At 37.6% G+C, this 144,179-nt stretch overlaps 5 protein-coding genes across 6 annotated transcripts; 2 read left to right on the plus strand and 3 right to left on the minus strand.

Annotated features, from left to right (window-relative positions):
* Window positions 1–585: 585 nt before the first annotated feature.
* tbxas1 (thromboxane A synthase 1 (platelet)) lies at window positions 586–8,787 on the plus strand. Its single transcript, XM_055027912.1, has 14 exons — window positions 586–650; window positions 1,906–2,036; window positions 2,308–2,401; window positions 2,675–2,727; window positions 3,102–3,198; window positions 3,303–3,419; window positions 4,115–4,203; window positions 4,285–4,433; window positions 4,518–4,648; window positions 5,277–5,609; window positions 5,729–5,817; window positions 5,948–6,085; window positions 6,696–6,858; window positions 7,652–8,787. The coding sequence occupies exons 2-14, from the start codon at window positions 1,936–1,938 to the stop codon at window positions 7,751–7,753; spliced, it is 1,656 nt and encodes a 551-aa protein (XP_054883887.1). The 5' UTR covers window positions 586–650; window positions 1,906–1,935; the 3' UTR covers window positions 7,754–8,787.
* Window positions 8,788–30,952: 22,165 nt separating this feature from the next.
* nrn1la (neuritin 1-like a) lies at window positions 30,953–75,893 on the minus strand. The gene is made up of 3 exons (XM_055027924.1): window positions 75,447–75,893; window positions 40,939–41,089; window positions 30,953–31,827 (listed from the first exon to the last, which is right to left on the minus strand). Exons 1-3 carry the CDS (start codon window positions 75,502–75,504, stop codon window positions 31,533–31,535), a joined length of 504 nt encoding a protein of 167 aa, XP_054883899.1. The 5' UTR covers window positions 75,505–75,893; the 3' UTR covers window positions 30,953–31,532.
* An 838-nt stretch (window positions 75,894–76,731) lies between these two features.
* edc4 (enhancer of mRNA decapping 4) lies at window positions 76,732–107,777 on the minus strand. 2 transcript variants are annotated; one of them, XM_055027863.1, is made up of 31 exons: window positions 107,580–107,637; window positions 106,500–106,607; window positions 104,034–104,178; window positions 103,817–103,928; window positions 103,559–103,658; window positions 102,835–103,021; window positions 101,530–101,677; window positions 100,605–100,709; window positions 100,330–100,442; window positions 100,160–100,243; window positions 99,990–100,085; window positions 99,367–99,466; window positions 98,509–98,689; window positions 97,289–97,355; window positions 96,879–96,970; window positions 95,631–95,815; window positions 95,154–95,233; window positions 94,940–95,072; window positions 93,756–94,045; window positions 93,044–93,271; window positions 92,007–92,108; window positions 91,767–91,910; window positions 91,510–91,546; window positions 90,671–90,818; window positions 90,415–90,570; window positions 88,156–88,271; window positions 86,829–86,994; window positions 83,927–84,113; window positions 82,704–82,923; window positions 80,325–80,488; window positions 76,732–78,001 (listed from the first exon to the last, which is right to left on the minus strand). In XM_055027863.1, exons 3-31 carry the CDS (start codon window positions 104,174–104,176, stop codon window positions 77,818–77,820), a joined length of 4,068 nt encoding a protein of 1,355 aa, XP_054883838.1. In that variant the 5' UTR covers window positions 104,177–104,178; window positions 106,500–106,607; window positions 107,580–107,637; the 3' UTR covers window positions 76,732–77,817. The 2 variants fall into 2 exon arrangements, with proteins under 2 accessions (XP_054883838.1, XP_054883829.1); XM_055027854.1 differs by lacking the exon at window positions 106,500–106,607 and having other exon boundaries at window positions 107,580–107,777.
* Window positions 107,778–109,294: 1,517 nt separating this feature from the next.
* nutf2 (nuclear transport factor 2) lies at window positions 109,295–115,778 on the minus strand. The gene is made up of 5 exons (XM_055027937.1): window positions 115,666–115,778; window positions 112,565–112,686; window positions 111,813–111,884; window positions 110,681–110,779; window positions 109,295–110,023 (listed from the first exon to the last, which is right to left on the minus strand). The coding sequence occupies exons 2-5, from the start codon at window positions 112,661–112,663 to the stop codon at window positions 109,910–109,912; spliced, it is 384 nt and encodes a 127-aa protein (XP_054883912.1). The 5' UTR covers window positions 112,664–112,686; window positions 115,666–115,778; the 3' UTR covers window positions 109,295–109,909.
* A 3,730-nt stretch (window positions 115,779–119,508) lies between these two features.
* On the plus strand, window positions 119,509–143,480 carry ranbp10 (RAN binding protein 10). The gene is made up of 15 exons (XM_055027899.1): window positions 119,509–119,912; window positions 125,822–125,933; window positions 127,898–127,950; window positions 132,894–133,061; window positions 133,141–133,163; window positions 133,992–134,176; window positions 134,350–134,462; window positions 134,528–134,636; window positions 135,126–135,274; window positions 135,370–135,577; window positions 136,040–136,179; window positions 136,738–136,886; window positions 138,621–138,732; window positions 139,697–139,854; window positions 139,956–143,480. The coding sequence occupies exons 1-14, from the start codon at window positions 119,711–119,713 to the stop codon at window positions 139,825–139,827; spliced, it is 1,854 nt and encodes a 617-aa protein (XP_054883874.1). The 5' UTR covers window positions 119,509–119,710; the 3' UTR covers window positions 139,828–139,854; window positions 139,956–143,480.
* Window positions 143,481–144,179: the final 699 nt, after the last annotated feature.

The raw sequence follows: 144,179 nt of genomic DNA on the forward strand, positions 1-144,179 counted from the left end.
TAAAAAAGCAGCACAACTTTTTGAAACAAAAGCTTTTTATTCACTATGGAACGTTTAGATTTTTAAATTGAAGAACTATAGTTTTAAATTCCATTTGATTTTTGCTGAAAATGACGTCAAAAGGCACATAGTTTGCAACCTACTGATAAATAGCATCATAAAAAGAACATTCCTGGCACAATTAATTAACAAGATAAAACTGCTAAAGCTGGTATTTTAAAATGAACTTTTAATTTACAACATTGGCCAGTTCTTAAGCATATTGGCCAAAGCTATGAAAAGTTAATTTAACGTTAAAGAGCAAAGGCCAAATCGATGCAAGCTGGAGGATAAAAACTTCAAGAAAAAACAAACAAACTGCCTCATAACAATTATAAAACAACATTAAGGACGCTTACAACAGCTTTTAGTTAATTTATTTACTCTATTCGGTTTTTATTTTATGTTTCAAATAAATGTAACAATAAATAGTGAAAAAAAAAAGGATGGAGCCTGTTCATAGCGTTTAGCTTGGAACTCCTTGTCATACCACTCCGGTCCAGAAGGTGGCGGCGAACATCAGTGCTTCCTGTTGCGTTACGAGGTTATGGTACGAAAGAAGAGCGCTACAGTTTGGTAATGTTTACACTGAGAGCAGAGGGCAGAAACTGGTGAGTGTCTGGGATTATAAACATTCACTTTTAACACATTAAATGTCACAATGATTTTACAGTAAGGAGAACTAACTTCAGTTATTTCTAAAAACGACTTAGCTTAAATGAGTCTGCTTCATCGATCAATTGTTTTAGTGTCACTGTTTATTGTCATAATACGTGTTTCTATTGCACAATGTTCAAATATAAAAGCTAAAGTTGATAGTTTGATCATATTTAAAGTTGTGCTACGTCTTTATATTTACATCTTACATTAGCTTCCAGGTGTGAAGAGCACACCTGGAAGCTCGGTTTTAGAGTAAGTGCATCAAATTCAGAGGCTACGATCCTGAACGCAACTGTCCCTGGTTCGATTCCCGGCCGCGGTGCGTCTCCTGGCCCGCCTCCCGTTCAACTACTAATGAATGAAAGCCTGTTTAACCACAAAAAAACATTGTAAAACTGCTGCTGACACAGTCACACAGGGGAAAAGTCGGTATTGTACGTTACCGTCACGTCTCTGGTGTAACGAGTTTTTCTGATTCAAAGGTTTTAGGTCAAAGTGTGTGACTGTAGAGCACACACTGCAGAGCAGCTCCAGGCTCTTCTGTTTCACAATAGGTGCTTCATAACCAGTCACCTTTTTGTAAACCATCAGAAAAAAAGCTGGACACAAAGTGTTTTTATGATTCTGGTGTGGAAATAATTTATTTTCTAAGAAAACTGGAATATTGGTTCAGGAGTGGCTGAACAGAAGGAATGCAACAGTTGAGTCATGGACACATCTGCATGTGTTTTATTCTGCATGTGATTTTTTTTTTTTTTTTTTTTTTGAATAGAGGTTATGGATGCTGTTACTTCTGCACCTTTTTCCTTCCACTAAACCTTCCATTATGGGTTGATAAGGCTCTATTTAAGAATTTAGCTCCTTTAGCAGAGAACTTCAACAGTCTTCCTCATGACTGTGTCGGCCATAACAGAACATTTCTGTTTATACTTTTTATTGCTTTGATATAATAATCTAATTATGAGAGACTAAACTTTGGTTTTATGATAGCTGTAAAACATAATCATTGTAATTAATAGAAATACATGGAGCATTTATTATGTACATTTATCTTTACAGTATAACAGACTCAATTTATAAATATGTAATTGTTTGGATGTTTGAATTTAATCAGAAATGTATCTATGAAAATACTTTGTAAATTGTTCTCATCAGATTAGCTTTAGATTAAACATAATAAACGTATCAAACGTCTTGTTGTTTCAGGTTGGCGGTAGAGAACAGAGTTTTCCCACCATGGAGCCTGCTGGTGACCTCCTGAATGTCTTCAACATGGAGGCCAGCAGAATGTCGGTGACAGTCGGACTGTTCCTCATTTTTCTGTGTCTCCTTTACTGGTAAGAAAGTTCCAGTATTATGTCACAGTTAAAAGAAAGTACAACCTTTCTTAAATTCGCAGGCCTCTTCTTTCTATCTTAGATGTTTTGTGTGAACTGAATTTTGATTTGATATTAGTTCAATATATAATGGCATGTAATGTTTGTTTATTTCATGTGAATGCGAGTATAAATAATTGTAATTGAATAGAAATAGGATGTTATACTGGAAATTTTTATTGCACTTCCATTTCTGCTCTGATTAAAAATATCTTCCTCTCACCTTGTGCAGGTATTCAGTCTATCCGTTCTCAGTCCTCGCTCGGTGTGGAATCAAACATCCCAAGCCAGTGCCCTTTTTTGGTAACATATTCTATTTCCGTGAGGTAAGATAACCTACTATAAAAAATATTAATATCTTTAAGGTTGCACAATATTAAGAAAAATGGGTGATAATATTGAGGGATGCTGGGATAACAAGAAAATACATGATAAATAAAAAAAATAAATTTCTGCTACACATTATAGAATTAGTCGCCTATCCAGCTACTTGAAATAAAATCCACATTTCCATCTAAACAACTAGATTTTATTTAAAAAGTTTCTTCTGGCTGGCGTCTCATGTCTTTATATTTCTGATGTTCCAAACACTCTTCCAGGGTTTCTTCAGACCTCTCACTGAACTTATAAAAGCACATGGCAGAGTGTGTGGGTAAGTCATTTATTTATCTATTTATTGTAATTCCCTCGTATTTGTGCATTACAGCGGTGTATTAGGGTCACTGTAGATAAAAAAGGAGTCAATTTCTGCATAAAAAACATTCAGAAAAATGTGCTTGAAAAATTTTGAGATTAGTCTCAGAAATTTTTGAGAAAAAAACAGAAATATATATAATTTTTTTACCAAATTTTAACTTTTTCAATAAATTTCCATGTTTTTGTAGAAAATCTCTGAGATTAATTTCTTAGTTTGTAATAATACTAGTACGACATTGTAGCGCATGGAATAAAAACACAAGCTAGAGGTTTTTATGTGGTTTGGTTGCTCTGCAGCCTCAGTGAGGAGACGTCATTGTTGTGTTGCAGGTATTATTTGGGCCGCCGACCCGTGGTGGTGGTGGCCGACCCCGACATGCTCAGATCGGTGATGGTCAGGGATTTCACCAGCTTCCCTAACAGAATGGTCAGAACTTCAGTCACTGCAGGAAGTGTGACTTCAAAATAAGTGGAATGATTCAATAAACGTATTGCGACTCCTGTGTTGTTTTATTTTATTTTTCTGTCCAGCAATTTCGATTTGCCACCAAGCCCATGACGGACTGCCTGCTCATGCTGAGGAACGAACGGTGGAAAAGGGTCCGCAGTATTTTGACCCCGTCCTTCAGTGCTGCCAAGATGAAAGAAGTGAGAGAATATTGACTAAATGCTTTCATTCTGCAGCCACCAACTTTAATGCTCTTATAACGGGATGTCAAGTCATAAACCTACATGAACTATAGATAGTTTTAGTGTAGAATGCCATTTATTTACTTTTTTTGTACAATTGCATATCTGAAAAATGTGGCTTGTTTCGGTTATTCAGATCTCAGAAATTTGTGGAAAACTGTTTATGTTCTACATAAAATCCCAATAAAATTCATTAAAGTTGTGGTTGCAACTTGACAAGATGCGGTGAAATTCAGTATATATTTATACAAAGACTGATTTTTCTTCTCACTTTGCTTATTTGTCACACTGACATGTTTCAGATCAATAAACTAATATCAGGCTATTTTAATCTAAGTAAATACATTTCTTTATTGTTTTCCATGAACTGCTGCCTACTTCATGTTGTTAGACAGGTTCAATTTAAGTGATTCCTTAAATAAAATAAATGTTTTAATTGCTTTTATTAACAACATTTTAAACATATGGAAGAAAATCTGAATTTTCTCAGGTTGATGAAGCGTCACATCATTTTTTCTCATGAGTTTTTTAAAAGTATTTCCATCCCCTCAGTGTACTTACTGACAGTTTGTTCCAGCAAAGCCTCTTTCCAGGATGTGGTTTCTGGTTCCGGTCCAGGTTCTGGGTAAATTTCTTCATGTTTTCTGCTGCAGATGGTTCCGCTCATCAACACGGCTACTGATGCTCTGATGAAGAACCTGAAGGTCCATGCTGACTCAGGGAAAGCCTTTGACATCCACAAGTAATCAGAGCAAACAAAACTGAACATTAATCATAATTTTATCTTTTTTTAAATTAATTTGTTGCTGTTTCCTGCTGCGAGGTGTTTTGGCTGTTTTACCATGGATGTTATCGCCAGCGTGGCGTTTGGCACTCAGGTCGACTCTCAGAACAACCCAGATGATCCGTTTGTCCGCCACGCTCAGATGTTCTTCTCCTTCTCTTTCTTCAGGCCTCTCATGTTGTTTTTCAGTATGTTTTATAACTTTATCACATTTCAATTTATTTGTAGTAGCATCATTTTTATGACAGATATCTTCTCCTTTTTTGCCACAGTTGCTTTTCCCAACATCATGGCTCCCATTGCGAGATTCATCCCAAACAAAAGGCGAGACCAGATGAACGGCTTCTTCATCAACATCATTCAGAAGATCATACAGCAGAGAGAAGAGCAGCCTGCCAGTCAGGTGGGCGTTTCATGCTGTGCAACAACATGAGACCAGCCACATTTAGGATTTTTTTGGGGGGAAGGCGAAATAAATGAGTGCAGCTTTTTGTTTGGGAATGAGAAGGAGATATTTTTGTACTATTAAAAGCTAAAATTTCCCAAAAATATACCTCTGCTACCCCTAATTAATAAATATTAATAATAATTAATATTCCTTAACTGCAGCAGGATTGACCAACTGCAGATCCACCAAGACATGGACGTCCAGCTGCACCAGCGGCCGGCAACCGTTAGCATCCAGAGAGACATTTGGACATTTAATGCAGCTAAATTAGTTGCTTGGAGTCACAAGAAAGTTTGAATTCTGAGAAAAAAAATATAGAAATGTGAGAAAAAAGTCAGAATTCCAAGAATTTCTTATTTTTTTTTGTCATTGGCCCTAATCCTCTCCCTTAGAAAATGCCTACCGCACTTTAAAAAAACCCGAAAGAGGATAAATTGTTTTTCTTCCAGAATTTGTCATAACATCCCAGTGATGTTTGGTTTGAGAAGCTGAATGTGAGAAGTTATAGTGGTATGGTTTCTGTTTTTCCTGTTCTCCTGCTTTTCCTGACATCCTGAGGATAATGAGTCCTGTTTTCTTCCAGCGGCGTCGGGATTTCCTCCAGCTGATGCTGGACGCTCGGACCGGCAAAGAGAGCGTGTCTTTGGAGCAGTTCGACACAGCGAACCCCATGCAGGAGCTGGCGTCCTGCTCGGATCAGGAAAACGGGTCGGCTCACCAGCAGGAGTCGCCCGCCCGGCGTCCGCTGAGGAAGATGATGACGGAGGACGAGGTGGTTGGCCAGGCCTTCGTCTTCCTCCTGGCGGGATACGAGACCAGCAGCAACACGCTGGGCTTCACCTGCTACCTGCTGGCCATCAACCCCGACTGCCAGCGCAGAGTTCAGGACGAGGTCGACGAATTCTTCACCAGACATGTAAGCCTGTCCTGGTCCAGTTTGGGCTGGGCGACATAAATGTATTTCTTTTCTAAAAATGAAATTACAAACGACTGGAAATATTTTCAAAAAGTGGCTGTTATTTTGGTGTTTTCCAGGATTCACCGGATTACTCAAACGTCCAGGAGCTGAAGTACCTGGACATGGTGGTGTGTGAAGCTCTGCGGCTCTACCCGCCGGGCTTCAGGTGAATGTTTGCTGATGGTCCAGGATATTTACAGGCTTTATGTTGTTTATGTAAAAACATAAAGTTGTTGTGAAAAAGCCAAAAACAATTCAGATTCATAAAATCTAAAAGATTTTTTTTTCTCATCAAGGTTTGCTCGAGAAATCGACCATGACTGTGAGGTGAACGGCCAGGTTCTCCCCAAAGGAGCCACTCTGGAGATCCCAGCAGGATTTCTGCACTACGACCCGGATCACTGGACCGAGCCGGACCGGTTCATCCCTGAGAGGTACTTCAGAATTACTGGTATTCACTAGCAGGACTGAAATGAAATATTACACAACATTTTGATGCGTAAATGATGGCACTTGGAAAATTGTAATGTTGATTTTTTTTTTTTCGTTTTTTATGATGTAAAGCACTTTGAGCTGCACTGATGCTGAAATATGCAAATAAAATTTGATTAGATTTTTTTTTATTTGATTCATTATCTCAGCTCTCTGTTCTGAGTCTTGTCAAGTGAAATCTAAGGTTTGAACAGGATTAGTTCAAATTCATGTTTCACATTTTTGAAATTCCATTTGGGTCTCGGTTGCTTGTAAAAACAGTCCAAGCGCTTAAAAAAACAGATTTATTGGTATCTGGAAAAAGAGCCATTTCCAAAGTCTTCAGAATATTACCTAGCAACACAAGCAGTGCTCTGGCTGGTTTGGTCAGCTGGTTTAACCTATGCGTGTGCTGTACAATGGCTGCTGGACAAATCCAGTATTTTCTTGTTGACTTTCCATCCAGAAACCACTTGCTGCAGTCTTGTTGGTTGTGCAGGAGGCTCCACCTCTGCTTTTCAAAGATGTACTGTAATTAGTACAATTAGTGTAATTAGTCTGCCCCGTCTCCAGGTTTACGCCGGAAGCGAAGGCGAATCGTCACCCGTTCGTCTACCTGCCGTTCGGCGCCGGGCCGCGGAACTGTGTGGGGATGAGGCTGGCCCAGCTGGAGATCCGGATGGCTCTGGTCCATTTGTTCCACAGGTTCAACGTCGAGGCCTGCTCCGAGACCAAGGTGGGTGGGAAAACGCTTAGCTAAAAACAAAAAACATTAGTTTTTCAAAAGATTTCCAGTATATGCCTATGATATTTGCAATGAATTTCCAGAAGAAATAACAGTAAAACTGCCAGTAACCTGATTTTTGATCTGGTTTTCTTGTCATTAGCCGGCCTGTTATTAATATTTCATTGTCCCACAAGTTATTGCAATAAACAATAATATTGTTTTGAGACCATTTTCACGTAACAGAATGCTATTCAATAAACTTTAAATTCTGATGAACATTTAACACTGAAACTGGACGATATTTTAAATACAACATAAATGTAACAGAAACAATGAATAAAATAAATTATGAAGTCTCTGCAAACAGAACTGTCCCTCAAAAAAGGGCAAGTAGAGACAAATGAAGATCAGTTTTGGTTGGAAGAAAGAAAAAGAAACAAAGCATGCAAATGGAAATTATTGAGCTTTTAGTTTATTATGCAATTAATTGATTTATTGCGACAGATGCAGCCATTGCATACGCCATATTCTGTCCTTCAGAAAAATAATCCTCATTTTTTATGTTTTATTTTAAATCCGAAAAATAGAAATAAAATTGTTGTCTTTTGTAAAATGATCTAAAATTATATGCCATCTCTTTTTCAAAAAGTTATGACATTTCAACAAGACTCATTTGATCTGACAGTAAGAATTACTCTGTTTAAAACAACCTTGTGATTGAATGAAATTTAAATAAACTTTCTAAATTGATAAAAAAAAATTGCCAGTTAATAATTTTCTTGCTTCCACGTTTGTGTTTCAGGTTCCTCTTGACCTGAAATCCTCCAGCACTCTGGGACCCAAAGATGGCATTTATGTGAAAATAAGTCCCAGACTCACAGGAGAAGCACAAAAAGATGATTAGCAGCTCAGCTGTGATCCTTCTGCTCGGTAGAAATGAGACAAATAACAGCAGACTGACGTTTTACCCATTAATTTACAATAGAGTCAGCAGCTTATACAAATTAAAATTCAATAGTCAATAGTTTATAAAGCTGTTGACATGGTTACTGAATGTTTTCAAACCTTTTGCTCATATGTAGCTGATTTATGTGAAATGAACTCGAATCCAGCAACTCTTCACATCTAATCACCGTTCTGATGGATCTGATAGATTCTGCTTTAGAATCAATTCTAGCCTGGCTGAAATGATTTTAAATCTAAAATAACAAAATATTAAAGTCCTTTTAAAGGTGCCTTTATAAAGAAAGATTGTTTCAAGGCTTCTTGGTTCTGAAGAGGTACAAGAAAATAAAACCTGCTGAGTTACTGACGACAAATTCCCAAGCAAATTAGCAAATATATGAAAATAATGTTTTTAACCTGTCATTTTTTTTAGCACTTTATTGTTTTTTGTTGCAAAATGTGCATTTAATTTTGGGTAATTTTGTTGTTAAAAAATAGATACAGTGATTTAAAAACATGTATATTTTTATACATTTACATATTATTTTTTCTGTTGATCAGAAATCGTATCAAATAAATTAATATGGTTTTAAATGTATTATGAAAAAAGTTAAGGAAACAGTAGAAACATTCTTTCAAAATTCAAGAACTTAACATGATTTCTATTTTCCGCCTGCTCTCTAAAAAACACATGCTAGCTCCCTCAAACATGGCGGACCATAAAGACGAGTTACTGATGATGTGCAAGTTTTTCTTGATGTTAGAAATATTTCAGGCCTACTTGTGTTTTTTCAGAAATTTTGTAAAATGTTGGAGTTGAAACGTTTGGTGACCTCTCTGTGAAGTTTACCATCTTAAAAGGAAAACATTTGCACAATAGGAGTGATTTACTTTTGATGCATTAAAATGTCCTTTGTAAACAACAAGATGCACTGGAAAGAAATTACTTCTTGTAGAACTTGGATCACTTCATAGATAAAAAAAAATGATTTACATGTTTTGTTATTTCTGTGATATCTGCACTTGTTCTCAATTTATTTTTTACTCTTATGAAAGCACGACATTAATTCAGAGTTTACTGAGAATGCTCATGAGCATATTTCATGCTTTTTCTGCAAAAATTGTTTCTATTTGTGAACTTATTTTAGACTTTACCACCAGGTGGCGCCAGATTTTCACAGAACTGCAGCGGCTGAAAATGTAAGAAATTTTGCAGTTTTTTCGAGTCTACCTGAAACACGAAGCCTAAGATTAATTTCTCCACACAGACTTTTAATATCATGACATTGTTTCCTGTTTCTGATTTTTCTTTTTCTTGTGATTTTTACTGCCGAGTGCTTTGATCACCTCAGATGGTTGTTGTTGAGCACAACATAAATCAATCAACCAATTAAATCAAAATGTCTGTGGTCATTTTGGCTTTTCAAAATACTTTTGAAAAGCCTTGTAAAAAAAAAAAAACGCTAGAAAACTCTCAAAGTTCTTTTTTTTTCAAGAAAATTTAGCTTAATCTTTAAATTTCTTAGTTTTTGTTTTTTATTTTATTTATTTTGGATAACATTTTCAGTCTTTTAGGTATTACTCTCACATGGCAGCTTGGATCTGCTGCCCGGTTTTCTTCACTTGGTGTCGCTGCCAGCATAACGTCCCACCAAGTCCGACTCCAAACTGTAAGGCAGCTTTTTACAAGCCGCCCTGTTTCTCCCCGGGTTCCTTCCACGGTGGGAAGACTCACATTTTGATTCACACTGCCTGTTTTATGAGCCAGCTGATAAAAGATACATGTGCTTGACCTCAGTATTGATGTGTTAGTCGGCATCAGAGTGGCTGCAGGCTGACCAGGACCGGTACAGCCTGTGCAGAAAGCAGCACACAAGTTCTGCAAGAAGCATAAAAAGTGGAGCATTAGTAACGGGAAGACAAATGTTCCAGAAAGAGACGGTAAAATTCATCTTATGATGCCAATAAAGCTCCTCGAATTGGATTGAGGGAGTGAAAATGAGTGGGGGGGGAGGAAGACAACGGATGACAGATGGTGGGTAGCAGACAGAAATATAGGAAGAAAGGAGAGGGAGAGAAGGGCAGAGAGCCGGAGCCGCAGACAGTAATCAAAATGGAAAGAGGGTGATCCAGTGCAGGAAGGGATGAGAGGAAGAGGGATAAAAGCGAAGGGGGAGTGTCTCGGAGGAGCGGAGCTGCTCCTTCTGCAGTGCAGCTCAGGTCAGGGCCTCTCGGCTGCATCAACTCCCCAATGATTGATCGCTGCTTAGTTTCTCTGATTAAGATGCTTTGTCTGCTTTTATTGATATCCTGTGTTTTCCTCTGCAGTCCGCTCTCCTCTCTCTCGATTAAAATTCTCACTTCCTTTTTACTTTTTTCAAAGGTCAATATCATCTATTAGATGTAAATTTGCTGACTCTGGTATTATTTTCGTAAAACAAGGAGAAAGCTCAAATTGCTTTGTGTCGGTCCGAATCAGAGAGAGGCGGCTTCTTGGGTCGTGTGGAGAAGATTTGAGCAGTCATCTGTTTACTTGAAGACGTCTCAAGCTGTGCTTGAGCGAAACACAAATCAGATTTTTTGGCAACAACCTGAACGGATCAACTCAAATCTTTTCCTCCCAAAAATTGCATTTTGTGTCACTTTCATGCGCTGAATTACTCCAGGTTTCACAATATTTGATCAAAAGTTGAGTTTGTCATTCAAACGCGTTGAATTCGCTGTTCTCTAAAATGGCCGCTGCTTACGTTTGTTGCTCTAACGCCTCTGCGTTGCAGCCATGATGTTTAATGACATCACATGAACAAACTTATTCAAGTGTGATTTTAATTACATTTCTTAATGAATAGAATAGTTTCATTGGAAAATCCTTTTTTGACATTCGCAGGATATTAAAAAAATTTTGTTTTCACGTCATGCATGTGATAAATAGCATGTTTTGGGTATTTCTGCACCCGTCCTGCAGAGAAAACCTCAGAAAGACACCAGAGCTGCACGCCGTCTGTACTTTCATGTCACAGTAAACTCTCTATTGATTACTACAGAGGCATAATTCTCCCTGGGAGGTTTGTATGAATACTATACTGACACCATAGGAGATAAAAAAAAATAATCATAAAGTACAATATGAACCTTGTTAGGGTATTATTTACAACTGAAGACGAGGAATTACTTTCTCAGGGGCTATTTTTATGATATTATAGAGGATTTTCTGGTCCTCTTGAAGCGAAACGTGATTTTTTTTTGCTCTGATTGTTGGAGTTATATGTCTGCATGCCCTCAGGTGGCCTGCAACCTTTTCTGTATGCAGGCCGACTGCCAGATGGCTTCTCTGGGGATGAAGTCCCCAATTTTACGATTAATGCTACAGTAGAAATACATTCCTGATCAAATTTTTAAGACCAGTTGAAAAATGGCAAGAATTTACATTTTGCACTGTTGGATCTTAAGTTTCTAAGTAGAGCTTCAAAGTGCAAAAAAAAAAAAAAAAAAATCTGAGCAAGCATTTTATTGCAAACAACCATTAAACTGAAACAGGCTGTTTATAAGCTGATTGAAAATTTAAGACACTAAAATAGAAATAAAAGTTTTTAAAAACTGACTGTAATGCTGCACCGTTCATGTTAACCGCCTTAAAAAATTGATTTTTATGAATTTCATGTTTGATGTTTGCAGGAAGCTGAAGGAAATGTTGCTCCAGGTGAAATGATGGTTGCATGGAGGGCGTCCATCGATGTAAATGTTCTCGATTCAGAGTACAAAACAAAATAGTCGATATACATTGATATATCGATATACAGCATCCTAGAGGTCGGCAACAGAGGTGATTTGCACTGACCTAGGATACAAACCAGGTTGGTAACTGTTTCATGAGAAAAAAACATAAATTACATCACACAAGACATGACATTTAAAACCTGTGATTAAGGTATTTAAGGCCATCTTGTGATGAATTTAAGACATTTTACAGCCTTAATTTTAGATCCATGACTTTTGAAGACATTTTAAGGATGTGAAGACTCCTTGTTGTTTGTATTTAGTGCTGATGGTCGTCTTGAAGTGGAGTCAGGTGACAGAAATAAAGATGGCGGGTCCAGGCCAGGACAGGAAGGAGAAACGTTCCAATCGGAATCCGGTGTTGGATGGAAAACGCAGTTGAAGAAAGAAACATTACAGTGACAGATTGTTTTCATCAATGATGCTCTAAAATGAGACGAATACAATTTTCTTCATTATTTTCATCATAAAATGTTTAGCTAGTTATTAAATCAAGAGAATTACACTAACTTATACATTTTCCACTTATTCCAATCAAAATGTTTTATGAACTGTTTACAGTCATACCCAATACAGTAATAAAAATGTATTAAACCCACATTTATTTATTAAAACTTTTGTTTTGTTGGACAAATATAAGCAAAATGCATATATAAATCAGAACCGAAGCTGATAAAGAAGAACAGAGTCATTTCAGCCTTTTGCAAAGCGCTCCATGTTTTTCTGTTCTCATGAAGGCTGAACAAGGTCAGAGAGACCAACGCAATCCTGCAACAGCAAAAAGAAACATGAAAACAAGACAACGCTGCACACTCCAGAGAGATGGAAATGTTCACTCATTTAGATCCATTTAAACAACTTTTGTTCTCAACATTTGGCCTGCAGAATAATCAGATTATCAATTTGACAAACCAAATTAAATCACTTGGGACATTTAACCTGAATTCAAACCTCTGAATTTGTTTTCATTTTTTTTATTACTGAAAAACTCCAAACACATCAAAAAAACGTATCTGAAAACAAAACCCTAACATGTTTAAATCAATCTCCCATCTAATTTACTTTCTTCAACCTTCAAATTTTTCTGGCTTTTTCTCCTTCAGATGTTTTTCTTCTTCTGAAGAGATTAAAGATTTTAGAAACAGGCACCAAGAAAGAGAAATGAATTCTTTTTAATGTTCTGAGGAGAAAATTGCTTTGATTTTCAGTCACATTACCTTGAACTCTAGAAAACATTCGGAACAGGAAATCAGAAAGTTATCAGTGACGGTTTTTGTTCTGCATCACATGCATGGCGCTTTGAAGGTTCTCAAAATCTATGACAATTATATTTCCTACTTTTTATTGAGCAAAGTTCATCTTTTCAGATCTAAACTAAAGCTCTTCATGACGTTCTGCTGATCTAAATCTACAACAATATATTAAATATTCAAACATCTGTTGGTATCAAACAAACATAAAACTTCATTTTAGCAACAAACATCTTTTGTTTTAATCTGTTATTTTCAAACCGCAGGTTGGTAAAGTGCTTTCAAATGTCCTGGTCTAGTTTCTAGACACTGGAAATAAAACAAAAGTAACTTTTCAGCAAGATGTAAGAGTTTGTTTTGTGTCTATATTGTTTAATTTCTAACATGGGAAAATTATTGTTGTAAGTGAAATAATCTGCCAGTGGAACTAGCACTTTATCATTAATATTAAGCAATTATTTAGTTAAAACAAACTGATTTCTTGATTTTTGTAAGTGAGTTTTGTTTTATTTCAAGTGTTTTATGATATTTGCACAAAAAATTGGACCAATAACAGTTGGTAATATTTTGAGTTTTTTCCACATACACACCATTTAATCCACCTTTATGCACACAAACTCAGCCAATAAAGCTTTAGCATCTGCTAACCCTGACCGGCGGTAGAACTTGACATAAACTTTGTGATTTTGACAAAACTGGGTGTTTTCAAGTAATAAAAGCCCCAAACTAATGTAAAGATTTGGTCCAAGGTGAGTGGATGTAAAGTCGGTGTGGTTAGATAAACACAGATTAGATACTCTGAGCAAAGTCCCACTTCATTAAATGTACGCTGCATCTTTAAGATGAATAAAACTAGAAATGAAAGTTAAAAAAGCTCTATGAGGAGATCTAAAGTAAAATTCTGAAAACGTATTAAAAGTTGTAGTGAAGGATAAAAGATGGAGAGCAGAAAGAAGGTGAAGGTCGGCCTAATGAATGAAAACAAAGCAATGATGGAGCAGCAGAGGGAAGCTGGTGAGGTGGGATGTTTATAGAAAGGGAAGTTTGTTGATAATTACGAAGAGAATTTATGAGTAAAAGAGAGACCTTGAGCAGCTAAATCAAGGCGGAAAACAACTTCATGAACACATATTCAGTGTCAAGATGATTTAATGGAATAGTAAACTGCCTGTGAGGCTCATTAAACATGAGGAGCATCGATCTGGCGTTCAGAGCAGCAATCAGATAATCAGCAGGGGGCGAGAGGCTGCACATGTTGCCTTCCTCAGCTGGAAAAGTGTCGCCGGTGTTCGGTTCATCAGCCGGCGCTGAATCGGATCGGTGTGATGGAGTGGAGCGGCGTGATGTGTGTTTTTCCCGCTGACGGTGGCCCTGGTGGCCCAGCTGTGACCTAACCTTTTCTCTAATTGACTCTAATCAATCGAGCCAGAAGGGGAGGGGGGGTCTGCTTCTTACACGCCGTATGTTGCAATCAGGGATTTATCTCACCATTAAACCACTTTGTTCATCAATTTTACTACATCTGTTCGGAATAAAGGGATGTTTCTTGTGTGTTTTCTAGGAATTTCATATGTTTTCTTACTACCGCCTTCTGTTGGCTTGAAATGTCCAAATTCAGCAAAATGTTTAGAAAGGAAGAAAAATATTTAACAGCTTTAGTTTCAATGTCTGCAGTAAGTTTATGATAAGATGTGATTTTGCCAAACCTGGAGGGAGATCCGAATTGCTACAAGGAGGTAAAAGTCAATTTGAGGCGGATTACAAACCTGTTTGGTTCACTTTCATTTAATGCATATGTGATCGCCAAGAGGACCAGAGATCGCTCCAAAAGCAGGAAGTGGACTACAACGCAAGGCATTCTGGGTAAACACAAACAAAACAAACATGTTAGCCTAGCGCTAGCAGGAGAAATAGCTAGTAGTCTTTAGCCAAAGACAAAGGAGAAATCGTCCACCTGCTAAAATCTGATGCTCCATTTTTAATTACATCTTCTGAAGAAGGAAGCTCTTCAGAGGTTTTTGTGCCAGTCTTTTTTTTCTGTGGTTTTTGGTGCAGCGCCCCTACAGGCAAGGGGGGAAAACAGGTTTTTCAAAAGATTCGGTTGGTTTTGAATTAGTGCAGAGAGAAAGAAAATAAATATTGCAGTTTTGGTCCCCAATGGAACCGGGTCTACCGGACTCTCAGGAGTGCAAACAACCTGACATAACCAGCCGAGGAATAACCTCATTTGCTCCAAAGATATCCCCTGAATTAGGATCTGTGAGGTGGAGCTCCACGTGTTTACAAGCAGACGGAGTTTATGCTCTAAATCAGAGGAAAATATGGAATTTACTGCAAAAACACATAATCTTACTTAGTATTTTGGTGTAGCTGAAATAGTTGTCCAGTTGATCAAGACATTTTTCATTTAGTATACTGCTGACAGATTATTTCACTTGTAGAACTTTTCATAAATATTATCCTCTTAAGCCTCTTGGAAAAATGGCACACAGGTTTTCTGTTGACTTAAAATTAGCTCATGTTTTGCTGTAAAGTTTCTTGTAAGTTAGTTTAGTTTTATTTCATGTGAAATAAGATATTTGGAGTAAGAACTAGATAAAAATACTTGGTAAAATGTTGTGTTTTTGCAGCATGGATGGATAAAACCTTTCAATGTGACACTCACTATTCCCAATCTTTCCTGTAGCGATCACAGAGGGAGCCTCTCCATCTCCGATCAATGCTCTCTCTCTCTTACACACACGAACACACACACACACACACACACACACACACACACACACACACACACACACACACACACACACACACACCCCCCACACACACACACACACACACACACACACACCCACACACACACGAAACACACACACACACACACACCCACACACACACACACACACACCCACACACACACACACACACACAACTTGCAGCTCATTCTCTCTCTGCTGCATCCATCTGTAATATTTTTTTTCTATTTCTCCTTTATTTTTACATCATCATGTGGACAAAAAGCAGATTAGCGTTTTGTTTCTTCCACCTCTGCAGATGGAAACTAAGACATAAACCTCTGTAGCTGTATCTCACACAAACCTCTTCACATTTTGTCTGATTCCACGTACTGCAGCAGATTTTACAAAACCTTGCCACAAAGTCTGCTGCAGTCCAGGTACAATGCTGGGCCATGTGGGACGCCGCTGGTGTGTGTTTCTCACGATCGAATATGCAAAACAAATAGAAAGGGAGTGCAGGCATGTGTGGAACGTTTTACAGAGTGGAGACTAATGGTGCATTTGGAAAAAAATAAATAATAAAGGTTGAGAGTCTCCTTGGTGTTTGTACATGAGTGTGTCTGTGTATGCGTGTTACAAAAAGACGACTGTGATTAATTTCCCCTCTGTAGCTGCGGCTCTAATTCCCGCTTGAAGTGGGAATGGTCCCTGAAAGATTCCCAGTGGAAATCACAGTCGGCAGACAGCAGCTCTAAGGAATGCTGATGAATTATCCATAAAAAAGTGGGAGCAGAGGAAGAAGAAGGTGTTATAACAGGAGAAAATGAATGCAGGAATGAGGAGGAGAGGTAAGAGGAAGAGGAATGAGCAACAGAGTGACGGGAAAACTAAGAGTCATCCTGGATGAAATCCCACCTGGTGCTCATCTGATCCAGAAGGTTTTCCTCACTGTTGGGCTTTTTCTAACATCTAAAAGTGGAAATGTATAAAACATTCTTAATTTTTAAAAATAATTTACATAAACATTTATGTTTTTATGTATTCATGCAAATAAGTTTTGTTAAATTTAAATAGTTTTGTAACTTTCCTTTTTAATTCCAGCTTCACAGCATCAGTCTGACAGATCTGGGTGAGAAAATGTTTTTTATTTTGTCACAATTGGCTTAGTTTTAAGCTTTATTTAGTAATAAAGCACTTCGTATTGCCTTGTTGCTGAAAATGAGCTATGCAAATAAAATTATCTTCAAAAGAAGAAAAAAGTAATTAAATTAAATATTTTTGCTCTAATCTTTAAGGTACTAAATCTTAAAGATTTAGTACTAAACTAAATCTAAATGTTTAACATAAGCTAAATGCTGAGGTTGAATGTCTAACATGTTGTCTAATATTTAGCTTGTAACCTAAACACTTAGCTTAGCTCCAAGCTAAATGTTTAGCTAAATATTAAGCTCACTAACTACATACTTACTTTGCAAGCTAAATATTTATCTCCAATATTAACTCCAACATAAATGTTTATTTAGCAGACTAAATATTTATCTTCAAACTAAATATTTATATTCTAGTGAGCTTGACATTTTATTTGTAAACTAAATAATAATCTGGAGTTAAAAATGAGTTTACAAACTAAATATTTACCTCCAAGCTAAATCATTAGCTTCAATTGAAAGATTAAGCTTGGCAACCTAAATATTTGGCTTCAAATTAAATATTTATTCAGCAAGCTAAGCATTTACCTTCAAACTAAATCTTTAGCTAGTGAGCTAATTAGTTTGCTAACTATTTAGTTGTGAAGCTAAATATTTAGCTTGGAGTTGCATATGTTTATAAGCTAAATTTGTAGTTAGTTATGTAAATATTTAGGTTTTGAACTAAATATTTAGCTTATTTAGTGTGTGATGATCACGCTGAAACTTTTTTCTTGAGGAGTGAGTAATTTCTGACTGATTCTGCAGCATGGCTGATATTTCTTTTCTTAAGGACTCATTGAACGGACATTATGCTGCGTGTCATTAATGTAATTAAAGCACGTAGCTGGCTGCAGCGTGAATAACGTTTCACCAAGTAGTTTTTGTCTCCGTGCTGCATGACCTGGAGTCCTTGCTTTCACTCTGCAGTACTTCATTATGACTAGATTTTAAAGTTATATACAATCTGTCTTCTCTGAATAAATTATGCATCTGTAATTTGGGGTGTATCCCGCTCAGTGTCCTCGCAGCCCCGAGCTTTTAGACATCGTGCAAATGGCACAGAAGGTTATTATCTCGAGATAATTTTGCCTGTAATGAACTCATAAGCTGCTTTTAATGTCTAACGACTTGTGCTTAGCAAGGAGGGTCATAGGCAATGAGCAGAATACAGCAGATGACGTATGAACCCCCTGCATAAGCGCTGCAGAAGTGACAGTAGGAATCTGTACAGTTTGCTGCAGGGAAGTTTTTAAAATTAGCCCAGAAGTTGAAGGAAGTGTTGAGCTTTGGTTGCCAGACACCTCTGACACTAATGTGTCAGTAACTTTACCTCTGGTATCGTCTTGCTAGGTTCTACCAGCGGCTGCAAGCCCAGAGGTCACTGGTTTTCCTTTCTTGGATTAGTTTAGGGAAATTCTGCAGACCATAACAACAATACTTCATCTGGTGTTAAAAGGTGGATCCGGATTCCACGGACTGACGTTTGGTATATTTCTGTTCTGGGAACATCTTGAGATCTTCCTCTAGCTCTTGTGTGTGTTGAAAGTTTTTCTGTGGATCGTAACTCCAAATTATTCGTGGATCATCCTCTGACTTGCTCGCCTGGTAAAAACAGTCCCGTTGTTCCGCGCTTTACTTCGTCCGTCGTAGTAAAGCATCGAGCCCTTGGCTTGGTTGGTGGACTCTGTTGAGGTTGAGTTAGCTTCTGCAGTAGTGCTAAGATGATTTTCACTCTTTCTACTAATGCATATTAAGGTATCTTTTGTGTTTCAACGATTAAAATAGACTTTTATAAGCATTTTTGAAGGAGTGGCATTAGATATTTGTGTATTTCAGATATTTGCAGTTTTGCTAAACTCTGTGAATCCCAGTTTCTATTGCATATTTGATCAGAATTATGATCTAAAATGGGTTTTTGAATTTCTTTATGGAGTCAGATATTTATGATCTGTCATCATTTTTCTCTAGTTAAACTTTAGTCACAAACAACTGTGTATAATTTGCAGAAGGGACTTTTTTAATGCATGACTCCCACTGAAGTTTGACCATTATTTAGAAATAACACTGTGTACTCACCGTCCTCTTCTCTCTTTAGCAGGATGAACTCTGATCAGACCACAGAACATTTCCATTGTTCTATTCAAACTGTGAGCCGTTCCTGAATAAATGAGACTTTAATGCTCCAGTCTAACACCAAGATCTCTGCTTCTGATTAGCTTCTCTCCCCAAGTTCAGGAACTTCTTCAACCTGTTATATTGATTCTTTACACACATTCAAACTAAAAGCATCCAGCTTCTCTTTGTGATCTTCAGAATCCCATTTGATTCACTTCCAACTGACTTCCTGTCTCTAAATAAGCATATTTTTCATACTTAATGTTGTTGAATAAAGAGCTTCTAATTTATATGATTTGAAAGCACAATAATCATTCATTAGTGAAACTTTATGCAAACATATGAATCTATCAATGTGATGTTCTTCAAATTTAATCTTGTTTTCTTTTAGAAAATTATTTCTCTTTCCCTGCAAGGTAAGCGGCCAATATCTGAGCGATGACCACAAAATGGATCCTCAAAGCACTATTCAAAAGTACTTCAGTACTTTCTAATCACTATTATTAAACAGCACATTGATCTGTCCTTCACTAAAGGAAAAGAGGGAATGCTATCTAACTATTCCTGCTGAATGATCAGCGCCAGGCCTGTAATGAAAATATGTTTCCTTCCTCATCCATCTGTCGTTTTCCTCTTATTGTGCTGCATATTGTGCTCACATTGTATGTTTTTCATGTTTCCCTTTAGCCACTTGAATTTCAGGATAACAGACATTTTTCAAGATGGCTGCCCTTCTTGAGCCTTTTATTGCCGTAGAATGGCGTCCATTTCATGAGTTGGAGGACTTTTTATATCACTTTGACCATCAACGCTTACAACTTTAAAATACAATATTTACAAAAATCAAATGCCAAAACTAAAAGTGAGGAGATGAAACTGTGTGACAAAGACAGTAGCTGCGTTTCCATTACAAATGTCAATATTCCATTGATGTTAAAGAAAATAATTCTGCAATTGCAGTGTTTTCATGAAATAGCAAATTAAAACCACACTTGAATAAGTTTGTTCACAAACTAAATCTTAAAAAAAGTGCTGCACCATCCTCATCCAACTGCTTCCTGTTGTCGTCTTCTTCATGGTTTGTGCCAGTAGTAACATCCGGTAGTTGATCATGTGATTCCATTGCAGTTTTATGAACCAATTTCAATGTTGACAAACATAAATTTCAAAATGGCTGTTTTCCTATTGAGAAAATGTAGTTTCAAAATGTCAAATTACACCAACATGTGGTCAATGGAAACTCAATTAGAGTTGGGCAGTTATTTTGATAATTAGCGTGTGCTACACACACAGAATAGCTGTGGTGAAGCTCGGTAGACGCGGTGAATCCAGGGTGAAGTGAGAGAAACGATTTAATGATGAGTCACAAATTACACAATCCGGGCAGCACAGGTGAGCAACAGCAATGACTCTCACACTGGTAGCAACCGGCATGAAGACAAAGACGACAATAGACGAGAACCGATGAGGAAACACAGACAGGGGTGGGATTAAATACATGAGGGAGAAATCAAGGATTAAACATGGAGACTCTACTGAACACAGAAACTGAAATAAACACAACAGCAAATCCTCACAATAGCTTTGAAATGATTGACCTTCTTGTGTTGCCATGTTAGTTTGGGGGGGCCAACGGAAAATCTGCTCAGGGCTCTACAAAGTCTTAGACTGGCCCTGGTTCTGGCATATAGTCCATTTTAAAAGTTTTCACACCTTTTAGGCTTTGCAGCTACAAACTTCACTGAGTTTTTGAAATGGAAGGAAAATTTATTTACAGATAAAATCAGAAAATTTTGTAACTTTTCCATCTTTTAGACGTTAATTTGAACGGACGACATTCCAACACGTTGTGTGCATAGGAGCACATTTAAATTAATTAAGATGTCAAGCCTTCACTTTTCCATATTTTCCGAAGAACAAATACAGACGCAACCCAGCTGAGATGAGAATGAGCCAGTAGACTGTGGGAATCCTCCAGGGCGCAACTCCATGTCTCATCTGCTTTTTAATAAAGACAGATTTTTATTTGTTCAGTTTCATAATCTGTTTAATTTTAGTGCTACCCAATGGATAAACCCCCCACACACGAGTAGCTGCCTGCTGTTCTTCTGAGGTTCATCTGCCAAAAATGTTATTATGTGAATTAAAAGAATATAAAAATAATTAGTCAGTTCAATTTTAAATCAATCAGCTGTAAAAGTAAAGATTTGAAACTGAAAAAACTTTTTAGACGTAAATCCTTTTGTCTGATTCCACATAACTAACAATATGCGAAACCAGGAAACAGACAAATACATAAGGAATGCAAACAAAGAGCAGCCGATAATACTTGAGTTAAATTTGTCTAACATTAATCACATTTTGTCACAAGAACCAGTCAGTTCAGTTATTTAGGATCAATTAACACTTTGCATATCAGTTTTCCAGAAACCTGATGAGCTGTGAAAGTCTATCGATTAGTTCTTGTCTGCAATAAGTGGAGCATGAAGCTCCAATTCAGCAGTTCTGGAGGCAGAAACACTCAACATTTCATAACAGATGATTTTCATCTTTTCTTTATAAGTCCAATTAATAATAATAAAAAATCATTATTGTTCCCTCATATTTTCTATGCTAGAGAGGCTAATGGTGTCAACCTTCCCTCCATCTATGACCTGTACTGTTATAGGGTCAGGAACATTGATTCAAACATCTCTGCAAACCGTACACATCCTGGACACAAACTGACTTTTCCCCATTGAAATCACACTTATTGATTATTCATTCATGTAGTTATTTATTTATTTATTCAAAATGGCCACCGCTTTAATTCTTTTTTGTCTACATGTGTGGTGTCAAATCATAGCCTACAAATTAAAAATCACATGTATTTTCATTTTTCAAAATGGCCGCTGTGGTAGTCATGGAGAATATATGTTTGCACTAAAATCAGCAGTTATTGCTAATGGTGGGCATAGCTAACCAAAAAGTTGAGATTCAATAACCACTAATTCGATAAACAAGAATCGTAGTTAAATTAACACTAAACCACAAAACACATAAAAAACACAAAAACTAACTATAATTAGCGTCGTTTGTAATTAGCTTACATCGTGCTACTGTTCTTATGGCCGTTGGTTTTAACTTTGCAGGAGTAGCGATCAAAAAATAAATAATATATTAAAATACTGATTGGTACTTATTTGTGCTTATTATTTTAAGTATTTGAAAGTAATATCAGGTTATAAACACTAAATTTACAGTATCAGGTTTTATAAGTTAAATTTCCCCAGCAGTTACAGCTCAGCCTGTCACAATAACCAATAGATTAGTTAATCACCTGATAAATTAAAATTGATCATTTTCTGTGTTTCTACCAAAATGTGGAATCTTCAATCTGGTGTTTTGGTCTCAATTAGCTCGTTTTTTGAGGAACAGTTTTGTTTACAGAGATGTTATAATTCCTTTTCTTTGTTGTTTCTGTTGTTTTGTTTATTTCTTTTGGATATTTTAAATGTTTTCTTGTTCCAGTGGTAAACCTTTATTAGAATTCAAAGTGTATTGATCTTTAAAGGTTTGTTGAACTCAGCTCCACTCCTAATCTATTAAATAGTTCAAAACAACGACAGTGCAGAATGCCACTCCTGATGTTGTCGTGTTTCTACATTTTGCTTTATGTGAGAGCAGCCTTCAAGAGTTATTCAATGAATAAATGAGGAACTTTGACGGATTTCTCTCTGCAGGAAAAATCTTTTCTATAATTGAGGCTGCTGCAGGTTGGCTGCTCCCTGGAAGCTGGTGGAAAGAAGATGACCTTTGAAGCATTTTGCTGAGTCTGTAGCATCACTCCAACATCTTCACACTCAAGCAGGGAGCAGATGCTCCGCTGGAGTGGGTAGACATTCATGTTACACTGTTCCGGACCGGTTCCAGTGTGTGTTTACACATGCTTGTTCACTCACTGTGTAAATTTGAGGAGCAGCAGGGCCCCGCGTCTCCTCTCCATTAAATGCTGCTTATGTTTGCCGAGGCATCCGGTGGTAATGAAATATTCATCCAGAAAAAAGTAAACATCCAAATAACTGGGAGCAGCTCCTGCCTGATGCAAAGAAGATGCCTCAACCTGAAGTTCCTTCATCCCGTCTGCAGAAAGCTTCTATAATTGATCAGGATGAAGGTAGGAGTTTAATTTTATTAGTTATTTTTATGAGTTATTTTATTAGTTATTTTTATGAGTTATTTTATCAGTTATTGCAGTGGTTAGCTTTGCTAACAGTGAAGTGCTAATCATAAACATTAGTTCCACTGATGCTAAATCACTATGCTAACATGGTATTTAGTGGAAGCTAATGCTAAAGGTTACATTCACCTTGATACCCACCATGTGTCAAGATGTTCGAAAAACAATTTCACTACGCAAATGTTTGTGTGAATTTGATTAAAAGTGATCAGCTATGCTTCCTTTAACAGGATAGAAAGGTCTCTGGCCTATACAAAACATGTTCATTACACACAATTATTCTTGACAATGAGAGTTTATTCTGCTCGGTTCTGCCTATTTTGAGCTCCATTCAGACAAAACAGATGTACAATTATACAACTGTATGTCTTTCAAAAGCAGAAGTGGAGCCTCCTGCATAAAAAACAAGAATGCAGCAAATGGTTTCTGGATGGTAAGTCAACTACAAAACAATTGTCTTTTCCAGTAGCCATTGTACAGCACATTCTGGGGGAAACCAGCTGAACAAATATGCTGGAGCTCCACTGCGGTTGCTAGGTAATGGGTGGAACTCTGCTATGGTTGCTAGGTACAGGGAAGAACTCTGCCGGGGTTGCTAGGTAACTCTGCTGGGGTTGCTAGGTAACTCCGCTGGGGTTGCTAGGTAGCAGAATTTTTTTGGAAGGTTTTTGAAATGCTCATTTTCCAAACACAAAAAAATATATTCAAAATCTATTAGCTTGAATATTTAGTTTGAAACGAAATAATTATCTTGCTAACTAAATGTTTGGTGCTAAATATTTACTTTGAAGCTGAACTAACTGGAGCTAAATAATTCTGTGGTTCTTTTCTCCCCATGTTTTGTTCAGCACTGAAAAGTAAACATGTCCTTTTTACTTTCACAAGGATTCTTCCACGTTTTGGTGGTTTTGCCCTTTTTCTTGCCTGCCAGTGGTGGTAATCCTACCAAACATCGATAACGCTTACAATGGTCGTCTACACCTTTTAAATATTCCCCTGAATGAAACTATTTTCTTATATTAATTTCCTGATGATATATATTATAGATATTATTTTGAGAAGATTCAACCAGAACCTATTTTGAACGGAGAGCAGCTGGTTTATTCAACCGCCTCAGGTTTACACTGTAGCCAGCCCTGCTTGTTTATGCAACACATGACTGTGAATATGTTATTCTTATGAATGTTTTTTTATTTTTTCCTGTGCTTCTGTGAATGTAAATAGAGAAAAAATATGCTGTTAGAATTAAAGAAAACTTTTTCAAAACACGTTTTACAGATTTCAATTTTTATTTCGGTAATAATTTCTGTTCTAATTTATGATATTTTGTCTGTCCATTACTGGCTGTGTGTTGAGCAGCTCTCCTCTTTAAGGACAAATAAATGTGTGTGACCTCTGCTGCAAGGACTCCAAAATACTCCAACTGCAGATCCTCAGGATGTATTGTTCAGCACGGCTGCGTTGGTTACCAAGGTTGCCACAAACAGGAGATTATCTGATGTCTTTCCTTCGCCAATGTTTTTTATTCAACAAAACAGAGTTTAAAATTAGAACGTAACAAGGACACAATCAGTTTATCAGTCAGCACTGGTTTCTTGATTTTCTACAAACGTGGTAAAACTGTCTGCATGATGAAGTGCGGCCCAGAAGAGGAATCTGTAGGAGGAGGAGAATAATGGGATGTACAGAAAAGAGCAAAAAGTGAAGGAGTAAAGGGACAGAGAGTTGGAAACAAGGAGACAAATCTAAAGACAGCCAAGGACAATGTTTCCTGTGGGAGCCCAAAATGCTGAATGTGCCGGATCTGAGAGGAGTCATGGCTCTCCTGATGTACAGTGCAGGCAGTTAGCCGACTGTAACGATGTTAAAGCAGCGCGCTTGGTGCAAGAAATGGTGCTTTGCTCATAGAAAGTTTCTATTTCTCAATGAGAGGATCTCCATTTTCTGTTTCCAACATTAAGTCTGCAGTCTGGGTTTGTAAAATTACAAATTAACAGCAAAGTCTTATCTGGGGCCGGCCATAGTAATGCATGGCAGCACTCAGGCATTCAGCGCTTCAGATATTGTCTGTACCATTCACTTCTACAACCTGAAAATGGTCACTAATTTTGATACGTTCTTCTAGTGTTTTTGGCTCTTCTCCAAAAGCACCTTGTCGTCTTGGAGTGGAGGGGCAGGAGAAACCTGCAAGTGGTCTCACATTTCTGTATCAGTGTTGCCACAGAAGGAGTCGAGCCAGACTAATATGGCCTCCAGTAAATCTGATATCTCAGTCTTTTCCAAAACACAGTGGCAGGTCTCTCTCTCTCAGTTCCTCCACACTGAAGAGATCTGCACTGGGGACACGTATTTCCCAAGATGGTGAACTGCTGTGTGTGTAAGACTTGCACAACTTGGGATGGATGATGCATCTATAAATAGCTTTTCTTTAGCCATGCACCTTCAGGTCACTCTCAGGTTGAGAATACTTTGGACACTGGCGTTCATCCAACTGTTGTTGAATCTCTTGGCGAACTTACAGATCTTATTCTCTGTTTTCCCATGTGTCCTTTTGTCCATCCTTGCAACATCTGGCTTTGCTGAAAATTGTTGACGATGCAACTCAAAAACAGCAACAGTCTTTAAAGGTTTAGAAACATTTTTATTGAAACAATATTTAAATTTTAGGTTCACTTTTGTCAAAGTATCTTACACGTCTTATTCTTCTCTTCTGGGGTCCAACTTACTGAAAAGATGGCTGCTATTAAAAAAAAAAGTGTTTTGCAGATCCTTTCACGGGTGCAACAAAATATGTGACCAGGTTTTAATTTACTCCTGCACAAGTCAACATAAATAATACATTAGGTACGTTCTCTTTTTTCCCTTATTCACAATATTCTGTGTGTGCTGAAGGCCATTCTGAATTTTTCCTGGAACAATCAGAAACGTGGAAAGTTTGGTAAAGATTTTTAGTTTTCCCTCAGTTTGTGCCACTACTTCAACTACTGCAGATAATTCCTATCAAAGTTCTTAAGGTAAAAAATCACATTACAGAAAAACAACAATCACTCAAATCTGACTTCATTTTTGTGGAGAAGGAAGTTGCACTGAGTTTTCTTCAGAGGTGTTTGTGTCATTTCCTTCAGTGGTTCATGGTGCAGCGCCCCCACAGGAGAGGAGGGGAACAGGTTACTCAAAGGGTTTGGTTGGTTTGTGAAAGTGAAACCAGTGGCTGGAAATGTTCCTAATCGAACCGAGTCTACCAGGCTACCAGGTGTGAAAAAGCTTAAAATAGAAAAATGTAATGAATGTATTAATAACTAACTGCACTAACAACTCTTAACATTTTAAATGACTGTCCATTGAAAAATTTTACAAGTTTCTTAAATTACTACGGCAGAGTTCACAAACAATGTGTCCGGGATTTTAATTTTTTGTAGGGCAAAATTTGTGAACAACAAACATTATGGGCTTTGTATTTTCTTTCTGTTGTGAAGAAATCTCTTTCATGTGGCCATATCTATAGTAAGTAATGTTTATGTATGTCCCTATTCCAAAACACCTGATTAAATGGGCGAATGAAGTCCTGCTAATGAATTACTTATCTGATTAAGTTGTTTTAGATTTCCATTAATAAGTTGCTCTTTAGTTCTTGCTGGATATTTGATCACTCTTCTTCTCAGCAGTGGTTTTATTTTAGGGCTCCTGCAGGGGAAACTTTAATCCAGCGCTGACATTCCTGAAAACATGACCAAAACTCACAATGAAAAAACACATTGTGCAACTTGCTAAAAGAGTCCAGACACAGATGAATGGATGAACGTGTTCATTTGATCCTCCATGTCTAATTTTAAATCTGTGGATTTGTGAAAAATGTCAATACATTCAAACTCATGTTTCATATCTTGCTTTGGATCCATTGTTGTACGGTGTGTTGCTGTTGCACTCAGAAAAAGGAATGACTCAAATAAATCCTGAAAATGAATCTGACAGTCATGTTGTGTGCTGCTGTGTTTGTATCTGGTGTTCAGATGAGGCTTTCTGTTGTGTCTGGTCACTGTTTTTAACCGTCAGCGTCTCCAGTTACTGCCTGATGCCAGCATCAATCTTCTCCTAACAGTCCATGTTCCAGTCGATCAATATTTTTTGAAAAGATACATGTCTCTAGTTAATATTCTTGGTATGATAGCCCTTACAAAATGGTAGCTGAGTCATAGTTTTCAGCTCATGACGTAAACAATCCCTTTTGGAAAAATTCAGTATTTTGAGCCTGGTGTATTTCTGGTTTAGGTTCATGGAATCGGCATTAAGCTTCAGGTGACCTGCAGCATCTGTCATTTACTACCACATTTCTTTTAACCCAGCAGCACCAGAGAGGAAGTTAACAACTGCAATACTCAACAAACTAAGGCACTGCATTCCTCAAGGGCCAGACTCCTGCAACTTTTAGATGTGTCCCTTGTTATACACACCGAAAGCTGTTGACTAAACTATCTCACCAGCATGCAGTCTGATGAGCAGAGCAGTCTTGGTGCTCTTCAGCCTATTTGCAAATCAGGAACAGTCAGGTAGTTTGCATGTCAGTGGTGCTGGACATCCTCACATACAGTCTAATAAATGGAGAAATTTATAGCAAGATAGGAAGCTATTAGACTAATAAATGCAAGGACATAAACCTCTGCCAGCAGCTGGCTGTATAGACAGGCAGACCATAGTCAGACAGAAAGACAGAGAACTTTATTATCATCATATGCTGATATTAAAATGTATTACTTTGAGTAGCAGAATTGCCAACAAAAAAGTGAAAAATTGCTCAAAGTATAAAAGTATATGGTCAAATAAAAATAAATATTTAAGAGGAAAAATATGTAAATGTATAACTTTAAAAGTCACTGAATTTATATGTCCACTAGGACATATAATCAGTTTTTAATATATAATAATTCTTTAGGATCTTCAGGATTATACTGTACCTACATAAAGGTGCAGTACGCAACGTACATTAAAACGAATATTTTTTACTTCGTTAAAATTATCACTATGTCCTAAAAAGACGAGCTGCTTCTGCCTTCTCCCTGCTGTCATCTGAACAAATATTCTGCTGTTTCAGACACAACCAATCAGAGCCAGGAGGAGGGTCTTAGCGCTGTCAGTCATCTTCATAGCCAGGTTTTCTTGGAACATGAAGTTACTTCTTCACCATCAGCATATTTAGAAGCATGATTGACAGCGCTAAGACCCTCCTCCTGACCGGGTGTTTTTGACGCACAATAATGCAATTTTTATTCATGAATTAAATATACTTTGTAAAAATGATCATGGCAGTAACTGCGTTTTCATTTGTAATGACCATAAAACCTTTCCAATATTCTGCAGAAGTTGAAATAAGACAATTTCACAATTGTGGTGTTTCTATAAATAAGAAATGCAAATAAAACCTCATGTGAATAAGTTTTCTCATGTGATATGTCATTAAAACACATGCCACACCATGATCCTCCAACCACCATTTTGTCATTGTCTTCTTTGTCGTTTCCACCAGTAGAAACAGCCGGTTGTTGATCATGTGATGTGAAAAAAGTGTTTTATGGAAAAATAAAAGAACACAATTTCAAAACAGCATAAAAACTGCCACATCTCCGACCCTTTCCAAAACATCTTTATCAAAAATATATATATTTTTTTAATTAGCGTGTTTTGATTAAGCAAATTTACTTTCAAAATGTCAAATTACACAAATTTGACATTTGTGACCAGAAGGTCATAGGAAACACAGCCACTGCAAAGTGAAATATTCCTGCTGGTTTTTCATGCTGGTTTTGTTTAATTGAACATAAAACACAGTGGCTGCTGGCAGACTTGAACATTGTGTGTAAATATTTCCTGTAGTGTATTTTTATTTTGACTTTAATGAAATATGTCAACCTCACCCTGCTGTGCACTAATTTGGAAGCTGTTCCTGCTCTGGAAACTTTTTTTTTATTCTGAATGCAAATAATTTTTAAAATTGTGTTTCCAGGTTGTTAGATAAAAAAAAACTGATTTAATTAGATTGAGTGGATTTTTTTCTACCGATTTTAGCTTATTTAGCTTAGTTGATCTGAACAAAAGAACATATTTGTTTTCCTCCATTGTGAAAGTGTTGCAGAGTGAAGCAACAAACAGTTTCAGATGTTGTTCAATTGTCCGCAGTCATAACTCAGATTACATCGCCCCCCTGATGGGACAGTGACTGATGCACTAACGTGATGTAGAGTCTCAAATGGAGCGCTGGAAAATAATTTCTCCCTCTCTTCTGGCCAATGATGTTACCGAGAACTGCTGCAAAGCAAAATCAGATCTTTTCCCAAAGAACACATCATCTCATAACAGACTTCACGAGTTTTCTCTTACAGCAGAAAATCTCATCGGAGCGAGTCATATTCCCACAAAACATCTCTGGTTCATGATGATCACAGCTCTGTCCACCCAGATCCATACAAACACACTCAGCCTGGTCTGCAGAGTTTAGCCTCACATATGTGATTTACACACATTTAGCCTGCAGTTACAACATCTTATCTGAGCTCTCAAATTGCTTTTCCTTGGCGAGTCGGCCACTCAGGCCTCTAATTGCTAATTCTGTCAGTTTAATTAAAGTTCAAAAATACAGGAGCCTCTTTAAAGCAGCCGAGCATATCTGTGGGTGAATCCCTCATGAGGGGGAAAAAAAATAAATAAATCTGTGGGCCGCCTACAGTTTCTTTCTGCTTTAGTCTTGAATTTGCCCTCAGTGTTTTGCTGCACCTTTTGCTGCTCGGGGTTTTAAAATCCGGGTCAAAACGCAAAAGTTGTGGGGATCTGTTCCTCCTGAGCTTCTGCGGGACATGAAAAGAAAAGCTTGCAGCATTTTTCTGTTAAATGAAACCCTTTTCGGCATTTTTAATGAACTTGCCACTGGCAAGGTAGACGACTTCTCTAGATTTCTTTGCTTAATCATAATTTATTTATTTCCACTTTTGCCATAAGTTCTTCTCCTTTTTCTTTTTCTATATGTCTTTGTATAACTCTTTCAAGTCATCCTGGCTTTGATTGTTTGTCTAGTGAGGAAAGTAAACCTACAACCTAAAGCCCCAAGTGTAAAACCCACTTGCTGAAAGAAAGAAAAGTGGATTCAATCTTCAAATAAGCTGAACGCTGTTTGCTTTCCAAATGTGCTCATCTCTCTGTCTTCCTCTAATCTGAAAGTATTTCTGATCCTCAGAATAAGCTTGCAGGGCCCAGATTTTCCCCCTGAAGCAGAAAATTCACCCGGTGTGTGAGCGAGTTGAGGTTCTGACCGGAGAACGTATGCAGGGCTGCAGTGCAGAGAAACCTTCGAGGATACTCCACCATCACTAAATAAAGAAAAGGGGGAAAAGCAGTTGCAGTGAGCTTCGACTTTAGTACAAATAGTTCCCTGCAAAAGTTTACAAGCCCTTCACCTTTTTTCTTTTTGTTTATTTTATTTAATTTTTTTGTTTTTTACAGTCTTTTTTACTTTACATCTCCAAACCCAGTTCAAGGGTCTGTAGCCTGCAGTCCAAACAGCAATTTCTGCCCTTTTCTATTATTCTCCAGTTTGCATTATTCACTGTTATTTCTTTGTGACAGTTGCTCATACTGACCCAGGTTCTGGTTCGGCTGGAGGTTTCATCCTGTTGAGTTTTTCACTCCACTGTCGCCACATGCATGCTCAGCTGTTAACTCAATCACATAATGAAGACAAGCTGAGTAGATTTTAACCAGAACTTTTTCAATCTGCCCTTAAAATGTACATTTTTAAATTATTTTTTTAAGAAATTGTTTCCTTTTCCCAAATCAGAAAGTTCGTGCCACCAGTTGTTTATTTCAAATAACCAACTTTTTATTTAAACTGTGGTTGGACACACATATTTGCTCTCATTTGTTTGTCATTTGTTTTAAGCTTTGGTGAAAAACAGCAATATTCAAACCAATCAGTTTTTGGGGTTCAGAAAATAAACTTTTAAAGACAGAAACACAAATTTCTCCTAAAATCTCGATAAGCAAGTGAATGCATCATAAATCCTAACAGTATTGCTTGTGACTTTGTTGTTACTTTTTCTGTTATCACAGTTAGGAACCTGAAGTCTTCCTGGAATCATCACATGCAAACCTATGACTGCATTTTGAAAGTGTGAGGGCGTAAAGTCAGACACGTGGCTCCACTGTGCATCTCTAAAACTGTGTTTGCAGAAGTACAGAGCATATTTCCAACAGAAACACTCATAAGCGGCAGAGAATATTCATGAAACGGAACCGAAGTTCAGAAATGCGTTATCAAAAGGACCGTGAGGCCATTTCAGCATGCAATTAGAAATATGCAACCCCTGGCAGAGCAGAGGAAGAAGCAGAGAAAAGTCTATGGACTTGGGGAAAGAGAATATTACACAAAGTTTTATATATTTACACTAGTCACATTTCTTCAGGGTGGCTATATCCAAAGGAGCAGCAGTAGGAGAGGAGCCGGTAGCAGCAGAGGACAGAGGCAGCCTGCCGGATGACCCGCGCGGCCTCTTAGAGACTCCTGGTTGATCTCCTGGTTCAGGGAGCCGTGGGGGGAGATGGAGTCTGCTGGGTGGCTGTTCCGGTTGGAGCACATGTCGTACAGGTTCCCAGAGAACTGCATCTTCTTGGACTCCTGGCGAAGAGACTCCCAAACGGCTGCCGCTTCCTCCGGACAGCCAGCCATCGCCACGTTAGCGCAGTCATGAAACTCATCCCAAGACCTGCACTCAGGAAGTAGACAAAGGTTAAAGGTGAATTTCATCTGGTATTTATCACTGACATACAAAACATGTCAAAGATTTTACATCTCTGGCTGAACAGAGCAAATGTCTCTCAGTGAACGACGGCAAAGAAAGACAAGCTATGAATTATTATCAAGTTAAACTTTTTTGTTGTAAGTAGCATTATCTCAGTTATCTGTCTTTGCTGAATGCCAGAACTATGAGTGAAACTTGTTTTGGGGGGAAGAATATTGTAATGACATTCTCCAGCTTTCAGATCCTGCAGCAGGGATTGTGGAAGCAAAGGGGCGGGGCTTATCACATGCCTACAAGAAAGTTGTTGGCTGAATTACTATTGCCATTCCAACCTTTTTTCATGTTGTCTAATTAATAACATTTAATTTTCAATGCTTTACATTACTTTCTGGCATTCAGCAAATGCAAAATAATTATTTTGGGAGAATATGGAAATTCTTTCTCCCGCTTTCTGATGATGCAGCAGGGATTGTTTAATGGAGCGTATTGAAACTAAACCAGAGAATCAGCCTGTGGAAGCTAATAAAAGCTGAATTTTTTGGCTCATATTCTGACTGTTGAAATTAAACAACTGTAAAATGTGTTTCTGTATGAGTGGGCAATCTGGAAAAATCTGCATTGACTTTCTGTTATCTCTGTGTTTACTTATCTTCAAAACACAACATAAAATCAAAAAGTGACTTTTTACAGGAAAAAATGCTGGAGCTAATCAAACAGCTTATGATTTGTTTAGAAGGGGAGAACAAAAGATTATATTTTCTGTTCTGCTGACCTCAGAGCTTCACATCTGCAGCTAGAAATATCTGACTTTAATTGGCTGCTAATTCTTCCCCTCATCATGAAAGTGTTGGATAAACTCTCTCTGAGGAGAGTCAACGAGCTGAGCAGAAACAATCTGTCACAGGGAAATTATTTAGTTCTACAAAAGCTTTAAGTTGGTCTTCGATTGAACGTTTAGGCAAAAATCTTTCAAATGTGGTCACAAAAACTTTATACAGATGTTCCCAGGAGCTTCATTGTGGCATATTTTTATTGAATGAAGAATTGACTCAAATTTTTCTTAATAAATTTCCTCTCAATGCAAAAATGCTTCCAGTTGATTTTTATTCCACAGTAATTCAAGTGGAATGAGTTGATGAGTAAATTTCACCTGCAGCACTTTGATTTATCTCCACAGCCCAAAATCAAACTGAAATCCAGAGCTGAAGTAGAAACCAGAACCTTTAAGCTGCTCCGCTTTGTGCTGGACATCTGTGTGTGATCAAACAGCGCACAGAAACGCACACAAACATTTACCTCTGACAGACTTTACCTCACATCTGTTCTCCCTACCCTCATCCTTCTTAAGCTCACATACCTGCGCCTCTGCACAAGCATCTTCACCAGATTTAACAGCCTGAGTGCCGCCGATGTAGCTGCATGGTGGCTTTTATCCAAGACTTAGACACTCCTGAGGTCCGGCTCCTGCTGCAGCTGGAGGGCAACTGTTTACCCGAGCCGAGCGAGGAGGCATCTGGCTTTAGTCTGTGCAGCCATCAGGGTGCAGACAGAGTGTTTGCAGGGGGAAACGTGATGGAATCCCATTCAGCAGGGGATATTTTTTCCTGTCTGCAGGTCTGAGATGTTTCCTCAGATGGACACAGGTGGTGCAGAGACAGCAGAAACTCAGTGAGGACACTGACAGACAAGCAGCTGCTTTCACAGTAATAAAACCTCCAGAGAGAACGTCTGTTCCGCTGCGAACGTCCTGCTGCTGCTGCTGCTGCTGACATCCAAAAAATGCTCAAAGTCTCAGCTCACTATGTCTTCTGCTGGAGATTTTTTAGATCACCTCGAGCTTTTGTAGCTCAGTGTGACAACGTAGCATTAAAATATGTTACACATCCAGATACATGACGCTGTAATGACATGGTAGGTACGAATCAGAAAAAAGGGTGTTCTGCTCTGCAGAGACGATCTGAACCCTGACAATCGGCTTCATGTGAGACGGATAAACCGCAGCGCAGCTTCTCAGCCTTAAAAGCCACAATCTGACAGTTTTACCTGTTTTAAAATTGAGGTTTACAACAAAACTGACACTGGTGCAACATTTTTCCTGATATGGAGCAGTTGCTCATTTGAAGCTACAACAAGGTGCTAAAAAGTTTATCTTGCTGTGATAGATAAAAAGCATTTTTATACAAATGCTAGAGAAACCGCAAACTGGTCAAACATTAATCTGCCTGCTTGAAACATCGATTGACGCACTTGTTTCCATGCACTGCTGCTTCTCATCTTTTTATAAAGACCCAGCTATGTGTGTACAATGCCTGACTTTCAGAAATCATTTTTATTGATATAAAAACACATTTTTTATGTGAATGAAAGGCCAAAATGCATAAAGTTTATTTATTTTCCTAGACATCCTGCTGCCTAGGCCGGATGTCGGAGGGTGCCAATAATTGTGGCATTTGTGATTATAACAGTTATTTTTATTGAAAAATGTAAAGCTAAGTAAATGTACTCAAAAAGGTTGAGTTTATCTCAGTTTGTGCACTGAAAGATTCATTTATTTTAAGCTTTTTAACAACTTTTACCCAGGGGAGCCAAGAGGTGGGATTGCTGTAATTCTGTTTTTTATACATATTCATCACAGAAACCATAAAGTGGAGTCATTATTCCACTCAAGGTTGATGAATTAAGAAAAACTAAAAAAAAAAAGATAAAACAACCTTTGGGCCCCAGAGCGCAGCGTGAATTGAGAGAGGAGGAGGGATGAAAAGAATGCAGCTATTCTTGGTAAAGAGTTTGGCAAAGTTTTCATGTTGAAACCAACACTTGAGCTGCTGTGGCCTTCATAGAGGTAACAGGGTTGTCATACTGTAAGGTAAAATAATAAATTCTCTATTTTTTTGCAATTCAAACAAAACACCTGCTCTCCATTTCCCACTGAAGCTCTAACAGTTTAGGTTTTAAACGTCTCTGCATGCAGACAGAAGCCCTGCAGACTCATAATCACATTTTTTTTATTGGGGATTTACGTTAGACTAAAAGCTGTGAAAAATATGTCTAAATAAATCGATGCGATAAGTAGTGATGGATGCTGAACTTTCAGATGTTTTGGCCTCTTTATCTGGCTCCAGTTCAAACTGCTGCATCCCTGAAGAGTTGTGAACCTGAAAGGGACTTTAAACTGAGGCAGGAATTGAAATGGAGAGCAGCGCGGTGAGGAGCAACAAAAGCATGAATGGCTTTATCGAAATCTGCAGAGAATAGCAACATAAAAGCAAGCAGAGGTGCAGCAGAGGGAGAAGATGGAGTAAAAGAAAACTCAACCTTGTATGGGAGGTTTTCTGATTACACCCAGAGTTCTGCCTTTATTTGTGTGACCGTAGCCAAGGAAACAAAAGTTACATTTCCACCTTTTCAGCTGTTAATACTTTACAAATACTTTGACTGAAAGGTTATTAGTTTGCTCCATTTGGTATCCTGACATTTTAATAAGAAATTTTTAAGACTTTTTATTATAACTACATCAAATTGTTCTGAACATTCTTTGATGGGCTGCATATTTCTTATGAGATGATTTGATATTTATCCATCAACAGAAGTCTTTGCTCCTCAGTAATGAGAAGGTAATTTGGATTCCAAGATTGATCGTATGTATTTTAAATGAGCAGATTTTAATGACAGGGGTGAAAATATTTACTTGGCTTTATGTAATGGACTCAGGAACAGCACAAGGTTGTTTTATATCATTTTTATCCAACAAATTTCACTGCATGTTGCTGGAAAATCTTCCTTGAACGCTTGTTTGTAATGGAGTCCCACAGGGCTGAGTGCTTGGACCACTTCTCTTTAAATTTTCATGCTAGTGATGCTCAGTCATGTTTCTCCGAACTGAAACCAGCAACACCAGAAGCGTGTTTTGGAAATTTAAAGTCCAAACGGTCTGCCTCTCCACAACATTTAAATCCCATCTTAAAACTCATGTTTTCCCCCAGGCTTTTCACACTAAGTGAGATTTTAAATGTTTTGTTGCTATTTATTTATCTGATTCTTCTTTAATTGCTCATAATTTATGTAATTATTCAGCTATTTTATCTCTTTTTAATCTGTTTTTGTATTTTGTTTTTAGGATTTTCTTGTCTGTACAGCATTTTGGTCCTCTGTGTTTTTTTAAAGTACTTTATACATAAATCTGGATTGGATACAATTACTTTTTGAGTCAAAGAATGAGGAATGCACTCGACAAAATGCAATGGTTTTTTTTTGCAGTTATTGCCTGTTTGTTGTGTTTGTGATTTATTTTCATGTTTTCATGACGTAAAGCTCTTTGATCTGCCTTGTTGATAGACCGATCCGAGCAGAGCGGAGACCACTCCAATAACAGGAAGCGGACTAAAGCACAGGGCATTCTGGGTAAAATAACTAAAGCAGACGCTCCTCCAATTAACCAGACTTTCTAGGCAAACTGGAATTTGATTAAAGCAAAGAAGATTTGACTCAGAGTAAGTTAGATCTAGTTTACAAAAACAGGAAGTTGAGAAGCTGAATAGTTGAGGCGGATCCAAACCAACAGAAAACAAAAACTGTAGTTATTTTGCATTATGTCTGAAGCCATGCCGTTTATAACAGCAGGATAATATATCTGGTAAAACCTGGAGGGGATGAAGGATGCAGAAAACATAAAGTGGTTTCTATTCTTTCCTTTTAAAGTTCCTCCTTAGGATTCAGCGAAAGGTTACTGTTTAATTCTGCCGCATCTTTTTTTCCCTCAGTATGTTTAGCCTGAAATATTTCCCTTTCACCTCAGCAGATCGACGGTGAACGATTGCAGTTGCATAATGCCTATTGTGAGCATAAGGAATAAAAGCAGTGCTGCACTTCTGGGACGACTCTGACAATGAAGCAGCCTTGGCCTAGATGCAAATCACAGCTTCTTATTCACTGCGCTTTTTGTGCACAAGTACCAAGGAAATGGATGGAGTGTGAGCAACATTTGTGGATCTTTAGAGCGGAGCTACCTTCTCATTAGGTGGCTCTGATGGAAGTGCTAAAGCCATGTTCCTGAGAGGAAAGAAGACGGGATGAGAAGCATGGAGGGGTGGAAGAGAATGAGAGAGAAAGTAAGACAAGGACGCAGTGTGTATGCAGACACGAGAAGTTATTGCTTGTGTGCTACACGCCTGCACATTAGGCAACTCACACTGAGGTGGCTGGGCTGCAGGATTAGTTTAATTGGTACCTCAAGGAATAGAGGAGACTTAACAACAGTGGAGTGGTAGCAGGACGCGGCTGCAGGGCCATGGTGACACAGACACACAGTTACACAAGTTGTTATTGTGAGGAAAGTGTCTTTAAGCAGCGCTGTACTCCCAGCTTTAATCAGGTGTCACCATTAAACCGAGCGCTGCTTCCAAAGTGATGACAGTAAGAGAGTTTTTAAAGCTCACTAATCCACACAGAGATAATTCATGGATAAAACCGAAGAAAGCAGCTCCTTCATGTCCACAACAAGCAGGAGATTTTCTGGCTTCAGAGCCTCGTCACGCATGAAGCCTGATGAGACGTGTCACAATAACCGCCTTCAATAATAATAATGTAAAAAATATGTTTTACAAGATTGGAATCAAAATTTTACAGTCAGACGAACTCTAATGTCTGTAAAGTCAGTCAAAACTTAACAGCAATAATTTTGGTTATTTAGAATGTAATAAGACAAAAATGTGTTTTTTTTATTAGTCATAATTTGAACATGTTATTCATTCATTAGCCACCAAAACACTGAGTGTAAAAGGAAAAATTTAAATACCAATCTAAATTTTTAGCTTGTTAATAAAATATTTTGTATATAACTAAATAATTTGTAAATAAATAAATGATTACTTTGCCAAGACTAAATATTTGTGAAGCTTAATATTTAGTCTTCACACTAATATTTAGTCACAAATTAATTATTTAGATACAAACTCAATATTTAGCTTGCTCATATAACCGCCTGCTAACAAAACATCTTGTTAGCAGGCTAAATAGTTTACAAACTAAACTTTTAACTCCAAACTAAATAATTCATTTGAAGCTAGATATTTATTGAGCAAGCTAAGTATCTAGTTTAAAAACCAAAGATTTAGCTACAAACTAACTATTTAGTTGGCAAGCTAATATGGGAAGTTAAATATTGTGACTACATACAAAACATTTGTTTACCTCCAAACTAAACATTTTGTTTTCAAACTAAATGAACAATGAACAAAGAAACAGTGAACTAAATGAACTAAATGTTTCAAAACTAATGAATCAGTTGCATCAGCAGAAGCTCATATGAAGGTTCATAAGCTTTTATTTTGATACGAACCAAGTGTATGTAAACTTTTAAATTTGAAGAAAGTCACAAATAAATCTCTATAAAAGTTTTCTGGAATTTTGAAATCATTTTGTTGATTCTAACTAACCGGAAACAACAGAGGTTTGTTTCTGATTTAACTTTAAACTATGAGAAAAAATAATTTGGACGTGTCGTTTTACTCTGTGCATGTAAACTTCTGTTTTCAACTGCATGAGCGGCCATTTCTTTTGAAAGAACTGAATATTTAATGGGATGTCCTAATTTTCTGAAATATGACTGTATTTTCATTTTGAACTGGGAATAAATGGGATTCCTCATGAGGAGCCGAGCGCTGCTGGGGGAAAAGTTCACCAGGATTTCCTTCCTGGATCAATTCCCACTGCAGCCGAGTCTCCGATAGGTAACAACAAAAAAATCTATGGATTCAATGAGATAGTTTCAAAGCTCTGCATGATAATTATCTGTGTGCCCAAACATGTTTCTACTTGAATGCCAACTAAATATTCCCAGGAGTGAGGATCCCACCTCCCTGAAGCAAAACCCGAGAGGAATTTATAATTCATCTTCCTGGATGATCTGCAAAACTTCTAATTTCAATCAAATCAAAAAGATAAATGGAAGCAACAAATAAGCAAAATAATTCAAACAGACCGCCACAGGAAACTCTACTCAGAAGAAATTCTTTATGTTTCCCTTAAGGAGGCTTTGTAAATCTGAATTAGCATCTCAGAAAAAATGAGAGTCCTTCCAGGAGTCAGTGACACACAGTGAGCAACAAAAACTCTCTGTGAATTATTACATAACTGTAATCTCTTCATGGAGCGTGCATGAGTCACAATTTCCCTTTTAGTTTTCTTACGGCTCATTCATAATGCAGCGGGAAAGATCGCTGGTCACAATTCCTGCTACGCTTCGCTGAATAAGAAGTTAACCTGTCAGCTTTGCAGCGTATGCGCTTTATCACGGCACAACTGCAGCGTTACGCTTCCTGCAGCTGCATCCGCTCAGCTGGGATGATTAGAAAAAATAACTACAATTTAGTTTGGGTAAAAAGTTTTCCACTGACAGAAACTTTGGAGTTATTAATATCTCCTTTGGAGAATTTCTTTAGAAGATGGATGAGAAAAGTGTGTGTAAATATAGCAGCGAGCCGAGGTGACAGAGAGCGAGGGACGAATGATGGATGGATAAAGGAGATGAAGAGCCGACATATAGGGAGAATAAATGGGAGGCAAGAGAAAATGAAAGAATGTTTAACTGACTCCATCAGACTTCCAGTTTTAACCTCCAGACAGAGAGCAGGAAGTCAGATTAACAGATTATTTCTATTATTTTTATTCCTGGAGCAATTGCTATCATGTTCTTCATCTTTTTTTTATTAAAAGGGAAATATTATCTCTTTTACAGGCTTATGGAATCAGCACAATAAAGTAACAATGTTAACGTCATTTGTTAAAAAATGCTACGTATCAAATATGCCCTAAAACAAATGCTACTTTGTAATTTAACACCTTGAAATTGGGCCTCTGTCCCTTTAAAGCTCTTGCTCTTTCTGAAGCCCCTCCTTCAGGAAGTCATCATAACATCACTCCTCTGTTGACTCTTTAGCAACGATTTCACCTGCATTGCTCTATATGAGCTCAGGAGATGCTCAGTTCATACAGGTGTTTGCTAATTGCTGCTGGCTAGTCTGAAGGAGCAGAGTGGGGGAGGCCTGCTCTGTAAGGCAGAAACTATGACTGTCTGAGGAGGAGCTGCGCCTGGAAGGCGGGGCTAGGTCCACCCAGGCATTTTGCATAGCTGGATGGTTCTAAATCAAAGTGTATTTTTGATGAGGGAATAACATTATTACGTCTTTGTAACTAGATGGTTCAAAAGGTTATAAAATAAGAAACCTTCAATAAAGAAACTGTTTTGATTGTTAGAAATTGTTCAACAAACCCTGAACTTTATTTACAAAACATTTATAACTCTTATTTGAAATAATACAAAAGAAAAAAAAAATCTATATGTGAGTTTCTGGGTTTTGTGAATAATGGAACAATAATCTTTGAAAATAATTGCAGCTCCTGCAAAGGTTTTTGTGTTTGTAAAGCTTTTATTAGACCTTGTTTACTCAATGTTTCAATTTATTTTGGAGGTGAATTCCTGCCATTTTACTACACAAAATTTTTAAATAGCAACAAAAGCAGCACTTGTGCAGAGTCCTTGAAACCTCTCAAGGATTTTTCTGAACCTGAAAACAGAATAAGATCCCTTCTGACAGAAGGTTTGTAGTTTGGTTAAACCGTCTAACTGGCTTCCAGTGTTTGTATCGATACGGCATCACGAGGAAAGAAGGATCAAAGCTTTCTGTAGTGGACAAGACGCTTAAGGAGATGATGTTGCTCCATAAAATTGGACAAATTAGGAAAATAATTATGTCTGTCAGATTAATTGTGCAAGACACAAACTTTGTTCTCATTTATTTAGAAACTGAGAAATATTTATTATTAAAACCTTTTGCGTACACAGAATAAAAACGCAGTAGTTCATCATTTTAAACTTTGTCTTGATTTTATCATGTCAAAAACTTTAAACATCTCAGCAGTTCCACTGAGTCAATAATCATCTGCTTTTTTCAGATTATGGTAGGTTTGATGCTCATCTCCAACTCTCAACACTGGGAATTATGGGTTTCTCTAGAAACAGAGATTTAGAGTAATCTGAGTTTTCTCTGTAATTCATGCTTGTTTCTGAGTGTTGACCTGCAGATGGAGTGGATCTCGTGGGTTTCCTCCTCCTTGCGAGCGTTGTCGGTCAAACTGTCGCCCAGAGCCATCAGGCAGTGAGCAAAGCCTTTGTAGATGGAGTGGCACCTTCTGGTCGAGGCGGCAGCAACGGGACACGGACTCAACACTGGAAACAAAAACACAAGTCAGGTTATTTTATGCAATGAACCAAACAGAAAATCAATCTGAAGCGAGACAAAGTCTGATGGGCTTAATTGATGCCATTCAAAAGCACAATAAAGAAATTTAAATTCTACTGCTTCTAAAAACAAACAAAGCACTTTAAAAAAAACACCCATACAGCTTTTGGTAACAAATTAATGCTTTTTAGTGTCTGGAAAATGAGCCATTTCAAAAACCTATGAAATGCAACGTCAAAAATCAGCAGGCTCTGAACTCCAGCTGTTACCTAGCAACCAAAGCTGAGTTCCAGCACGTTTGGTCAGCTGGTTTTACTGCAATATGTGCTGTACAATGGCTGCTGGAAAATGTAAGACCATTCAGAAACCACTTCCTGCATTCTTGTTCTTGCCATTTTAGCCAACAAAATACTTATTTTCTGACTTGAAAAAGAATTTAATGATTTATTTAATTGGATCTTTTAATATATTTTTCTTATTGTATAGAAAAAGTTCAGGTGGTTAACTAAAAATCTGTATTTTTTATCCAATTAATTGTCAGAATAATTCACATTTACAGCCCTGAGAACAACACAAATCCAATAGCAGCAGTTAAATCAGCCAGATGTAACAAAGTCAACAAATTGTGCAATCATTGCTTGTTTGTCCGCAGCTCATCTGACGGCGTCCCCGTGACAGCACAAGTTAATTAATCTCTAAATTTGCTCTGCACTACATGACAGAACATAACATTTATTTTCTAATTTTCTATCTTTTCATGACATTGAGGAACTGCTCCTGAGTTCTGCATCTTTCATTTTGTTCAGCTATTACCAGCGTCTCTCTGAAGCCCAGAGCTGTTTGTTAAACACGAGATGGAGAAATTCTCGCATAACTCTCAGATGAATATTTGAGATAATTCAGATTTTGTTCAAGTGTTTTTTATGCCACACTGTGATTTGCACATGCCTTCACAGACGGCAGGTAATCAGAGCTGCTTGAGAGTGTGGGCAGTGCCGCTTGATTAACCCGGTCTCATCGTTTAAGAAGCAGCAAATGAATCCCAATCAGATCCCCGAGACGACGCTAAGAGCCGCTAACATGTAGTGGAAGCACCAAACTGAATCACTATTACAGATTTTACCTTTTAAAGCCCAAATCCTCCCAACATGTCGGGCTCAGCTGCTTGGATTAAACAGAAGACACTAAAGATAGGAATACTTAATTTTTAAAACCATTTATTTTTCTGAACATGCAGGAATTTAGTAGATTTTAGAATAGGGTTGTTCAAAGTGCGGCTCAGGGACCATTTGTGGCCCTTGGACTGATATTTCTGTGGTTCAAGAATGATTGAAATTTGTGGACTTTTTATTGTTAATCAGAATTATTACCAACATAATAAAAGTATTTTTCTATCCAGATACTGAACGCAGTTTATTTAATTGATGAAACATAGCTAAATATAGCAAGAATTTTGGAAGAAAGTGACTCAAATCTTTTATTAAAACTGAAAATACATATATTCAACCAAACCTAAAAGAATTTTAAAAACATCTTTCTTTTCATGCAGCAAAATCCTATAAAGCCTTTTATTTTGAAAATAAGTAACGGCTCTTTCCAAAAACTAGAAAATCCGGCTGTTTTATTTGTGTTTTCAGTAACTGCAACGTTATGAAAGGACCAATAAACATAAAAACTTATCGGTTTTATGGATGGCAGCAGAACTGATCGGACAGATTAACCCTGACGCAAAACTTTTCTCTTTCATTTATTTATTCTAAAAATGTGTACAAAACCATTTTAAAGAGACACAATTGAAGATATATTGATAGATTTCGACCTTTAGTCAGCCATTCATAACATTCATTATCAGTTCCTTTCATAGTTTCTGTTTTTGTTTGAATCTTTATTGTGTCTGAATTTTGCTCAGTATAATTTAACTCAGCTAATTAAAATGGCAGACAATTTGCTGATTCATCTTTCATTATATGTAAAGAAAATGTCTTTGGGGTGAATTTATATTCCAGCCTAAACAGAAACCACAGTAACAGGTTCTACACGGCCCTGTTAGGTAGTTAAACGTGATGATTTAGGAGTTTTATCCTCCTTTGGTTTGTTTTTCGAATAAAATAAGCAATAGAAATTCAGCTCAGATTCCATTTCAACCAGATGTTTCGTCCAAAAAAAGAAACATCTCTGCCATATGGAAGCTATTTGTAGGAAATAAAATCCTTCTTTGAACAGAAATGAAGGATTATCATCCTTACATTACCTGCATGTCCAAACGAAAAATATCCAACATTCTTGGGGTTTTTTTCAAATAGGGGAGAACGTTTGCATCGGCGCCGATTATGTTCCAGAGAAGAGACGATGCCTCAGATGGAGGACAGACATGTGATTGATAAATAAATCATCAGGGGCGTCTGCCACAACTAATCAGCTGTCACAGCCTGGGAGTGACACTTTAAAACGGAAACACAAATGTGTGTGACTGACACAAACTTTTTGGGATTATTTCTGTCTGTTCTGCAGCCGCCGCCTCCGCCATCTGATGGGGAGAAAGTGGAAGCAAGAGAAGCTGCCTTGGAAAAAAGGGAAAAGTTTCTGGCGTCTTCTTTCTTTCCGCCATCTGTTGCTGGCTTCTGCCTTTGTTTGAATTCATCTCTTTACTCTTTCATCTCAAAGCTGCAGCCTGTGAGACACAGCCATACAGGTGACTGCCTGCTTTGATCAATTATAGCTGCTGCTGCAGGCGGCCTGGGGCTCAGGCTCATCGCTTAAACCATCATTTGTGCAGAGATCTAAAACTTAATGTACCCTTGTAAATGCCAGATTCCTGAAACCAGGTCATGATTTTTATAACTTTTTCCACCTACATGGTGAAAAATGTCCTGATTGGGCCGATGTTCTTTTGATAATGAAAGGATTCAAATTACAAGATTAGAAAATGTTCACATTCATCTATTATATCCACAGACTTTACAGAAGTATGTTTTATGGTCAGATGAAACCAGATTAGACATTAAAACATGGCAGTGGCAGCAGCATGCTGTGGTGTTTCTTTACCTTCAGTTATTAAAGCTAGAAACTAGAGATCAGGCCTGGTGTGGTGATGGACTCTGACCTGAACCTTCAGAGACACATAAAGGCAGTTATAAAGCCAGCCTTCTGTCGCCTGAAGAACATTTCTATGGAGAAGCAGCATTCAGCAGAAAACCTGGACCAAACCTCCAGAAAACTGTAAAACAGCCGAAACACTGACTTATTTAAATCCAGACCAAAAACCCAGCTGTTCAGAGTTGCTTCAGAACCACAACAAACAGAAAACAGTGTTTCCATTACAGTTTTGTTAAATAAATCTATTTCCACATGGCTGAAAAACCACTTCATCTGAATGCAGAACATTTTTATCAAAAAATTTGAGTCTTTACTTCTTTTTATTTTACTTATTTATTTTTCTGTGTTTCCATTTAGCAAATTAAATCCCAATTTGCGTAATGAAAACGCAGAGAGTAAAGTGGCAACAGGAAAGTCTGGGAGGAAACACTGAAGCGCGTCTCCTGAAGATGCAGATGCTTTCGGAGTTGGTTGTGACGGGCGCAGATGGATCATGTCATGATTAGAAAACACGGCGGCTGGAAAAACGCCTCTGAAACATGGGACTGTGGCGGCGAGGGCTTGAATCTGACCGGAACCTGACAGGTGAACAGCTGAACCTAATTGGGTCAGACGCTGCATCGCCAACCTGCTGGTTAATATTTCATAAAGTCATCTTCTGTCTTTGTGTTTTACTTCGAGGAACACCATTGATTTCAGAGTAAGCTGTCTGGAGGCTGAAGAAATATTGGCTTCACTCATAACATCAAGATTTAATGAAGAGTGCAGGAGAACATGACAGCTGGAGGGAGGAGAAGCATCGGCTCGGCCCATTTGGGTTGAAAAAAGGAGGAAAGTTTTGCCAAAAATGTATTTTGGAAAAAAAATTCTGGGAAAAAAATTATTTTGAGATTTAATCTCTTATTTAAAAAATAAAACTTTCAAATTTATGAGTCTGCAAAACATTTATTAGAAAAAAACTGAGTTTTCTGAGTTTTCAAAGTCAAAAGTGTGCAGGAAATGTAAAACAATTTTAAGATTAATCTTAAAATTCTAGAAAAAAAAAGTTTTCCAAGTAAAAACAGTCAAAAATGTTCAACTTTTTGAACTCAAAAAAATTGCGAAACTCAACAAATTTTCACCTTTGTGACTCAGAAAAGTGTAAGTTTTTGTCAAGAAAATGTATTTGTAGCAGATGTTTGAATTTTCAAGGTCAAAAATTGTTTTTCTAGAGAATTTCTGAGATGAATCTCATTATTTCTGAGATTTTCTACCAAATCTTTTGACTTTTCAAATTCAAAAATGTCCTTGTTCTTCATAGAAAATTTCTGAGATATTTGGCAAAATATGACTTTTGTTTCTATGTAAAATGGGCATCAGATACTGGAAACACAGAAGAGAATAATGTGGAGTAACACTGAAAAGAAAAACGAAAAGTTGAGATAAAGTGATTAAAGAAGCACAAAAGGATAGAAAAAATATTTGACCATGAAGTAAAAATCTGAAGGACATTTAAGAATCGTGACAGAAACATATTAGAAATCTAAAAGCTAATCATTTTATTTCTGGAAGAAAAAGATTGTTTTTCATTTCAGTGGGGAAGGTTACACATTTCTATAACTGTGTATTCTCTGTATTTATCGGTATCCAGTTTAAAATAGTTTTCTTGCTCTAAGATGCCTCTGCAGCCGTTCACCAGGAGAAAATACTTTTCATTCTGAAAACTCAGTTTTATCATAAAACGTGCAACAAAAGCAAACTTTTGAAATTCACTACATCCCATAAAAAAGAAAAGCGAACAGCAAGGAGGTGAAAACATGAATACTTCTTCAAATTATAAATTTAAAGCACAAATTAATTGATAAATGGACATCAGAGAGAAATGAGTTTCACATTTTAATGCTTATTTTTGGATTTGATTTCCACTGATGTCGTTTCTTTATTTTTCCTGTTTTGATAAAGAAAAAAGTGCTGCAATTTATCCAATAGCACAAATATAAAAGAATCTCTTCTATTTGTTCTTATATTCTTATATTTTGTGGGAAATGTTGCTTTGATTTCTCTAATTATAACCACAGACTCAGTGATGTTTCTCGATTGATCAGCTTTAAACTTGTTCTGGTATTTATTGTGTAGCAGAAACTTTCATAGAAGGTGAAACTCAATTGAAGTCCTCTGGCGAAAAGAAAAGGCTGTTAACATCACAATATCAGGTTCTGAAAGTACCAAACATGGACCTGAAGGCAGATTTACGTGAAAGGGTTTTTAAATGGGTATCACTGAATTAAGATCCAGTAAGCTTGTGTATATCCGTTAAATTGAGGAAATGCAAATCAAGTGGAAACCTGGTAATCCCGCAACGAGTTGATCTGAACTTCGGTTTAAATGTCCTCTTCAGGAAAGAGCCGTGCGATTTGCTGCTCCGCTGGTTTTTTGTTTTTTTCCAGCCTGGTTTTCGGCGTGCAGCTGGGAAATCTAAGCTGGGAGAAACATCTGTTTAGTTGTTTCTGGACGGGCTCGGATCAGTTTGCAGGAGCTTTTCCATCTCACCGAGGTCGCCGGGGGATTTAACTTGGAGCATTTGCTGCTTTAACATTACGCCTCCACTGAAAGATGGATATCCTGGAAATGCTGCAGGACTGCAGACTCGCTCTGTCTTTGTTTTACTGTAAAATTAGTTTCTGATCGAAACCAAGTCGGAAAATCCTACCTAGTGTTTCTGTTGGTGTCAGTTAGGAGATAAAACATCAAACTTTAATAATTTTTTAAAATGATTACTTCTTTGGAAATCGTCTATCATTCATTTATTCAGCAGAGCTTTCTAACCGTACAGGAGACACGGGTTTAAAGAGGAGTGGCAAAAGCAAATGAGATGGATTAGCAGAGCTTTCCAATGCTTGAATCTACTGTGAAATATTGTTTCTGCAAACAGCAGACACTGTCATAAACAACACTGTCTTCAGTCAGAGGAATTTTCAGATTTGTTGCGAGACTGACTGCTACTGGAGCTCCTTCTGTGACGATACTTGGATGATGTGATAAGTTTCGTTTCCCTTTGGGATACAGAGCAACTCTTTCAAAAGTGATTTTTGTTCTAATTTGATTGGGAGGCCAAGGAGCAATTAGAAGGTGAATTTATAAGTTGAAATGTGCAAAGTAAATCCATCAAATACATTTTTTTAGTGATTAGTATTTTCTACATCTTCCTCAGTTTCCTTATTTGATCTTAAGTCCCATCTGGTGAGTGATAAATTACAGAGATAGATTACTTTGATATCATGCTATACGTTGAGCCTTTGAAGAGCCACTCAGAGTCCAGACACTTTAAAGCTGCTCTAAACACGAATATTAATTAAAAACCAAAACTTCATCCAGACGTTCATGCAGCTGGAGATGAAGTTCAGCCAAAACATCCCGGGGTCACAGACGGCCGTTTTTTTATACCTTCTGGAGTCCGAGCTCCGGCGGATGCCACGACATCTACCTTCCCTTTTAGAGGGATTAAAAGGTGAAAAAAATAAATCATTAAGTGAGTGCAAGACATCGCAGAGTCTGCATTTAAATCATCTGAGAGCCCCATTGAGAATTATTAAAGCTTTTTCGAGGCTTTCCCATTAGGCAGGAGCGAGAATCTGCCAAGGTTAGTGCAGCTGGGCGTTCACTGGCCTGAATTTGAATTAACGTCATTAACGCTTAAAGATATCTGAATCTCTTAAGTTTTATGAAATGATTCAGTGAAGAGAAACTCTGTCCTGTTGCATTAAAACAAAATAAAAGGAAAGAAATATAACTTTCCAACGTTTAGAATGACTGAAGACAAGGAGAAAAGTTGATGCATAGAGTGACAGGAAATAAAACAAGATAGTAAATGTAAGGGTGTCGCTGCAACATGGGTTTATTTTATGAATATTTCACTGAGATTGTTATATTGACCTTTGACCTGGAAGAAGCTAACCCTAATGCAAGGTGAGAGAAGAACAGAGGAGCATGGCAGGCAAGAGAACCTGTTGACAAGAAGTTGACTAAACTGAGAGTTACTTACCCAGGAGAGGTGATTACTAACCAGAGAGCAGATATGGGATTATAAACTGGGCTGCAGCTGTGGAGATAATCCAGGGAGATACAATAATCTGAAGAGAACGACTGATGGATGAAAACACAAGAAAACTCAGGGGAATAAACTAAACCCGCTAAAGCAACTAAATATACTGAAGGATGAAGCATTTTTCAGAATCTGTTCATCTGCTGTGGTTCATCATGCAGTCGTGGTCAAGGACTGGACCGTAAACACAGGAAAAAAGCAATAAAATAAAGTGAAAATAATTTTAAAAGGACTTTGAAAAGCCAAGGCGACTAATGATCACGATGCATTTCAATGCATTTTCCAGTATATTTTAAAGTAGCTATGTTTGTTATGGAAATCCTGTCTCTATCAATCAAAACTTAAAATAATTTAATGTAACATGGTGGGTATTCGCAGTGCGGCCTGGGGGCCAATCCAGAAGCTCCATTTATTTTGAAGAGCCAAAATGAGGAACGTCATCTCCTGCAGTTGTACCAGAACTGTTTCCACTGTGTGTATTTATACATCTTCAGACATATTTGGTGTTTGAATTATTGAAATAGGAAGTTATAAAAAATGTTGTGTATAAGCCATTTAAGCTGTTAAGTTCTGCTTTTAAAGTTTTCTGTGATCAAAGTTGAGTTGAGAGTGAAAAGTGACTTTCTGGATGTGTTTGATAATGAAGGTTGTTAATTCTGACATAAACTATATTGAATGAAAAAACAAGTGTTTAACACAGACTGACCTCGAGAAACACAAAGAACATTTCCAGACGTTCCCTTTTGATGGTTTCAGTTAACCTTAAGCTCCCTGAAATGACGATGGAGGAAAGGTCATCTGCGTTTGAACTCTGTCATTCACGTTTGTGCAGAGAGGAACAGCTTCCAGACGGGGTGTAATAACATCTTGTGTGCGTTGTGGAAAGAAAATGAGAAGGAACCCAGAGGTCAGTGTACATACACCTTAAAAAATCAAGTTACATCGATCAGACCTGAGAAATCAATAGAAGAGGTACAGTGTAGATTAAAGATATAAGACTTTCGATGACGCTTTCATAAAGTTGACGCGGTTCAAAGAGATTCTGACGGCCTTTTATTCGTTGTCTTGGAGAAAGTCAGGCAGTTCGACTTTAACTCTTTGCAAATGATCCCTGGAGAAGCCATGGGCACAGAATCTGTTTTCTTGGTGAATAGCGGGAATCAAACCACCGACCTGCATAAGATATAGAAAGTGCTGCTGGGAAATGGGAGTGAAGTCCGTCAACTTTTAGTTCCAACTCAAACTCAAGTCTCTCCTCTTTCTTTCCTTTTCTTTTTTTTGAATGTTAACATTTTAAATAAAATATTAATAATGAAAACAGCTGTGACAACTCATGGATAACTGATCAAATATGTTGGGCACTTTCTTTTCTCAAAGTTCGCATAACCAAGCCGACATTGCTAACGTTAGCCTAGCTGCGGCTAGACGAGACAGAAAGCTAGCATAGATGTTAGTGTTTTGTCGGAGCAACTTTCTGTGTATGGCATTACATTTGTGCCACCAACCTGTCTGCATTAAATGAGCCACGCCCCCAGCCAATCACAGGCTGGTCTTTTTTCATCCAATCAGATTATTTCTTACAAATATTGCTTGGATAAAAAACAACCAATAACAATCATCAAATCCAGAAACTGCACCAAATACCAAGCATTACTATACAAAATGGCAGGATTTATATTTAACATAACAAAACTTAAAACAATAAATAGTTGAATTGTGGAATATTTAGGAAAGTTCATCATTAATTTATTTTACTTTGAAATGTGACCAGTAGTTCATGGCTTGTCTTAAGATCCACTAAAAGGCTGAAGTGCAAAAAATTCATATTTTTTTTTTATCTTTTAATTTTTTGCACACAACTAACAGCATACAATTAAACCAACATTTACATACAGGATTCATTATTTTCCAGTACTGAATTCAATGTGTTTATTACCCAACTGATTTGTATTATTTACAACATGTTTTTCTTTTTTTAGCATTTATTTTATCAAAGATAACAAACGAAGCAACGACTCAGAGGAAGTTTCTTCACCGTCTTTGAGGAAGCGGATCGACTACGGCGCTCCTGGCTTGTTAAACATGGAAGGAGGTCTGTCACCTTCAAGGATCAAACTGTCACTTTTGTTTTGGGAATTATACTTCCAATACCGAGTAAATAATTCATCTTTATTCTGTTGAAGCGTTCACCACTTCTTTAAGTGTCACGTTGGACCTCATTTTGCCTTCAGAACCGTGAAAGATCTCATAAACTTTGCTAAAAGGTTTTGGTTCATCAGGTGGAATCTCCATTTCAAATTTCTTTGATTGTGGAATCGCAAAAAACCGGCAGGACTGTTTGGTGTAATTTGCCCCCCACACCACCAGGGGGCACCCAAGAAAAACATAGCATGACAAACTAACATTAACAATTTGTATGTTGTTTTTATAGTTGGTACACATAAGTTAAAATCTAAGACAAAAACCTTGTTCACTGTAAATTTAATGTTTGCTGATGTTACTTTCTAATAGTTAAATTAAATAACTACACACTTAAATACCACTCTGCATCTCAAAATTCCTTTATTTTTTGTTAGTTTGCTACTCCTGCATGGTTAAAATTAATGTAAGCTAATTACAAATTATGCTAATGATGGTGGATATGCTGCCAAGGAACGATGAAGCATTTGATGTTAATCTGTTAGTATGGGCCCCAAAAAAGCTTGGGCCGCCCCTGGTCAGTATATTGATAAGAACTACCTTGATTTTATTGATGAAATATTATTTAAGCTCACAACTGATATCCTTAAAAAGTTACAGTGGTCCAGATTTGGCTCCCAAACCTTGAGTTTGACACCTGTGGTGTAAAAACTCAGAACTCCTCACATTTCTGCATGATTCTCCTCTTGCGTTCTGGAGCCTCTGGTTCTCTTCCACCTCTGCCGGCGACAGTTTGTGCGACAGTTTGTCTAGGATCAAGCGTGTTTGTTTGTGAGTGGGTTTGAAAATACATCAAAGTTGTTCGTCTGCCCCCCCGCCTCGCCTTCAAAGTGCAGCACTGACCCCCCAGCGGCTGCACCGTGTTCAGGAGGCTGAGCGCTGCCGCCGCTTTACATGAAACGGACTCGCAGTCGCCCTGCTGTCCTCGGGGGAAACAACATGGATGGCATCCAGAGCATAAACACACACACATTCACACAGTACTGATCTATTCAAGAGTCTGGTTGAGGTGGGGCTGGCAAGATCTCTGCTGACTGGACTGAAATGCTGCTGATGCCTGCTGCTACTCACAACACACACACACACACACACGCACACACACACACACACACACACACCCAGACACACACACTCCACTGGGGAGAACATTCACATTGATTATACCTGCAGCTATTTTTCTTCAGGTGTCAGTTCATGCATGAATGATGCACATGGCTTCTCATGACCCGCTTTCCCCCCCACACACACACACACCTATTTTTTCCTCCACACACTCTCTCAAACACACTCATACAGCATTGTGCAGCGAGTGTTTTCAATCCGACACCACGGTAACTTTCACTATGGAGATTTTGACGCACGTCTTCATTAGAACATACATGCAGAAACTAACGATGGGACTCTGAGCCTCATCGCGTGAGAAGCAGCCGTCCATTGAGACTGTGGGAGCTGTTTATATCTAGACTTATGGATGCACTGTATGCATGCATTTATGTGCATATATATGCTATGAGGTCATGGAAAAGGAAAGCAGCATGAAAACAACTTCCACCCTTTGGGATGGCATTTCTAAAGTTACTCCTGTCAGTAGCACCAAACCCAAGACAGAAAAAGTTTTATTTCTAAGAGTCAAATTTTCAGCTTGTCTTTCATTCATTTATAAAAGTCACAGTTTCAACCTAAGTATTTAGTTAGAAAGCTAAATATTTATTTGTAACCAGCTTCCAAACAACTATTACATAGTAGTTGCTAGCTACTATTTAGCTTGCAAGCTAAACATTTAGCTTCCTGCTAAATATTTAGCTTCCAAACAACTATTAGTAGTTTCTAGCTGCTATCAAGCTAGCGATCTAAATATCTAGCTAGGAAGCTAAATATTTAGCTAGTAATCTAAACTTTTGGCTAGCAAATATTTAGCTTGCCAACCAAATATTTAGTTAGAAAATAATTAAATATTTACTAAATTAGTTAGTAAGATGAATGTCTAGGATGAAACTATTTATTAGTGAACTAAATACTTTGATTTCTACCTAAATGTGTAGGAAGCTAAATAGGTACTTATAAATGAAAGATTTAGCTTCAAACATAATATTTAGCTAACAAATATTTTGTTTGAATTTAAATATTTAGCTTGTGACCTACGTATTTAGATTGAAAGAAAACATTTTTCTAGAAAGCTAAATATTTACTTCCAAACTAAATATAAGGAAATATACGTATCATCTGGTTCAAATATGTAAATATAAGAAGCAAAATACTCACATATCTGACTTGCTCATCTAAAACTAGTCGAAGGGAACCAGTTTGTAAATTGGTACCAAAATATCTCCTGATAATGAAAACGACAACGACTTAATAATTGCCTGAACAATAAATCTGTCAGTTTATTGTCAGATTTATCTGTCAGAGTATTTAGTTTTCTTGGGTTCAAAGTCAACAACAACACCTTCTAATTATCCCGGTCCGGTTTAAGGCCAACCGGCTCCACGGTCCGTTTCCATTAACGCCTCTGTGTGCTTTTCCTGTGCCTGTTATCTCTGCAGGGGGGATCTCAGAATGGAGTGCAAAAGAAAGCAAAAGGGAAAGGAAGGAAAGAAAGGCGTCAAATCAGCAGGTCGGTCATTAGTGAACGGCTTCAGGTGACTGACTGAGTCCAACCTGTGGGAGGGAGGCAGGCAGGCAGGCGGCTGAGGGGCTCAGAGCTTTTGTGTGAAACTTCAGCTCTTGTTAACATGAAAGAGAGACGAATGGGGAGTTTTGGTTTCGGTAAACTTAATTCTTTGCTCGTTTGAAGTTTCATCCTGAAGTGTTGAAGTTTCTCCCACGCAGGACTCTTTCCCTCCTCCTCATGACAACTGTTTAAATTAAGGCTCATGTTTTATCCACACAGGTTTAAAATGAAGAGGTGGCACCATGACGTCACCGCGCCACAACGCCTGCTGCACCAAACCAAGGAGGTTTTGCTGCTCTGCATTCATTTTGCATTAAAAAAACAGGATTTATTTTTCCTCTCTGAATTACATTTAGTGTTTATATCATTGTAACAAAACCTTTTATAATGCTTCAGAAGAGTTAAAAATCAACCTGCATTCTGTTGGGTCGGTCCTTAGATTATTTCAGTTTTCGATTATTCTGACGATTAATCGGATTTGTGCAGATTTTTCATTTAAACTCTTAAGCCTTTATACAAAATTAGAAATACATTGAAGGATGTAAATGAACAAATAATTAAATTCCTTTCTTAAATAAGACTCTCACTAACAGCTGGTGTACGCTTGATCGTCTGCAGCTAAAAATACTTCTGCTGTTTATGACTTTTCTTTATGGATTAACAAATTTATGATTGAAAAGTAAAAAGGCGATAAGTAGAATATTTTTTACGGGATTTGAACCCGTAAAAAATACGGATGAAACTAAAACTGTTCAGGATAGAAGATATTCACAGAAAGGGTTTTTTATGCATCTTAAATCAAAATGTTTTGTTTTTTGTACCGTTTTGGCTTCATTGTTGCTCTGAGTGGGTTGTTCTGTTAGAGTCGCTATATTCCAGTTAACAATTATTTATTGTTTATTATTAGCTGACCTTTACACCCAGCTACTCTTCCTGGTGTCCATCATTAAAACACACAGTAGAAATCATTCAAATATATCACAGATGACAGATTTAACATACATAACAATAAAAAATAAATTTTATTCAGGTAGAGTTAACGATATTTCATGATATCAAAGTATTTTCTCTGATCTCTATCGTTTTTTCCCCCAATAATTTGGAGTTTTAGCTTTACGACAGTGTTGGGCTGCTTTAATTTTAACTTTCTGATCACATTAATTTCTCTAATGATTTGTTTTAAGTACTTTAGAAATGCACATCAATTGCTTGGTCGATTAATTGAGCTGCTTAACTGATTATTGACAGATTTTTTTGTATTTATTTGTTCACAAGAAGCCCGGTTAATCAGATGGAGGAAGCTGAATGCACTCGGTGTGAATAATCGATGCCGGACTTCAGTGGGTTTGATTTGCCTCAGGCGAGGTTTCAAACCACGACTTCATGTGTGAAAGTAACAAACATCTCAGAACTAATCCACACAAATTCAGGTTGTAATGCCAACATAATTAATTAATATCTACTGGACCCCCGATATCCACAGGTTTAAGGACCAGAGCCACCAACCGAAGTCCACAAATACCTGAGACTCTCTAAAATGAAGGTTTGAAACAGCAAACCTCAAAACGTCCCTGAATTTATCCTATTTTCCATTCAAGAAGCCAGACATTCCCTAATTGAATCAGTTTTAATCAGTAGTTTTCTTTTATTTTGTGTTTTTTGAATCCATTCTTGGAAGCAACTTTTGCTGGAGGACAGAAGAGGGACGACGTCCAAAAACACCAGTTCAAAAATTTTAAATTCAAAGTGTCCACAAAGTTTTCTGTGGAACAAAGTTTAATTATTTGCTGAAAATCCTGAAATATTTAAAATATTTTTTAAAAAATCAGCTCGGAAAGATAAAATACATCTTTCCAGTTTCTATTGGCTGGCGTTGCTACAGCAGCCAATCCAGGAACGCCATTTATTTTTTTTTTGATGCTGATTGGCTGAACACCAAAGTGTGGATATATAAGACTGCAGCTGTTAGTTTCTTCTGCACTGCTAAGATGGCTTCCACTGAGTGTATTAATTAATATTAAGGTACATTTGGTATTAAAATAATCAGTTGTAATAGTTTTCGCTTAAATTTCCATGTATTATAAACTAAATTTGACAGGATTCTATATTTAGGATTAAACTGGAATAATCCTGATTATGTTTGTGCATTTAGAATAAAAATATTCTGTACTGTCCCACAATTTGGCAACAAAGAGAGAAGAAAACGACACAAAGGTAGAATATAAATACAAATAAAAACAGAATAAAATACTGTACTGTAAGGGTAAAATTTTATCATTTTTTAAATGGGTGATTAATAAACTGAACTGAATCAAATTAAAGTGACACAATCTAAAAAGAAAAGTCAGTAATATTTTCTTTTTAATAGGAGCTGCTTGAGTAAACAGAATAAAAATGTAAGATTAGCTCAGCAATCATGTAAAACGGTGGCAGCTTCATCATATCCGGGTAATTAGTTTGAGGGTTTCACACTGGGTTTATTATTGGTGCCATTATCTGAATAAAATATCTCTTCTCTCCTTTCAGGACTTCATCAAACAGAGTCATAAAATGAAGTTCTTTAAACAAATGGCTGTTTATGAGGTGTCAGATAATTCAGAGCAGAGAACGTGAACGTCTCCTCTCTGCCTGGTTATAAATACCATTTGAGCTGTGAAGACTCAACCAGGCATCAGCGGGATGCTGGAGATGTTAGCGCTCCTGCAGACAGAGCTGCTCTGACCTTAATACGCTCCGTGCATCAGGTAGCTGGCTGGAGTCAGAGCTTCAATACGAACGAGGTGGAACTTTCCTCCAAAGCCGGGGTGAGATTAAACGACTTTACGTGAGACGTTTTGGTCGGATGAGGCCTGTGATCACTAACTAAACTGCCTTTAATAGAGATGAGCTCTGAGCGTGCGTGTGTGTGTGTGTGTGTGTGTGTGTGTGTGTGTGTGTGTGTGTGTGTGTGTGTGTGTGTGTGTGTGTGTGTTCTCTGGTTTGAGATACATTGTTAAAATTGGAGCTTGTAGTTGTAATTTTTTAATAATAATAAGAAGAAGGTGACTCCTTCACAAGCAGCTGGTTTCTCACCTTCCTGTTACCTCTGCATGAACTTGTACTGCAGGTAAAACTCTGTAGGTGACTGGACCGACTGCTGCTGAATGAATATTCATCTATGATCGCCCGTTTAAGATCCCAGCAGGAGATTTCTTTTCATAGCCTGAGAACCGGTGGGACACCTAAATGGAAACATCTCCCCATTTCACGGCGGAGCAGCTAAATCCTTTTTTTGTGGCAATGAGCCGCGGTGAAAATCTGTTGGATCAGAGGAAACATGAACGGCAGAGTCAAGAGGATTTCTATGCAGCAGAATAAAACGATGTGAAGTAATGGTTCAAACCCTGCCAACGCCTCCCCACACACTTTTCAAGTGTTTATGCTAACAGTTTCTGTTTGTAGTTAGTGGAGTGATCAGCTGATAATCTGGGATTAAACATTCTGGATGTTTCCACACAGCAGACTCGGTTTGATTGGGAACCAAAATTCCACGTTTGTTATGTTTTCTATGTCAGACAAATCAACAAGTCAATAATTGAAAATACTTGGCAAGATTTTGTGGTTTTGCAGAGCAGGATTTCTCTTTTGTGGTTGGCAAAAGATCATAAACCATTTCTCCCACTAGCATCAGCTAGCTGGCGTTTGTTGTGGGTGTAATTACCCAGAATGCCCTGCGCTGCAGTCCACTTCCTATTTTTGGAGCAGTCTTCGTTCTGCTTGGCGTTCACAAATGCATTCGAACCGCCCCAGAGTTCACTTCAACCAAACCAAGACGGAGATTTTCAGGCCGACCAAAGTTCACTGTTCAGTCTGCATCAGAGTTTGATTACATTTTCACACCTCCCCAAATGAACCGGACAAATGAACTGGACTTTCTAGACAAATGAGCTGGAGTGGGATTAAAGTGGACCAAACAGAGACGGTGTGAACGCAGCCTATGAACAGATCACTTTTACCTCAAAAGAAAACATTGGATCTCTTTTGTTTTATTAATCCATATTAATCCATATTAATCCATATTCCCAAACCGTAGGGAGCTTCTGAAACATCGAGACATCTGCTGTTGGCATGACCTGAGATCATCATACAGAAACAGTGTCTTCGATCAGAAGCCACTTCAGATTCACTGTGAAAATGACTGGAGATTTTTTTAAAATCACTGTAAACCAAATTTTTCACTTTTAATTTAATGAATTTTGAGGCCCAGCTGTGGTTAAATCTACCAGTTTTGGGTCCCGTCTAAACGGGTTCTATAGGGTTTATTGAATGTCTTTAATAAATGCATCTGCTTTTGAAAACTGAGGAATTTAAAACTAAGCCAACAGTCGACTAAATCCTTTCCAAACCTGTTTAATTAGTGCAAACACAAACTGTTGATCTAAAAAATCTGCAATAAATGTTAGAAAGCCACAATGGAATAAGATATTTTTTCATTAAATTTAGTTCAAACGGCTTCACATCTGAATTAAACGATGTGAGAAGATTAGAAATGACTTTCAGTGTCTTTGGTGTGTAATAAATGTTGCCGTGGTTAGAAACACAGATGGTTACATTTGAAACTGTGTGTCAGCAGTACATCCATAGCTGTTTCTTTTTTCTCCACGGAAACATTTCCTGAGAAAATCCATTCAGCTCCACAGCAGGAAGACCCGGGCTGCAGGAGGGATTTACCTCATCATTAAAACCAACACCGGCTCGTTACAAAACCGGCCAAAAGCGCTCACGCACTCTCAATTTCTACATTTAGTCAGGGAGCATTTGAATACAGTTAAAGCAGCATTTAGCCTCTAAAATCCGACACAGAGATTGCTCCAATTTAGAAATAATTTAGTCGACTGGCAGACCGGACGCTGTCTACTGGTCTAGGTGAGCTAATTAATCCGGTGGCACTAAAAATCGCTCCTTTACAGAACAAAGGAGAGTCGTGTCGGTAACTTAGAGCTTTTCTAACTGGGATTGATGCACTTTCACTCAGCTTTTGCTGTAGTTCAGAGCTGATTTATGAAGATTTTAGCGACTGATGAAATGAGATGATTCATTCTCAAAAATCCCTTTTTCTGGGTTTTACTATTTACATATTGGTTTTACTGCTTCTAAAAACAGCCAAAGTGCTTAAAAAGGAAACATACCCAGCTAGTTTTTGGCAACAAGTTCATGGTTTCAAAAACAACGGCACAAATCAGCAGCTGTTACCTAGCAACCCCGGCGGTACTCTGTTCGTTACCTAGCAACCAAAGCAGAGGGCCAACATGTTTGTTCAGCTGGTTTTACTGTGACATGCACTCACTGTACAATGCCATCTGGAAAAAACAAGTGTTGTTGACTTACCATCCAGAAACCATTTGATGCACTACTGTTGGTTGTGCAGGAGGCTCTACTAATGCTTTTCAAGCTGTTCATAGTCATTTTCACATGAGTGTAAACATTGAGTAAAAGCAGCTCATTCTGAAAAGAGCTCAGAAAAGGCAGAGCTGAGCAGACTAAATCCTTTTATACAAGAAAGATTTTATGTAAAAAAAAAAAAAGAATAGCATCAGAGTGTCTGGAAAACAGCGACACAACTTCTCAATGCAAAGCTGTAAAATGGTAAAAGGATAATAGAGGAGCCATGTTGTGATGGTTTCCTAAAGGTGGAGTTTCAGGAAGAGCAGCAGTTTTTAAAGAGACAGAGAACCAATTTCGAGATGTTGAAGCAGGAAGTAAAATTTATTTTAAGTCATACTGGATATATAGCATTTTTATTATATAAAGTGGCACCATGTGCCTGAAACATACGTCATACTACTCCTTTATTTGAGCTTCCTCCTAAAACCTTCACTGAAGAGCTGAAGCTGTTAGAGACGTAGACCTGTGGATTCTACGGTGGCCCTGAAGTGCAAAACACATCAACAAAGTCGTAGTTCAGTTGAACAACTACAAATCCAAAATCACAACATAATCAAATATGCAACATTAATCACAACTGCAAACTAAGAAAACGCAACGACAGGAACCCTTTAGCAATGGAGCGGATATTAAAGTGGGTTGATCCATGTTTTATGAAAGCTGCTGCACAATGAAAAGTACTAAACATATTGTCCAGATTTTCTGTTTCCACTGAACCGGCCACGCCTTCCAGTCTGCAGCACTGAACTCACATTCGCCTCTTTTCTGGAGACACTGGATTCTTGTGGGAGGTCCCTGATGTGCAAAGACTGCAGCGCGGCTGTAGGGTGAGCTGTGCTGCGTCTCCAGCAGGTGATACTGTATATGTCTGTGGCATTTGGATCAATAAGTGAGTGCAAACTGCTGGAGCAAGAAATGGGAGTTAAAATATATATATATATTTTTTTTCTGAAGCAGTAGAGCTCCATGATCCCCTTTTCTCCATGTTGTTCTGTTTTGTCGTTGCTAATTGATAGCCTTGTTTGCAGTTTAATCCCAACGTTCGCAACAGCCAGCAGATAAAATCCCAGTTTGGTGAAGGATTTACTGGGAAGCAGAGGTTTAATAAGGCTCTGTCTTGGCTTTAAGCTGCTGGTGCATAGCCAATTACACTGACTGGCTGCCAAACTTTTATTGCCAGTTGACAAACATCGAGAGCGTGATTAAGGTGGGCCGGAGCCCAGACGGGCCAACGCCACTGCGAGCAAAGTCGGACGGATCACAATGAATGTGAGATAAACCAGACTGGTAGATTTGTGGCAAAGCTTCTGTTTTAATCAGCTGCTCTGGAAGAAAACCAAGTAATTAGGAGGCAACTGAAAATGATTAATAGTGTTAAAGATCCATTCAGTTGAAATGATTAAAGGAAATTACAAAGTGATGAGATTAAATCAGCAGAACTGAATGTTGAACATGAAGAACCATCCGTCCACTGCAGACATGAGACGATATCTGTGTTAAATTTACTCCAGAAGTTTACATGAACAGCAAATTCAGCTTCTGGCATCAGAGTTAAATGAGCTGCAGTTCATGAAAACGGAGAACGTTTAGACTGCAAGTGGCTCTCTGGAACGACGGCGTGTTAGAGTAGATAGAAAATGAAAAGAGGAAAGGTAAATTTCTGTCAAAAAACTGAAAAATTTTTGATGAATCTGAGAAATTTTCTAAACAAAGCAAGAACATTTCTGAGTTGGAAAAGTAAAATAAAAAATGATCAAAAAAGACCTTAAAGTTTTCAGATTAATCTTAGATTTTTTTTTTTTAGAAAAAACATGGAAATTATCTGAGGTGAAAAAGTCAGAAAATGTTGACTTTTAGAGATTTTCTGTGTTTCAAACGTAGAAACTCTTTTGAAACAGGAATTGACTCAAAAAGACAAACTCTGGTCCGCCAACAAAGATCATTCTGGGTTTGGTTGAAGTGAAGTGTGATGATGTTCAACTGCAAGCGGACTGAAAGCCGCTCCAAAGAGCAGGAAGTAGACCACAGCGCAGGGCATTGTGGGTAAATACATCCAAATCAAAAGCGTCAGTGGGAGAAATGACTCATAGCCTTTTACCAAAGACAAATAACCGCTAAATGCTGCTACATTTTTGTTTACATTTTGTGAAGAAAGTTGAGCCCTTTGTCTTCTTCCAATGTTTTTTGTTGCGTCGTTTAGTTCTTGATGCAGCGCCCCCCCAGGCGAGGAGGGAAACAGGTTTTTCAAAGTATTTGATCATTTGACTAAGTGCAGTGTGAAAGCGAACCACAGAAGCTGGAGATGTTGCCAAATGTTCCCAAACTGAACCGAATGAACCCGACGATCAGCGTTTCACTGAAGTAAAATAAACTTCCATGTTTGGAAAAGAACACAGACGGTTTTCATTTAAGCAGAATCACTGTGGTGAATATGTATGACACCCGGTTTGAACCGTGGCATCACACGTGGAGAATGAAGCCCTCCTGAGACACACACACACACACACACGCACACACACACACACGCCCACACACACACCCACACACACACACACACACACAGAGGATGATCTAACAGCAGCAGCCCTCTGAGTTGGAGAGTCTGAAGCACTTATCCAACAAACACAGTGAGCGCAGAGACTGTAAGGAATTATAAGAAAGGGCGAAAAACTGGGATGAAAGTTAAAGGAGGCTCTGGGGAAAGAAAGTGCGATGGAAAGAGAGAGAAGGAAGGAGGAAGAGGAAGAAGGACACCTTGAGGAAGAGTATAAAGACTGTGGTGAGTTAGATGTGAGCTTCCAGCCAAAGTCAGCGGACTGTGAGAGGAATGGACAGAAAATTAGACAAAGATGTCTGTCAGTGTGAGTGGAAACACAAAGAGGGCAGCGATGTGTGGCCGTGATTGTTGCTGCTGATTTCCCTGACGGTGCTGCTCTCCATTGAGCGGCTGACAGCAGGAGCGCTGCCGGTCCCCTCGCACCGCCGCCGGGTGATTAAAAGACCTTGCATCAAACACCGTTTGTTGGGGAATGTCTGTGTGTACAGAGCAGTATGGAGGCGCTGCAAACACAAACACACCTCAGTGAGAGCCGCAGCCCCCAGGAGGCCCGCATATCGTAATAATCACTTTGGGATGAAAGCTTTTTACATCTATGGAAGTGTTTTATTTAGGAGAGATGCTCCGCTCGGTGCAGGACGCACACTGATAATAAAACAAATGTTTCTGCCACAAGAGACCCGGAAGAGGAAAAAATTCCCACAAAGAAGCACAAATATGTCAGAGAAAGGAAGCATTGATCAGGCTTTCAGTGCCTGGTTTCCTATTATTACATTTCAGCTGCTTTCTTTCTTTATAAGACGAACAAGTCAGTCTTCATGGTGGTAATGCAGCGATGAGGTTGATCTGTTCATATATCCACGATGCATATTGGGCCATTGTACATGTAAAAGGAGTCAATTTTGACAAAAATCTCAGAAATTTGACAGAAAATTTTCCAGCAAAAACTCTTCAGTTTCTAAGTTCTGAAAGTAAAACATTTTCAACTTTTGAAACTCAAAATTTCTGAGTTTTTTTCTCGCAAATTTTCAGCTATTCAAACTCAGAAATTTCCAGGTTTTTTTCTAGAAAATTCCTGAAATTAGCATCTCTGCCACAGTAATATGTATATTTTTTGTAGAAAATGTTGGTCAAAGGTCTTTGTTTTAAACTACTTTTGGTTCCAATGTAAATCACCACAGATGGAAACATGCTTGGCAATGTTAAATGAACAGGTTTCCACTTATTTTCTGGCCTTCAGCAAAGCTTTTCAGCCTGAAACCTCCTCCCAGGGAAACATGACTGTCCTCTGCAAGATGGCGGCTCAAACCATGCAGCATGTAAATGAATCCATGCAACACTTCTGACCAGCGCTCAAAAACCTGGGACCTGGGGGAAAAACGCCATCGGCCATCAGCTGGTGCATTATTCAGCCTAAAAGCTTGTTAAAGAGAGCTCACAATGGAGCTGGATGAAAGATTGATGAGTTTTAAAGCAGTTTAGTTGGGCTACGTTATGTAAAGCAATAAAAGAGCGGCGGGACGACGGCATGTAAAGGCAAGACGGGAGAGGAAGAGCGGACAGCCGAGAGCCAATTACACCTGAGACACCAACGAGGAAGACGAGGAACGAAAACGCAAAGAATGCCAAATAAACACAGCAAACATGAAGCAATATTATCAATAAATTAGTTTTTCTTAGAGGTTTCAGTGATTTGAAATGTTGTTTTTCCCCAAACACAGACCAACAGCCAGTGGATTCATGTCAGCAGCTGGAATGTTGCCTGATACGACGGATGCACCGATTGCAGTTTTCTGGCTGATCACTGATTTCTGATCTTTAAAAAAATCTCACCTGCCAATTTCGATTTTGGCAAAAAAAAAAATTTTGTCACTTTAAAGTAGCAAGAAAGTCACTGAGTTGGCAACTGTGGGTCGACATGACCTGGTGGGCGGGGCCAACAGTCAAACCTCTGGACAGCGGCTGAGTTTTAGACCTTTGCTGAGGTCAAATAAGATCGAGGAACAAGATCAGCTTCACATAAAAGTGTCGCCTGATCGTTCATTTCTAAATATTAAGGGATTTGGCATTTTTCAAAATGGCTGCCGTAGTAGCAATAGGGAATATATGTCTGCACTAAAATGTTAGATTCAAAAACCACTGATTCACTAAACCACTAAGCACATGAATACAAAAGTAAGGAAGCTAAAGCTAACCAATAAAACATCTGTCTCTCTATGTTCCACTGACCATACTGTTACATTTCTACAATAAATTTGCTTCGTTGAAACAAAAGTTTGGCTCCATCATAAGGTTTTTCAGTTGATCGAAATTTATTTATTTCACAATAATTAAGAAATCAGGAAAATATACAGAATTCTCCAATTATTCCCCTAAAATTCACCTAATTGTGGATTTTTTTCAAAAAGTATGGTAAAAATTTTCTCAAGAAAACACAGACTGGGAAGTTGGCTTGTGTTTGCAAAGCAGCCAATCCAAGAGCGGCATTTATTTCCCTTGGCGCTGATTGGCTGAGCTCCTGGGAGTTCGACCCCATCAACTGACATCGGCTAACATCAAGGGTCAAAGTCAGACCGTTGATGTTAGCTAAGATGGTTTCTACTGCACGCATTAATGAATATTAAAGCAGATCTTGTGTTTCAACTATTAAATTGGTGATGAATCAAGACTTTTGCACAGGTAAGTGAAGCACGTTTTGCAACAAAAACAGATGAAAAGTATTCGGATTTATCCCAAATATGTTAAATTACAGCAACAAAACGATGCGTTTTTGTCTGAATTGATCCTGAAAACGTTTCTGACACAAACTGAAACATCAGAGATGCGACCGTCCATAAAACAGTTTAAGATTCGTTCTCACTGTAAATCCATGCAGCTTGTCTTCTCTCCTAAACCTGTGTGTGTGTCAGAGGAAATGAACCGTGGAGTAGCATTAAACCAGCAACACACACACACACACACACACACACACACACACACACACACACAGAGCTAGCATGTGAGGAAGACAAAGTGGGAGGTATATTATGGTGGACGGAACCACTGACCCTCCTGTTGAGTTAATGAGCTTTTATTGACTCCAACACCTGAAGTCGCTGCTGTAACTTATCACAGTTAGCACCTCACTCCCCAGACACATAAAACACTCCAGGTTGTAACACACACACGCGCAAATGATCAGTTTATGTGCGCAGAAGACACACACACTCGTTGTTGGCAGAGCTCAGGGGTATGAAGACACAAGCAGGATTAGATTCTGGGCATTACAATAAAACGAGCTGCAACTGTTTTTATTGAAACTGCAAAGTGTCAGAAAAAATAAACTGGAGTTTCTTGGTGCTAGGATGAAATAAAACATATCTGATTTTTCTTTATCTTTCTAAATCCTAAGTGTACAAAAACAAATCAACAAATTCAACATTAAAGCAGAAACATTTTTTATGTTTTTATGCTCTAAAGTGAACAGATGTGTACAATTAGAGGTGGAACTCAATTTAGTTTTTTAATCTAGTTAATTGGAGGGTCTGCAATTAATTGAAAACTATAAAGACAAAATAATCAACAATTTTCTGGATTTAATCTGTTATTTAGGATTTTCAACCCTTAGATTGGTGCAAGTATTTCAGGATCTTCATTTTCTAACAGATCACTTCATCTGGCTCTAATAAATAATTATCATTTTAAATCCGTTGTGCTGTTTTGGACTCCTATCAGTTGCAACAAAAACTGTTTCCTCAAACTGTTAAAACGGTTTGAGGAAATTTACCTCAAACATGAAGTTTTTCTGTTCAAATTTGATGTAAATGTAAGATTTTTTTTCTAAATAACATACATTTTTAGTGACACGACACTGAAATTCTCTGCATCACCTTCCAGAAAACATCCCAATTGATTTTCTGATTAAATTATTTTTTTCAACCAGCAGGAAAGTCAACAACTAATCCTCCCAGGTGATTTAATAAGACTAAACTTCCAAATAACCTTCAGCAGCATCTATTATGCATAACACATCTCCAACTCTGTCCTCATCCGAATTCCAAATGCAAAGGTTCATATTTAAGTCAAAATGGAAAAAAATATATATATATTTTTTTTTTTTTTCTGGTTTGTTTGTTGAAAAGATTCAAAGAGAAATGAAGAAAGTCATCTGATCCACAAGGTTTTCTAAGGAGTTTTATCTGTGAACTATAGGAGAAAAGCTTTAAAAGTTTAAGTTATGTTAAGGTTGCAAGCTATTACATTTTCTGTAGATTTCTGAATGTCTGTGTAGGAAGATTTTCTTGCAAACACCTGAATCAGACAGTGGCGTCTTCCTCAACCTTCAGCCTTTAGTTTGATTTTCTCATCTGTTTCCTGTTTGCTGCATCTTCTTCTTCTCTGGTCGGTGCGCGGTTCATCTCCAGTGGATGGTGCAGAAAGAGGCTGCGGTCGATTCCTTTCCTCTTTTTTCATCTCAGAGCTTCAAAGCTCTACAGAAACCTGAGCTCTGTCCACTTCACCTCCTCACAGCCGCGCTGCGTTCAGGAATACGCTCCGCCACGCGTGGGCTGCTGCAAACGTGTTCAGCGCATTTACTGAGGCTCCATGCATTTTTAATCAACATTCAATCATTTAATATAAAACAGCTTAAAAAACTCTTTAAAAAGGAGCCTATTAGGAAAAACGTTTTATCAGATGGGCATCGCAAAGAGCAGAAATGTGAGATTTAAGTGTCATTCACTGTGGAAGTAATTTAAGTTTATCTGGTGTTTGGAGATTTAAATGTTTATAAGTTGATGAAAGATCTATGCTGCAGCTAGCATAGCCTGTCATAAATGCTAAGGCTAGGCTGTTTCCCCACCATTAGCACTTTTAGCAGCGAGTACATGAGGATAATTAACAGCGCTAAGACCCGCTGAAGCTAAAGGAAATGACATGTCAAGCTGTGCTTTGAGGAAACGCCCTCTGTGGGGCGCAGCTCAGACAGAGGCTGACAATAGAAGTGACTGTTAGCTCTTACATGTATCGTGTCAGAATGGACCAGCTGTATTTTGGCATTAATAAAAGGAATTCATAAATTCATCTCAGTGACTCTTCTTCATCCTCATATATCACAAACTTGGCATCTTGGCAAAAGTTACTTGAGGCTGAGAATCAGATGGGTGATTTTAAACTCTATTAAAACTACATCACATAAATGTTTACACTACAGGGCAGTGGAGAACGGATGATTCTCCACAGTCTTATTAATCTTTCAGGTGACACAGAGACGCACAATAATCTTCATCTTTCTGCAATAGGAGCATTTAATGAACCAGAGGCAAAAGCTTTTCACCTGAACTTCAGTGCTGCTCTGTTTGTATGATGGACGTATTTTACTCTAATCTGGACATGCATCGCTTTCACAAACTCCATCTCATTCTACGCCCCTTTAGCAGGATGCCTGATTACATTTTCACTGATGAACATCATCATCTGCAGCAACACGCCTCCTTGTCTCCGTTTCTTTCCTCCTATCAAACTCTCACCTCACACTAAAGTGGAAAATGGATTTACAGCCTCACAAAGTTTGATGCATTAGCCACATCGCTCGACTCTTGGCAGCTTTTAGTCAAAGTTTCCAGAGGTGGAGCGTGTTGGCAGGGCCTTTTTTGTCGGCTTCAGATCACCTTAAATTGAATTGTCCAGAGGCTGCAGCCAGTGATCCATGATGCTCTGCCTTTTTGCCTGACAGTCTTGATAAATTCAGGTCTTGATCTCTCTCTGCCTTGCTCCGTGAGACGTCGCTCATTTTTCCTTTGTGTTGTCGTCATACAAACACCAGTTCAGTTCCTGTCCGCTCCCATCCAGAAGGACACGGCTCCAGGAAATCCCCTTTAGTCCTTAAAAACAAACTAATTATTTTTTAAAACAATTCATGAGAGCACAAGTTTGTTTTTTTTAACCCAACCGTACAGACTCAATCAATGATGGCTGCAAGATGGATAAATTGGCAGTTTAACCCTAAAGGACAAGCTAGTTCAGCTAACGCTAACCCACTGAACAAACACAGTTCAGCTCCAAACAAGCTCCAGCGTCACGTTTCATTTTGTTCCTGTTTGGTTCTTGTTTGAAGGAAAGTTATTGGGAAAATGTGAGAAGAGGAAATGGAACTGCTGCATAAACGGTCGTAAGCAAAAGCATGAATGTCTAACAGTTGACAACTAAAGCTTCAACAAAGATGTTGAACTTTATTAAACTGAAAGCTTAAGAAAGAATTTGCTCATCTATTGGCGTATTAGTGGAAGTACAACCACCAACCACCACCTGTGAATAGATGAGACTTGCAACTGCCTGCTTCAATAGTCCAAACACCAAACAAGCACAGTGGAAACCATTAAAACAACAAAAAATAAAACAGTTTAAATAAGCCAGAAAATCCCCACAGCTGAATATCAGACAGATAGTTTCTGGTTCCTTGTAGGTGAACTTAAGTCAATAAAATCTTCTCTGCAGTGATGGAAACATGCCAGTGAGTCCCGCTGACCTTGAACAGGCGTTGTTTGACTTTTTTCTCAATCTGACTCTGAGTGCTTTGCCTGGTGGTTCTACTGATCTGGCCAGCAGGTCATCGTGTGATTCACCAGCTGCTGTTTCAGCTCCGCTTTCTTCCTTCCAGTTTGAACTCTTGCTGTAAATGTTTCAGCTTCCTTGAACTTTGAGCACCGCAGGACCTTTTGTTTGCTCCTTCCTGCGATGCCTCCGGACTGCATCAGACTAAAGTACCGGTTCGCTTTAGTTATCATGTTGGGTAGCAAAGTTAGTGAGCTGAAATGGGTCTAATGAGCAGAATGAGTGAACAGGAAGTGAGAGAAAATGGCTGGTTCACAGGTAACCAGGGAAACAACGACAGAAACCAACAGAGAACCAGAACTAAGAATTAATAAAGATTCAAGCAAAAGCTGGTAAAGAAATGCACAAACAGGGGAGACATGAAAATACACGAACACTTCAAAATAAGAGCTGGAACTGAGATTCTTAAAACAAACACAAAAATAAAACATCAGCAAGGTAAAGAATGAATTTAATTAGGCAAACAAAGAGGACAAAAAACAAAATACAGTGGAACAATAAATAAAAGTCTAAGAGATAATGACTGTTTTAAAGAAAAGCAACATTTGTTACATTTTAGTTGGTGCGGTTCTCTTTCACACTGGACTCTGTTCCCCTCCTGGCCTGTGGGGGCGCTGCACCAAGAACCACTGAAGAAAACGACAAGAAAACTTCTGAAGAAAATACTGAGAGCAACTTCCCTCTATCCAAATGTGAACAAAACTGGATAACATAACATTTTAGTGGTTGAAGGATTTGTCTTTTGTTTGCGAGTCATTTCTCCTGCGAGTTCGAAGCTGCTGCATGTTTTTGTTACTTTTACCCAGAATGCCATGCACCGAAGTCCACGACCTGCTTTTGGAACAGTCTCTGGTTGACTTTGTGTTCATTATTGTGTTCAAACTGAACCAGAGTTAACTTCAAGCAAACAGGCTGAGGTTTGAATTTGCTTTTTTGTTCCAAACACAGTTTGAATGTATGAAAGCCCCTGATTTTTCTGCGCGGCCGTTCACACTGCTAATTAAATGCAACCACAAACGAACTTGTACGTGACCGATTTATGACCCCAAAGCAACCTGAATGCACAGAAGAATAACAAACATCTCACATAAACAGCAGCGCTCAGTTTACACAAGTAAGAATGGACGCCGGCGTCTGTGGATGGTTTTTGAGGGTGAGTTCCCACTGGACCGGTTTCGTATGTTTCAATCAAACTCTAGTTCATTTGCTTAGAAAGTCCGGTTTGTTTGGGGAGGTTTGAACAGGTAATAAAACTCTGGTCCACCTACAAACCTCTCCATTCTGAATCCATACGTGAATGCCACGGGAACCAGAGACTGCTTGTATTTACTGCTTGGTGATTGCAACCAAAACAAACACTAGCTAGCTAAAACAAACACTAGCTAGCTAAAACAAACACTAGCTAGCTAAAACAAACACTAGCTAGCTAAAACAAACACTAGTTCGCTAACTAGCGCTAACGGGAGAAATGACATGTGGTCTTTACCCAGGACAAAGGAGAAATCCTACAAAATCTTTTGCCGTTCCATTATTTGTCTCCATCCATCACTGTCTTTGTTTGTGTCGTTTCCTTCAGTGTTTCTTGGTGCAGCGCCCCCTCAGGCGAGGAGGGGAAGAGGTTGTGCTCAAAGGGTTTGTTTTGAAACACTGCAGTTAGAAAATTAACCAGAGCAGCTCAAAATGTAATAAATGTTAAAATTTTCATCCCAATCCAACCAAGTCTACCAGACTATTAGTTCTGGAAACATCTGATGAATGTAGACAGAGGAAGCTAAGAAAAAATTAACCATATGTCGCATGTCTTAGGATAATGATGTAAAACGCAACAAGACTGTTCTGACACCAGACACTCCCAAAATTTTGGGATATGTATCTGATTTCATATGACAAAAGCAAGTGGCAGAAATTTGTGGGGGAGAATAGATCGGAACCGGGCCGATCGGACTGCAGTGGGAAAGTCAGACGTAGGTTGCATTTGCCTGCTGTGTGAACGTAGCTGTAGAGACACACAAAGCAAACAACTGTGTACAAACACTTCTCTGCAACCTTCTTACAGTCTCATGAACCAATATCAGCTGCAAGACACAATTATTAGCTTGTGTAGTTTTTGGCTTTCTATGTGCGTGTGTTTCACCACTTATCATTTAAAGAGTGATAGGGGTTTTAGAGGAAGATGAGAGGCACACTTAAAGAGAGGCGGGGGAGGAGATGAAAGGAAGGATGAAGATGTGACATAACAGGCTGAAGGATGAAGGCGAAGAGGAAGCAGGTAGGATGCATCATGCACTTCTTCCTGCAATCATCCAAACATCTAATGAGGCCAGAGCAACAACATGCATGCAAATCGGCAGCGACATGCCAGAAGAAGCTGTTAAAGTTCACAGGAAGGAAAGAAAATAATCAAAACCTGATTATTGGAGCATTCTGATTGGATTCTTGCATACAAAACTTCTTCAGCTTTGCAAGTAAAATAGAACTATTCAACAAAGGCTCTTCAGCCTTTTAAAGGCTGGAGAAACTGTCTAGACTGATTGGAGCAAACATAAAGGATAAGATATTTTTAATAACTCCATATAGTTCTGCTCATTTTGTTCAACCTTGGAAGGAATAAGCTGCTGCTGAAAACACATCAATTTCTGTCTGGAGACAAAAAACTGAGAAAAATGAAAGGACAGAAACTTTTCAAAACTTTAATTTCTACTGAAACTGGATCAGAAGCTACATTTGCAAAACAGCTTTTCTGTCCTTTTTATGAAGAACTTGATGGCCTGAAAGATATTTTACTGTCCTTCATCAGAGTCATGCTAACAGTTAAATTTAATGTTTTATTTAATATTTTAGTTGCTCTTGCATAAGGCAGCTGTTTACATTGTCTCTTTCTTAGTTAAACAACTTTTCCGTCACTATGCTAACTGCTAACACTGCAGCAGCTAAAATGAGTTTTTCTCTTGAAGCAAAACTTATTATTTCTTTATATAATCTGGTTTATTCAGATTGTTTATAAAATAAAGTGTTAGTTGTATGTTTTAAGTCATTATTATTGTCGCAAAGTTCAGTGCAGACGAATCAGAATTAGATTTATTTTACCAAGATTGTGACCTTGATTTTAATTTCTCACAACATACAGACATAACTATAATAATAACATATATGTAAATCATACATGAATAAGTTTGTTCACGCAATAGAAAACATGCTGTTCCATCATCCTCCAACCACTTCCTGTTGTCTTCTTTGTGGTTTTCGCCAGTAGTAACATGATCACATGAATCAAATGATGTGAAAAAAGCTTTTCCGTTGCAATTTTGTCAAATAAATCAATTTCAAAATAATGGAAATACCACATCAGCGCAAAAACCATTTCGTAAAAAAGATTTTGATTTTTTTTTTAGGTTGCTGTGTTTCCATTTAGCAAATCAATTATATGATCAGCATAAACACTATGATGAACATTTTAATTACCAGAATAAAGCCCTAATGATATGAGAATAAAATTATATTTCCAGAATAAAATCATAATTTTATGATATATAAACTTATACACAAAGCTGGATTAAAAAGAGAAATTTTGAGAATCTTGTTTCCGAAAAACTTGGTTTCAGTTTTTTGGAAAACAGTAAATATTTTAACATATTAGCATCAAATTATTATTATGAGTTTGAGGCAGATCTTGATAATTGTTAGGCATAAAATTATTTTCTTTCTCTTAATTTTATGGATTTCTTCTGGTAATAATAATAAAAGAAAAATAATTTTGGCACATATAAGTGTAGATTTTGCCTTGAACAGTATTCCTTTTCCTGGATTTACCAGTTTTAGAAAATTCATGATGAAAAAGGACAGAAAGAGGACAGAGATGAGCGAGAAGGAGCAAAAACCAAATGATGAAAGGAGCAGAGATAAGAGAAAGTTTGGATTTGTAGGATGAAAGTGTCTGGAGAAACGCAACACGAGGGCAGAAATACAGGAAAAGGAAGAAGGCAGGCGGTTTTTCCAGTGACTTTTAAATTGGTTTTAATGAGGATTATTTTTTTACTGCTGTGAATTAAATCAAAACATGTCAGAGCTGTAAAATATCTCCACCTAGATATACATGTACATAACATTTCTGAAGCCAATACTGTGCTTAATGCAATTTCTTTCTTTAAATTTGGTAAAACTGCATCAATTTCAGTCAGTTTTGCTCTAAAAAACAGACACTGTGACTGAGTGTCTCCTGATAAACAGAAAGTAGCAGCAGCGTTTCCTGGTCAGGTGAGTTTTTGGAGATCCTGCCGAACAGCAGAGGGACAGATGTGATTCATTTATCATTTATCTGTGGGACGTTTTTTCACTTCCATCGTTTTATCCCATGGGAAACTGATCCATGTCTGCAGCAGAACGTCAGCCGCTAAATTATACATGCTAAAACTGTCGAAATCTTATACATTTCAATCTGATAAATAATCAAACATGATACCATATTTTTGCAACGTAATGTGTCCAGTAATTGTTGCTCACAGTTCAAGAGGCTCAGGAGGAAAACATTTTTCTCTTAAGCAACTAAAAGAAAGTTTGGGAGTTAAATCGCTGATCAAAGTTCAATTGAATTGTTTTACTGAAATTCAAAAAGTTGTAAATTTCTGCCAAAATTTCAGAAATTTTCTTTTTTTCTTGAAAATCTGAAAAGTTAAAAATTTACTAGAAAAACTCAAAAACCTTTGTGACTAATTTCAGAAATTCTCTGAAAATTCAAGAAAAATTTTAAAATTTCTGAGTTTAAAAAGTCAAAAAGTTTTTCTTGAAAATTGCTGAAATTAATCTTTTTTTTTTTACTTACACTGAGAAACTTCTGCATTTTTTTCTAGAAAATTTCCAAGATTCATTTAAAATGTTTTTTTTTTCTGGCAAATTTTTAACTTTATTACTCAGAAGTTGAGTTGTTTTTTACAAGAAAATTTGTGAAATTAATCTCAACATTTGTTGGGTTTCTTCCAGCAAATTTCCTTGTTGATTTCCAGAAAATTTGTGGGTTTTTAATTTTATTTATTTTGGCAGAAATGTACTCACGTTTCCCCTCCCTCTACAACAGCTGTCATCATAGAAATCTGATAATCGTTAATTATTTATGTTTCTATAACTGATTACTGAAATGGAAAAACCTACATCATTTATAGCACTGACAATAGTTGTCAAACAAATTGCTCTGTACCAAACATGACTTGAAAGAAATTTGACTTTGTAATTGGACGCCATGAAATTGGGTCTCTGTCTCTTTAAAATCTCCTGGTCTTTCTGAAACTCCGCCTTCAGGAAGTCACAACATGTTTTTACTAACAACAGGAAAAATATCTAAACATGACAATGTGTGAAAAATATCTGCACTCTGTTAAAATATAATGTGGTTTGTTACACCTGACTTCACCATCAAAAGGAAGATTTAATCAAAACGTCAAATCGATTTCACCGCCTCGCTGGAAAACTGTGTTAACTTATATTGAACATTGCTCTAGATAAGAAAATCATTCATTCATAAATTATTTTAAATATGTCACATAAATGTTGAAATTCGGTCATCACCTCAAATTCTGCAGAACAGACAGACACCAAACTAAACACAGCAAACCCTGTAAATCACAGCTGCAGACTGGAGAAAGTACTGGCTGAGCACCGAGTCTTCGTTACAGAGCGAAAGGAAATTAGAGAAATTGGATTCCAACTCAGACCAAGATTTAAGCAGCAAAAAAGAAAAACAACAACAAAAAACACACTAACAGAATTTTCTCCCAAAAGCTGCAAAAGCTGAAAATGGTGTACAGAAGCAAATTTCCACCAAAAAACCCAAATAAATTTCTGACTTGGAAAGGTTTAAAAATTGGCTAAAAAAATTTAAAACTTTTGAGATTAATCTCAGAAATTAGATTTTTTTTATTTATTGGAAATTTTTGAGTTTCAAAATATAAATGAAATTAGACTGGAAATTCTCTGAGTTTGAAAGGCAAACAACTTAAAAAATTTTGAGATTAAGCTAAGAAATTTTTGAAAAAAAAACGTGGAAATTTCAGAATTTCGAACGTAAAATAATTTCTTAGTTTCAACTTTTGAAACTCAAAAATTTCCATTTTTTCTAGAAAATTTTTTAATGTCAAATTTTCTGAGTTTTTTTCTAGCAAAAAAACTCCAGAAATTTATTAGTTTTTTCTTAAAAATTTGAGGTTTTTTAGTGAAGATTAATTTATTTTTTTCTGTCTGCAATGGCTCTAGTACACCATCTTAGAAACCAATTTATGCATCTGTCCAACCACAATGCATTCAACAAAAATCAGTCAAGCAGTTGTAAAATCTTAATCAAGAGCCTGGCAGTTTCAGTATGATGGTTAAAAGAGACGTCATTTAATTTCAGCGTTTGTAAGAAAAGGAAAACCTTCAGTGAATCAGACTGAATCCATCCCCTCTGCTTCCCTCACAAACACACAAAACAAGCAAATCTGGTGTTTTCTTCACTATTTTCACAAGATCTGGCAACCTTTATGTTTGGCACGCGAAAGGCGATCAATACATGAAACCAAAAGCAGCCAAAGCTTTCTGGAAGAGGAGGAACGACAAGTTTTATGATAGTCAGCAGCAACAACACAAATTTCACAGCAGTTATTTGCAGAGTGAACTTTGTTTTGTCACCATTTACTGCATGTATTAAGCCAGTTTAAAACATAATAAAGGAATGTATGGAAGTCCAAAAGTGCTACTTTGTTTTCCAGAAAGATATTATGATAAAAACTGAAAGCAAATAAAGTGATGGTTTATATAAATATTTAATTACTTATCCCTCAATAAAAAGTATTTTTGAAATACATATTGTTTTCAAATCTAATTGTTATTCTAATCTGTGATTGAAGTCAGTGGGAGGAGGTGAAAGTCCTAAGGGTGAGCCAATCGGGTATATTTTACAAGCTATGATGGCACATGACATTATTTTGTCCTTCAAGATCAAAATAATAATAAAATACTTAGTGCATATAATTAGCTTCCCATTATTTAATGAATATGTTCTCCCTATTTGTTTTATTCTGATGTAAAGATTGTAGTGATTGATTTACATAATGGATTTTTGACATTTTCAGCTTTCCATATGTATTCACAGTATAAGGAACTTGGGTTATAGCCTTTTGTAAATAAAATTGAACATTTATAACTTAAATCAACTTTTAAAATGTCAGCAAAGTGATTCATTTGCCATTTCAGGTGCCAGGTTCATAAAACAACCAAAAGCTGTATTTGCAGCTGTCATTATTTGATGATCTTCAAGAACAGAAGCAAAAAATATATAACAAAAATAACTGATAAAAATATTTTATATCTTTTAATTCTGATGTAATAATTGATTCCCTCAACAATAAAATTTTGACATTTTTGGTATTCCGTATCTCTGCGCAGTGTGAGGAACAAAAAAGAACAGTCTAAACTCAGGTTAATTTCTGGTAAATATAATTATTTATAGCCTCTTCTGAATTAAATTTAACATTTATGACTTAAATAAACTTTTAAAAAGCGAATAAAATTAATTTTTTATTTAGTTTTGCAGATTTTCAAGCGAAGCTTCATCCTCCTCCTCTTCCTCCTCCAGCTGCTGCACCAACAACCATGAAGCACCTGCAGCTTTCTAACGCGGATCGCTGCGCAGCGATGAAGCTCCCAGATCTGATCAGCCCCGCCGCGGAACCGAACCGGAACCGGTTTGGTACTCACTGAGAAGCAGAGCAACAGGCAAGAAGATGAGGCAGGCGGAGTTCAGCAGAGACGCCATGCCGAGCCCAAAGTTCGTCCTCCGGACCCACAAGTTTCAGCTTCGGTCCTGAACTCCAGAGTGAGTCTGTCCTTCACGAGGAAGAGGAGCAGGAGGAAGAGGAGGCACGTCGGCTGGTTACACTGAGTTCTCCTCCTGCAGCTGCAGCGCTTTCTCCGCTCTGAGAGCATCCGCTGCTGCTCCCCCTGAAAGCAGGAGGAGGAGGAGGAAGGAGAGGATGAGGAGGAAGAGGAGGAACAGCAGGAGGAAGGAAAGGAGGAGGTGGAGGAAGAGTAGGAGGAAGAGCAGGAGGAAGAACAGGAGGAGGAGGAAGGTCTACAGCAGAGTCCCTGATGAGCTCAGATTCTCTGCATTAACAAACTGACTCAGTTTTCCTGGTTTTCTGCCGGTTGTTTTTCGCACTTTGACCTCAGTCAGATCCAATGGACCCAGTTGATACAACACAGGAGTAAATTTCCTCCAAAACCCACAAATTTTCTGGAGAAAACAAAAATAAGAGGAAAACGTTGAAAACTGGATAGAAAAAAAATGTATCTCAGAAATTTCAGTGTTAAAAATTCTCAAAATTGCTTGGAAATATTACATTTCCCAGAATTTTAGTAATTTTATAATTGGATACAATTAATCCAAGAAATAATTTCTGTGGAAATTTCTGAGTTTGAAAGTCAAATTTTGGAAGCAAAACTCAGTTTGATATTTCAAAAATGCTCTGGAAGGAAAAAGGAATATTTCTGAGTTAAACACTTGAACAATTTGTTTTTGCTAAAAATTTATATCAACATTTTTATCTTCAAAATGAAATATTTAGCATACTATTTAGTTTGACACTAAATATGTAGTTTTAATTATTTAGCAAAATAATTAGTTAAGAGGTAACTAAATATTTTGAGCTAAACAATATTTAATCTATTTATCTTCAACCAAAAATATCTAATACAAGTAGTTAACATAACTAATTATTTAGCCTAAACATTTATCCAAATATTTTGTAGTAAAAACTAAATTTTTAAAGTTAATTTAGCTTATATATTTATCTTGCCCTTTAAATACTCAGAGCCTGTAATATTTTATGAATGAAAAATTAGCATTCACTGTTTTTTCCTTTCCAAATTACTGCTGTTCTGTTTTTACAGTGTAGCTCCACAATCAGCGTCTCAGAAAAAAATAATAAAATCCAAATAAAACTAAAATCTTGCAGGTTTTTAAAAAACAGACACACAAAAACAATGAACATTTTCTCTTTTATTCCAAAACGTTTGAGGGTAAAACAAACTATAAACAGAGCCGTCCAAACCGGAGGAAACAAACACAACGGAGAGACAGAGGAGGAAAAACTTCGCAGATTGCTAGTAGTCGAAAACAGAACAGAACCGCCGCTTCTCTCGTTCTCAACCAAAATGTTTGTCAACAGAAGGTCCATGCTCTCCTCTGCGGTCCGGCCCCAGCCGCCGTCAGGAACGGATGAAACGCAGTAAGGCACTTTCCAGACGGGTCCGACGGATCCCAAACACCCCAGATGAATTTGTTTTATTTTACAATCCAAATCTACCCTGTGAGTCAAACAGCTCCAATATTTAACAGAAATCTCAGTTTATTCTGCAAAACAAAAAAAAAGAAACAGGATTTCTTTTCTGTAGAAAATAAAGGGTCCAAGTGAGTGCTGCCCCCTATAGCCTAAGAGGAGTAACTGCACATTCAGTTCACAAACATCCTGATGATTTATCAGTAATAATCCCGTTTAAGGTTTTATTATTATTATTATTATTAAGCTACTCTGGGATTTAAAGCAAGTATACATGGCTTACAAATACTAAATGCTCTTCATATAAAAAACAAGTGGTGGACGGTGATGGATTCCTGGACTGCTCCTGATTTTAAACGAATAACCTTATTAAATCCTGAAAAAGAAAAAGGAATCATCTCCATGAACATGAGCGGATTCTCGAGTTGGGGGCGTGAATGTCACCTCCAGCCAATTAGGGAATAACGGAGAGGAAATATAGGATGCCTCGGGGAGCCGGCGTGCCTGTGGTCGCCCTGATGGGCTGCAGGATTCGCTGAATTCCCCGGCGCAGAAACAACAAAAAAAGGTCAGCTTTTTGCTCTTAAGGCGACATTTCCAGGCCAGACGTCTCCGCGTTCGGCTGAAGGCGACCGGAATGTCAAACCTGTCCTGATTATCGGCGTCCAGCGGAGGGAGGAACTGAAAATCTTCTCTTTTTTTTGTTTTTCTTTTTTTTTAGCGTAAAGATCAGGAGGCAGACGTCCTGAAGCTTCAGCACTAAAACATTCGTTTGGAGGTCGCCTGCAGGCCTAGTGGTTGACGACTCCGTGCAGCATCAGGAGCAGGCCGCGCGCCCGCTTGCTGAGCGGGCTGTGCGGGTCCTGCTGCAGGAAGGCCAGCAGTTTGGATCGGACCTGGGCCAGAACCGACGACATGTGGTCCCTGGTCAACGGCTCGCTGTGGTCCAGATTCATCACAGCGTCCTCCAGGTAGCTGGGAGGGAGGAGGGATCAAAGGATAGAAAAACATTTAAAAAACATTTGTGCTACTGTCGTTCCTGTGCAGCACTTTGGTGCAGCTTTATACCCGTTTTAAAGTGCTATATAAATAAATTTGACATTGACATTTAAACTTTTAAAACCATAGTTTAAACATTCAAACCATAATTTAGACTTTTAGTCATAATGTCAACTTTCAAAGTCATAATTTCAAAAATAAATTGTTATCACAAGTTTGAAGGTCATAATTTTTACTTCTGAAGTCCTAATTAGGAAATAATTGTGCTACAGGTTTCATAATTGTGACTTTTAAGACTTGAAATTATGAGTTTTGATAATTGTTTTGGCTTGATGAGGAAATAAAACATTTCTTCATTAAGCCAGTTGGTGTGTTATTTTTCTTTTATAATACAAATGGAGATCCATAATATTTACGTTTACTTAAAATAATATTTGTTTTATTCCTTGCTGAATGAAGCCGGTTCTAAGTCAACCGTCTAACTTTATGTTAATCCCAGGTCTTCCTGTCTTCTCGTCCTCCGCCGCTCAACATTTAACTCTTTAATTAATCGTTTCAGGTCGGACATCTGGTGGGACGACGTTGGGTTTCCGCTGCAGACCCATTAAACCGACACGCTATGAAATGGGCCGGTAACGCCGCGGCGGCGCAGACTCTGAGCTTTTAATAACTCATCTTTTGCGCCGCACCTTTAAAAACACACAGGAGCGGCTTAAACTGCCGCTCCGCATCATCTGGCGCATAACGACCCCGCTGAGATCACCGTTTCTGAGGATAACGACGCTCAAATGCCGTTTATGAGATGCTTCCAATCAGGAGACGCCTTCAACTGCACAGGCTGTGATTTACAGTCACACTGATCGCCTGATTTCTGTCTCTGCAGCGCAAGAAAAGGCTTCAAAAAATAAGCTAAAGTTAAGAATAAAAAGAAGCCGCAACCCACTGCCTTGAAAAGTGTGGGAACAGGAAGCTTTTTTACTTTTCTTTTATAGGACCCAATAAAGCAGAGGAGAACAAGGACGGAGCGGAGCAGCAGAGAGCAGCTAAAACCTGGAGCTAGCTCCCCGGACAGCCGTGCAGCAGACGGAGCGGCGTGATGGGGTCAGCACTTTACCGCTGCTCCGCCCACAGGGGGCGCCGCGTAATGGCCCAACTGTGGAGATCAAATGTGAGGAAATAATTTAGTCGGAAGGCTGAGGGGCGTTTTATCGCTGAGTGGGAGAGAAAGGGGCGGGACAAGTTTTTAGAAGTTATAATTAAGACGTTTCTGCAGGTTGAGCTGCTTCACATTGGAGACCAGCAGGAGGACAAGAGGAGAAAATTAAAACATTCATGTGAAGAGAAAATATTTAAGAAGAAAAATACTTTATACCAGAGTACTGAGTCCACACCAATATACGGATAACAACAAAGTCATAATAATTTGAGAATAAACTCAGACAAGAATGAAGTCATAAAATGACAAGAATAAAATCAGAATGGGAATAAAGTCATAATACTAGAATAAAGTTGTGATAATCTGAGAAAAAAAATGTAATAAATTTGCAAAAAGATGTGCAATTATACAGCTACACATCGTTGAAAAGTGGAGGTGGAGCCTCCTGCACAAACAACAAGAATGCAGAAAGTGATTTCTGGATGGTAAGTCAAAACTAAAGCTTTTTTCCAGCAGCCATTGTACAGTGGATACAGCGGTAAAACTCAGTTTGGGTTGCTAAGTAACGTTCAGAACTCTGTTGCTGGCTATTAGCAGCTAATTGCTGCTGCTAATAGCCAGCAGCAATTAGCCAACACCTGTTGGCTCTGCTGAGCTTATTATAGGAGCTACTTCTCAGTGAAAAAAAACCACCCAGCTGATTTGTGACGACATGTGGAGGTTTTTGGAACGGCTCATTTTCCAGACTCCAAAAAAACAATTTATTGCCAAAAATCAGCTGGGTGTTTTTTCCACTAAGAAGTAGCTCCTATAATGAGCTCAGCAGAGCCAGCAGCTTGTGGCTAATTGCTGGTGGCTAGTCTGAACCGGGTGAATAGTTGCCATGGAGATTAAAAGGATTTCCAAAACATGCATGCAAGAATCAAAACAATGCCTCGGGGAATCACATTATAACATGATTTCATTTAATTCTGCCATTTTAATCTAAACTTGTAAATGTGTAATTTAAACAAAAAATTTATTTTTCCTTGAAAGGTTCCTTCCTAGTCGTCTAGTGACCAGCATAAGGAATGCAGGCCACCTTACACCAAAACCATGAGTGAAAAGAAGTAACTTCAGCTGCGATCGGTTGTGTTTCCTCACCTGATCTTGAGCTGGGAGCGCGTGGCGAGGTTGGAGGACAGCTGCTGGATGAGCGACAGCAGCACCGGCTGGCTCAGGGGGCACGGCGTCTGGCCGAACACCTGCTGGGAGTCGATGGTCTCACACACGTACAGAACCAGGTTCAGGTCCGTCGCAGACAGAGCCTGCAGCACAACACAGGGGCAACGTCATTCTGCTTCCTTACACAGATACTCATCCCATCTGACGACACAGATCTGGTTGGATGTCGACATCAGGTTTGCAGAACTGGCTGCTGGGAGGATTTACCAGCATTAACAAGAACCAGGGCAAATATTTACACACAAGCGTTTTGGCATGTCTGAACAACAAAGAGGAAAGATCTGGATGAGCTCAACCACCGATGTTATCTCAGCAGCAAAGCCTTGATTATTTAATCAGTGAGAAAATAACTTTTTCTTCTCCTCATCAAAGTCATCAAAGTTGAAGTTTGCACCCAAAGACTGTGGCTAAATAAGACTGATAAGACTATCGCTACTTTGACATATTTTTACTCGGGTAAGAAGTCGCCATCCAAGAAATTACTGAAGTAAGAGTAAAAAGTTTGTGTGTCTATCTGGTGAGTTTTTGATTAAAACATGTTTTTCATTCAGTGGAGATCAAACCCTCAAGCTAACATTTATATTTTTAAATATTATTTTATCAATTAAATCCAAGCTATTTTTTCTATATTGTGTCAATGTGAAAAGATTATTTAACTGTAGGTAGTAAAGACAGCTTTTTAATGGTTTAAGTAGTTTCATCAATGCCAGCCCTTTGAGGACATTTGTGATTTTGTCGTAACACAAAATGAAAGTGAGATCAACATCCTGCTGTGTCATGTACACAAAAAAGATAAAAATCCTTCTTATAAATCTGTCCTACACAGAACTCATTAAGTGACATTTTCCAGCATCATCTGGTTCAAATAAAACAAGAAAATTTCACATTAAGCTCCTTATACTATCTAATTATCAAAAATTAATCAATTAATCTACAAATGATCATGTGTTCACTAAAAGAATGTTATATTATTGCGATTTAGATATTTACATGTTTATTTTCTTGCAAAAGGCTTTGAGTTATTTGTCACATTGCATCTTTTAGTGCATTTCTAATAGTGCATGGAAAGGGATTCTTTATTTTCATAGAAAATTAATCATCCAGATAATTGATAATGAATGTAATCATTAGTTGGAGCTCCTGGCTGAAAGGAACACAACCATTTTAACCCCTACTAGAGATTAATGAGTCGAGATTTTAAACATTTATGGACAGGATGTTTCCCCCCGCAGCAGGCTGAGACATGACAGGAAAAATCAGCCACTTTAAAAACAGATGAGCTGTAAACAACTTCCAGAAGAGCTGAAAGAGGAAAAATAACAAATAAATAAAACAAAACAAAAAAACCGCTGAGCTTGTTCAGTTAAAAGAATTTCCAGAAACAAAGCAACACAGTGAATGAATCCCTGCCTGGTGTGTAAAATTTGTGGGCCTGGCATGAGTTTGTGTGGCCTTTCACTGAAAATCTGTGCAAATTTGGCAGATTAAACTGACATGTTATTTTAGGGTGAAATTTCCATTTAGAGTTTAAATCGTAAAAGGAAAATGTCAAAAAAATAAAAAAAATTTTCATTAGCAGATCATAGCCACAAACATCCAGAAACTTTTACTCTGAAACACACTTGGACTACAAACTACAAAGACTTTACAAGAAAATTCAGGTTTTTGTTGCTGGATATGAACCAAAACCAGACAAAAATAGAAAATAACTGCCTAAAAAAGTCAAATAAATGTAAATGTTAAGGCATATTTCAGACTAATGTTGCTTTCTGTAAAAACTTTAACTCTTTCAATTTATTGTTGTGCAGGTAAAGGAGTGAGATTTCACAATAATAGTATTTTTGCATTTTTTCAATGGAGAGAAAAAGATCATTTTGGTCCCTGAGGACTTTCAACTTGTGGATTTTGCCTTCCACAAGTTGCAAACAGTTTGGAGATCGCCGGTTTAGCTCAGCAGAGGGACTGAGTCTGGCAGGGTTTGCGTTGACAGAATATTCCATCTCTTCATAACTAAGCGGAGTTGATTCGTTTCATTCTATCAGTGATTTTTTTAACTATGCAGAGAAAAAGTCAGATATGTTCTTCTGCTTGATTAATGTATGATGGGATCTGGATTGACAAACATTTAACTTGTTGAATTTTAGTTAAACCGCATAAAAATTAAAGGCATAAAAATAGTCTATGTCAATAACATTTAAAAAACTGATAGATAAAAATAGAACATGACGGAATATTTTTGACGCCATCAGTCAAAATGACAGACAACAAAAACGTCCGGTGTCTGGGTCGAGTCGGTACCTGCTGGAAGGCCTGGTTGAGCTGGCCCTGTTGGAGCAGCTGCAGGATGTTCGCCTGCTGCGACTGGTAGTCGAGGTGTGCGGTGGGGACGGGCGTCCCGGCGGCAGAGCGCATGGCCTGCATGATACTGGAGGTGACGACGGCCTGCTGCTCCCTCATCGCCAGGCTCACTTCGCCTTTCACAATGCGCTGCAAGTGGCTCAGGATGGACTCCTGCAGGCTGGAGGAGACACAGTTACTGCCTGAGTGTGACGCTGTTAGTGCAGTAGCGAGCTCTTCTGCTCAATCTATAAACTACTGAGGCTGGGAAATGAATTGGCGAACAAGAGACCATATAACATTTATGCTCTCACGTCCGTTACCGCATATTACATCTAGCATAGGTAAATATTGCTGGACGATAAATTGTCCCAGAAATGATTGCTATAAACAGTAATATTGTTGTTTCAAACCATTTTCAAGTAATATAAGAGGCATAATCATGCAACACCACAACTAACTGCATGAAGTTAGTTGATGGAACTGGAAGACACAAAATATTGAAAACAAATAAACAAAACAACAAATAAAATGGATAAGGAAGTCTCTGTAAACAAAAAGGTGAGTTAAGACCAAAGCATCAAACTGAAGAAATAATGGTAAAAAAAGAGGGGAAAAAAAAGTTAAAATTTTTTAGGTTGTTATAATTTATCAAGTGAATAATTGATTGATTATTGATTGTGACATGCCTAACAAATATTGCTGGACAAAAAAAAAAAAAAAGAACAGAAGGAATTTCAGATGTAAAAATATGTTTAGGTTTCTTGAGTAAAAACAGAGGAAATCATCAGGTTTGGAGTAAAAAAATTTCCTTCTGTAAATTTACTTAATTTGCCCAAAAAATAAATTGGCCAAAATTGGAATTGGCGATTGGAAAATAGCAATTAATGCACCTCCATCCAGAAGGTTTTTATAATGTATGAGGCAAAAACAATTCGGGTGAGGGACAAAACAAAAATTCAAATTATTTTCTGTTCCATCTTCATTTTCTGTGACGCTTCCAAGTGTTTGCTTTATTTTGGTATCAAGACGATTAAAACAAAGTTTGTAATTGCTGAGAAAAACTAAATCAGATTTAGTTTTAAAATGATTTATTACTTGGTTATGTTGTTTCAAGCACACTTCAGAAAACCCGAGGCGTGTTTTTAAAGGCGGCGCGTCTCGATCGGAGCGCAGGTACGTACTTCCCCACCACCACCTGCATCTGGTGCTGGACCTCGGCTCGAACGGCGGCAGAGACGCTGCTGGCCAGCTGATCGGTGCAGCTCTGGAAGCCGTCGATCGTCTGCTGCAGCTGGCCGATCACGGGGTCCCGCGCTTCCTGCTCCCTCTGCTTCCGGCTCTTCAGGTGGGCCTCCAGCTGCTGGATGTCTGCGGAGAAAACACAACTTAATAAAAGAAATACACTCCTCTCCACTCAGAGCAGGTTGTCATGGTCATGCTCAGCGACAGGACTCAAACTTTAGCGTTTTAAGGTTAGCTTAAGCTAATAGATGTTTGATAAATTAGGTTTATTATAAACATTTTTAGTTGTTTACATAAGAAAACCTTTTAAAAAGTAAAAGTAAATAATACTTTATGCTAAATCCTAAAATGAGCTGTGATAAATAAATGTGAAAAAAATGTCAAACTTTCCAACTTTTATCATTATCTGAAAGATAAAACCCTGAAATTTTGCGTTTTTACATTAATTTATATTCAGATGGGGACCATTAGTTTTAGTTCATTACGACACAATTAGCATTTTTATACCCCACAAACCATTAATCATTTTTTAATTTTATGAATCGTCTCTTAATTACCAAGAGAAACGCATTCTTTCTTAAATACAAAAAATAACAGCAAGGTTTAGTCATAGTTTTTTCTACCTAAAAAATAAAAATGCATAAAAGATAATGAAATACAAAAGATAATTTTGCTCGAAAAATAAATACATAAACAACAATAGTAAAAAATAATTGTATATATATATTTAAAAATATATAAATGAGAAAAAAACTAAATGAATAAAGATCATTTGACTTCAAATCTTACTGGGTTTAAAACTGGACCCAGGGTTCTTGAACTGGGTTTAGATGTGAAAAAGCATAAAATGTCAAATTTTTGTTTTACTTTTAGAAAAGAAATATTGATTACTTTATTTTTTAATGTATATCCACCAATCTCTAATAGTTCATTTCAATAGATGAACTCTTGCTCTGCACAGCCTGTTAATAGCTTTTGTGTCCTGTTAAACGCCAAACGATCTGCTTTATGTAAAATAATTGCAATCATATGATTCAGTAAGCGTTAGCTGTGTCAGGCCTGAAGTGATGCAGCAGTTCTGATGCTAATGCTGCGGTTTCAGTCAATATTTAATCACTCCACACGGACTACATTTAAATAGGAAGAGGTGTGCGTTCTCCATCTGTGTGGACTAAATTGCTCATAACAGACGTTACTCCATCGCAGGATCTTGTGTCACCTTGTCTTCCTCCTTTCTAGCAAGAATTTAAAGCCGCAGGACATCCTAAAAAAATAGATAATAAAAATAACAGAAAAAAAATCCAGTCTTCTCCAACGCAAGACTTTACTGTAAAACGGAGGAAGTGTTTGTCTCTGCAGACATGTGGGACGCTTCTCTGCACATTCAGACAGTTTGAGTCTCAAGGCTCCAATCTAGGCGAACCTATAGTGAAGATCTGCTGTCTGTGTGCTCAGACGAGCTGACCCCTGACACCAACCAGACAGAAAGACACAAAGAACTTCAATACAGATCCTGAACTCAACACTGAGGATAACAATGCAAGTGGAAAAGCTTTTTTTTTTTTACATTACTTTATCAGCATTTATGGCATTTTATGACATTTTATGGCTGTAAATAACAAAAACTAAGCCTGACTGTGGATGTATGGCAGATATTTCAAAGGAAAAAAATGGATGTGTTAAAGAAAATATAAATATTTTCCCTCATTTTCTCACTCTCTACTCATTCAGACCTGGAAAATGAGCAACAGCCAAGGGCCACCAGGAATCTTCGGCCCCATGACAAAAAAATAAATTGGAGGCAAACGGACTGTAGCTAAGCTAACTACGCTAAATGGTTGATAATCTCACAGTCTATCCACCTCTCTTGGAGAAAAACTAATTTTATAAGTTTTCTTAGTAGCACAGTAACTGCCACAGTTGTTTTTGTTTTCTACTGACTGTTGCTGAACATCGTCACCGTCAAGCAGATCCAGGGGGGTTTCAGGGCAAATACAGATGTGTGTTTTTTGGTCTGGGAGTGGAAACATTAAATTTTTACTGCTAAAAACAATCTTCGAAAATACAATATGATTAATTTTATAATTGACAAGGCCCCAATTTTTTTTATTTCATTTCTATGAACAAAAAAATAAATAAAATTGTGGAGGGCCCCTGTCGGCCAGGGGCCTGAGAATTGTCATAACCTTTAACCCCTATTCGGCCACCCTGGCACAAAAGCCATAGCTGCTTTTGTACTTTTCGTTTTGAGGTTTTTCACCTAACTGCCTGTAGCTAACATTCATCACTTCAATAAATGTGAGTCAACTACTCTTAAAAGGGCAGTGTCATGTGTTTCCGGCCATTTTGTAGCACAATCAATTAACTGTGTCAAATTCAGTTGTCACAAAAATGCTGCATATATCAAATATGACTTCAAAGAAATTGAACAACTTGAAATTGGGCCTCTGTCTCTTTAAGACTGCTGTTCTTTCTGAAACTCTTCTGGCTCCTCAATTAACCCTTTAACAACGTATTTACCAGTGTTAAACAGAGCAGAAGCTCCTACAACTACAGTAGTCCCATAAAGTATTTGCTAACTGATGCTAGCTAGTCTTAAGGAGCAGGGGAAGAGCTGTGACTTGAAGGCAGGTTATATCCAACTAGGTGTTTTTCACAGCAGAATGGTTGCCATTGAGATTAAAACATCATAACATGATGTAAACAGTTGACTTTACATTACGCTGCCCCTTTAAGACATTGAGTGAAATCCAGTTGGAAACTTCACTGTAGAAGTGACGCCTTTCAAGTGGAAAGTTACAGATTGTGAGCAGTCCATGGTGTTAATTTGTGCAGCCTTACAGTCCTGCGTCCCCTGCTTGAAGCTGTCGTTGATCTGCTGGAACATGGACTGGCAGCCTCTTTCAAACACGGGCAGCACTGTGCTCTGGAAGACGTCTTTGTAGGCGGCCTGGATGGGGCCCTGCATGGCCTCCGCCGCGGCCCGGCCCATGGCGTCCGTAGTGTTCTGATCCAAACACACAACAAGTAAGAACTAAACCAGGGGTGTCCAAACTTTGTGCCACACGGGCCAAAAGTGTTGACTCAAAAACCAGCCTAAAATCCAGCAAATGAAGTCGCCCAATTTCTTTTTATTTAACATTTTTTCAAATGTTATTTTTTGTAAATTTTTATGACAACGTATTTGGGGCATTGTAAATAAAAAATAAGAATATAAAAGGTGGAGTAGATTTCAACCAAAAACTTCAGAAATTTAATGATTAATCTCAGAAATTTTCTAGAAAAAAACTTTTCTGAGTTCCAAAAGTCAAACATTTTTGACATTTTAAACTAAAAAATGTCCACGATTTAATGCAGTAAAACTGCAACATACTTTCGACCAGTCCAACGTGACCCCGGCTCTCGCCCGAAACGTGGGATCATTAGGAACAAGGGTGTAAGAAAATAAATAAATAGATGGATGGACGGACAGACGGATGGATGTAGTAAAATTTCTGAGATTAATCAAAAAATGTCAGGTTTTTTTTCTACAATGACCCTCATTCACCAGATTTTGCACGTTTGCTGTATTAAAAGGACGACACCTACTTTCCAGTTTCTTTTAGGCTCTATTGCATAACTTTATTTTCAGTGATAAGAGAATTTGGATCTCTCTCTTTGAAAGCACTTGCTCATCCGTCTACATTTAATAAAAATATAAAAACTGACTTGTGTGCAGAAAATGTGGCTTTTCAGGAAAATTCTCTGGATAAACATGGTTTTACCTTCTCTTAAAGCTTGGTCATAAAAACATGATCGTAAGAATTTTACCCTGATTACAAATTAGAACTCTCCATCTGCATCTATGTATGAATTTTGAATTGCAGTTCAGGGCTACAAATGGTTTTTTTCTCATTTGTAGAAAAAAAACATTTTTTTCTACAAATGGTAGCTACGATCGGGTAGCTAGCCGACCCGATCGTCGGCTAGCTACGATTGGGTTCTGCAGGGAACTCTGAATGTCGCTCTTCTAGTAAGAAAACAATTCAAACACACAGATTCCTGGTGTAATTTTCGTTTCCTCCATTGCATTTCTTTTCATGGATTATGGTGATGTCAGCGCACACAGGGCGGCCATCTTGAACTAAACAATAAGAGGTGATGAAACTGCAGAATTTGATCAGCCTACCTTGGATTTGACCACTTTGATAACGATGTCCTTAATTGTGACCTCCACGGCAGCCATCTTAGCGGCGATCGAGTTGTTCAGCTGCCCTGTCACCGGCTCCAGACTCTTAGAAATGGCTGGAAAATATCAAATAAAGTGAAAGTGGGGGGAAAGATTAGCAGCGTGTCTATAATTAGACAAGCAAAAAAAAAAAAAACTTTTTCACTCTGAGTGCGAGGCAGAGAAACGTTTCTCCAGAGACGGCAGCGTTTTAGTCCGACATCAACACACCTCAGCGCTTTTTGCTATATTTAATTTTACTTATGCTCAGAATTATCTCAAGCATTAAATAACAGCATCATTTATTGATGTGCAGCCTGCTTTGACTCGGAGCATTTCAAAGTGACAAAACAAAAAAGCAGCTCATCCGTGACCATGTGAGTTTATTTTAAATGCTTCATGGATGCAGTTCATTATCTGCTGCAAGACTGATGCAACCATGCGCTGCCGTCGGCTAGCTACGATCGGGTTCTGCAAGGAAATCTGGATGTCGCTCTTCTAGTGAGAAAACAATTCAAAAATACAGATTCCTGGTGTAAAATCATGACAAAAAAAAGCTATGAGTGGAATAAAGCTACAAAGAGTTCAAATCAATCTCGGAAGTTACAGCTTCCTAAAAGTCTTGAAAGGCCAGAAAACCAGAAGCTATCTCTCCGACCCCCTGGAAAACAGGAAAATAAAAAACTGCTGCATTTTATCCAGGGCTGGGATATCTAGATTTAAAGACTATCACAATATTTTGTGCTTTTTGTTGTCTTTAAAAAAATCACAGATTTTAGATTCACAATTACAAATACTGCTTCTCACAAAAGCAGAAGCTGCTTCAATGCACCACTTAGGTGAAACAAACTGTAAGTTTGTGACTTAACTGGAATTTATTGATGTCGTAAAACCAGCAAAAATACCAATTATACTTCTATATTTTAGGGTTTGCAAACAATCAATTCCAGTTTATTGAGATCAAGTTGTTACTAATCTTCATGTTAATATTTTCAAATAGTTTAAACAAGTTTTTGTTTGAAGAACTTAAGTAGGGCTGAGCCACAAATAAATTAATAAAATTTTGGGGCTTTTGAAGATTTAAATTTTCTTTTCCTCCACTGCATTTCTTTTCATGGCTTATTATGGTGATGTCAGCGCACACAGGGCGGCCATCTTGCTTGGCAGGTCTGATTTACAGCTTCTATTTATTCATACTTTAAAAGTTAGGGGCACACTGTAATTTTTTTCTTTAATCACGAGAATAAAATTGTGATATTACAATTATTATAAATTTACATTATGCCACCCTGGGCAGACACCATCAGAAAGGAACAGGAAACCTCAGAACTAGAAAATAAAATATATCTTATCTGACAATAGTTTCCTGAATAAACTTGCTACTACTTATATGCATGTGTATTGGAAGTAGTTTCCCTTGGTTGATGTTGTGTACTGGAAACTACATTATTTGCTTTTTGCTACAAAAAGAGCACAGAAAAAAACAAAAACAAAAACAAAAAACCCTGACAATTGCTTATATTTTCATTGGTTGGAATACAGTAGGAGGGCCTTGCATAACAGCACGCTCATTCACATTTCAAGCTTGCAAAGTTAGGCGCAGTGATAATAAATATACTACTTCATACATTTTCTTAATTATTTGACCATGCTACTATGGATCCCTTGCAGCGTGACGTCGCTCATGCAAGATCCTGCCCCCAGCTCCCTGCTGCTGGCTGACGATAAATAGCAATGGTTTTAGCACTAAATCTTAAATGTATACATGATAAAAACGCAGTGCTTTGCTCCAAATCCTCAACACTAACATGACTAGATAAGGTCAGGAGAAAGTTTTAATTAGGGAGGTAGAGGAAGTAGTTCAGTTATGCTACCTTGACATCCATAACATGCAGATGTGATGTGGAATTTGTTGTGTTTTGGTTCAGTTACAAAATAAAATAAAATATTTTATTTTATCGACTCAGACATTTCAACAGTAAAGCAGCTGTTTAAATTAGCTAATCAACCACCATTGTGTTAGCTTAGCTTATAGCAGTGGTAGCTCATCTAATCACAGCAATCACTGTTTAATAACAGTGAAATAAACATCAAGCCTGAAAACATAAAACTGTAATGGACTGAATGTTCTGTTCTTTGTGTGAAAAATGTTTTTGATGTTGGATCCAGAGACAGAAAGTGGTGTTGCGGTCAATCACTATGGCCCAACGATTAGCTTACTTTGTGGTACTGTTTTCTTTAGCTCCTCTCTCAGGACTTTGTCCATCCTGTTGGTCAGCGCCGTGCTGAGGGCGTGGCTCAGCTGCTGGCTCAGCTGCTCGTGAAGCTGTTGCTGGCGGCTCTGATTCTCAGCCAGAGCTCGGTCCAGTCTGCGCTCTGAGGCCACCGAGGGTCAAGGCACAACGACAGACAGACAAACGTCACAGCAACCACAATGCAGCGCCTCATGCTAGAGGAGAAAACGCGTGGAGGATACGTTCCTGTTCCTGGTGTTTCATCAGAACGTGCTCCACCTGCGCCATGATGGTTCCCGGCATGGTCTCCACCAGAGAACACAGATCCGTTAGCTCCCTCTGCTGGCTGCGCAGCAGCATCAGGAGCTCATCCTGAGTCTCTGTGTTAAACTGCAGAACACCAAATAGGAGACTGTAATTATCTCATTGCGTTTTATTCAAAACTTGACAAAATAAGCAAATTCTCAATTCAAAAACCCTTTTTGAGGGTAAATTTAGACATATGACCCGAATCGGTTATTTAGGTTGAAGACTGTGGATGCCGACATTAGCTCCCTGAGTGAGTGTCTTTGCTACCGCTGCATGGGTAGCATTCAGATGCTTTTTGTAGGCTTGAATAGCATCTCTGACAGGTTAACTACTTTCAGCACAACTTGAACACAATAATACATTGTTTCAGCATCCAATCAGATCAATGTTTGAGGCAGAAATTAACCCCTCGTGTGTCAAGAAAAGCTGCTGCAGATGGACCAAAATAAACATTAAGTGAAAATGGTAGTATTTTAAGGACAACACAATGTTATGTTTTTAGACAACATAAAATTTGTCCTTTTTATTGTTGAAGTTATGAAAATTCAACAAAACCTGCAGGCATCTGTTTGTGTCTGGTCAAAACATGTTTGTTTTTCATTTAGTGGGTAGAAAACCCAGAAATTTTACTCAAGTAAGACAAGAGATACTTCATAATGAAATTACTCAAGTAAAAAGTACAACATACTAAAAAGTGCTAAAATTACATTTTTTCAAATTTACTGAAGTAGATGAAATTAATTAAATGTCACTAGTGATTAGCCGCCTGTACCTGACCAGGATCCATGTGTCTGGGCTGAGAAGAGTCACTGGAAATGAAAGAAAACGTTCCTCAAAATGTGTAAACAACATTTAAGACAATTATTATCAGTAATAAAACTAAATTAAATTATTTATTCTGCATTTTCTTAACTGCTGCATCCATTTTCATTACAACTTTAGCAAATTTAAAGAGAAATAAGAAGTTTTAACATCAAGAAACAGATAAATAATCAAGCGGACATTTTGCTTTTTTAGTTTTGAACATACCCGTCATCTTTCTTGAGTTTCCTCTTCAGTTTCGGCGAGGCTCGTGGCGAGCTCTTCCAGTCTTTCACTGGCATCCTGTGAGAGGAGCGAGAGCCGCAGTTCCCAGAGGATGAAGCCAGGCTGGCGATCTCGTCATCAGGATCGCTGCACACAGAAATGTCAAAGTTTCAACAGCGACCGCAGCTTCAGAGGAAGTCTCTGTAATCATGTAGTGAAAGAAGCTGAGCAACTTGGCGTCACCTCTGGTCAGCGCCGACATCCTGGCTGTCATTCTGGGGGAGGTGGTAGGAGCGCCGGTGGAAAGGAGAGCTCAGGCGGCGCTCGCTCGACTCGTCTCGCAAACTGTAAGACAGGTGAAACAATTAATTAATGAACAAAACAAAGTTTGAAGTTTTTATCTTTGGGCCTAAAGCGGAGCTGTCTAGAGTCAGTTATTAACCTGACCTGGCTCTGAAGCTTCAGAGCCAGGTTTCAGCCTGATCTGTAGTTTCTTGTTACATGACATTTACAAAGTCGGCCTTCTATCAATTGAACAACATCTCCAGGATTAATGTTGCAAAGCTTCTTTTTTTTTGAAGAAACATGAAAACCAGATGAAGAGAGTGTGTTGCCAAACCAGTCTATCAGATATTTGAACCCAATAAGAGACTAAAATAAGTTTTTCTATAGTGTAGTGATGGACTCTGACCTGAACCTTTAACACCACAGAAAGACAGTTACAAAGTTGGCCTTCTGTCACCTGAATAACATTTCCAGGATTAGAGCACAAATGCAGAAACAAGATCTAGAGAAACATGTCCATGGTTTATATTTAGTCGCATCAATGTCTGCAGCAGGGCCTTCAAAGTTCTAAAAAAAACAAAAACAAATCAAGTCTGCAGCTGCTCTAAACCGCTGCTGCTGTCGTTTTGACTAAAACCAGGATGATGGAGCACCTTGCCCAGTTCTACAATCCTTTCAAAGAGAGAATAGATGTTAAAACACTGTTGTTAGTTTATAATCACTGAACAGCTTCGCACCACAATACACAAAAGATTTGCTGGTGTTGTATCAACCTTCCAGGTCTCTCAGGTCTTGTGGTTCTGCTCTGCATCCCCAAAACCAAACATGGAGAAGCAGCATTCAGACAAAAAAAGAAACCTGTTATACTATCTTCAGCAGATTTACAGACTTTGGGAATTAAAGTGATGGAAAGAAAAATCCTATTTTCAGTCCAATGAGTCGTGTTCTCTTTAGTTTTTCATAAGGGTTGAAGAAAGGGGGTGAAACAGACTGACCACTCTCCCAGCCCGTTGTCCCTGAGGCTGTTCCTGGTTTCCCTGGTGATGTCTGGAGCCGCTGGCCATGACGTGTGGCTAACGCTGCCATCCGACGACCCTCCGCTGACCCCAGTGTTTTCCTGCGACAACGTGTTCTCCAGAAGAGACGGTTTGTTACCGAGTCTGGACTCCGAATCGTCTGCCATTGACGACCCCTCAGCACCTCCGAGTTCAAGGGGCAACAAACTACAAGACAAAAGAAAAAAACAAAGTTGGTTCTGATTTATTACAATAGACATCAGTGATAAACAGGTCGATGATTCTACCTGCCTCGTTTTCAAACACTTGTGTTTTACTAATAATCTTTGTTAGAATTTCAGCGTTTGTAGTTATGTTTCTTTTTCTTGGATTTGTTCTGCTGAAATATTTGAGTTTCAAAAGAGTAAAAGAAAGTCAAAGCAAAGGAATGAGAAAAAAATAGAAAGTGAACAATGAACAAGGGAAAAAAAGTGAATGAAAAAAAAAAAACGAGCAAAAGAACAAAAGAGTAGTAGCTAGAGTGAAAGAAATAGCAAGAGTTAAAAAGAGAGCAAACAAGCTGAAGGAACGAACAAAAGAACCAAACAAGCAAAAGAAAATCAGAAAGAGAAAAATAAAAAGAAAGGAAGAGCAAAAGAGTGAATGAGCAAACAGGCTCCTGAATCAATGAGTGCTGCCTGGTTATTTGTACCCGTTGTTGGTGGCGGAGCGCGGCGACGTCAGGAGGTGCAGGGCACATGCAGCGGAGGCCATGCTGTCTGCCTGCAGTGCAGGAAGCTGCAGGGCTTCCAGGCCGTGGCTGCGCTGCAGCTGCAGCGTCTGCGTCGCGATCTCTGGCATGTCCTGCGACATCACGGTGGAGGCAGAGGAGATGACGTCTGGGGAGCGGGCCCTGGTCGGCGAAGCCAGCAGCGGCAGCAGGGGAGAATCTGGGACCTGAGGTGAGTCGAGGCCCAGAGGGCTGCTGGGGCAAGCCAGAGCCTGGAGGAAAATACAGAAAACAGCTGTTTATCCTGATGATCAGTAAGTTCAAAACAAAGCATCTCTTAAATAAATTACATTCTGTAAAATTATAAATAAATATAAATATCCCATTAAGCACCTTTTGCAATCCAAAAGGTGCAAAAGATAATAAAAAATAATCACCTGAGCTTTTCACATGTTGCTATCAGAAGTGCTTTTAAGCTGCAGATGCATTTATTGGTACAAGTGGTCAAGCATTCACTAAAGGAACGCTGCTATTGCATTTTAGGCAACAAAATATTTGTTTTCCTACTTAAAAAGTGAATGATTTAGCATTTTTATATAGTTTTAAATTTTATAAAATAAGCTGAAGTGGTTAATCCCACTAATCGTCAAAATGATCAATAACTAAAATAATTGCTAGTTGCAGTCGTTTGTGTTTTGCAGCTCAAGATCATTTTACTTTTATATTACTTTGCAAATACAGATTGATGAATTACCAAAAGCTTCAAAGAGATTGAAGACATGGAACTTTTCTGTAACTAACAGCAATTTTAGTAATTGATTATTCCAGCATGTTGTTAATCATCTCTTAGTGATTTACAGCATAAATCGGCTAAACAATTTAACACATTGTCCAGATTTTTAATTTAACAACTTAAGGTTTTTGTATAATATTAAAAATACATTAAAATATGCATTTTAGCAATTAATAAAATTAATTTTTAAATGAGAGAATGAATATGTTATTGTCTAAAATGTAGTAACAGCAATTTCTTTGTGAAATTGAACTGAGTTTTCATTTTTGTAACAAAGGTCTTTTTTACATTTTAATAAAACATCCATAACAGGAATTTTATCGATTAGGAAGTGAAATTTGAGAAGCAGTCAGAACTCGGCATTATGTCTTACCTGCAGGTTCTCCAGGCCCGTCAGCAGAACTGCAGGTGCAACCCTCGGACTGCTGGTGGCGACAGAGAGTCCCAAACTGCTGCCGCCATTGTTTTCTCCTCTGATAGGACTCTGACTGACATCGTCCATGGCTCTGCAGAAACAAATCACCAGAAATTATATGGAGGAAGTGCTCTCTGTGATAAATGTCAATAATATTCACAGAGATGCTCACCTATTTGTTGAGTCAGAGTTACTGCTGATGGCTGTAACAATAGTCAGACTGCTGGCGCTGCTGCCAGGAGACGCAGGAACCTATCGAGTCACAAAATGTTTATAATTCTGTCAAAAATATGCAGAGTTACAAAAAATTATAAATAACCAGAGATGGATAGAAAACCTAAAAATTTTACTCAAGAGTATCACTAATTCAACATATTTTTACTCAAGTAAAAGTAAAATGTAGCTGTCCAAGAAATTACTTGAGAAATAGTAAAAAAAAAGTACTTGGAGAAAAGTGTATTCAAGCACTGAGTAACTAATCATAACATAAATTAATTCATATGTAAAAATTAAGAGTAAAAAGAAAACATCTAATTTAGTGGCAGTACTTCATAATTTGATTACTCAAGTAAAAGTAACAACGTGGTAAAAAATGTTGCTCCCCAACTCTGCAAATGATGTCCTAAAAGTTTGGAGTTACAATCAGTACCGAAGTGCTTGGTGTCATGAAGGCGTCGGGGGTCATCAGCTTGGGCATCGGCCCACCGGATGGTCCAGAGTTAGACAGGAAGTCAGAGGGTACAGGAAGTGAGGGGATCTTCCGAAGGTCGGACTGCGAACCGCTTCTAGAGTCTTTGTCGGAGCTCTGGTCGGTGAGGTGGTCTGAAAACCCAGCTGGGAAAAACGAGCACGAAGCAGAATTAAAGACAGAAAACAATCTGGACTGATATCATTCTCATAACAGATATTTACCACTTAAGTTTAGCATCCTGAATTAATTAATTGTGAAGATCTTAATGCATCAACATTTTTTTAAAAATACAATCAGATTTTCTTTTGTGTGTTTCTGGTTGAAAATGTGACGCACATGCTACATCTCCTAATAGCGGTTTCTCTCGGTCCAACAGGGTTCATTTTTGTCTCAAAAACTGATTTGATTGGATGCTGAAAAGGACTGTAGTTATGTTCAAGTTGTGCTAAAAGGAGTTAGCCTATCTGCAAAGCTATTCAAGCCTAAAATAGCATCTCAATGCCAAGCATGTAGCAGCTAAAGCTATAAGTGTCAGCGCCACAGTCCAGATTTCTAAAGAAGCTCCATGAATCATCAGGAGTTCTTGAAACATTTGAAAGTACTTTGCTCCAATCTGATTGCTGAAGAACCTAAATGACAGATTAAAAACAAAAATATCAAAATGTTGATTATTTTGTTGATATGTGATTTTCAATTAAAAAGCAATTGATTAACTCAATTAAAACACCATTAAATTATTGAGCGTTGTAATCGGCTAGGGAAGTATATGTATATATATATGAATACAATATATGCGATAGTGGGAACTGTCGCATATAGTTAATATATAGTTTCAGTTAACAGAAATAAGATTTCTGTGAATCCCTGACAAATCAATAATGATGCTAATGCCGATGTATCATGTATCTCTGCGAAGCAGCCCTGAACAGAAAGTGAAACAACCTTATATAAACATGAGGCTCTACTCTGTTTGCACTGGCAGGGTTCCAACAGTGAGAAGATTACTCAATAAAAAAAACAAAAAAAAAAACACACATAGCTCAGTCGACCGGAAAGCTTCCATATTACTGCTTCTTTAATGCCTTTCTATCCGTCTGTCCCTCCGTCATGTCTTTCTGCCTCTTCTTATTATATTAACTGGTACTGATGTGTCCATGAATCAGCAAACTTAACCTAATTTAATTGCACAGTTCAACATTGACTTACCAAAACCATCTTGGGAGTCAGAGTGGGGAAGAAAACCTGACGTATTGAACCCTGCGTTGGGCTGAAACCAGATCTGGACATCCTGCAAACTCCTGAAAGACAAACATGGAGACAAACACATTCAGGGAAATGTTGATTTAAACCTTTTTTTACTCCAAAACTACAAAGATTAATCTTTGCAAACAAATAAACACTAAAATAACAATTTTTGCAGTGACTCTGCTGATTGATTTTACATAAATAACTGTAGTCACTGTTCTGGATTGAAAAAGTTAATAGTTTTCAAGCATTTTACTGTTTTTGATAAATGAATAGTTACATTTATCAACTTTAATGTCATTTAAAAATTAGAGTTTATTCTTTTACCATCAGGTTAGCCGCATCCTGACAAACAGTAGAAGAAAACTTACTTTGTGTGAACACAGTAGAGTTTAATTTGGATCCCAGATTTGGACTCTGCAGGTCCTTGAGTGCCCTCTAGTGGAGAAAGCAAGAAAAGCTGGTTAAATCACAGCCTATGAATGTTTGTATTTAATTTTTCTGATTTTATTCCACATTTTCTGGTCAAAACATTGACCATTAAGTGATGCTAATTCCCACCTGCAGGTGGCAGTATTTTTACTACACCGAGTCCTCTTCCTTACCTAATGTGAAGTTAACTGTGAGCAACTTAGTGCTAAAAATTTAGTTAAAGAACAAAAGTGCTTGTTTTTCCATAAATCTTTTTTGTTCTATGTGTAGATTCTGAACAGGGTTTAAGGAGGAAAAAGCCCAGCAAAATGTCTTGCAAATATTTCTAAAGTATGAAATAATGAAACATTTTTGGAGCAATAAAAACACAGTTTCAATCACTTTTATTGAAAATCATGTGGCCAAGTTTAAGACATTTATTAAAAGCAGATCGGGATGCATCAAATCTATATGCTGGATTTACATGTTGCCAACATTTTCTATGGTAAATCTTTTGTTGGTCTTTAATAATTTTGCACTGGTTTAGCGTAAAAATAAAAAATCTCCAACTGCATCAACTACTTGTGGTGAAGGGGAGAAATGTGTCTTGTCTTGAATTGTAATAAGCAATAAATCAATTCATCGTGATACATTAAAATTAGCTCAATAATTTCCACTTGCATGATTTATTGTTTTTCTCTTTCTATCAAAACTGCATGATAAAGTTTTCAGTCTGGAGGTTTAGTCTCAACAAGCCCTTTTTCTAGAGGATAATTTTGTTTAAAGAGACTTTATAATTAATTTTATTTGTTGTTTCTGCTATTTTATTTATTTTGGATATTCAAAATGTCTTCCAGTTCCAATGTTAATTATTCAATAGAAATTAAAGTTTAATGATCTTTGAGTGTGTTTATGAATTATTATGCCTTTAGCATAATATTACTTGAAAATTGTCTGAAAACAACAATATTATCGTTTATCGCAATAACTTTTACGGTTGCACAAAATCAGTCAACCTGCCACAAATGGCCCCCAAGTCGCACTTTGAATATCTCTGTTCTAAAGTAAATCTAAATAACATAAAGAAGCCAATGTGTTTGTTTCTTTTTTATCTGAGAATCTTTCCAAATCAGATTTACTGGAATAAATGCCTTCAGGTGTGGATGTGGAAAGCTCCCACCTGTCGACATGCTCTCGCTCTCCTCCTCCGCTGGCAGAACCTCGGTGTGCCTCAGGCGGCTGTGGGTCACGTCACGCACCCCGAAGCTGAGCACAGGGTGGGTCAGAAGGAACTCCGACACGGCCGTGAAGCTCGCTTTGCCCTTCTCCAGGTCCTGCCGCAGCTCCATCACATAGAGGACCTGAAGGAGGACGACATGAATTCACTGTCAGGCGCCCATCGCACCACATCTGTATCTGATCTGGTGAAAAACTCCAGATCGGGTTGTAACTCGTTACATTTACTGGAGAAACTTTTTTGGGGAAAACTGTTGAAATTTGTTTATTTTTTGTTACTTATTTGAATTATTATAACTTCTTTATTCTTCAATGACAATTATAAAGTTAAGTAGAAATTAATTTTATAATTCCATAACTTCCACTTAATTTCCACTGGAGAGTTAATTTCAGCTTAACTTTTATAATCTGGTCAGTCTGGAGATGTAATTTTTCAATATCAAATGATTGATAATTTGATCAGTTACTCAGTACTTTTTACCAAATACTTTTTTACTCTTACTTGAGTAATTTCTTGAATTGATACTTTTTGCTTTTACTTGAATAAAAATATGTTAAAGTAGTGCTACTTTGATGAGTAAAATTTTTGGGTACTCTGCCCAATTCTGGCAACAATGTTCCCAATATATGACAGCAGAGCTATTCAGTCTAATTCTATGCTTTGTGCTCAGAGCATCGTCTTGCTTATTATTTATTTTACATTTGCTAGCTGCACTGATGATTAATCGATTACTAAATTAGATTATCTCAATCGATTGATCACGATTAACATTTTCAGCCCTGCTTTCAACATTACACTTACCTTTCTTTGAACATCAGTGAGGATCAAGTATTCAGCAGCGAGATCTAAACTGGCCTTGAGACTGGGAAGAACCATAGAGTTGAATGGATCTGGAGAAAACCTAGAAGAAGAAGAATGGATAGCATCTGTATAATAGAAGAAAAATGTAAGCTTTGCACGTTGTATGTTTTGCTTTTAGGAGCTGCACTTGGCCTGTCATGAAACAAAATTCGTTGGATGATAAATTGTCCCAGAAGTTATTATAAACTATAATATTGTTGTTTTGAGACCACTATAAAGTAATGTAACTTTAAGAATGTGTTTAAGAGCAAATTCTTAAAAATCAATAAAGTTTCAAATTAAATGAACATTTAATACAGAAACTAGAAGACATTATATAAATAAAACAAGAGTAACAACAAATAAAATGAATTATGAAGTCTGTAAACAAAACTGTCCTTCAAAAAAAGGAGCTAGTTGAGCCAAAAGCACCAGACTGAAGACTTTTATCATCCAGGTTTTTTGGTAGAAAGAGGAAAACCATAAATCAAGCAAATGGAAATTATGGAGCTCATTTCAATTTATCTTACCATTAATTGATTAAATATTGTGTAAGTAGGAAAAACATCTATTATTTAAGTTACTTTATGGTCTGCAAGCAGGTCCAGGAAACTGTGCACCACAGCTTCAACTCCTGGTTCTGGTCTGCTCCAGTTATCAGAAACCTCCAGAATGGAACCCTTCAAAAAAAAAAAAACATCCGTGAAACTCCGGACAGAAACTCAGAGGAGCGTCAACATTTCAGCGAACTGACTCTGGATCCTGCCGTTTGTGGTTGTCACAGAAGAGAAGACAGGAGAGCGGACGTCCTTCGTGAGGTCGGAGTTCATGGAGACATCTGGACATCAGAGCGGGAGCAGAAATGTAAACTGGATCAGCAGCAAAATGTTGCTGATGATCAGCGGTTAACTACCTCGCTCCTACCTGGGCTTATCTTGTCCTCCTTCTATGTAGATCTGCCAGAACTTGATGTAACCATCGTGACTCGCTGTAGCCAAAACGGTCCCATCAGGGGACAGAGCTCCTTCACTGACTCTCTGCACACAGTTTCATACTTTAACAGCAAACAAAAAGCAAAAAAACAAAGACTTTTCCCAAATAAAGACATCTTAAAAGGTGTATTTGTATTTTAAATATTTTGTGTTCTATGTATGTTGTTTTTGTGCTGTGACTTCTTGTGAAATATAAAATCCAGATACCTGTGTGTGTCCTTTGACTATAATGAGGCCATCTTTGATTTCTGAGGCATCAACTGGCCAACTGCTGTTATTGGCTCTCAAAACTTCAAGGTCCCAAACCTCAGCCTGGAAAAGGGAAAGTTCACATAAACAAAGGAAAATGGAGAAATCTGAAGCAAGATGTTTATTTTCTACTAACATCAATGCAAACCTATGGAAGTCCATTTCTGCCACAAAAGAAACAATAAAAGCACAACAGGAAGTCACAATTACAAATGTTAAAATCATAACTTCAACTTTCAAACTCATAACTATGGGATATAAAGTCAGAATTATGAGATTTGAAGTTTGAGATATCAAGTCATAATTACAAAAAATAAGTCCTAATTTTTACCTATTTAGTCATAATTATGACAGAAATTCAAAATTATGGCTTTTTATCTCATAATTATGACATTGAGTCAAAATTATTTATCATAGAAATTACGATTTTGCACCTCAGAACTATGAATTAACATCTATATTTTATCATTTTTGCTTTGAATCTCATAATTTAGAATTTGAAAGTCAAAATTATGAATTGTTTTCTTGTAATTATGACTTTGTATCTCAAAATTATGACTCACCTTTTCATAATTTTGACTTTAGATAGAACATCAAATTTTTTATTTTTAAAATTGAAATTAGAACTTTTATTATTGTGGTCATTTCCAAACATATAATTATAACTTCCTATTGTACTTTTATTTTGTTTTTCCTTTATGGGAGTAAAGGACTTCCATACAAACTGCAAACCCTCAAGTTTGGCAGACTCTCTTTGTTAACCTTTTACAACTTTCATCCTGTTTTTAACTACTTTAATATTTAAATCAGAATTAACAGAATAGCTGCTGAAATGTCCTGGATATTTTCTGTGATTTTCTGATTCGGGTTCAGAGCCAGTTACCCCATCCTCATGCAGGAGAGCCAGCGTCTGGCTGGTGTCATCCTGGTTCTCCTCGCTGTCTTCCAGGATGTATGGGCACCAGATGAGGCGTCTGTGGGAGTTCAGAGGAGCGTCTTCTGAACGCTGAATATGAACCACTATCTGATCCCTGTTTGGGCCAGGTTATGGAAAACTCATGGGAAGGAAAACATCCGTCTCTGCTGTCACAGAGTGCAAGATCTTAATCTTAAAGATTATTTAGTGTTATTTAGGAAACATTAAACAAAAGTAGATATCTGGCATTTGATACATAGAGGTATCAAATGCAAAATAAAAACTGAAAATAAGAAAACATTTTTTATTAATTGAAATAAATAAAAACGCTAATTAATGGGGAAAAACTATAACAAACAGAAACTATTTTGTGAGTTTATAAAACCAACTAAAACATACTGAAATCACAGTTATAATACCCTGTGTTTTTCTGTTTGTGAATTTATTAGCTTTTCGAACTGATGTGAAATTATTTTTTTTCACCACACAAGCAGTTTACGTCATCTATCGCCAAATTACAGCGTCCTTAATAATCCTGGAGGCGATTACGTTAGTCTGGGAAATGGCGAGAGTTGTGATAAAATGCCTGAGTCAGTTGGTTGTTCAACAATAACTGAATACATTTTTTGAAAATGGCATCTTCAAAAATACACACAGCAAAAACACAACCTTTCCAAATACTTTTGGTTCAGTTTCTAGAGCAAGTATATTAGTACACCTGAAATAAGATAAACAAAATTACAAAAAGCTTTTCAGCAAAATATAGCAGCTTGTTTTAAGTCAGCAATTTTTATAAAATTGTAGAAAAGGTACTTGTTTCATTGGCAGTCAATTTCACTTATAGCAAGACATTTTTCCAAAGTTATAAGTGAAATACCTGACAGTTAAAATAGTACTTTTTCAACATTAAGGAAATATTTACTTAAAACAGGCTACTATATTTTGCTGAAAAGTAATAAAAAAAATTGTTTTGTCTTATTTTAAGTGCAGCAAGATATTTGCACTGTACAGTCTAGACCAAAGTTACTCTGTGAGATTTTGCAGTGCAGCAGTTTGACCTTTTTGAATTCTGCATCTAGAAATTAACCAAAGTATGAAAAAGAAATAAAATTACAACCATAACTAATAAAGACTGAACTAAAACGAAACAATATTTACCTAATAAAATCTACCAAACTGAATTAGACAGACAAAAAGTCACAACAAAATAAAACTAAACTATAATGAAAACCCCAAAACATAGTGTTTTTCTGCTGCTTCCTATCAGGATACAGTATTTTGCTTCTGGTGAGCGTGAGATGCCAGACCATCAGGTTTCCCGCCTCATCCACGCAGCCCAACAGAGAGGAGTCGAGGTGGGCGAAAGCAAGATCTGTGACGGCGCCGGTGAAGCCCTTCAGCAAGGAGCGCTCGCTGAAGTCCAAACTCAGCACACGAATCATAGCATGGTTGTTGGCTCCTGAAAAAGGAAAGGAAAAATCAACCAAAGAATCTGAATCCATGGAGGGAAAAATAGCTGCTCAATTCTTCATATCAAGTTGGGATGTTGTGAAAGACACAAATCAAAACAGAATATGATCATTTGCAAATCCTTTTGCATCTAGATTAGATTGAATTCACTACAATTATGGTGTTGAAATGGTTTTTACAAATATTGACTCGTGTGCTTCTAGTTAAAATTGTCAAATGCTCCAAACAAATTTGTTTTTTTAACGTTTTTGCAGGCATATGAGCTATATGTGCAAAAAAAAAAAAGATTTTTTTTTCTTTTGAACATTACATATATTGTCTTTGTAGTGAATTTAATTGAACATAGGTTGAAAAGGATTTGCAGATTATCTTATTCAGATATTATTTTTGCTTTACACAAATGTCCAAAGGAGAATCTGCCAACAACACTCATCTGTAGTTTCTGCTTCCAGTGGTAAATAAAATGTGCCTGACATTTTATCTTTTTATTAATCAAAGCAAATTAGTAAAATGTTTCTTCTCTCACCTCTGATGGCATAAGCGAGGAAGGAGTTGGACACGGCTATCAGTCGGCCGTAATAATACTTATGCTCCCAGTCGTACTTGGCGACAGGTTGAATTTTAACCTGAATGAAGAGTTTAATCAGATTTAAAAAAGCAAGAAAATAAGAATAATCATAACTCAAAAATATTCTTAGCTTTTCATCGGGACAAAATGAGAATGATCTCAATGGTAAAGACTCATGAGAGAGCAGGATTTAATGTGGTTCTGATCCAAACTCACCTTGTTGCTGCCCCGCGCCTTGCTGTTGATGCTTGAGTCCTGGCTCGCCACGATCTCCACATTGTTTAAGACGATGGGGATGCAGGTGCTCCCATCATCACCAGTCAGGCAGCTAGAAAAAAACAGAGAATATCCATCTAGTTTGACTGACAGCTTCTGTGTCTTCATATAAATGGAGACAAAATGGCTGCCATCGAGATGAAGAGGAGCCACTCACATCCTCTGGCTCTCCTGGACGCTGCCGTCTGTGGAAATGGGTCTGGTGGATTCAGATATGCTGCTCCCCAGTAGTCCTGCTCCCAGTAAACCGTTCAGCTCTCCGTTGAAGGACAGTTTTCTCTGATCGTCACTTGATTGCATATCTGAGAAATACGATTAAGAGCTATGTTTACTTCAGGAGGAGCAGGGAAAGCAGTAAACCAACCTTTTTCTAGAAGTTTCTAGCTGGGGAAACTCCGTTGGTACAGAAGAAACATCAACTCTTCAAATATTTCTGCTTACTTTCATTCACTGGTCCATAATTATTACATTCATTAAGCATAAGGTGCCTCATACTTAGGCCTGCTGCAATAAACAATAAATAAATGAATCACATGATCAATTAAAATTAGCCCATTAATTTTCATTTGCACGATTTAGTATTTTTTTTTCTCTCTCTTTTCACAAAATATGGACTTCAGTCTTTGGTCTCAACTAGTCCTCATTGAAAGATCAATTGTATTTACATGGACTTCAAAATCCATTTTATTTGTGGTTTTTGTTGTTTTACTTATGTTTAGATATTTAAAATGTCTTCCAGTTCCAATGTTAAATGTTTGATCAAATTTAAAGATTATTGATCTTTCATAATGCGTTCTTGCAATATTATGCCATTACTATGACTATGTTATTCTGAAAATCCATCTGACGTGAAGTACAACAAACAACAGAAACATCAGGCTAGTAGTCACTAATGATGAAACAACACAAATTCAAATCAGTTTAGAACTGCGGATAGTGATCGGATCATTTTGACACTTCATCAATTTCAACTCAGATCCTGAAGCCTGGTTGACACGTTGAACTGAGCACACAGCAACATCTTTTTCTTTCATTTTGCCACTCGATGAAGCTCCATTCATTTTAACTTAGCCTGTAGAAAAGCTCTAGCTAGTTTGCCATCTGTTGCCAAGTGACTGATGATGACGTTGGTGGACGGCTGGTGACAACCTTTACCCTGAATACACTTGGAGACAATTTGGACGATCTACTTGTAATTTTGTGTTTCATAAAGTTAAATGTAAGAGTGAAAATAAAGCCAGTCATATAGCACATTTTTCACCCACTATGTCACTAAAATGAGTCGGTCTTTTAAAGTTTTTAGCAACCACTTGTGCCCCTAAATAGTAGGGGCACAAGTAGGCTGCCCCTACTATATAGGGGCACTAATACTATATAGTATTTTATTTGTGTTTTTCATAACATCCCAACTTGATATGAAGAGTTGAGCAGCTATTTTTCCCTCCATGGATTCAGCCTCCTGGGGCATCTCCTGGGGCATTACTCTATATATTCCTACATAGGCCATACTCAACAGGAGCAGGCTCACTTTTTACAGCTCTCATCAGACGTGATAAAGGCTTGAATCCCTGAAGTCATATCCTGTGAGCTGCTGGTAACTATAATTTCCTGAGGGAGTCTTCCCAAGGGATCAATAAAGTCAAGTCTAAGTCTCTAAGTCTGACTCCCGGGTCCCTGGAGCCCCGCCAGTGTATATAGTATTTTTATATATGTATATTCATATACATGTGTGTATGCTTGTGTGTTTATGTCTTATGAGAGCGCAGTTGCAAAACGTGAAAAAAGTTAGACAAGTCGCTTAAACAAGTTGTTTGGGCTTTCACGGTGTCCGTAGTTGTCTCGATAAGGGCACGCAAGTATTTTGCGGTGCGGAGCGGCGAGGAGACTGGGGGAACCGAATCTGATGGGGGGAACCGAATCTGATGAAGGAACGCAAATCGACGTAACATGTTGGCCAGGTTTTCGTTAGGCAAAGAACGGCATAGCTCTTCATGTCTGCAGAAACACTCAGCCTCAGAAGTAACAAATCCACTTTATGATCCAGTGAACGGACATTGAACAGAAAGAGAGTCAGCTGGGTCAACGCGGCCGCCCACTCCCCCCTCTTCTCTTCTCGGGCACAACGTTTCCGTTTGACCGTTGCTTCTCGTTACTGAAGTTTATGTCATAATAACTGCTAAAAGAAATTCACCACAATCCTCTTTTCTGATTTAAAAAAACTATGTAATATTTATCGAGTCTCCACAGTTCTTATGAGATTTTTGAAGCGGTGTCCTACACGGCGGGCCTTTTTCTGGTTCGGTCGTTTCTTGCTAGCTGCTGCAGCTTGAGGAGCAAAGCGATTGGATCAATTTGACTGGCAGCCAATCACGAACGAGAGCATGACAAAGAACATTTTACGGAGCAACTATTTTGAGAAGGTCAAATTTGATTGTTAAATGATCATTTCAGCAAGAAATGTAAAAGTTCAAAAAGAAAAAAACTAACAAAAATTACAACTGATTCCACCATCAGTTGTGATGCATGTCTTATTAAATGAGTACAATACTAGCATTAACACAGAAATACCGGATTTTTCTATAAACATTTCAAACACAATTATTCTTCAATCGGCGTTACTGACCTTGTTTCTTTATCGAGTGAAGTTAAAACTGAGTTGCTTTTTTATGCTTTCTTCTGTTTATTGCGGTTAGCCTGTTCCAAGTAGAACTGCTTCCGTTACCATAGCTACCTTAACAAGGAAGTTGACAAAATAAAAGCATTTAACCTTAACGGAACTCGGCCTCTACTGTTTAATGACTTATTGTAACTTATACATTAAAATAATGTTTTGGGAAAAAAGACTAGATTTTGTATTTTTAAAAAATTATGTTTTAAAAATATTGGATTTATTACTATTTTTTGTTGTTTTTGCATTAACTCGTATCCCCTCCAACTTTCTGAGCCCCCCACTTTAAAAAATACAGCTGTTACATTCAAATACATCTAATAAATTTAGAATACAATGAAAGTTAAATATTGGAAACATATGGTGTCACACCTTAATCAGCTAATTAATTCGAAACACCTGCAGAGGTCTTCTGAACCTCTACTGCTATGTTCCTACTGCGTATGTAAGCTCAACTCAGATCATTTTCCAGACAGATTTATAGGTTTAAAAAAATCACGTTGGTGCATTTCTACTAATCCACATGCATTCCTTTTTACATAATTGAGAAACTCTAAAAATGAGTGGACATGTTGAGAATTTCCATTATTATGCACTTTTATTTACTGAACTTTTCCAGCCAATCAAGAAACTGAATGACGCAAATTATCCAAGAATTCGAGTTTACCATAATTACGTTTTTAACATATTTCAAAGGGGATTAAATGAGTTTAAACAAAAAATATAGCTCGAACAAAAATAATAATAATGGGAGAAAAACTCGAGTATTTAAATGTTTTGGCAGCAGGGACACATTTCGACCAGAAAACAGACTGAGACACAAGCTAGGTGCTAACAGGCCGAAGCAAAATCTATTCTCAACAGATTTAAAATGTACAAAATAATATATTCACTGCTATTAAAAATATTCCCTCCACTGAGATATTACGCCAGTCGCCGAAGAAACGCCCGCTGGGTAAACTGTGCCCCGGTAAACAGTGAGGTCTAACCCCGGGTTAGCCTGTGCGGCCTAGCCGAGCAGCGTCCCCCACTTACCGGCGCTGCTCCCCGGACGGTCGAGCTTCAGGATGTCCCGGAGGTGCTGGGTCGCTCCCTCGATGTCTATGTTAGAATTGGACGCCATGGGTGAGGGGAAATGGGGGGGATTTGGGAAAACACTGAGGGAAAAATATTGTTATAATTCGATGCGGGTCGCAGTTCACCCAGAGCAACCGTTCAAACTTCCGTTCTGTCCGTGCCTTCCGTTCCGACTATTCACACAGTCTCCGCTCATTGGTTCCTACCTGAAAGTCGTCTCAGGCTAACTCACGAGGATAGCGCCATCTACTGTACAGTCATGTTTAAAACATCTTGGTTTTCAGGGGACATTCTGGTAAACAATTCATATTTCATTTGTGTCTTCAGTTTCAAGACTATTTATGCACGTTTGTACTCCCCTTGTGTACGATTTGTGTAACTTTAACAGAAAAGAACCCACTGCCAAGATTTGTAAACCCACAGCTACATGCTGTGGGTTTGAGATATGCAGAAGTTTTGCTTCCTATAGACTCAGTAGTTCCCCTGATGACACAAAACATTAAATTAAGGTGTTTCTTTTCCAGCGGTTATGCAGTGACTATAGTCCTTAATGCTCCTCCAGAGGTTACCTCATATTTTGAGGTAATAATCGGACCCTTTGTCTCTTTCTTCATTCCTACAATTCAGGGCTTAAAGTTAAAAAGACAAAGTCAAGTTACTGCTTTTTTATCTGGTATAGCACATAAAATAATTCAATGTTGCCCCTCCCCCATTCGCTGAAAAAAATAAGACCTCTGCACTTTTCTATTTAGATTTCAAAACTACTTTATTCAGTTCCAAAAGAGGAAACTCATATTTAAAGAGGCTTAGTTGTTTTGCATTTCTATAGAAATGTTATTGCCTGATTTGAACAATAATAATATAATCTAATAATATAATCTTAGGGTGATTAAATGGGCCAGACTTTAAAGTTATTAAAAAGGCAAATTTTGTGGAATCTTTAAACTTTTTTAAATATTTTTATTGCTTTATACATTTTCCCCATATCTGGAAAATTAGGATTAATAGTTTGGGATTTAAATTTCTATAAATAACACTAAAATAGTTTAAAATTAAGTTATAGCAATTTTGGGTAAGTTGGAGCTAATGCTTAGGAACATATTTAACCCAACATGCAATAATTCATACCTGCTCAGTAGAATAACTTATATTTTAATTTGCCTTAGTAGAATCTTTCTGCACCAAAATTGACTCCAGGCCCCAGTAAACCCACCCCTGGATTTTGAATATAAAATTTGTATTCCTACCAGGATCAGTAGATAAATCTTTATTTGGTTATTAACCTCTTTAACGTTCATTAAAAAGGTGTAAATTAACTTGACCATTTGAAGCCAATCAGGGGAAAATCAGGTGATTTCTTGGTGCATTTTACTGATAACCATGTAAATAAAAGTCATTTTTGAATTTATATGCTTTGAATCGTTTTTATATTTTTTACTTGACGTAATCATAATCATATAACATTTCAGTGACCACACTGCTACGACAGCTGAAGCAAAACCTCTGGAGGTTGGAAGTCTTTATTGGCCACATCTGGGCCAAAAAAAGTGCCTGAAGCCAAACAAATAAACAAGCAAAAGAAAAAAAAAAAAAAAACTTCAGTACATCGGCTCTTCAAATGATTTCTCTGGTGAGAAAACCTGTTCAGAAAATGACACGGAGAGACCACATAGTTAAGAAAAAATGTCCAGGTTTTATTGTTTATCGTGGCTGTAGTCCTTGTCGACTCCCAGATGTTGAGTGAAAGAGAAGAAGAAAGAAAACAAGAAAAACGCTCGTCCTCCAACATCCTTTGGTCTGCAACAGCTAAACCTGGCAGCATAAATCACGCTTAGAGGGGCAGAAACTAAACTTGACTCACTAAGAAGAGCTAAGGTGAACACATGAATGGGGCGTCTCAAATCAAACCGGAACACGGATCTACAGAACCGAGTCGACGGCAGAGCAGAACGGGTTAGAATCAAAGCAGAGCATGAGTTAATGGCATCGATCGGATGTTTGTCCTTCTAGTGGCTTGAGTGTAGATACTGAGGATCTCCCAGCGTCATGCAGATCGGCGGAGCGGCAGACAGGGGCATCTGATTGGTCGGCCGGCTCTCAGCGAAGAGGCGTGTCGCAGTTCAGCTGGGCTGGAGGAGAGGAAACCCACCTGGATGCGGGTCGGTGATTGACATCTAGGGTCCGGCGTTTTTGCTCGTTCGTCAAGCGGGCCTGAATGAGACGGAGAGAGGGAGGAGTCTTCCTCCGTCTCAGGCGGCTGCCCCTGCCCGCCGGCACAGAGAGGCGGCCTAGCCAAAGTTGTGGATGGCCAGCCTGAACATGTCATTGGTGCACACCCAAGCATCGTTAATGTTCTTCAGGATGAAACTCTGATGGAAACCCATGATGGGGTCTTCATCCGCCTGCAGAGAGACACCGACACTGAGTCACATCATTGACAAATACAAACAACACCGCTAAGCCTGTCGCAATGAATCGATTAATTGTATGCTAAATTAAAACAAGCTCACTAAGGCAACCTGATGTGACCCAAATCAGATTTTTTTTGCCTTGATGTGACATGTACCTGATCTTTTCAAACGTGACCTGAATCTGTATGGCCAGGTCACTTCCATCTGACCTGAACGTCATTGATACCCGACAAACGTCTCTATTCTGCGGCCTGACACGCAGAAAAAGGAAAAACAACAACCGTGACGGTTTATAACGAGGCTTAAGTTGTTAATGTGCTTCAAAATCGCAAGATACGCTCCACAATTAGCATATATGTTAACTTCTGCAAACACTGAGCACTTCTTTTTTATGGCAGATGGCAAAACAATGTCTGACGGTATTGCGCCCTCTACTGCACATGCGGGACACTTCAGGGCGTTTGCAGTTCTCACAGGAGGTCACATACATGTAGCATGTATTTGGAACCATGAACAGCCATGAAAAAAAGACAAACAAAATTATTTCAACATCCACTTCTCCAGACCTTTGAAAGATCTTCAGAGACTCTGGAAAACTACTAATGAAGTTGAAGAAAAATAAGAAATACAGATGAGAGGTACAGTTACCTTTAGCTGTCCTACGACCATACTCAAGATGCAGTTGTCTGGAGTTGGCTGGTGGTCCTGCGCTGTTATACTATGCGCTATTTTTGTGAAGGGGAGACTCTGGGAACACGATAAAACAGAAATGTCTGAAAATTCAACCCAGCTGTTTATATATAACAATAACCTTTAACTAAATGACACAAGGTGTAGAGAATTCCTCAAATAATCGGTAAAAAAAAGATTAATACACCAATTACTGAATTAGTTTATGCCTGAATATTGCAGAATTACAAACTTACATGAAAATGTCAGAATATACACAGAAATATAAAGGATAACGCTGTTTAGGACTGATTGTTAAAAAACAGAGGTGATTTTCAGGCAGTCACAATTTTTATTAAAAAATTGTATTTTTTTTATTTGTTTTTTAGATGTTGGCAGTTTGATATGAGACTGAAACAAAGATCAATCTGAAGAAATGCAACGCTCCCAATCAAAGACGACCAATCAGAGCTGGGAAGAAAGGCTTAGCGCTGTCAATCAATCCCATGTAATTGCTGCCAAACATTCCAGTGGCAGAAAAACAACTTAATGTTACAGAAAAACTGTTTAACCACTATCATAAGCAGCTATGTTAACCAGCTTTAGCATCCATGGCAGCCTCCGAATGAGTGGAGTGTACACAAGTGTGATTGGCAGCGCTCCTGGGTCTGATTGGTTGTATCTAGTTAGCACTGGAAGAAGGGAGAGGAGCTTTTTTTTTCACAGATTATCCGCTTCATACCGTACTGTCATGACATAGTGACTGTTTCAACAACTATGTAAAAAATACACCTCTCCAGGCAGGTGTTGCAGATTTGCAACAACTTAGCCAGAGTCTTTTCAAGTAATCTGAGCCTGAGAGGGTTAAGAAAAATGACATGCTGCATAGAGCTACTTTGACTGCATTTTGTCCAGTCAGAGCAAAATCTTACACAGTTCACTCCAGGCTTCCCCACATGAAATATTCTGAGGCCCTAAAATGAATGATTGTGTTTTTCAAAAATGCTTTGGATCCTTTAATGTTATGAAAAGGTGGATTTTCTTATTGACCTGCAGCATAAAATAAAAAGAGTCAAAGTTTCTTTAACCACAAGTTACCATGAAAACTCACAGTGAGCTTTTCAACAATTGCTATTTTTCCCTGGTAGGGCTGTCCTTCCCATGTAAGGCATGATGTATCAATCTGAGAGGAGAGGAGACGAACATTAACAGGAAAAAATCATTTGTCTTCATGAAAAACAGTCAATCCACACACAGAACCAGTCTGAGATTAATCAAATACAAAAGGTTGCAGCTCTATTGAAAGTGGTTTTACAAAAACTAAATGTTTACCTCGCTGCTGCTGAAATTAAATATTGTTTTGGTGTTTTTTCATATTATTTGGTTTCTGCCAATATTGCAATTGTCTCACTATTTCTACCAAACTTTTTTATTTTCTATTTCTCTACCTGTGATGTTGTGATTTTTATAACGAGGCTTAAGTTGTTAATGTGCTTAACTTAAGTTGTTAAGTTTGTTCAGCTGAGGTTGTTGTAAATCTTCTTCAAATATTTGCATAACTTTGACTTGAAAAGAAACCTTGGTAAACCCAAAATTTACTTTTCAAATGAGTAACACAAAAAAAGGCTTCCAAACCAATAACTGACTGGATGCTAACTGGTTTAAGTCAGTAGCTGCATTTGTTTGACCACATAGTTCCGCAATTTGACATTTCGAAAATAACTTTGTTCAGCGGAAACATGTAAAATTTGAGAAAAATTCAAATTTTTTGATCAAATGTTTTTGTGGTGTTTTGATAAGGTGTTCAATATTAAAGAGAATCTGAAAATGAAGGATGACAAGCAGAACCCAAGTTTGACTCACATATATTGATCCGAGCTGCGATCTGTCCGAATCGAACATCTGGTAGTAGTGCTGCACGAAGCTGGAGCCTATCTGCTCCCACAGAGGCTGCTCCGCCATCTTGAATCACCCTGCAACACACACTGGACAGGGGGGGGAAACATCAGGTCACACACACTGGTCAAATGAAAAAATTCTCTAAAGTGAACTGTTCAGTTCTGTTAAACCTTTTTTTGAAGACTCCGAGGTGATCAGTTTTTTTATTTTGCGGAAATGTAAAAGCTACAAACATCTGAACATCTCAGTGAGCCCAAGCCAGCAGCTGTTTCTTTGAGAAACGCCGCCAGCTATTGGGGAATAATATCAACAGATGTGTACAGGTGAGCAGATACACTGAACACTGTGCTTTAGATGTGCAGCTTTATGGACAAACTGTTAGCTCTGATTTCTTCTTTTTCTCAACTTTTGTTCTTATTAGACAATTATTTAATCTGGTTTTGGAAGTTAACTTTTTTTTTTTTACTTTAAGAGAGTCATGATGCGCAACCACGGCTACTAGGTTTTTGGGGGTTTTCTTTTAACAACTGGGAGCAGCCGATTAGCATTTCAAAAGCTCAAATAATAACCTGAACTCTGACCCCAAATCCCAAAGGAGGCACTGAGAAATAAACTATCAAAGAATACTCAAATCAGGACTGCTGAAATAAATGCAACAAAATATCAGAAATCCCAGAGGACAATTTTTTTCCATCTGCAGGAGAGCTACAGGACGACGAGCCGAAGCATCCAGCTAAAACATCACAGAGAGAGTTTGAAGACAATGAGGTAGAGGTTCTGGAGTGGCCTAGTCAAAGCCACCCCAGGATGAGGATGATTTTGAAATCACTTATTTTGTGTTACAGATTTGTATTTTCGTCATTATTTTGTAAAACTCTGTTTCATTGACAAGTGTTTTGTTGGTCAAAAAGCAAAATTTTAGTTATAATGACGGATTTATGAAAGCAACAAAAGGGTAAAACATCCAAGGGGTGAATACTTTTTATGTGCACTGTGTTATTTATTTGAAATGCTTAGAAACAGTAATAAACTTAAATAGTCCTGCTGACGTTCAAGTTCCTGAATGTCACAAAAACATGACAGGAATTTATCACAATTTTTAGAAATACTTTCATCACCGTATTATACAGCACAACAATAAAAGATGCTAAAATTGTTAATGTTGTTCTAAAAATTAAATATTGCAAATAATATTTGAATTACTGTCGTAAGCAAGATAATTTAATTCTAAAAATACAATTTACTCAGGCTGAGCTTAAGGAAGTTTACGGTTGAATAGAAAGTCCTCATTATGATGACAAGTTGTAATTTTTGTTTTTCATTACAGGAGATAAGATGACCCTTTAAAACAACTCTCATTTCCAAAAGCAATACCCTAATAGAATGTCCAGTTTCACCAAAAGAGAGACCTTGATGTATAGATGTATAGATAAAGTTTATATTCTCACTCTACATCAGTCACATTTTAGCTGAGTGAGCAGTTTTCCATGAGCGGGTTTGCTGGAGTCGCAGCATTCCTACAGCTTGGAGAAAATGACCAGATAATCTGATCAGGAAGTCCAGCTCTGACCTGGGATGAACCCATCAGCCTGGTGCAGGTGAGGAAACAGCAGAGAATAATTTTAATAAATCAGGATAAAATTACAACTTTTAAATTAAAATCTAATCACTTAAATTTTGGATGGAACATTTTAGATTTTTTTTTTTTACTATCATGGTAACTACGACCATATCCACTCATTGACTTAAGGCTCTAGACTTGGTGCAAAAAATTCTGCTTTTAAATGCTGTATTAAAACTTGTGTTTTCAAACAAAGACTGACCTAACAAACTAAATATTTTTTTCAGTTTTCTTCAATCAAGCCCAAAATAATAACGCAACTGGATACATTTTATTTTATTTAACAATCTAAAAACAATTTGAAGTTCTGGATCTATGATCCCGCGCCTACAAAAAAATATGATTATTTGTTTAAAATATGTCATGCTTAGTTTATTGTTGAGAAGGTAAAAAAAAAAACATTTTTGTCATTTTAGTTTTTTAAAAGTTATATTTTTTTGAATTGAGAGTGAGTTGATCAGATAAAGATAGACCACCAAAACACCAGCAGACATGAATAAACTTGTCAGCAATAATATGAAATGGTTGATTTATGTTGTGCCACAAACAATTTGACAATTATGTAGCATATCTAATGAAATGTACATACAAACTGATATTTCTTCCCAACAGCCATTTTACAGTTTGGAAACATATTGAAAGATGTGCGTTTCCATCTTTTCTCTCTAGCACTTTGATCCACTGTGGTTATTCTAGTTATTTAAAAATAAAGGTAGATTGGAAAATTACTTTTTTGTTTTCTTTTTACAGAAAACAGAAGCACATACCTCAATATTACACCCAAAACTGGAATTTGGGGCTTTAATGAGTAATTCTCAAAAATGAAAATACACATTTGTGAAACCAAAACCCTAAACTGACAGCACAGGTCACGTGTTCTCAGGGTTGTTGCTGGAACAATCTAAGCGCGCTAAAACATTAGCACAGGACCCGCCAGGACCCGCACACCGAGGGACAGAAACGCACCAAACCTGCACAGTTTGCGGTATTAAAGAGCAGAAGGTGAAACGATGCGGTGGTGCCGATCAATGGTAAAAGCTCCTCTTGTTTAGTCAGTTCACGTTAGCAAGTAGCCGCTGCTAGCTTGTGAGGAAACTTGTCTGTTGATTCAGACTTTCCCACCCACCAGCTCCTGTTAGCCGCTCGGGAAATAGTTTGTTCTAGGCGTTGGCTGACAGACTCACTGGGGTTGGTCTTCTCACCGCATGCTAAAAATACCCAGACCCTTCTAAAGTGCGGATACCTCCTGCGGGCCCGCGTTTATGACCCCCCGGACCAGCTACCCCACATAGGCGTGCCCGACGTTAGCCCCCTAAAACCAGATTATTAGCCGCTTTGACCGGTCGTAGTATCCTTATTTAATTCAAATACCTAAATAAAGTCATGTCTCTTTGTTTTCAAGTAGGTTTGTGCCCAGTACATAAAACAAATGACATAAACTTACCTCACTGTAACGCCGAGGCCGGCTGCACGATGGCACAGTGCAATGTCTCCTACGCTGCGAAGGCACGCAACCGAGGACGCAGCCGCCGCGGTGCAACGTGGTCGTTGTAGTCTATCTTCTTCGCACCCTTTGGCGCTCCTCAGGCGCTCACACTCAATGTGTTGTATTATCGCCATCTACTGGATCAAACGTTTATCAGAGATCTATGACAGGTTTCCCTTTTTGTTCTTCTGCTTCTTGTGATTTGACATTTTATTTTACTTGCATCCAAAAAATATTTGCAGTTGTAAATTTTATGCCCATTTTACTCACTGTTTTCTTAAACTCTCCTTTGTGATTTATGGGCAATAGATTCAATGAATATATTCTGTACCATTTCAAAATTGCAATAATCACAAAGTTCTGTTCCATGTTAAGCAGCTACTTTAAGTGATTTATTAAGACCTGTATGACCTATTCTGATACGTATTGATTCTAGTTTCTATGACAGATTTCTAATTATCTCTTATCTTTTTTTAATAAAAGAGGGAATATATTTTCTCTACATTTAACTATAGTTGACATATCTTTTCATTTTTATATTTCCTTCGTATTACAACCATATTTCCAACTTCTTCGAAACTTAAATGATTAAAGTCACCACTAACATGCTTCCAAAAGATAAACCCCACTCAAAACCATCTATGTATTTTATTAATCCTTTTTGGATAGTTTTGTCATCAAATCAACATGTTCTTTGGGTAATCAGATTAACATCAAATGTTGGGAAAAAAACTGGTGCATTAGTTGCTTCTATTTAATCTGTAAAGTGCTGCAAATAATTTTTAATTATAAAGTTCTTGGTAAAGCTGATGAAAACTATTAACTATACCTGCAGAGTTGAGTATAACTGAAACAATTTAGTACAAATTTATTCATGAACAAAAAGCAACAGAGTTTATTATAACATGTCAAGCAGAGAAAATACCTTCAATTAATAGCATGGAGAATCTTTTTCATTTCTGCAGAAAAGGGCTACACATATTTTGCTAATCCTGCATATGCACTGCTGTAAAAAAGTAGCTTAGAGATTTCATCTGTTTTTGACATTTTGTCACACTTTAATATTCCAAATCCTTGCATTATAATATCAAAGACATCCTGAGGAAATACAAATGAGGAAAAGTAAAACAAATAACAACACTGACATCCACCAGTCTGGAATGGCTGACAAATTTATATTTCCAAAGCTTTAAGACTCCAGAGAACTACAGTCAGCACCATTAAACCTCAGTTAGAGTAAAAGACACCCCTGCTTTAGATTGCAAAAACTAAGGTTATCTGAATCTTCTGCTTCATGTTGGAGTCATCGCTGCTGTTGTCAGCTTGGATCTGACCAATGGTCACATGTTCATCTGGTTCTTCATGTGACTGGTGTCTTCACCGCCTCCTTGAACACACAGCAATAACAATTAGTCACAAACACAAAGAGCTTCTTACACCCCTCCCTGTTCAAACTAGTGGTGGACATTTGGTTGAATCATCAAAACAGTTTGGAGGAACAGAAATAGATAAATTTTGTTGAAACATCATCAAAATGAATCAGATCTTCATTGTGGTCTGATTGCACACACTGCCCTATGTCCATAAAAACAAAAACTCCTTTTGAAACAGGTAATTTATCAGTTTATGGACAAATGCTGCTACTGCAGTTTTCTGGCCGACCTCCGATCTTTAAACAGCCTGATTTGCCGGATCCGACTTTGTCCGTCACCAATTTTTTTTTTGTTTGAAAAATCACTAAACTAGCTACAAAATTGCTAAGTTAGCAACAGTCTGATTTTCAGACTTCATCAGTAAATAAGATCATTTTGTCATTTAAGTATTGCTCGATCACCAATCTCCCAAAATTAAGGAAGTTGGGGACAATTTTTTGGTGACAGCTTAGAAAATAGAATTGCTCCCCTTGTAATTGTTAGAGAGAAATTAGTCCCAAGCAAAATTATTTCTACCTTTGAATAAAGATGTTTAATTACAAACTTTTCTTTAAAGATATATATCTCTTTTGTAAAAAGAAACACCATCAAACTACAAAGTACGATATTACTGGCCCAAAAATATTTTCATATTCCTTTTGTGACAACAGGAAAAAGAGGCTTGTACATTCTGAAAGCACTGACTACACAACTGAAGATGTTGCGGTAAACCTGCAACCAGAGCACAATAAGACATGAGAGATCAAGACAAAGTGTGTAAGACATTTCCTCTGGTATTTTCATTGTGAACTGAAACTCCTCACCTCTGGTTTCAGCTCCTGAATGTATAAGTTCTTTAACAACCAACTTCTTTTCTTTATTTGTCTTTTTAAAGAAAAATCTGCTCCAATCTCCTGGACAGAGCTTTTTTGTAAAGTATGGTTTTGTGTTGGAAAAATTAAATGTTGTTTCCTTGTAGATGAAAAGAAGAAAACAAAAGGTTGTTGTTTCATAATAAGGTTGTTTTTCCGACTTTGGTAAAAGAGGAAGATTAACAGTTTTACAATTTAAGTGCATTTTACATATCTTGAAAAGTTTGTTAGCTTTATATGTTTTGTGTCTGCTTTGTTCGGCAGGTTGTGCCCAAAGACTGAACGTTGTAGAACGGTTTCCATGGTGACGGTAAAAGACCTCCCGCATAGCTGTCCGTGTCATGCCTGAACATTTTGTTGATTTAAATTGCGCAGTAAAAACGTATTGTTTCCTAACCTCTAAAATTCTGAGCAAAATCATCTGAATACCAGGTATTTACTGCAAACACAAGGGTTTAGTATGCTAATAAATCTTTACTTGTTTTATTTTTTATTGTATTTGTCAAAGAATACATAATTTTAACCATACTCATTGTAATAATTATTATTACAATTATTATAGTCATTGCTGTTGTGTCTAGTTATTTATTTATAAATTATGAATTTATTCCTAGTAGTTATTTTTAAATGTTTTCTTTTACTCAGTTTCATATACTTAAATAACTTTCTGGAAAAAAATTACATTTAATTGTAGTTTACTACACTATACTTTTTGCTTGTTCTTGACTAGTACAGTATTGCTATATTACTCTTACTTGAGCAAAATTACTGGGCTCTACCCACTGTCAGTAACTTCACTGAATGATGAACAAATATATTTTAACCAAAAATCTACCAGATATAGACACAAACCTACAATTTATGTTAAAAGTGAGACTACATGTTTGAATGCAAGCTTTACATTTTCCAGTTTTTATCTACTGAGTCTGCGGAGATATGTGTAATGTTTTATATTTTAAGGACTAATTAAAAAATAATAATAAACACATTTTAATTGCATAATTATAAAAAAACGTACTGTGTTTTCTGTACCTTTTTGACATTCTCAAAACTTTGTGCGTTTTGTCTCTCTGATGACGTTATTTTTTTAAATTAATGTTCGGAGTAGTTTTAGCAAATATTTTTTACTCTTGCTTGAGTAATTTCTTGAATGGATATGACTTACTTTTTCTTGAGTAAAAATGTGTTGAAGTACTGGTACTCTTACGTGAACGCAATTTTTGCCTACTTCTTCTCCTTCTTCTCCTTATTATTATTATTAGTAGCTACATAAATAAAATTATTATTATTATTATACTGTTGTGGTTATCATTGTCTACTTAGAACTGCAGTTTTTAAAATAATAATAATAATAATAATAATAATAATAATAATAATAATAATAATAATAATAATAATAATAATAATAATAATAAATTCAAACTACATTTCCTAGCATGCTTAGTAGAAGGTCCTGAATCACAGACACACTAGTGGAACTTTGTAGTTCTTTCTAGACGTCGCAACAATAAAATTAACCTCGACCTGAACTACATTACCCATAGTGCGTAGCTTCAGCACATTCAGTACATTCTGCTTATCCGGGGATGTCGCACCGCTGCTATTTTCTCCCAACAGTCCCTCTCACTATCAGCCCACAGCTCAAGAGGACTGACACGGGTCTCTGGCTGGAAACAGACCGAGAATAGGACGCCAACCGGAGGCCAAGAAGAAAAAAACATGGCCGAACTCGGCGCGGGGAGCCTGCCGTTGGGAGAACCAGCTTTTAGCTACCAGCAGGAACAGGAGCTGAACGAGCGGCTGAAGCGGCTCTACCCGGCTGTGAACGAGGAAGAGACCCCTTTACCCCGATCCTGGAGCCCCAAGGATAAATACAGCTACATCGGGCTGTCACAGAACAACCTGCGGGTCCACTACAAAGGTTAGAGGGCTGCCTCATCCCGGATGGGTCTGACAGTTACAGCAGAGAGAGGTCTCAGCTGTAATCGGTCACTGTGTTGTTGCGGAGGGGGCTCAGAAACACATATGCACACACACACACACACACACTGTATGCGATTATGGTGACTATATATGTGTGTGTAGTCCTGGTAAATCTAGCCTGAGCTGCCTCTTCTGTCCTTGCTTTGTTACTCAAACGAGCACAGGAATTCCCAAACGGGTGACAGCGAACTCGCTAACCCTGACAGTTGGTTTTATGAGCAACCAGATGAAATTAACCCTCAGTACCACGTCATTCTTTGTTTATTTACCGTTCCCACTGCTGGAAACTGGCTGGCCATCTCACTGTGAGGAGTCACTCTTACAGAAGCATAACAAATGCTAGCACAAAGCAGCCTGTTAGTGCAGTGGTGTAGCAGCCCTGTGGCTAACAGCCCCTGCCTGTTCTTTCTGGGTGTTATTCCTCTGAAAACAGAGCAGCTACAGGATGGAAACAAGCCAAACTTGTTGTCAGGCTCTAACAATGCGGCTCAGAGCTGCTTGGGTTTTAAACAAACAAAGCCGTTAAATAAACATTAAAGATAATGGCATTGTTGCGTTTTCTCGCGTGATTTCGTTCTGGAAGTGTTTTCCAGAAGTCTTGGCCTGGAATAAAGCTTTGCTGCTCCATGAAAACAGCCCCCAACTGTGGCAGAGAGGAGGCCTCTGCGCAGCACCCCAGGCCAAGTGTACCGATCATGTGTGGAGACGGCAGTCTGGCATTTTTAACAATAACACAGACTAAACGGTCCAGAAAACCCGTCACAGGTCTCCACAAGCTGTCATCTGCATCCTAAATTAAAACAAGATGACGTCTGTATTCTGTCCCCTTTCAATGGAAAGGGCTGTACTTTTTGTCAACATGCTTACAGTACTTTGAAAAAGTTCTCCATCCAGCTTTTTGCATGGATGGAGCTAAATTGAAGCCATTAAGTCTAGGGGGAGAACAATTATATATAGTTTCAGATTTTTCATGTTCAAACTTCTGGGTTTGTTTGCCGTGTGCAAAACTTTGTTGATATTCTACTAATGTTGAAAAAAACACAATTTTGCAATTCCGGTGTTTCTGTTAAATGAGAATCACAATTAACATGTGAATATGTTTGTTCATGTGATAACTCATTTAAAAACATACGCACCATCATCTTCCTACCACTTCATGTCGTCTTTTTCATCTTTTCCACCAGTAGTAACACAATTGATCACGATTCTTGTGATGAGACAGTGTTTCCATTACAGTTTTGTGAAATGCGTCTATTTTGATACAACCGAAAAACACCTCATCCTACCAGAATGTGTCAAAACTTGTGTCTTTTCAAAATTGGCATGGTTCCATTAAGCAAATGTATTTTTTTTATTCCGGTTTGTGCAATTTTACAGTTAGTGGAAATGCAGCTAGTGGGAATTGGAAATGTCTTGAAAAGGTTCTCAATATTCGATCAGGAATATTTTATAATTATATAATATAATATATAATTCCACAACCCTCTGTGGTCTGAGGGCCCAACAGGGCTGAAATTTGATGAAATAAAAAAATTATTTTTAACTTTTTCTTTTCAAGGTTGAAAATTTTTTTTTCTTTGATGTTGGCAATGAACTATCACCCATTAATGTGATTTATCACAGTTAAATCATGGCTGATAACATCTGTGTTAACAGCTTGGGAAGGTATTTAAATCACAGAGACAAATTGCAACTTTTGTTACATTTTAAGCTGCTGTAGTTTTCTTTCATACTGCATTGTGTCAAACAAACTAAACCCTTTTAAAACCTCTCCTTGCCTGTGGGGGCGCTGCACCAAGAACCACTGAAGGAAAAGAGACAACAACACTGAGCACAACTTCCTTCTTCTGCAAATGCAAACGTGAGATTTTAGCGGTGTAGTTTTTCTCTTTTGTCTTTGGTAAAAGACCACAAGCCATTTCTCCAAGGTGGCTTGGCTAGTGTGTTTGCTTTGTTGTATTTACCCAGAATGCCCTGTGCTGTAGTCCACTTCCTGTTTTTGGAGCGACAACTTGTCAGCTTGGCGTTCAGATATGTATTTGAACCGCACCAAGTTTGCTGTTTTGGTTCGGTCACACATTCACAAACAAAGCAGACTTTCTACATAAACTAACTGTAGTTTGGTTAAATTCAATCATTAATATATTTCATTACCCAAATCAGGCCATTCCTTTTGAGGCATCAGTTTGTTTTGTCTGTGGGTGTATCTGAGAAAAATAATAATGTTAGTCCTTCTCATTGTAAAGTATAGACTGACTATAGGATTTTGTAGCTTAGTGAGAACAAATAATATATCTTATAATTTTTTTTGTATTAGTAAAAAGTAATCATTATGTACAGCTTTAGGCAGTTCTGTTGATCCTGGTTGCTCTTTAAAGAGGCCGAGAGAATATATATCTAACCTGCTTCCAAAAGCTTTTCTGAGAAATATCAGCTGTTGAAATGAAGAATTTCCCCGGCAGATGGCCGGACAGAGCCCTCTGATCAATTAATGAATAATTAATAGGCCCACTGCTGATTAACTGAATAGATTGTGATGCATCACCTTGTATTTTTGTAGGATATAATGTGTCCTGAAGTATGTGCACATGTCAAAGGAATCTGTGGTTAATGATAAATCATGCCTCTTCATGTTGGGCGCATGTAGGCCATTGAGTCTTTTTGTCTGCGAGGAGTGAAGAGATTAGGTGACACTGCACATTTGTTAATGGATGACACATAAATGAGTCTTTTTCTGGACTGTGCAGGATATTTTTTCTCCGCCTGGTTCCTCCAGCTCCTGCTCTGTTACCTCACCCTGGTGGTTTGGATGCTATTTTGACCGGTGTGCCAATTTTCTCCCTTCAAGGCCACACAAACTCTCTACCTACACTCACTGTGCACAAGCATTTATGTTCAGTGGAAAGTCAAGAAGGATTAATGTCTTAAAAACCAGTAAATATAACAAAAAACAGACCTTTACTGTGTTTGTATTTAGCTACTCAGTGGTTAAACAGCAGCGTTCTGGATCAGCTGCAGCAGTCTGACGTTTTAGGCAGACCTGTCAAGACACTGTTGCAGTAATCAGTGCAACAGTCTTTTAATCCTGGAAATCTTATTCAGGTGATAGAAGGCCGACTTTATAACTGTCTTTGTGTGTCTCTGAATGCTTAAACCCAAATTTCAGGCCATTGTGTCACGACAGGACTACTTGATGTCGTATTCTTGTATATGTATTTTTTTTTTCTGTCCCACAACTTTTGTGTCCCCCTGAGTGCTACCCTCAACTAGCGGTTGAGGCTAATGCTAATTAGCTGCTAATTCACTGTTTCTAGCTTTCTTGCATGTGCCATGAGTAAATGCAAATCTCTTGCTACTGGCTCACTTCTCTTGCCAATCCACTAGATGCGCAGTGCATTCTGGGTAAAAAAGAAAACCCTTTAAACTTGGCACTATGGATGTTGAGGCCAAATGCAGTGTGAGAAACACAAAGCTTGTTTGTAATACTACTCAATCATTACACTGTTTTTTTGTCTTGAATTTTATTCAAGGTCCAATAAAACAATCTGAACATGTCTCAATTTTGACTTTATGAAACTTACAGATACGTTGACGCAAACATGGCATCCAATCGACCAATAAAGGTGTTAGAACGACCCAGTCAGAGTCCGGAACTCGGCACTGGAACTTTACAAAGCTGATTGATAACTTAAGACAGAAAATGCTCCTTCAAATGGATAAATAAATAATTTCACAGGCATTGTGGTTCATCTCTTTAGGTTGAGATATTATTCTGATTTCATGATGCATGCAAAAATTACACAGCCAAGAACGACAAACGCCTCATAAAATCTTCCCTTCTTATGTTTCATTCTGTTGACCTTTTGTATCAGGGATGAAATGAGAGTTGGCAGATTGCTGCAGGTTGCAGCAGTCAGTAGGGGTTGGAAAAAGCTTGTGGCAGCAGTTGTGTTGCAATCTGCTGCTGCGTATTTACAGCATTGAGCATCATCACCCTAATGCAGCTTCTTTTTTACTTGGCCTAGTAACTTAGTGGGTCCCCAGAGCTCAAGACCCATTAAACAAGATAAAGATGAGATGAACATAGTGGGAAGTTATCCTGGAACATCTGAACATCCCTGGTAATGACGCTGATGATCTATGGTTTGGTTCACATGATGATGGTTCAAGCAAGAACACATGAGTGAAATTTAGCCTCTGCTAACCCAGTTTTTCTTTCTGGACTGCAACTATTTAACTCCTCACATCCATCCATTACTTGAAGTCTAGATCCGCTGGCTGATTCACACAATATCCCAAAAAGGAAAACAGTTCACCCTTATCAACAAGCTGGGAACCTGGGAAAAGTTGTTAGAATGTTATTCTCACTTTAAGAGATAAAATAAACAAGTAAAATGACTGTTTTTCTATTTTCCAATTAGTTGCATTAGTAGAATTATTTCTGCACATTAATATCTGACCAATAATTGTCTTCTTGGTGAGAAATGACAAATTTACCCTGTTGAGGGCGATATACTGTGTTGTAACGTGCTATGTCATTGACGCATGGAGGGTAAGAACATGGTTGAATTTAGCATGTCAGCATTAGCTTCTGCTAAGCACCATGTTGGTATTGCAGTTTAACGGTATCAGATCTAATGTTTGATTAGTTTTTTAGGCTTAGTGCAACAAGCTTTTTAGTTAACAGCTCACACCACTGCATTATGGCCTCCATGACAAAACATTTGGACACCCTTCCTCTATGGGAATCACCTGGTTGGACCTAAAATCATACTTTCTTTCTATCTAACTGGGATATATTTTGGTGTTGTTCATGAAGTCAGCTAAAACAAATAGTACCAGTTTAAAACTTTAAACGCAACCTTGTGACTCGTCTACCGCCTTCATGGGGAGGCTGTTCGCTGCTCTGCTGCTCAGGCTGAGGGCAACACTCCATCATGTTGTACTTTTCCTTATTGAGCTGATAGATTTTGCTCTTTCACCCAGCCGGTCGCCAAAGATAGAACCTCAGGCATGAAAACAGATATTCTAGTAAGCATGATGTTTCAGAGTTTAACCTCTTGAACTCTGACCTTTGGTGAAAGAGCGGATGTCTCTGATGCACCTAGTGTTTGTTGTGGTTATTTCTCCACCATAATGGACTCCGGTAGCAGCAAGGGAGCTCGTTATGTCACAGTTTGATTCCTCATCACGTTTTCCAGCATCTGAATTTTAAAAAACAAACTTTGGCATTTTGTTTCATCCGAGCTGCTGTGACAAAATGTGTTGCCTTCCTATAAATAGACCAAATGGATATTGGTGCAAATATAGGATTGGACAATCATCAGTTGACACACAGCGCGAACATGCCTGGGCATACTGCTCACATGCACAGGCATGTTCTAATAACACACTTTAGTTTAAGAGGTCATGGAACAGGCCGTCTGGTTTGAAAAGATTTAACACATTTACAGTTTAAAGATTTTTGATTATTTGCATATTAAATTATTGACACATTGATGCTTTTTTACATTATTTAAAATATTTTTACACTGTAAATTATTTGCTCTCAACCCATTGCCACAAAACTTGCAGTAATTCCTCGTTTATTTATGTCTTCCTTCAGTTGAGCCAGACTTTATCATAATGATTTGTGTGTCTTGATTAATTGTTGTGGAAGTCCTAAAAAACGTTAAAAAAAACCTCATGCCTGACTAGATTTATGATTAAAGCTAATGTAGAACATTTTTATATTAACAGAATGAGACTTATCTTCCCCTGCTTATTGATTTTACTGTGAATAATCATATTTTTATGCCTTCAAAAAAGTGTTTCTGCATATAATAATAATTGTTTTTTGTTTTGCAGGCCATGGAAAGAACCATAAGGATGCAGCGTCAGTGCGAGCCACTCACCCGATCCCTGCCGCCTGCGGGATTTACTACTTCGAAGTGAAGATTGTCAGTAAAGGTCGAGACGGGTGAGGAGAAATGAACAAACTTCTGTTCTGAGTTACCACTGGATGGTTCCTGTTGTGGAGGAATTTTTTACAGACCAAATAAAGATGGTGGTCGTCTTATATTGATGAGTATATTAATCAATGCTACAGCTGGTTTTAATAAAAGGCAGGAGAAGGGAGGAGCTTGGTCATGTCAGAGAAGCAATCACAGCTTTTTGGTGCTTTATTTATGATGATCAAAACGTGATTAAATATCAGCGTCAGTAAATATCAGTAAACTGCCATAAAAGCTAAATCAAGACTGGACATTTATATCGGCCTGAATTTTTACATTTGTGCATCTTTAGTTTTTACACTTCAACTCTGCTTTTTATAGAGTGATCAAATCCGACGGGACAAATCTGTCACTGGAGAGACATTTGTTCACAAATATCTCCTCCAATAACTTTTTATGAAATAATAAAAGGGCCACACTAAGAAAATAATTAAATTAAGAGAATAAGGTTATAAAATTATGAGAAAAAGTAATAATATTGCAAGAAAAATGAGTCATAATATTATGAGAATAAAGTCATGAAATAGTAAGTCAAAATAATATGAGAATTAAATGACAACACTTGAATAAACTCATAAAACCAGAGTAAAAATAATACGAGAATAAAGTCGTAATGGTATGAAAAAAAGGCAGAATATGACGAGAACAAACTCATATTACAAGAAACAAAAATGTAACAATGCGAGAAAGAAGTTGTCATAAGAGAAAAAGTGGTTATACCAAGAAAAAAACGTTGCATAAGTGCATAATACGATAAAAAAGTTGTAATAATATGAGAAAAAAGTTGTAATACAATAAAAAAATTGTACGGCTTTATTCTCATAATTAAAAAAAAAACATCTTGGTCCAGCCAAAACTTTCCAGTATTAAAACAGCAGCAACAACAGAAAAAGCCAGTCCCTGCAGTTTGGTGGGTTCATTGTCTCTGCTTTAGCAAAAATTTAACCTTTACATCATCTACAGTTGAAGCAAAAATAGGACAACCCAAAAGTTGGCAGATTTAGCCGTAATCTCTTCCTCATCAAATCCGACGGGACAAATCTGTCACTGGAGAGTCCATGTTAACTAAAAATCCAAAGCTTCTTCCCAACAGAACCAGAATCATCATAATTTGGAGGCTGACCCAGTTCTGAACGGAGAGTAACGCACATCTGGGTCAGCTGGGCAGGAGACCGGTCTACGCTGCAGACACATAATGAAATATTTAATATTTGTGAGTTTTAGGCCTGTTGCTCTTTCCAAAAAGGAAAAACTTTTGCCTTTTTGTAACAGTAATCCTTATCTCTCCGAACTGTTCAAATAGTGATGAAGACATAGGAACAGAATGTATTGGTAAATTTGTTTTTTAATGTTTTTTGTTTTTACTCCCTATGTTTGTATATTCAGACATTTTCTCATCCAAATATTTTTATTTTATTTTCATGGTGTTATTGCTTTAGCTGTGCAATAAAAAACTGCTTCTATAGCTGCTTGTGTTAAATAAGAAGTCATCACAGAGCTAATATTCTGTCTACAGATTGTAGAATTTACCAAAACATGGATTTTGACTTTTATCTGAAGTTTATCTGAAGTCATCCTACACCCTCCTCTGGCTCTGCAGATTCACTGACTGAGTTGCAGAACAAACCTTCTTCATGCAGATGTTTATCTCAGGAAGTGATGACCTCAGAGCGTGCCAGACGCAACGCAGTCTGTGACTGGTTTCACTGAGCAACAGCCCACGCTTAGAGGTGTCTCTACTGCGAGTGCTGCCACTTTTCATGTTCATTGTCTCCCATGGAGGCAGCAGATCTGAGCAGTCCAAAGACGTCTCTGTTCAACGTTCCTACTGAATCTTCTCTGAAATGTTTCCCAGTCTGAATGCAGCAGGAACAAGCTGCTCTGGGTCTGTCCACTGATGAATTAGTAAAATCCCTCTTCCTGTTTTCAGGTACATGGGCATCGGCCTGTCTGCACAGGGAGTCAACATGAACAGACTGCCTGGTGAGTAACTCCTGCATTATGACCATTAGTCCTGTCACAATAAACAATAAATAAATTAATTTCATGGAAAATTAAAACGAACTCAAAAATTTCCATTTACATGATTTATCGTTATTTTCTTTCTCTTTTTCTACCAATACTGGTAATTTTGTTTCCATAGGCTTTATTACTAGTTTTATTTGTTGTTTCTGTTGTTTTGTTTATTTGTTTTGGATATTTAAAATGTCTTGATCTTTGAGAATGTCTTCTTGCATTATTATGCCACTATATCACTTGAAAATGATCTCAAAAAGACAATATTATTGTTTATCGCAATAACTTCTGGGACAATTTATCGCCCAACGTAATTTATTATCATAACAGGCCTAGTTAGAACAAATGTATTGATGAAAGATAAACCCGAAGGTTATGTTCCATAAACTTGCTTCATGATTTCATAATCTCATTGTCTCAGCATATTATGGGCTTTCTGGGTCTGAGCCAGGATTTCAGCCACTTTGGCAAGAAAAACATCCTCTGCTTTTGTTCCTTTCTGCTCCCTCACATTACGCCACAATTACAAACAGAGTTTGTCCCTGAAATCTTTTAATTACTTATTGGGCTGTGACTTCATCAGCTCAGATTACAATTGATCATTGTAGCCTGGACTTGTGGCGAACTCTGGGAAAGTTTTGAGCTAAAGTAAAACAATTTTCTCTAGAGATGTAGCAGAGTCTGTAAAATGTATAAAAAAAAAAAAAAAAACACTTAGAAGATCAAATTCTGGATGACTCTAAAAACGAGACGTCAGCTGTGGATAAAGTGGTTTAACAGGGAAGGAGAGAACATGTCGGGGCAAGTCACCATCGCAGAGGTCACATGGATGATGTGGACTCCAGTTCATAGTGTGACTTCATACCAGTCTAATTATACACAAATGTTTCCTCTAACTGCTTGGAAAATTTTACTTTTGGTAGAAATGAGTTTAAAGCCCAAATGTGAGCAACCGGCCAGTCAAATAAATGAGTTTGGAGAAGTCAGTGAAGTCAGAAAGGGGCTAATTTAAATAAATACATTATTAAATTGTTACTTAAATGCACCATGAAATAAATGTTTAATTAAATGTTTAAATCATTTATTTAAGCAGGATTTTTAAAGCTCGAGGATCAGTGTAAGCCCCGTCTGTCGACTTTATGAGTTTGAGAGATAAAATAATTTCATGGTGATGCTGCAGGTATGGAAGGCCAAAAGGGACAACACTTGATATGTTGTTATAAAATCATTAATTAATTAAATGTACCATGAAATAAATAAATGCTTAAATAATTTATTTAGACATGATTTTCAAATATTTGGGATTGAATTAGTGGAGTTCAACAGATCAATGTTAGCCCCGCCCCTCGACTGTGATTGGTGGATTTGACAGATCAAATTATTTCCTGGTGATGTTGCAGTTATGGAGGTCAAAAGGGATCAAATTAATTACTCATTAATTGAATGTACCATAAGATAAATGAGCATTTAATTAGTCCAATAATTTATCTCAGCATGATTTTCAGAGAGTTGAAACTAACTGGAGTTCAGCGGATCCAGTTTTGGCTCCAGCCCTCGACTTTTATGTTTGAGTTTGACAGATAAAATTATTTCACAGTGATGAAATATGTATTTAGGCCCAAAAGGGACAAAATTAAGCAAATAAGTATATTTAAACATAATTAAGTTTACTACAAAATAATGATTATGAGAAATGTGCTCCGTTTATCAAACTGACTCAACAAGAGGTGCCAAACTCTAGAAGAAAAAACTAGATCTCCTGAGTTTCTTCTTCCACGCAGTTGATTTTATTAAACATCTGAGGGGAAAAATGTCCACCAAATAAATCTGATCGGTTTGATTTACGACTGCTGTTTGTTTCCCACCGCTGACCTCTGTGTGTGATCCTGCTGTGGAGGCCTGCCCATTTCATTAGCATGTTGGAGCAGTGAGCCTGGCTTTAGAGGCAATATCCCTGTCAGCAGATTAATCTAATACCTCACACACACACAGAGACAGACAGTGGTGTATTCACATAAGGACACACATGGGGAGACGAAGGACAATATGTACCCAAGCTTAAAGGAAAACACCGCTGCACAACGGGGATGTGAACACAAACGGATTAAACCTTCACTGCATTTTCACAGGTTCATATTTGCACATATTCAAGTATGCAGCTAAAATCTGTCCTGTCCAGTGACCTAGTTTCCGTAACCCTGCTTCGCTTTTTGTCAACAACGCGCCCACAGCAGCTGAGGTGGAGCGCCAGCCGCTCCGCCGATGGCTTCGAGCTCGAGTTCGCCCAGGAGGAAGGAGAATTCCTGCAAAACTCGATTTGGAGCCAAACTTTACGCAGAGAGAGCAGCCTGATGTGTTGGCAGACCGAATAGTTTCCTTGTGCTGCGCAGAAATCAGACCCGCTTGTCCCCACAATAATGAACCAGTCTGAGTGTTTCATCAACCTAATCTGGATCCAAATAACTTTCTGGTTTAACTAAGTCGAGTTTAATTTCAGGAGGTGTGTGTTTATTCATTCAGCCATCAATTATTCTTGGTACTTTAAAAATGCAACCTTTTTCATAATTGTGGGAATATTTTACTGATTTGTGGCTCAACAATTCAATTCAAAACCGATTTTTGATTCAAAACAAAGAGAGGAAGAAAGAAAGACTTTTAACACTTACATTTCAAACATGCATTTCGATTAATTGTGCATTTTGACAAATTGACTTATCACATAAAAACTCTGTAGATTATTCAGTAAACTTCTTAAGCCTTTTTTATACAGAAATAGGAATACATTGAAAAATGGAAATAAGTTGATTTCTCAAAAAACAAACATTTTATTGCGTCTTATTTTCAAGTTAAAGCACAGAGAGTGAAAGAGAACAACAAAACATAACACTTTAGTTTTCATTGAACATGCTTTATTACTAGGCATAATAATTATTTCATTAACTGATTATTATGATTAATTTGAACAAGGTGAATATAAAAATGCCAAACATATTGACAGAAAAAGGTTATTATTTTACCTTAAATGCAAAACTTATATTTTTTGCATTTCAGAATTTTGGCTTTGTTTTTAGCCAGTGACTTATTTCAGTCTTCAGTTAACAATTAATCAATTACTAAATCAGTTGACGATTATTTCAATAATCGATTCACCACGGTTAATCCGATTAATCATGTCGAGTATTAATTAAGACAGCAAAGTTTTACACCCTATTAAACTTGAACATAAACAGAATTTAAAACTACATAAAAACACAGCAGAGAGAAAAGCTGTCAGGTTATTCATCACTGAAAAAAACAGAAAATCATCTTTTTCTCTATTTTTAATCATCAAGGTAAATACTGTGTCAACTTCTCCGCCAGCAACATTGTTTATCTTATTTTTTCTGCTTATCTGAAGAAAAGATTTTGCTTTCCTTTCAAAAAATTTAACAATTTCCACTTTGCAGATTCTTTTTTTGTCGAGCCTGCATCAAATATAAAAGCCACTTCAGCCCACAGTTTGAAAAACATCAAACAAAATAAACAACGATGAAAGTCGCTTACATCCAAGAAACAAATAAAAAGTTGTTTCTATTTCCTGACGAAAAGGACATAATTCAGTTGAATCTTTTTTAATCTTAGACACAAAACTGTTAACACTCACTCTTTCCAAACAGCATCTATCCTTCCACTAAACTTTCCCTTATTCAACCCTTGAACGGATATTTTATACAATATTTACCATTCAACATATAAAAATCAAAATTTTGAGTCAAGAAAGAGAAAAAAGAGAGCGCCAAAAGAACAGAGAAAGCGTGGAAAAGAACAAGAGAAAAAAATAGGTAAAAGGTAATATTCAAAGGAAGAGATCAAAAAGAATTACATTTTCACATTTATTTCTATTAATTTGTACGACAGATAATATTTACAAAAACAGGAGTGGGAAAAAAGCATCTAGCCAGTGATGACCTGCCAGCTTTCTTCTGGTTCTGGTTCTGAGTGCAGGTTCTGGTTTTGGTTCTGGTTCTTAGAGCAGGTTCTGGTTCTGGTTCTGAGTGCAGGTTCTGGTTTTGGTTCTGGTTCTTAGAGCAGGTTCTGGTTCTGGTTCTTTGGTCTGGTTCTGGTTCTTAGAACAGGTTCTGGTTCTGGTTCTTGTTATTCCTGTCAGCAACGACTCACCTGTTTTTTTTCGGCCCCCTGCTGGCCATCCAGTGAACTGCAGGCTGGAAGAGAGTTTGTATGAAATTTCAGCACCAATTTGATTAAAATCTGAGTTGATGAGTAACTGCCTCCTCACTCATCTTCCTCCTCACTCATCTTCCTCCTCTCTCATCTTCCTCCTCACTCATCTTCCTCCTCTCTCATCTTCCTCACTCCTCTCTCATCTTCCTCCTCTCATCTTCCTCCTCACATCCTCCTCTCACTCACTTCTCCTCACTCATCTTCCTCCTCTCTCATCTTCCTCCTCACTCATCTTCCTCCTCTCACTCATCTTCCTCCTCACTCATCTTCCTCCTCACTCATCTTCCTCCTCACTCATCTTCCTCCTCTCTCATCTTCCTCCTCACTCATCTTCCTCCTCACTCATCTTCCTCCTCACTCATCTTCCTCCTCACTCATCTTCCTCCTCATCTTCCTCTCATCTTCCTCACTCATCTTCCTCTCTCTCATCTTCCTCCTCATCTTCATCTCACTCATCTCCCTCACTCATCTTCCTCCTCTCTCATCTTCCTCCTCTCTCATCTTCCTCCTCTCTTCCTCCTCACTCATCTTCCTCCTCTCTCATCTTCCTCCTCTCTCATCTTCCTCCTCACTCATCTTCCTCCTCACTCATCTTCCTCCTCACTCATCTTCCTCCTCTGCCTCCTCTTCCTCCTGCTGTTGGGCTCCAAAGTGTAAAATCTGATCCTCCTCTTCCTCCTCTTCTTCAGGATGGGACAAGCACTCGTACGGTTACCACGGCGACGACGGCCACTCGTTCTGCTCCTCTGGGACGGGACAGCCGTATGGGCCGACGTTCACCACAGGCGACGTGATTGGCTGCTGCGTCAACCTCATCAACAACACCTGCTTCTACACCAAGAACGGCATCAGCCTCGGTTTGTGGCTCTCTCGGCGGCGCGGCGGCGCGGTGCCGTGTCCGAGTTTCTCACCGATTCCTCTGCTTTGTTCCCGCAGGTGTTGCCTTCACAGACCTTCCTGTGAGTATTACAGCCAATCAGCTCCTGCCGGGCTCTTCTTCTCTGGTTTGATGTTGCAGGAGTTTAATGTGAATAATCCATGAATGCAAGATTCCTAACATCTGGAGAAATACGGAAAAGATTTCCACATCTGGATTTCTCTCCTTGTTGTTTCTTTGTTTCACTCTCTCTCTCTTTTTTTCTCCTCTTTTTCATTTGCAGTTTTGCTCTGTTTCTTCTACTTTTATTTGGCTTTTTTTCTCTTTCATGTTTTTCATTCACATTTTCCTCTTGTTCTTTTGCTTTGTTTTTTTCTTTCTGTCTTTCTTTTGAATTTCTTTCACTCTTGTTCTCTTTTCTCCTGCTCTTTCTCTGACTTTTTCTTCTTTCTTTCACTTACTTTCTTTTCTCTTTTGTTACTTTCTTTCTTCTTTTGCTCTGTTTATCTCTTTCACTCTTTGGTTCTCTCTTTTTTATTAATTCTTCTTTCTTTTGCTCTCTTTAAATCTTTCTCTGTCATATTATCTTTCTTTCCTCAGCAGCAAAGCTAAATCTGATGGTAGAGGTGCAGAAACCTCCGATATGCTACCTGCTAGCGCAGATGCTGTCTGTGTTGCAGTAGCATTGTGGTTGATGGAGAAAAGTTGCAGTGAAACGAGGATTTATTCAGCGTTTTGGGATTATGTCAGTCATCTTTGAGATTAAGTGAATATTTGCTGCTAGAAAAGATTTGCTGTTGTGTTTCCCGAAACAACAGAGCTGTTAAAATAGGGAAAATCTCAGCATCCTGAGGCAGTTTGATATTTTATTTATCTGATAACGTCTGATTGTTGTCTGAATCTCTTCCAGCCCAACCTGTATCCCACCGTGGGGCTCCAGACGCCCGGAGAGATCGTCGACGCCAACTTTGGCCAGCAGCCGTTCGTCTTTGACATCGAGGACTACATGAGCGAGTGGCGGGCGAAGATTCATGGGATGATCACCAGCTTCCCGATCGGCGAGCGGCTGGGGGAGTGGCAGGCCGTCCTGCAGAAGTAAGAAAATCAGCTGAAATTAGTTTAACCTGTTTTTTTTTTTTTAGACGAGTTGCAATGTGATGTCCCTGGTAGCCAACGATGACTAGCTTTGGTTGTTTAGCGTTTTTGCGTTAGCATACATTGGTGCTCTGTTTTGTGAACCAAAGTGTTTTGTCCTCTGCTGTGTTCAGCATGGTGTCCAGCTACCTGGTGCATCATGGGTATTGTGCAACTGCAACAGCGTTTGCTAGAGCCACAGAGACCACGATACAGGAGGACCAGACGTCTATAAAGAACAGGCAGAGTGAGTGAATGGTCCAGCGTGAGCCTCCATCTCGGTTCCTGTGTGAACATCAGTTTGTTCTGCAGGAATACAGAAGCTGGTTCTGGCGGGTCGGGTCGGCGAAGCCATCGACGCCACCCAGCAGCTCTACCCGGGTCTGCTGGAACGCAACCCCAACCTGCTCTTCATGTTGAAGTAAGTCGGCTCCCAGCTGCAGCTGCGGCAGGAAAGAAAATCTCTGATTTCTCATTTTCATTGCTTTTTTTAATTTACTTTCTTTTGAAAAACAAAATTACAAATGACAGAAAATCTTTTCCAAAAGTTCCCTTTATTCCAATTATCCCTTGTATAAGATTAGAGCTTTATTCTCATATTATTTTGACTGTATTCCTCTTATAAGATTACTCTATTCTCGTAATAAAATATTATTAGGAGTTTTCTATTATTCCATCATAGCATTGACCTGAATTCAAAGTCCAGATAAAAGAAGCAGCAAAACAAGATGGCTGCCCTGAGTGTGCTGACATCACTGAACTATAGAAATCCAAGGAATGCATTGGTGAAACAAAAAAACACAGATTTTTCATAAATTAAATCTTCATAGACCAAAAATTCAATTAATCAATAAAATCAATTTATAAAATCCCAGTACAACCAGTAACCCCAGTTCCCGCTGCCCTGCAGGTGTCGGCAATTTGTGGAAATGGTGAACGGGACGGACAGCGAGGTTCGCTGCCTGACGGTTCGCTCCCCAAAATCCCAGGACAGTTACCCCGGCTCCCCCAACCTCAGCCCGCGGCACGCCACCAGCGGCACGCACGTCCACAGTGGAGGTACGAAAATACACTCACCCCCCCACACACACACACGCACACACACACTCACAGGGCGCTGAGAGAACCAGGTGTGTGTTTCTGCATCCCAACAGGAGCGGAAAGCCCCACTTGCAGTAACGGCGTCGCCCCGCCCAACAAGGCGAAGGTTCACGGCGGCGGCAGCATCAAATACCCGAGCGCCTCGTCCTCCACCTCCTCATCCAGTTCCTCCTCCCCGTCCTCCATAAACTACTCCGAGTCCAACTCCTCCGACTCCACCAAGAGCCAGCCGCACAGCGCCAACAGCAACCAGGAAACCAGGTAGGAAGACGTTTAAAACGCCTGGACATAAAATGAACTAGAACTTTTTCATCAATATTAAGGAGTTATTGACTCACAACAATAACGGTTCTTGTTGTAAAGTTACTTCCAAGTTAGTTTTGTCTTATTTCAAGTTTACCAAGAGATTTGCACTGGAAACTAGAGGAAAATTACTTGGTCAGATTTTGTGTTTTTGCAGTGTATGTTTCTTGCTGTTTGTCGTTTCATATTTCTTCCATGGAAAACACTTTGAATCGCTGAAGTGTTCTACACAAATAAACTTCACTTAAAAAATATAATTTAATAGATATTCAATAAAAATTAAACATTGCTTTGTGAATCTAATCGGGTTATTTGTTTCTCAGCCTTTTAATGGTTTACTGGAATCAATCTTCTAGTTAATTCCTGTCGTCTTTAACAAACTCGTCGTTTTGACCCCGGATTTGTTTGCGTTTGTGCCAGCGACAGCGAGATGGAGATCGAGGCGGAGCATTACACCAACGGCGTGGTGGATGGCTCGTCGGCGCGGATCATGAACGGCACGTACCGACACGAAGAGATCCTGCAGCCCGACGACAACAGCATCTGCAACGGGGTCACAGGTCAAAAAACCAGGCCTCCTCATGGCATCCTGGGTGTTTTCTGCAGCAGGCATTTGTAGTGCTTCAAGGCTGGAACAGTTTAAATAATTATCAACTTATTTAGTAATCGATTAATCATTGACTGGAGTAGATGAACAAAAACATCAGTAGTTAAACCCTTAATGCTGCTGTTATATGTTGAATCATTCCAACATAAACACCCAAGTTAAAATGATAAAAACTTGTTGTCATTGTTTTTTTGGTTTTGTTTTGTTTTCACTGTAATATTTACAAAGTCTAACAAATTTGCCTTTTGTGGTTTGATCCATGTCGTGTCACCTTATGCTTTGATTCAAATATAACAAACGAAAAACAAAAACAGTTAATCAAAATCAAGATTTATAGTAGAAATAATAAGCTTAAATTAAAAGGAACAATTAAAAATACTAAAAACTAATGAAAACTCTACAGAATGTGCCAATTATTTTGATTTTTTTGTTTTAAATCTGATTGATCAATTATCCCTGGGAGTAACTGATAAGTTAATGGATTACTGAAAGCATTGCGTGTCGCCTGCAGACGAGGGCCGCAGGAGCAGCAAGCAGCTGTGTGGGGGGAACCAGGCGGCCACAGAGAGGATGATCCAGTTTGGACGGGAGCTGCAGGCGCTCAGCGAACAACTGTGCCACGACTACGGCACCAACAGCACGCACAAGAAGATGTTACAGGTGACCCACCTGCAGAAACTCACATTGACCTTTTTTACTGACAAAAACAATATTTCCCACATTTTCTGCTTTTTTTGAGTGTTTTTTTGTTGTTGTTGTTTTTTTTTTACCTAAATCATCAAAAATGATTTAGGCCAATATTTTAGGAAAGTGACAATATGTAACTTCAAATTAGACCTTTTTTTTTTACTTCGCAAATAGTCGCTAGGGTGAAAAAGTACATGTAATATTTACAAAATAACAGAATATGTTTTGTGTGTCACAGAAAAAGTAAAATGGGTAAATAAATATAAATCAATTATCAAGTGTAAATAAAAATACTTAAATACACAAATGAAACAAACTGCTGTAGTTACATAGAACACATATTCTTAGAGGCTGGTGATGCTGTCAAAAAATACTATCACAATATATTTTTAAATACCCCAAATAACTTCAAAACAAACGCTATTTTAGCTTGTCCCATCCTTTTAGCTTTCCTATAACTTTTCCTTTCACAAGAATAAAACAAAAACATGAATATATGCAAAATCACATTATAGGTTTATTCAACAGGTCTGCATTTTAATGCATCTATGGATAAATAAATGTAAATGTATTTAAATATATTTGTATCTAAATCAATTTAAATTCACACTAATTTTGGCCAACAAAAACAATTTAAATCAGTTACCACGTGTAAATAAAAATGCTTAAATATACAAATAAATCAAACTGTTGTGTCTTAGTAAAACATTAGTTTTACAAGATGTTAAAAAGTGTTTCCTTTCATGTTTTTTGAGAACTGAAAGAAGTGATTTTCAAGGTTTTTTGAACAGGTTGATTAATGAAATGAGATAAATAAAGAATAATGTTCTGGAGTCCAAGTGAACCAACAGTGTCTGATCGTGGTGTAATGACTTATTTTCACCACTAGGGGTCTCAGCTGACCCTCAAACAAAACGATGAAAACACCAAAAACATGAAAACAACTATATTTTAAAATTCATATTACCTCCTGCAACATAAACTTAAACTGATTTTCCATATTTTTTTATGGTGAAAAAATAATCAAATCAAATTCTGTCTACAAGTTGTATAAAAGATGTAAATGATGTAGGAAAGTTTTTTTTCTTTTTATTTCTTAAACAGAAATAAATTATTTAGCAGATAAATTATTATTTATTATTATCAGATTTAATACATGTGTGACACTATTTAAATAGTATTATTAGTCATTTTATTTAGCCTTTTTTTCTTTTTATTTGTTTTTTGTTTTTTATTAAATGATCTAATACTCTGAAAGCAAAGTTCAGATGACGGAGAGGAAAGGAGAGAACACAACCAATAAATAAAACAAAGTAAATTTATTATTAGATTTACTTCTAATAATAAATAGAGTTAATCTAAAGACATTTCTCTTTAGTCTTTTTAATTAAATAAAACGTCTGATAAACAAATAAAAAAAATCACTTTTTCCTCCGAGAAGTGCAGTTTGGAAATGCAACTCAAAGAAAAAAAATATTTGACTTTAAAATCTTTCACAATGAGAGCCGATTGGCTGCTGGTCTAATTGAAGGAGCCAATCAGGAGACAGGAGGTAAACATGTCTGCTTGATGCCAAAGCAGACGAATTCAGCCGCTGTGATCGATCGCCCTCTCTTTCTGTGTGTGTGTGTGTGTGTGTGTGTGTGTGTGTGTGTGTGTGTGTGTGTGTGTGTGTGTGTGTGTGTGTGTGTGTGTGTGTGTGTGTAGGATGCATTCAGCCTGCTGGCGTACTCGGATCCCTGGAACTGCCCGGTGGGCCAGCAGTTGGACCCCACGCAGAGAGAGTCGCTGTGCTCCGCTCTCAACAGCGCCATTCTGGGTAAACAATCATTTAAATTCACAGCAGTTTGATTTTTATCAGCAGTTATAATGCAGCTGAATGTTTATTTTTCTTTTTTTTTTCTTTAATTCAAAATTTACTTTGATTTATTTTACAATTTCTAGTCATTTTAAATACAATGTGTAAAGACAACATTTATCCTTTTAATTGGATCTTCTTGGTTAAAATTAGAACAAAAGTGTAAAAGAAAATTTGGTTTATTTAAAAAAAAGAAAATTAGATTAACTGAAAATAAAATGAGCCAATACTGTAATTACTAGTTAAGTTGTTTAGTTTTTTTTATTGAAATATTATTAATTTATTTATTTTTTTTTTTAATTATGAATAACAATAACTGGTAGTAGTTATAATACTATTTTTATTATTATTGTTGTTGTTACCGAATAATGTTAAGTAGAATAACAAATATTTTATTTAGTCATATAGTAATTTAATATGAAATATTATTAATATAATAATAACATCATAATATTTATTATTGTTAATGTTATAGCAATAATATATATTGTTATAATATTAATAATTGTGTTATTCACCTTTATTCATTATATTATCAATGATAATGATTACTTTCATTACTACTTTTGTTGTATTTTGAGTTATTTAGATATAAACACAAAAATTAAGATTATATCAAATTAATTTTTATCACTATTTTTTATTTTAGTTTTCACTCTATTATGTTTGCAGTCTATTATTTTTATTGTTCTCGCTAATATTTTAATATTTGTAAGAAGAATTAAAACTTAAACACAAAAACAATCAAAATCAAGATGCATGCAAAATAAACTTAACTGTACATTTTTTTAAATGAATTGGAAAAGTGATAAATGTATCAAATAAACAGATATTAATAAATAAAATCTGCTGTTTATTAACTTATTCTCAGTTTCTGGCTGTATCGGCTCAGAAAGCGTTTAAATAAACAAAACTTCCCGTCCAGAATCCCAGAACCTCCCCAAGCAGCCGCCGCTGATGCTGGCGCTGGGCCAGGCCACCGAGTGCGTCCAGCTCATGGCCCGGGTCCGGTCCGGTTCCTGCTCCTTCGCCAGGATAGACAACTTTTTGCACTAGCCCCGCCCCCCCCCCCGACCCGGTCAGGTGAGCAGAACCTTTAGAAACAAACAACATAAAACCATGAAAATCCGGCCTGGATCCGCTGCACACCTCACCTGAACGCGGATCCGTCCGTCTGTCGTCAGGTAACTGCTGAGCAGCACTGGGATGTCCAGCTGGTCGTTGCCATGGCGACGAAGAGGCGAGCATGCGTCTGATTGGATCAGAGAAGGGAAGGAGGCTTCCTATTTAATTTAGTATTATCAGATTTAATAAATGTGTGACACTATTTAAATATTATTATTATTACCATTCAGTTTATTTAGCCTTTTTTCTTTTTATTTGTTTTTTTTAGTATTTTTGTCAGTTTGTTGTGCTCACCCTGGACAAACTAGTCATATTCCCCCCTTTTTATTTTGGTATTATTGTTATTTTCTTTTGCTGTAATGGTGGGACTTCAATTTCTGTGGTCGGTTTTGTTGTTTCTGTTCTCCCGGATCTTTCTGAACCAGAACCAGAACCAGAAATAATACAACCCAAACTGGACGAGCTTTAAATGCTGAGCAACGTAAAAATGAGCTTTTAGTGATTTATTTCACATGGATTTTACAGCAAACAGCGATAATGTTTAGAAACATGACTTTAAAAAATGTTAATTAACATTGGGTTAAAATTACTCATACAAGCTTTAATTAACAAGTAAATCAGTAAGTTCTTCTTTTTTAGCAACTCAAATCTCAAAAATATGTTTGTTTTTTCTGCCATTGTGATTTTTTTAGCCTCTTTTTTGATAAAAATTCTTCTTTTAATCATAACCCAAACATTTCCAGGCCCACAGCATGATGCTTCTCCTTCCATTTGTCTCATTTTATCACACTAAGAAGTGGTAAAATGTAAATTGTTTAGTTTAATTTATGAAAAATACCTATTCTAACTCAGCCCAGCAGAGGAAGAAAGTTTTTTTCTTTCCATAAAGTTTTTTTTTCAATAAAATTCAAATATTCAGTGGAAGTCTGGCTGCTTTCTAAATCTTCTTTTGGACGTTTGAAGTTTTAAATCTTGTTTTTAAAAATCACTGCAGTTGCTTTGTTGCATTATCATCTCGGATAATTTTAATAAATCATCAAAAACAAGAAATAAATGCTTCATAAATAACTAAATTACACATTGTAAGCAAATTAAAACAATCACGTTTTTTTTGCCATAATAATTTTTTAGAGCCTCTTTTTGATAAGAAAAAAATATTCTTTTAATTATAATTCAAACATTTCCAGACCCCGCAGCATGATGCTTCCTCCTCCTTGCTTCTTTGTAATCCAGTTATTGCAGTGAAACCACTCAGTTTTTCTCATTTGAACTAAAAATAATTTTCTCCCTGGAGTTCTCATACCGTTTTTACAGTCAAAATGTAAATTATTTAGTTAAATGAAACAGCGTAGCAAAGGAAAAAAATTGTGTTTTTATATTTAAAAATGTGATTTTTCTTTTTTAAAAGTGATAACATTCAAAGACTCAAAGAAAGCCTGGCAGATTTCCAAGTCTTCTTCAAAAAAATCACAGCAGTTGCTTTATTGTATTATTATTTTGAGAAATAAATCTGTTATTTTTCAACTTCTGATGTTTAATAAAAGTACTGAGGAAACCCAAGTCTGTCAAACTTTCCCATTCGCCTCGTTAGCGGGAGAAATTATCCCCCACAAGTTAGAAATGAGAAAGCATTAAACCCCGGCTGTTGTTTCTGATTAAAGCTAATGTAACATTCCTGGAAACTTTCCCAGAAAAACAGGAAAAAGAACATCAGAAAACATAATTGAAGGTCCTCTGCGGCGGCGGTTGCTAACCGGGAGCAGAGAGGTGTCGCAGTCTTAATTTCACTGTAACAAGCGCCGCGCCGGCCAATCAGAGAGGTGGTTGCAGGTGGCGGCGCGATCCCCGCTGCACCTGCAACACCTGCCCTCAGGGCCGAGTCCTACTCTATTATCAGCATAAAGAAAATCAGTATCAAAGGCCGACTAACAAGCACAGTGTGCGTACGACGGAAAGTCGAGTTTCATTACCGCAGGCTTCGCTTTCCCCCCTCCACACTCTGACCCGCTGTGTGCTCCTGCAGTCGCAGCCAGAGCTTCAAATAAAGAGGTGAAATCATGTGACAAACAGGGAAGCCTGTAATTTTAAGGTGCACTTTGTGATGATTAAACCGCAGCCTTTCTTTCACCAGCCTTTTGTTCCAGAGTTCAGCTCAATTTCTGTGCAATAAGATGAAGGTTTTCCTCCTCTGCGCGTTCGCTAACAAGATTTTCCTCCACTTCCCGTTTCAGAGTCAACCATGCAGAGAGATAATCCAGATTACGTTTGTTTGTGAGCTTAAATTCACCTCCAGTTTGAGCTTTTTTGGATCTCCTGAAGTGGGATTCAGTGGAGTAGCTATTAGCAGTCAGTACCTTACTTAAGCAATCTGAATTTGATAAAATAACAATGTTGAGGCAAATGAAGATCATTTCAAGTGTCACTAATGGCCCACGGGCCACACTTTGGACACCTGTGGCTTACATCGTCTCAGACCTCTTGGTATCTTAATTATTGCTTTGGACAGTAAAGAAAATTCACAACCCAACACTTTGTGTCACAGGTGCCACAAACTATGAAAAACTATGTTTGAAAAACTTATTGTGCTAATTTTCAACAGATTTTTGCTGCAAGTAGAAAATCAGTTGAACATAAAAACAATTAGGAATTATTTTCAGTTATTTCAAACTCAATGTCTATTGTAGCTTCATAAGGAATACCAAACAGCAAAAAGTCTAAATTTCTCCAATAAAAAGTACAAAATATGTCTTTTAAATGCAATATTTGGTGTGTGTGAAATATGCATCAACAGGAATTTTCTCTGGATTAAAACTAAACTCTTTACTGTGCAGTTATTTTGATATTTATGCTAATTTTGGCCTTTAAAAACAAGGATATCAGTGGGTGATAATCCGATAATGTTACATCAGTCTGAAGCCAAAAATTGTTAGCTTTCCTCTGGAGTTGAGCAAAAAAATCCATTTAATCAATCAAAAGTTTGGAAATGTTTGGAAAATCATATCCGGTATGAAGAAATTTTATTGCCCAGCTCTAATCTGGTTCCTCCCAGCTGAATTTACTGCAGTAATAATCCAGATTAGAGAATGTCACTTCAAAGATCCAAAGTAATCCTTTATGTTCGGCTTCCTTAAATGTTCAAGTAGGTAATGAAACCCAAATGTGATTTCAGCCTCTCATCTGTTCCTGTTTTTATTTAAAAGCAAAGCATGAGGTTCACTTCGCCTTCCTCAGTTTGACCTCTGACCTCTGTCCTCTCCTCCAAGCTCAAATTGATCTGACCATGCAGACGAGCGATGCACAAATGACTTCTACCTTCATTTTATTTTGTTTGTATTTCTTGGGGGGAAAATTTTGAGTTTTACCTAAATATATAAAAAATGTAAAAAAGAAAAAAGAAAAAAAAAAAGAAAAAAACATTGTGAAATGAGTTATCTACTTAGCATGACTTTAAAAACTTTAAAACAATAAAAAAAAAGGACAAATGATAATTGTAAAAAAAATGTATTGGAAACATGTTTAAAGATAAATATTGTATTCTGTTTAATTTTGACAGAATTATTTTTATTAAAATACATCCATATGCATATGAATCGTGTCCTGTTTTAATTTGTCACAGAAAAGTTCACTAACTAAATGTTATTATATTTATATGTGTATTATATTTGATTGGTAACGAGAATCAACCAGAATGTCTGTGTGATTAAATTACATTTTTTGTAAAGAAAAAACGTTGTGATTAATTAAATTAAAGGTGGGGTTTTCCTGCTCAGTGAGATTACACTGCTGCAGATAAAATATATATTTCACCCCATAATTATAGCAGTGAGAGAAAATTATTATGAAAGTTGCTGATTGCCTGAAATGACATTTTGTCGACAGCAGGGGGCAGAAAAGAGCTGCAAACCATCCAAACAAAACCAGCTGCGTTTCTTTGTTTCATTTCTGATCACTTCCTGTTGGAGCCCCTGAGTTTTATCTCCAAATCTGAAAATAGTTTTTAGTAACACAGAGTACTTTAAGCCGATTAGGTTTTAAAATATGAAGGAGTTAAATATGTATGTATGGAGTCTGAAGTTAAGTTCATTTCAACCAAAACAATATCAAACTGAGAAATCTTCTGCAGTTACAACTAGAAGACTTTTTTGTAAGTTTTTTTATGTAATATTTTTTATTTCATTCTCATAATAAACTCCATTCTTGCATTATTATTACTTTATTTTTGTAATATTACTACTTTATACTCCTAATATTATAACTTTGTTCTCGTTACGACTTTTTCTTTG

The sequence above is a fragment of the Poeciliopsis prolifica genome, unplaced genomic scaffold (assembly GCF_027474105.1).
Source record: "Poeciliopsis prolifica strain line A6 unplaced genomic scaffold, Auburn_PproV2 SCAFFOLD001, whole genome shotgun sequence".
Classification (NCBI taxonomy): domain Eukaryota; kingdom Metazoa; phylum Chordata; class Actinopteri; order Cyprinodontiformes; family Poeciliidae; genus Poeciliopsis; species Poeciliopsis prolifica.

Bases quoted from the DNA above. Each gene is read 5' to 3' on its own strand.
- tbxas1 (XM_055027912.1), top strand. From the start codon at position 1,936: ATGGAGCCTGCTGGTGACCTCCTGAATGTCTTCAACATGGAGGCCAGC. The intron at 2,402-2,674 runs GTAAGATAACCT...ACACTCTTCCAG, and splicing joins ACATATTCTATTTCCGTGAG to GGTTTCTTCAGACCTCTCAC. The intron at 5,610-5,728 runs GTAAGCCTGTCC...GGTGTTTTCCAG, and splicing joins ACGAATTCTTCACCAGACAT to GATTCACCGGATTACTCAAA.
- nrn1la (XM_055027924.1), bottom strand. From the start codon at position 75,504: ATGGCGTCTCTGCTGAACTCCGCCTGCCTCATCTTCTTGCCTGTTGCT. The intron at 41,090-75,446 runs GTGAGTACCAAA...TTTTGTTTCCAG, and splicing joins GCCTGTTGCTCTGCTTCTCA to TGTTGAGTCCGTGTCCCGTT. The intron at 31,828-40,938 runs GTCAACACTCAG...TCCTGAGTGCAG, and splicing joins GAGATCCACTCCATCTGCAG to GTCTTGGGATGAGTTTCATG.
- edc4 (XM_055027854.1), bottom strand. From the start codon at position 107,667: ATGGCGTCCAATTCTAACATAGACATCGAGGGAGCGACCCAGCACCTC. The intron at 100,244-100,329 runs GTAGGAGCGAGG...TCTGATGTCCAG, and splicing joins GGAGGACAAGATAAGCCCAG to ATGTCTCCATGAACTCCGAC. The intron at 93,272-93,755 runs GTACAAATAACC...TTTGTCTTGTAG, and splicing joins CGCTCCGCCACCAACAACGG to TTTGTTGCCCCTTGAACTCG.
- nutf2 (XM_055027937.1), bottom strand. From the start codon at position 112,663: ATGGCGGAGCAGCCTCTGTGGGAGCAGATAGGCTCCAGCTTCGTGCAG. The intron at 111,885-112,564 runs GTGAGTCAAACT...CTCTCCTCTCAG, and splicing joins CGCAGCTCGGATCAATATAT to ATTGATACATCATGCCTTAC. The intron at 110,024-110,680 runs GTAACTGTACCT...GTCTCTCTGCAG, and splicing joins TGGTCGTAGGACAGCTAAAG to GCGGATGAAGACCCCATCAT.
- ranbp10 (XM_055027899.1), top strand. From the start codon at position 119,711: ATGGCCGAACTCGGCGCGGGGAGCCTGCCGTTGGGAGAACCAGCTTTT. The intron at 134,463-134,527 runs GTGAGTGAATGG...TTTGTTCTGCAG, and splicing joins GTCTATAAAGAACAGGCAGA to GAATACAGAAGCTGGTTCTG. The intron at 134,637-135,125 runs GTAAGTCGGCTC...GCTGCCCTGCAG, and splicing joins AACCTGCTCTTCATGTTGAA to GTGTCGGCAATTTGTGGAAA.